The 144,179-nt window shown below is 37.7% G+C and overlaps 1 protein-coding gene and 1 pseudogene across 2 annotated transcripts; both read right to left on the bottom strand.

Annotated features, from left to right (window-relative positions):
• Window positions 1-22,017: 22,017 nt before the first annotated feature.
• On the bottom strand, window positions 22,018-97,181 carry LEPR (leptin receptor). 2 transcript variants are annotated; one of them, XM_068964098.1, is made up of 18 exons: window positions 97,138-97,181; window positions 92,284-92,613; window positions 90,032-90,155; window positions 71,672-71,880; window positions 67,099-67,244; window positions 62,642-62,786; window positions 55,787-56,077; window positions 55,509-55,626; window positions 51,631-51,830; window positions 47,105-47,253; window positions 45,861-46,020; window positions 45,661-45,743; window positions 41,697-41,913; window positions 39,815-39,997; window positions 38,311-38,406; window positions 36,402-36,504; window positions 35,476-35,551; window positions 22,018-22,845 (listed from the first exon to the last, which is right to left on the bottom strand). In XM_068964098.1, exons 1-18 carry the CDS (start codon window positions 97,175-97,177, stop codon window positions 22,018-22,020), a joined length of 3,498 nt encoding a protein of 1,165 aa, XP_068820199.1. In that variant the 5' UTR covers window positions 97,178-97,181. The 2 variants fall into 2 exon arrangements, with proteins under 2 accessions (XP_068820199.1, XP_068820200.1); XM_068964099.1 differs by lacking the exon at window positions 22,018-22,845 and adding an exon at window positions 24,677-26,364.
• An 8,898-nt stretch (window positions 97,182-106,079) lies between these two features.
• LOC138074609 (U2 spliceosomal RNA) lies at window positions 106,080-106,245 on the bottom strand (annotated as a pseudogene).
• Between the last annotated feature and the right edge of the window lie 37,934 nt (window positions 106,246-144,179).

Below are 144,179 nucleotides of genomic sequence, written 5' to 3' on the forward strand. Positions count from 1 at the left end.
CAACAGTGAAAACCCTCTGCCAATATGATTTTTAACTCTTTAGAAAAGGCTCTGTATCTTTAAGATGCTTTAAGCTTTGTGCCTCTCATGGATGGGGGGCTGTAAGCAATTGACAATCCGTAAGAGGTCCGGGGGAACCCGTTAGGCAAGCTAGATAGTTATCAGAGGGGGTTTAACTGAAACATCCCTTTCAAATGCAGAAGGCTAAAGCCCTGATTTGACTTTTTCCAGAGAATATCAGAAGAGTGGAAAAGCAGGCAGATTCTTATTTTTTGGGGGGTGGATGCTCAGGAAATTCCAAGGGGAACCCCTGAAGCCTAATCACGTCCTTATGTTTTGTCAGGCTTCCTTCCTCATGACCTTGTCACAGGCGGGATTCCTTATGCTGGCTCCCGGCACTACACCTGTATCAGCTTGTATTTTAATGAAATATCCAGGTTATAACAAGTAAGCAAAATAAATATTACTAAAATTTAAAGGATGATTTTACTTTAAAAAAGAAAAATGACTTGAAAAGGCATAGCTTAGTGGTTTGGTTTTGGATGGTCTCTCTGAGGAGAGGAAATCAATCTGAGCAGAGACCTTCCTGAAGTGAGGCAGTGACCCCTGAACAGGGTAGAGCATTTCAGGTTGACAGGCCTTGAGTGAGATCCAGACTGTCGATGTTCTGACAGTGTGCCTCTAACGTGTTCTTACCCAGCTTAATTCATCTGACCTCTCGATCTTGATGTATCTTCCTTATTTGTGTTCTGCTTTAGCTTTCTTTCAGTTCAGTTCAATCGCTCAGTTGTGTCCAACTCTTTGCGACCCCATGAATCGAAGCACGCCAGGCCTCCCTGCCCATCATTTTGCCTTTTCATACTGTTCATGGGGTTCTCAAGGCAAAAATACTGAAGTGGTTTGCCATTCCCCTCTCCAGTGGACCACATTCTGTCAGACTTCTCCACCATGACCCGCCCGTCTTGGGTTGCCCCGCGGGCATGGCTTGGTTTCATTGAGTTAGAGAAGGCTGTGGTCCTAGCGTGATTAGATTGACTAGATTTCTGTGAGTATGGTTTCAGTCAGGAAGAGCAAAAAATACTAGTGCAGCTTGCTTTAACATTTATACATTATTGCCATGCTGGAAGAAATGTAACCTTTTTCTTCAACAAATACACTAACTACAAAGATACTTCTTTTCTGAAGAGAAGATACAAACATCTCTCTGCCTTTCCTCATCCATGCTCCCCTCTTATCCACGCTTCACTTTGCTCCAGAAGGCTGAGATGTAGGACTGCAGCAACAGGGCTCCAAGCTCTCTTTCTCAGGTTGGGTTTGGCTGGTTGAAACTCGGAGGAAAGTGGAGGGAGGTGAGGAGAGCAATGTTGAGGTGGCTATTCCCCAGCTCCCTCCCTGATGGAGGCTGCAAGGCCTCAGCTTTCTGTGTCCCTCAGTGACCCCACTGTTCCTCTCAAAGCAGCTAATTCCCCTCTCTCTGTCTGTCTGTCTCTCTCACACACATGGTCTCTGGTGAGGACTCCAACCCCTCAGATCTTGGGACTCAGGATGGTAACAGTTTGGCTGTTACTTTCTTGACATCCTTTTGAAAAAGGAGACGAGCATCTCAGAGGAATGGATGGGTTGGAATGGATCTATTATGGGTGACCTGTTCAGCCATCTCTTGTCACACCCTCCACAGAGGACTTGAGGGTCCTCAGTACACTAACCGAGTCCTCAGGAGGGGCACCTGCATCCTTGAAGCACTCAGTGGCGACTGTACTCTGGGAATGAAAATCACCATGCAGTACAATGCCATGGAATTGGTTTCCTCACTTCAGAATAGATACGGGTGTGGAAGAGACTAGGAGGCAGGACTTAATACAAGTGGTGTCCGAGCATGTGTGCTAAGTCGTTTCTGTCATGTTTGCCTCTTTGTGACCTTATGGACCATGGCCTGCCAGGCTCCTCTGTCCACGGAGATTCTCTAGGCAAGAATACTGGAGTAGCTTGCCATTTCCTCCTCCAGGGGATCTTCATGACCCAGGGTTTCCTGGAGATGCTTGGGAATCTAAGAATGGCCCAATTTTGATGTTTGTCTTTTCTCTCCTATTCTTGGAAGGCTGTTTTCTCATGTGCTTCATAATGCTGGACTGTGAATTCATGTTTGGCTGATTTAAATCTATGTGATCCTGTGGAGTCTGTGTCTTAAGCAGTTTAGAATTGGATTCTGGTGAGAATATTACACAGGACCACGTGTATATTAGGGGCTTCCCATGTGGTGCTAGTGGTAAAGAACTGGCCTGCCAGTACAGGAGATATAAGAGACATAATTTGATCCATGGTTCAGGAAGATCCCCTGGAGGAGGGCATGGTAACCCACTTCAGTGCTCTTGCCTGGAGAATCCCATAGTCAGGGAAGCCTGACAGGTTACAGTCCATAGGGTCGCAAAGGGTCAGACATGATTGAAGCAACTTAGCATGCACACACATGTATATTAACATCTTGATTTGTTGGTTCCAGACCTTGCAAAGGGTGGAAATTTATTTCCCAAATTTGTGTGATGACAGAACTCTGGTTATAAATTGTCAGGGAAGATATCTTTTCCACTCAGATCTCAGGACAAATGGATAAGGTTACAGTTCTTCTCCCACTGGTGATAGCAAGATTTTATCTAATAATTTGACTAGGGGTGGAGTCCTTCAAGGAATCTGAACTTAATTCTAAATATATATTTCGCAAAGGCCTGATTGCTGGGGAAGACTGAAGGCAGGAGGAAAAGGGAACGACAGGATGAGATGGTTGGATGCCATCACCGACTCGATGGACATGAGTTTAGGCAAGCTCTGGGAGTTGGTGATGGACAGGGAAGCCCGGTGTGCTGCAGTCCATAGCGTTGCTAAGAGTCAGACTTGACTGACGACTGAACTGAACTGAATAGAAAGAAAGAAAGCGAAGTCACTCAGTCGTGTCTGACTCTTTGCTACCCCATGGACTGTAGCCTACCAGGTTCCTCTATCCAGGGGATTTTCCAGGCAAGAGTACTGGAGTGGGGTGCCATTTCCTTCTCCAGGAGATCTTTCTGATGCAGGGGTTGAACCCAGGTCTCCTGCGTTGTAGGCAGACATTTTACCATCTTAACCACCAACTGAATAAAGGCCTGGTATCTCATTTGCCCCTAAGAAAGTACTGAAGCCCAAGCTCCTGTATTACTTTGACCAGCAAATAGTACAGAGAATCAGGAACAGAAGTTTAGGGGCTTATGGCTCTGGTTTTCAGTTCCTATTTGTTTTAAGCCCATGAAAATATGCTTTCATTATTGTGGGATTAGTCATACATTTTAAAAGATATTTATCATAGTTAATGAGCATTTCTAGTTTTTTTTTTAATAAGAGAAACTTCCAACTTATTTCACCCACCCTAAAGATGAGGCAAAACCTCTTTCTGTATGAATTAGAAATAATCTCTAATATTAACCCTCTAAGCTATGACTCTTTGCATATAGCACTTTATCCCCACCAACAAAGCATGATTCTTTTGGATGATGTTCGGATTCCCAGACTCTGGTTTTGGCCACAGTGTTTAAAATTTTATTTTTCATTTAGAAAGTCAAAGCTGAAATGTAACCTCTTCGTCTGAGCAATATATATCTTTCTGATTCCCTGGACTAATGAACTTTAGACATAACTTAGTTTTAATAAGTACATGGCTGTGGAATAAGGAATTCAGGAAATTACTGGGAAGAAAAGGTATGCTCGTTAATAAGGTTATTAGCCAGCATCTTCTGGCTTTAAAAAGCATCTTTTTTAAAAATATGTTTCTCTTTCAACATTTTATTATAAAAATTTCAAATAGAGAGTTAAAAGAATGATAAAATACACATAAATCCACCGGCGCTTCCCTGGTATCTCAGCAGTAAAAATCTGCCAGCAGTGCAGTAAAAGGAGGTCTGTGGGTTCAGTCGCTGGGTCAGGAAGATCCCCTGAAGAAGGAAATGGCAACCCACTCCAGTATTCTTGCCTGGGAAATTCCATGGACAGAGAAGCCTGGCAAGGCACAATCCATGGGGTCACAAGAGTAGGACATGACTGAGCAACTAAACCACCACCACCACCACAAATCCACCACCTAGATTCAGTAACTGTTTACATTTTTCTACATTTTAAATGATGTGTATGCTTAAGGAGACTATATACATGTATGCATGGTTTTAGAAAAGGCAGAGGAACCAGAGATCAAACTGCCAACATCCGATGGATCATCCAAAAAGCAAGAGAGTTCCAGAAAAACATCTATTTCTGCTTTATTGACTATGCCAAAGCCTTTGACTGTGTGGATCACAATAAACTGTGAAAAATTCTGAAAGAGATGGGAATACCAGGCCACCTGACCTGCCTCTTGAGAAACCTATATGCAATGCAGGTCAGAAAGCAACAGTTCGAACTGGACATGGAACAACAGACTGGTTCCAAATAGGAAAAGGAGTACATCAAGGCTGTATATTGTCACCCAGCTTATTCAACTTATATGCAGAGTACATCATGAGAAACGCTGGGCTGGAAGAAGCACAAGCTGCAATCAAGATTGCCGGGAGAAACATCAATAACCTCAGATATGCAGATGACACCACCCTTATGGCAGAAAGTGAAGAGGAACTCAAAAGCCTCTTGATGAAAGTGAAAGAGGAGAGTGAAAAAGTTGGCTTAAAGCTCAACATTCAGAAAACTAAGATCATGGCATCTGGTCCCATCACTTCATGGCAAATAGATGGGGAACCAGTGGAAACAGTGTCAGACTTTATTTTTGGGGGCTCCAAAATCACTGCAGATGGTGACTGCAGCCATGAAATTAAAAGACGTTTACTCCTTGGAGGGAAAGTTATGACCAACCTAGATAGCATATTGAAAAGCAGAGACATTACTTTGCCAACAAAGGTCCATCTAGTCAAGGCTACGGTTTTTCCAGTGGTCATGTATGGATGTGAGAGTTGGACTGTGAAGAAAGCTGAGCACCAAAGAATTGATGCTTTTGAACTGTGGTGTTGGAGAAGACTCTTGAGAGTCCCTTGGACTGCAAGGAGATAAAACCAGTCCATTCTAAAGGAGATCAGTCTTGGGTATTCATTGGAAGGACTGATGCTGAAGCTGAAACTCCGATACTCGGCCACCTCATGCGAACAGTTGACTCACTGGAAAAGACCCTGATGCTGGGAGGGATTGGGGGCAGGAGGAGAAGGGGACGACCGAGGATGAGATGGCTGGATGGCATCATAGACTTGATGGACATGAGTTTGAGTAAACTCCGGGAGTTGGTGATGGACAGGGAGGCCTGGCGTGCTGTGATTCATGGGGTTGCAAAGAGTCGAACACGACTGAGCAACTAAACTGAACTGAACTGATACATATATACACAATCATTTGAAAGTAAGTTGTAGTCATTTTGACATTTCATCCTAAAATGTCAATATACGTCTTCTGAGAGTGAAGACATTTTCCCACATAACCTAAGAACACAAAACAATAATTCCCAGATATCATCTAATTTCCAGTCCATTTGTAAATGTCCAGGTGTGTATTATAGCTTTATCTTCACCTTCAACAGTTCTAAGTAGAGAGAACACCCTTTGTTGATATTGGCTGCTTTTAGTATAGCAAAGCTTTGGAAGAAAGGAATGAGCACATCATTATTTGACTGCAAAAAAACCCTTGGAAAAAAGATATAATCTAAATATTTTACATTTTTCAATATCCCGAGAATATTAAAGCTGCAAGAGTCACTTTATCAACCTCAGTTTTTCAAATCTAATACAAAGCTCCCAAACTCAACAAATTTGTATATGCTATAATTTTTCCTACTTAGAATTTTAGTTTATCCCAACCGTATGTAAACTTTTCAGTCTTTGCAGAATTGGTGTTATTATGCAAAATGAATAGTTATACTTTCCATTTAGGATTTAAAAACTACCCGCACCAGTCACTTTAGACAGAGGGCATGGACACTGAATCGGCCTCTCTGTTTCCCAGCCATGAGTCATAATACTCACCTAGTTAGCCAGCTCCTAAGGTAGACACAAGAGGTACAAGTGAGTTGTCTAGAAAGCTGATGCATACCCCAGCTGGAATAGAGCAGCAACAAACACCATCTTAGCCTAATTCAGATGAAGTCATTCAGAGCTACACTTTAGCTCCAGCTAATATTTTGCCATTACTATAAAGCTAAAGGCTTCATTTTCCAATTTGCAAATTCCTGGGCATATGCCTCCTGGTGGTTAAGATGAAAGCCTTTTGCTGGGTAAGATTTCAAAAGTAATGATCATAATACATAATATAATGATATATAATACATCAGCTATTTGAAGTAAGATTAACATTACATGTCTGTAAGGAATTTTTAGTTTTAGAAAACTAATTTTCTCCTATGGAATTTTTTAGAATCATTTCTGATGAAGTTAAGGGTAAAATGGCTGACCTGCATTTCTATACTTTCAGGTACTACACGTCATGAATGTCTTCCTTCCAGGCCTGATTATTCTCTCTAAATATTCTCTCTCTTCTGCTATGCTATACTCCCTATCACCCCGCTGCTAATGCCCTTATTCTCCAGCAGGCCTGGCCTACACACCTGATGGAGCTGTTCAGTCCAGCTGTACATCTCAGCTGGGAGCACTTTCTCTGCTCAGCTTTCATGACCAGAGCATGCCGGGCAGAAAGCCTTGTACCAGACAGTGCTGAGCACATGTTGTTGAAGTTACTGAAAGGAGACTATTTAGGGAATTTGAGGCAGTCAATTTGCTGCAAGTACTCTGACGGTCCAGTTGCCCTGGAGAAATTAATGGACAGTTGCCCTGGAGAAATTAATGGACATTTCTCACTTCAAGTGCCCCAGACTGCAGACCCGCACCTCCCAACTTAGGAAGAATAACTGCCTGCTGTGCACCTCTCTTCCACTTCACCAAGCTTTCATTTCCTTTCAGCGTTTTCTTCTTTAAATAACCTCATTTGTTAGATAGAGTCATCCTTTCACTTGATATTAGGAAGTGTAAAAGGTGTGATAATGTTATGTGTAAGTGGGTAGAGAGCTTTAGTGTGCACAGCATTCAAAGTGACCTTCTACTTTTAAGCCTTGTCCTATCCCTGCCCCAGGGAAGAAGCAACAGGTAATTGTTTTCACACTGATACCCAATGATTGTATCAGTGGTGGACACATAACTAAATGCAACATGCATACAAGCACAAAGGACTGCCTAACAGGACTGCTGGAAACTAGCAAACCAGTCAAACTGTCACCCTGTTATTCAGACAGTGGAATATACAGAAGAGTGTATTCAGAAAAAGAGGTATCTGAAAGACAACCCGCTCCACTGTTAGGACAAAGATCGTGAAATAAGCATCCCCAGGAGCTGCCTTGTCTCTGACAGGCTCCCAGTTCCAGTGTCAGCACCAATCTCAAGCAGAAGTAGTTGACTGGATAGGTGGTTGCTCCTGGATCATCAGTGGGAAATAAAAAGAGGCAGGCTTAGAGGCCAGGGACTCAGTCCTCAGGTAGCTAAGAATGTAATTTTTCAAAATTAAATCTCAAGTATCTCCATTCATTCAAACAACACCAATTTTGCAGAGATGAAAGATTTTACACGCAGTTGGAGCAAACTAAAGAAGTAGGAAAGATTATTGGAGGGTAATTGCTCTACAATGTTGTGTTAGTTTCCACTGGACAACAACGTGAATCTGCTCTCTATGTGAATTTATCTCCTCCCTCATGCGCCTCCCTCCCACTGCCCCCATCCCGCCTTTCTAGGTCATCACAGCACTCCAAGCTGGGCTCCCTGGGCTGTCCAGCAACTTCCCATCACCTCTCTATTCCCTATGCTAGTGTAAATATGTCAGTGCTACCCTCTGGATTCACCCCACCTTCTCCTTCCCCTCACCTCATGTCCACAAGTCTGTTTTCTATGTCTGCATCTCTATTTCTGCCCTGAAAATAGGTTCATCAGTATCGTTTTTCTAGATTCCATATATGCACTAACATAAAATATCTGTTTTTCTCTTTCTGACTTACTTCACTCTGTATGATGGACTCTAGGCTCATCCACCTCACTACAAATGACTCGGAAAGATTCTTGCATATAAAAACTTCTTGAGTATGGGAGATTTACATTAGGTCTGAAATAGTAAGGTTTATAAAGTGATTCTTTCGCAGTTCCATTATTCCCAGAATAATTGGAAAACATGCCATAGAAGATATATCTGGCTAAGGTTATTTCCTTTTAAAATGAATACTTGTCTCCTTAAATTCACATAACTATTTTGAAATCAAAGAGCTTCTCCCACTCAGATATAAAACACTTTAAAGTAATCAGATGGGGTCCAAAACCACATAAAATATTATATAAAGTGGAAGTGGGGATTCTGTTTTGAACAGGAGGATAGACTAGAGAGTCTCGAACAAATAGACACTCTGCCACCCACAAGACATCTAATGCTGGACAAAAATTAATGAAATCTTCAAGGTATAAAGGGGTTTCCCAGGTGGCACTAGTGGTAAAAAACCTGCCTGCCACTGCACGAGACATATATACACACATGGGCTTCCCTGGTGGTCAACTAGTAATAAACACACTTGTCAATGCAGGAGACACAAGTTCGATCCCTGGATCAGGAAGATCCACTGGAGAAGGAAATGGCAATCCACTCCAGTATTCTTGCCTGGAAAATTCCATGGACACAGGAGCTTAGTGGACTTCAGTCCACAGGGTCACAAAGAGTCAGACAAAACTGAGCACACATGTGGACGTGCATGCACGCGCACACACACACACACCCCAACCCTTACACTGAAAAAGCTCAATGAATACCAACCTGGACAAGACAAAAAGAAAGCACATCTGGACATATAATAGTCAAACTTCTAAAAACAAAAGATAAAGAGAACAATCTTAAAAGCAAGCAAGCAAACAAAAAGACATATTATTTTAAGAGAAATAACAATTTAAATGATGGCTAACTTCTCAACAACACCCATGCATACCAGAAGACAGCAAAATGACAACTTACAAAGATGGAAAATGCTGCCAACTTAGAATTCAATAGTCAGAAAAAATATCTATTAAAATTGAAGATAAAATATAGACCTTCCCAAACAACGCCTTGTCACAATTGATTCACAGTACAATAAAGTTCTTTAGGATGAAGGAAAATTATCCCAGATGGAAACAGAAAGAAGAAAGAAGTAATAAACAAACACTGCTGCTGCTAAGTCGCTTCAGTAGTGTCTGACTCTGTGCGACCCCATAGACGGCAGCCCACCAGGCTCCCCCGTCCCTGGGATTCTCCAGGCAAGAACACCGGAGTGGGCTGCCATTTCCTTCTCCAATGCATGAAAATGAAAAGTGAAAGTGAAGTCGCTCAGTCGTGTCCGACCCTCAGCGACCCCATGGACTGCAGCCTACCAGGCTCCTCCACCCATGGGAGTTTCCAGGCAAGAGTACTGGAGTCAGGTGCCATTGCCTTCTCCAAACAAACACTACAAAGGGGAAATTTAAAAGATGAGGTACTGCCTAAGGCATCAATATAACAATATTTTAGATGTTTATGAAATACACAGAAAGAAAATATATGACAAAATAGCAAAAACAGTAGGAGAGGGATTTGCAAATCATTACACACTGCAAACTAAAACCATAAGAAACCATTACACAACCATCAGAATGACTAAAATTAAAAGCTGATGATATCAATGTTGACTAGGAATTGGTATATAAAGCACCAGAAGAGCAATGTAAATTTTTCCAACCATTATTTGGCAGTGTGTTATCTATTTCACTCAGGTATTTACTCAGGGGAAAATGTGTGAAAATTCATTAAGCTTACAGTGAAGATGTGTATTTTACAGTACATAAATCATATTTCAATTATGAAAATTTAGATCACATATATGAAAAAATGATGAGAAAGCAATAAAATTATAACAATAGAAAATTAGGCAATGAATAGGAAGGTAGAGAAAAACAAATGACATATAAACATGAAAATATGCTCAATTTCATTCATCAAGTTAAAAATAGCAAAAAGTTACTTCAGACAGTTACAGTTGGTTTCTTACACTTGTAACCAAGAGTCTTAACAGTATATTTGAAAAAGTATGCCAAGATATAATTATGTATAAGAATGCTCACTTCAGGGACTTCGCTGGTGGTCCAGTGATTGAGAGTCTGTTTTGTAATGCAGGGATGCAGGTTCAATCCCTGGTTGGGGAACGAAGATCCCATACGCCATGGAGCAACTAAGACCCCCACACAGACAAATAAATAAATCTGTTTTTTTTTTTAAAAAAAAAAAAGAATGCTCACTTCAATGTTGCCCCCAAAAGTAAAAGAAACAACCTAAATATTCACCAGTTTTGAACTGTTTACTTAAATAACTGTATTTTGATATAATGGAATACTACACAAACATCAAAATAATGAAGTATGTTTGTATTTATATGGAAATATCACCAAGAAATATTAAGGAAAAGGGTAATTTTATAACAACAAGCAGAATATGATCCTAATTATATAAAATTTTAGAAGTATGTGGTATAATAATAACAGATTATTTTGAGGAATAGAAAATAAAGATTGAGAGTGGAAGGAGACAACACTTTTTATTTTATATTTCTTGGTACTGTTTGAAATTTTTTGTATGTGTTTGTTTTATTTACATTTTAAAATTAAGCAAGAAAGAGAACACATATGAATAGTAGCCCAAATACTAGCCCCAAAACTCAAACTGCCAGAAAGATAAGTGATGAAACTAACATTACAAATCACTGTACATTAAGATTTCCTAAGGAAACAAAGAGTCAAAGTAAAGAGCTCTTGCTGCTTAAAATGAGTAATTTTTCATGTAAGTGGCTATAATGCCAGCAAGAATTTGGTGTGGGGGATATATCAAGAATACAGAGAGAATAACCATAAAGAGAAATGCTTGGATCTGAAATGTTTTCAAATCCCTAAAGGCAAAGCATGTTTGTAAGAATTTTAAAATGCAAATGCTAACAATGAATAAAAATAATATACTGCCTATTCACATAAACTACAAGGATTATTTCTTCATGTTTTCCAAATTTTGCTGAAAGTAGTAATCATGTAATAGACAAAATAATCCTAAAATACCTTAATTCATGAGAATTCTATTTTCACTTTCCATTTTCATATTTGATCTCACATCAATTTCAACACTATGATTCACAGTGATGAAAAATTCACAGTCATCATAATTTACACATCTTTTTTTATGAGTTTAGGGACAAAAAGGTGAAACAGGACAATTAAATTGTATAGAACAACTGGTGATGCACATCTCAGCACTTATGTTTATAACATTTATTAACATACCAACTGTGAATAAAGAGAAAGTGTTAACTGCATGCCAAATACATAATGACAAATTTTACAATATCTACAATATAAGTATTACACTATAAAATTAAATATCTCCCAAATTATTTCTCAGTCCAGACATTTTGAATGGACATGTTATTTAAAATATCTTATCAAAGATCCCGACAAAATTGAATTTAATGCCATACATCTTAAGTATATTTAATTTTTAAAAACAGACATCAGCATCTTTCCACAATAAATATTGATTGATAAACTTTGTATAAAAATAATTCATTCAATATAAAAACCCATGGAAACCATTTCTTGATGCTCATACAAATGTATGCAACAATATTTCAGTTTTAATTCAGTCTTTTGTGTTCTAAGCTGCTTGCCCAACATCATAATGAGGTGTAGGAACACTTTTTTGTTTTAAACAATTGTTCAAGAAGGAGTAAATCTACTGACTTACCTAGTTTCCTTTTACAAACAATTCTTCATATTTTTGGTGACTATGTTTAATTTTTTTCTCCAATGCGCGTCTTCTCATTATAATAGAGTGGACAATTTTAATCTTGTGTATTAAAATTTGGAGAATGTGTTTTCTCAATAGTAAATACTTTAAAAGAGTCTGTATGTAACTATCAAGATGACCCTTGAAAGATGACAAGTAGAGCATGTATCTTTTAAAAACTACAGGAGCTAATCTGGAGAGGTCTTTTTTTCAGCCATGTCTACGTGACATACGGTTGCAATATGCCTCAATTCATTTAGCATGTTGCCAAAGCCCACATGAGCCCTGCGGGCATAACTCTTACTGCCTCATCTCTATACTGTGCAACCAAAGTAACTTTGGATCTGGTATCAATTTGTGGAGAAAGTTTACCTTCCCATTCAACTTTTGAGAAGTTAAAATGGATATTCCTAAGAGAATATGATCATATGTTTGATATTTGGAAAGAGGGAGTTGATTTTATTGGAAATGAGTAAGAGGAGGTAGAAGAATGTCATGCTTACTATCATAAAACATTATTTTCGGTCCAGGATCACCGAGTGGTTTGGGAATTTCGTCCAAGTCTTTTTGCTACTGGAAACTAGGTTTAAAAATAAAAGACCTCTGTCCCTATTCCTCTTGCCACCATGTAACCTCTAAATGGGAACAGAGGGCTCCAATAGGAGGCTTCTATGCATACTGATTGGGGCTTCCCAGGTGGTGACAGTGGTAAAGAACCCGCCTGCCAATGCAGGAGACATAAGAGACACAGGGTTGGGAAGATTCCCTGGAGAAGGAAATGGCAACCCACTCCAGTATTCTTGCCTGGATAACTGCACGGACAGAGGAACCTGGCAGGCTACAGTCCATGGGGTCACACGGAGTCGGACACGACTGAAGTGACTTAGCACTCACTCATACTCATTGGGCTTCCCAGGTGGCGCTACTGATAAAGAACCTGCCTGTCAATGCAGGAGACTCAGGTTTGATCCCTGGGTCAGAAAGAGCCCCTGGAGAAAGAAATGGCAACCTGCTCCAGTATTCTTGCCCAGAGAATTCCATGGACAGAGGAGCTCGGTGGACTACAGTCCCTGGGGTCGCAGAGAGTCAGACATGACAGCACCTGCGCACAGGCACAATTCACACTTGTAAATATACCTCGTCTTTTCCTCTTCTTTGTTTTTGGGGGTTTTAACCTGGGGATCTATAATCTTATTAACCCTGACAAATGATTTATCTTCAAACAAAATGGCTTAATCTGTTAGCTCAAATTATTAATTTCTGAGTTTATTTTCCTGAAGTTCAGATTTGGAGACGGATTCACAGCTTGTGTCGAAATTTTAGGCCTTTAAATGAAGTACTCAAAATTCGAGATCTATCCTAAGTTTAAAACTCCAAACCTATACTTCAGCTCCTCTCTCCCTTAAAAATTCTTTTTACAGAATGTTTGCAAAGAAACAGAGAATATCTAATCAAACAAATACAAAACATTAAAAATTTTCATCTGAGTGGTAACTTTCATAAAGACCCAGTAATATACAGTAATCAGTTCAGTTCAGTTCAGTCGCTCAGTCGTGTCCGACTCTTTGCGACCCCATGAATCACAGCACGCCAGGCCTCCCTGTCCATCACCAACTCCCGGAGTTCACTAAGACTCACATCCATCGAGTCCGTGATGCCATCCAGCCATCTCATCCTCGGTCGTCCCCTTCTCCTCCTGCCCCCGATCCCTCCCAGCATCAGAGTCTTTTCCAATGAGTCAGCTCTTTTTATATGTAGATTGAAATGAACTTTTGAAAATGAAAATTAGAGCCTTGACAATAAATATGATCTAATCTATAATCTGGGCTTCCCACGTGGTGCTAAAGCGACTAAAGTGACAGCACAATCTACAGTCTGCATATATATAACAGGTTATATTTAGCACATAAAACATGCTGGGCTTCAGTCATGTCTGACTTTTTGCAGCCCCATGGACTCTAACCTGCCAGGCTCCTCTGTCCATGGAGTTCTCCAGGCAAGAATACCGGAGTGGGCTGCCAGTTCCTTCTCCAGGGAATCTACTGACCTGGACCAAATCCTCGTCCCTTGCGACTCCTGCATTGGCAGGCAGATTGTTTCCCACATGTAAGTATGATCTAATCTAAATCTATATATAACAATAGGCCAAGCTGCACCCCTTCAAGGAGGCTCCCTTGGAATTTCAGTTTCTGAAGTGCTTTTGTTTGGGGAACTGAAGCTGCACCAGAATAGAATCAGTGATCTTGAGTTAATGTGCTGTCAGCAAGTTCCTTTAACTCAGACCTACAGCACTACAGTGGTCCTGGGACTTTTGAATTCACTACAGCGTACATACACACGTGGCAAAACCACAGGCTGAGAACATTTATCAGTTTCTCTTCTTATCAGTTCTGGAGAGAATGAGAGGATGTCATGTCTCCGTAGACTTGATTGGTATTTAATCTCTACTTACACGCAGAATGGGGCAAAATGTAATTTTTAATATATGTATATTCTATGAGAAGTATTAAAAATAATGGTTAATTTTACCAAAATTACCATACACGTAATAATTCTGTTTCTGAAACAGTAAACCAATTAAAAATCATTGAAAAAAAATTTTCTCTCTTTATCTTTGTACCAAATTACTCATTCAGTGAGTTGATACAGGCCCTCTACCTTTCTCTCATAAGAGTCATTGGTTGAGTATGTGAGATCCTGAGATATCTCAACAGTACTTATGACATGAAACAGCTTTATTGATTACAGGTTGGCAAATGATCATGAAATGTGTGAAAAAATATCAACTGGGGTCTGAGATCTTTGTCACTCTTTAGAACCACTCATTTCATATGGCCACAATCAGAATAGAGAAGGGGGTAGAATTTTATTTTTGGTAATAGTAAATCAGCAGAATCCCCTCTCAGTTTAAGTACGAACTAGTGATGTTTGAAAGTGAAAGTTGCTCAGCTGTGTCTGACTCTTTGTGACCCCATGGACTATACATGGACTACCAGTGCTTCCCTGGTGGCTCAGCTGGTAAAGAATCCACCTGCAATGCAGGAGACCCCAGTTCAGTTCCTGGGTTGGGAAGATCCACTGGAAAAGGGATAGGCTACCCACTCCAGTATTCTGGACTGGAGAATTCCATGGACTGTATAGTTTATGGGATCACAAAAAGTCAGACACGACTGAGTGACTTTCACTTATAGTGATGTTTAACAGCCCATGGGGATATTTTTGCGGACTGAAGTATTTATTTTGATGATACTGATAATCTGGAAATTCTTACTGTCATTGAACAACTGTCTCTGCAGGCTTCTTAGTTTATTGCTCAATATGTTTTCTTTGGGATTTTTGTTGTTGTTGTTGTTTTGCCATACCAAGAACTGGAATAAAAAAATACACATTAAAGTCTTTAAAGGCAAAGACAACATCTGTGTAATTCTCACTTAATTTTTATCCAATATTAACAGTTCAGTTCAGTTGCTCAGCCATGTCTGACTCTGCAATCCTATGGACTGTACCACGGCCAGGCTTCCCTGTCCATCACCAACTCCTGGAGCTTGCTCAGACACATGTCCATCAAGTCAGTGAAGCCATCCAACCATCTCATCATCTGTCATTCCCTTTTCCTCCTGCCTTCAATCGTCCCCAGCATCAGGGTCTTTTCCAGTGAGTCAGTTCTTTGCATCAGGTGGCCAAATAATTGGAGTTTCAGCTTCAACATCAGTCCTTCCAATGCATATTCAGGACTCATTTCCTTTAGGATTGACTGGTTGGATTTCCTTGCAGTCCAAGGGACTCTCAAGAGTCTTCTCCAACACCACAGTTCAAAAGCATCAATTCTTTGGCACTCAGCTTTCTTTACAGTCCAACTCTCACATTCACACATGACTACTGGAAAAACCATAGCTTTGACTAGACAGAACTTTAATGGCAAAGTAATGTCTCTGCTTTTTAATATATTGTCTAGGTTAGTCATAGCTTTTTTTCCAAGAAGCAAGTGTCTTTTAATTTCATGGCTACAGTCACCATCTGCAGTGATTTTGGAGCCCAAGAAAATAAAGTTTGTCACTGTTTCCATTGTTTCCCCATCTATTTGTCATGGAGTGATGGGACCAGATGCCACGATCTTTTGTGAATATTGAGTTTTAAGTCAGCTTTTTTACTCTCTTTTTTCACTTTCATCAAGAGGCTCTTTAGTTCCTCTTCACTTTCTGCCTCACCCTTTCTGATAAGGGTGGTATCATCTGCATATCTGAGGTTATAGATATTTCTTTGGGCAATCTTGATCCCAGACTGTGATTCATTAAGCCTAGCATTTCACATGATGTACTCTGCATATAAGTTAAGTTAGCAGGGTGACAATATACAGCCTTAACATACTCCTTTCCCAATTTGGAACCAGTCTTTTGTCCCATGTCCAGTTCTAACTGTTGCTTCTTGACCTGCATACAGATTTCTAGGAGGCAGGTCAGGTGGTCTGGTATTCCCATCTCTTGAAGAATTTTCCACAGTTTGTTGTGATCTACACAATCAAAGGCTTTGGTGTAATCAATAAAACAGAAGTAGATGTTTTTCTGGAACTCTCTTGCTTTTTCAATGATCCAGCAGATGGTGGCAATTTGATCTCTGGTTCCTCTGCCTTCTCTAAATCCAGCTTGAACATCTGGAAGTTCACAGTTCACATACTATTGAAGCCTGGCTTGGAGAATTTTGAGCATTACTTTGCTAGCATGGGAGATAAGCACAATTGTGGGATAGTTTGAACATTCTTTGGCATTGCCCTTCTTTGGGATTGGTTGAAAACTGACCTTTTTCCAGTCCTGTGGCCACTGGTGAATTTTTCAAATTTGCTGGAATAATGAGTGCAGCACTTTCATAGCATCAACTTTCAGGATTTGAAATAGCTCAACTGGAATTCCATCACCTCCACTAGCTTTGTTTGATGCTTCCCAAGGCCCACTTGACTTTGTATTCGAGGATGTCTGGCTCTAGGTGAGTGATCACACCATTGTGGTTATCTGGGTCATGAAGATCTCTTTTGTACAGTTCTTCTGTGTATTCTTGCCACCTCTTCTTAGTCTCTTCTGCTTCTGTTAGGTCCATACCATTTCTGTCCTTTATCGAGCCCATCTTTGCATGAAATGTTCCCTTGGTATCTCTAATTTTCTTGAAGAGATCTCTAGTCTTTCCCATTCTGTTGTTTTCCTCTATTTCTTTGCATTGATCACTGAAGAAGGCTTTCTTATCTCTCGTTGTTCATTCAAATGGGGATATCTTTCCTTTCCTCCTTTGCCTTTTGCATCTCTTCTTTTCATAGCTATTTGTAAGGTCTTTGCAGAAACCATTTTGCCTTTTTGCATTTGTTTTTCTTTGGATGGTCTTGATCACTGCCTCCTGTACAATGTCATGAACCTATATCCATAGTTCTTCAGGCACTCTATCAGATCTAATCCCTTGAATCTATTTGTCACTTCCATTGTATAATCATAAGGGATTTGATTTAGGTCATACTTGAATGGTCTAGTGGTCTTCCCTACTTTCTTCAACTTAAGTCTGAATTCTACTTAAGAAATTTTATTAGATTACAGGTCAGATCTTTTTTTTAATGGATGACAATGTAAGGTATGGGTTAAAAGCATAATCACTAGCTTAAAAATTTCTGGGTTTATAATTGAATTCCACTACCTGTGATCTTGGGGAAAATTACTTAATCTTCTAATTTTTAAAAGGAATGTAATAGTAGAACATTTTTCATACAATTATTTCAATAATTAATTTACCTAAAGTAAGGAAAGTATTGGGGCTTCCCTGTTAGCTCAGCTGGTAAAGAATCTCCTTGCAATGTGGGAGACCTGGGTTTGACCCCTGGGTTACGAAGATCGCCTGGTGGAAGGTATGGCAACCCACTCCAGTATTCTTGCCTGGAGAATCCCCATGGACAGAAAAGCCTGGTAGGATGCATTCCATGGGATCGCAAAGAGTCGGACACGACTGAGCGACTAAGCACAGCACAGCAGCAAGGAAAGTATTAGCATAAAATGATAGGATACCAAAAGAGGAACACCCCAGGTCATTAGGTGCCCAATATGCTACTGGAGATCAGTGGGGAAATAACTCCAGGAAGAATGAAGGGATGGAGCCAAAGCAAAAACAATACCCAGTTGTGGATGTGACTGGTGATAGAAGCAAGGTCCGATGCTGTAAAGAGCACTATCGCATAGGAACCTGGAATGTCAGGTCCATGAATCAAGGCAAATTGGAAGTGGTCAAACAAGAGATGGCAAGGGTGAAAGTCAACATTCTAGGAATCAGTGAACTAAAATGGACTGGAATGGGTGAATTTAACTCAGATGACCATTACATCTACTACTGCGGGCAAGAATCCCTCAGAAGAAATGGAGTAGCCATCATGACAAAAGAGTCCGAAATGCAGTACTTGGATGCAGTCTCAAAAACGACAGAATGATCTCTGTTCGTCTCCAAGGCAAACCATTCAATATCACAGTTATCCAAGTCTATGCCCCAACCAGTAACGCTGAAAAAACTGAAGTTGAATGGTTTTATGAAGACCTACAAGACCTTTTAGAACTAACACCCAAAAGAGATGTCCTTTTCATTATAGGAGACTGGAATGCAAAAGTAGGAAGTCAAGAAACACCTGGAGTAACAGGCAAATTTGGCCTTGGAATGCGGAATGAAGCAGGGCAAAGACTAATAGAGTTTTGCCAAGAAAAAGCACTGGTCATAGCAAACACCCTCTTCCAACAACACAAGAGAAGACTCTACACATGGACATCACCAGACGAACAACACTGAAATCAGATTGATTATATTCTTTGCAGCCAAAGATGGAGAAGCTCTATACAGTCAACAAAAACAAGACCAGGAGCTGACTGTAGCTCAGATCATGAACTCCTTATTACCAAATTCAGACTCAAATTGAAGAAAGTAGGGAAAACCACTAGACCATTCAGGTATGACCTAAATCAAATCCCTTATGATTATACAGTGGAAGTGAGAAATAGATTTAAGGGTCTAGATCTGATAGATAGGGTGCCTGATGAACTATGGAATGAGGTTCGTGACATTGTACAGGAGACAGGGATCAAGACCATCCCATGGAAAAGAAATGCAAAAAAGCAAAGTGGTTGTCTGGGGAGGCCTTACAAATAGCTGTGAAAAGAAGAGAGGTGAAAAGCAAAGGAGAAAAGAAAAGACATAAGCATCTGAAGGCAGAGTTCCAAAGAATAGCAAGAAGAGATAAGAAAGCCTTCCTCAGTGATCAATGCAAAGAAATAGAGCAAAAGAACAGAATGGGAAAGACTAGAGATATCTTCAAGAAAATTAGAGATACCAAGGGAACATTTCATGCAAAGATGGGCTCGATAAAGGACAGAAATGGTCTGGACCTAACAGAAGCAGAAGATATTAAGAAGAGGTGGCAAGGATACACAGAAGAACTGTACAAAAAAGATCTTCATGACCCAGATAATCATGATGATTTTATCACTAATCTAGAGCTAGGCATCTTGGAATGTGAAGTCAAGTGGGCCTTAGAAAGCATCACTGTGAACAAGGCTAGTGGAGGTGATGCAATTCCAGTTGAGCTGTTTCAAATCCTGAAAGACGATGCTGTGAAACTGCTGCACTCACTATGCCAGCAAATTTGGAAAACTCAGCAGTGGCCACAGGACTGGAAAAGGTCAGTTTTCATTCCAATCACAAAGAAAGGCAATGCCAAAGAATGCTCAAACTACCGCACAATTGCACTCATCTCATACGCTAGTAAAGTAATGCTCAAAATTCTCCAAGCCAGCCTTCAGCAATACGTGAACCATGAATTCCCTGATGTTCAAGCTGGTTTTAGAAAAGGCAGAGGAACCAGAGACCAAATTGCCAACATCCGCTGGATCATTGAAAAAGCAAGAGAGTTCCAGAAAAACATTTATTTCTGCTTTATTGACTATGCCAAAGCCTTTGACTGTGTGGATCACAATAAACTGTGGACAATTCTGAAAGAGATGGGGACACCAGACCACCTAACCTGCTTCTTGAGAAATCTGTATGCAGGTCAGGAAGCAACAGTTAGAACTGGACATGGGACAACAGACTGGTTCCAAATAGGAAAAGGAGTACATCAAGGCTGTATATTGTCACCCTGCTTATTTAACTTCTATGCAGAGTGCATCATGAGAAACGCTGGGCTAGAAGAAACACAAGCTGGAATCAAGATTGCCGGGAGAAATATCAATAACCTCAGATATGCAGATGACACCACCCTTATGGCAGAAAGTGAAGAGGAGCTAAAAAGCCTCTTGATGAAAGTGAAAGAGAAGAGTGAAAAAGTTGGCATAAAGCTCAATATTCAGAAAACAAAGATCATGGCATCTGGTCCCATCACTTCATGGCAAATAGATGGGGAACCAGTGGAAACAGTGTCAGACTTTATTTTTTGGGGCTCCAAAATCACTGCAGATGGTGACTTCAGCCATGATATTAGAAGACGCTTACTCCTGTAAGAAAAGTTATGACCAACCTAGATAGTATATTCAAAAGCAGAGACATTACTTTGCCGACTAAGGTCCATCTAGTCAAGGCTATGGTTTTTCCTGTGGTCATGTATGGATGTGAGAGTTGGACTGTGAAGAAGGCTGAGCACCAAAGAATTGATGCGTTTGAACTGTGGTGTTGGAGAAGACTCTTGAGGGTCCCTTGGACTGCAAGGAGATTCAACCAGTTCATTCTGAAGGAGATCAACCCTGGGATTTCTTTGGAAGGAATGATGCTAAAGCTGAACCTCCAGTACTTTGAACACCTCATGTGAAGAGTTGACTCATTGGAAAAGACTCTGATGCTGGGAGAGATTGGGGGCAGGAGGAGAAAGGGACGACCCAGGATGAGATAGCTGGATGGCATCACAGACTCGATGGACGTTAGTCTGAGTGAACTCCGGGAGATGGTGATGGACAGGGAGGCCTGGCGTGCTGTGATTCATGGGGTCGCAAAGAGTCGGACACGACTGAGCGACTGAACTGAACTGAACTGCTCGGTAAAGGAGAAAAAACTAGTGTATATGCAAGTGGGAATGAGGAAGACAAGGACTCCAGAGTCACATACAGTAATATTTAACTATCTAACTGTATGAGAAAGTGAGCATGTCAACATCTTTATAAAGAAGTGTTAGTGAAGTGAAAGTCACTCAGTCATGTCTAACTTTTTGCGACCCCATGGACTATAGAGTTCATGAATTCTCCAGGCCAGAACACTGGAGTGGGTAGCCTTTCCCTTCTCCAGGGGATCTTCCCAACCCAGGGATCGAACCCAGGTCTCCCACATTGCAGGCGGATTCTTTACCAACCAACCTATCAGGGAAGCCAAAGAAAAGTTAAGGCAGATAGTATATTTTCATAAATACGTGTTGCTATCAAAATACCTGTGCGTATCATCATTCTAATAGGTAGTTTCATTCTGTGGTACAGATCTTAGATTTGATACATAAAGACTGATTTCTTATGTATCTTCACAAGTATATCCCCTAGCCCAGGGCAATATCCTCTATTTATCTACAACATTTAGCTGAGTGTGGATCACAGAGGAAGTGCTCAAGGAAAGTCTGTTAAATAAAAACACTTTCAAATCACACAGTCTAACATCACAAAATACAAATACATCACGTACTTTTAAAATGCACAAGGATGCCTATTGGGTATGATTGCATGTGTGTGTGTGTGTGTGTGTGTAAATGAGCACACAGTAAAGACAACTCAAGGTAAAATAACCACACCCTTGAAAATAGTTACATTTTCAGAAGTGTTAGTGTGAAGTCTTTCAGATGTGAATGTAATTCAGATGATTAGCTCCTTCTACATACGATCGACGTCCCCAAATATACTACTGTTGGGTTTATGGCTAGGTAGACAAATGTCTCTGGAGACCGTCCCCCTGTAGCTGACTAGCAAAATCATTAGAAGAGTCAGTCTACACTGTTAGGCTCTTGAAGGCTTTCTCACACCCTTTGTCTCTATTACTTGAGTGAGTATAGCTACCATTAGTTCTGGAACAATCATTTTCAAATTTAACTCTGTTTTCTTTTGTACTCTCCTAACCAATGGTGAAATATATTAACCTTCATATGACTCAATTACATCATAAATCTTAGATGTTTCTGGAATGAAATTAGACAGTTAGGTCACACATCTTGTTTTCCATTATTTTCTGAGTCTGAGTGGAACAAGTCTGAAATTGAGGCATGTAAGATACAAAAGTCTTCTGACCAGAAGTTCCTAAGTTAAAGTTATTTTCTACAAGGTGTGAGCAACTGTCCTGGAGGATTCTGATGTCAGTGAATAAACACTGGGCTGGGAATGGGGACAACACTCTTGACTCATTGGTCAAAAACACATCACTCTCTCTCTTTTTGATTGAAGTGACTCCTAAATAATAGACAGGCCTTTCATTATTATTTTCCTCAGGGAAATTTCCCTCAAGTTTCAAAAGTTCATCCAGGCCTTCTGAGAATGGAAGGTGTGGTGAAATTATACTGGGATGCTGATCTGACAATATAAAAAATGCCTGGGTTTCTATTTCCCATGATCTCTTAGAGGAAGACTCCTTTGGTGGAGAATGGTTGCTCAAGAAGCACTTACTGGCTGAGCTGTTTATAAGCCCTTGCTCCTCCTCGGCTTCACCTGATTTAGAGCTGCCGAGCAGGGTGGCATATTTAACAGAGGGCTGTCTCCTGCTTCCATCCTCACAGGTTATGTCTGTGCTCTCAGCCTCAGAGAACTGAGCACTGCTGCACTGGTCACTAATACAAAGAGAACCTTTTCCAAGATCTGGAGTCGTCAAAAGCAGAGCATCTGTAGTTGTTGGCACCATCTCATCTTTATTTTTCCATGATGTATCGACACTGATATCTTCTGAAATGGTTTCAGGCTCCAAAAGAAGAGGACCAAAGGTCGCTGATTCTGTATGCTTGATAAAAAGATGCTCAAACGTTTCTGGCTAAAAGAAAAGACACATTTTAATCCTCAATTGTATTAATTTCTGTTTTGTTTTGCTTCACTATGATATCATGGAAGAAATGGAAGTGTGAAAGTTAATATGAAAGGACATAAATCAACCATAAACTAATTGATTTTGGACTGAAATAAACAGATCAAAAATCGTAAGGGACAGGTAGTATAAGATACTGTTTAAAACAGGCATGAGAAAGACTTAAATTTGAGTCCTTCCATTTCTATGATCATGGACAAGTACATTAACCTCTCTGCCTTTCAGTTTCCTCATCTGTAAAATTGTGTTCAATATATACCTTGTAGCTTTGTACAAGGAATACATTAGATAGTACCTGAAAGTGCATAGCTCTCAATGGCTTCCCAGGTGGTGCTGGTGGTAAAGAAAACACCTGCCAATGCAGGAGACACAATAGACGTGGGTTCGATTCCTGGGTCAGAAAGATCCCCTGGAGAACGGGATCCAGTATTCTTGCCTGGAAAATCCCATGGACACAGCAGCCTGACAGGCTACAGTCCATGAGGTTTCAAAGAGTCAGATGTGACTGAGAACACTGAAATTCGAAAGTGTTATCTCTAGAAGAATTTCTAATATTGTATAGTAAGTTACACTTCCACAAACTGAAATCTCTTACATCACGTTTAAAAGGTAGATTGATACAAAATCGAATGAGTGGGGCTTCCTTGGTGGTGCAGTGGTAAAGAATCCACGTGCCAATTCAGGAGACACAGGTTCCATCCCTGATCCAGAGAGATCCCACGTGCTGTGGAGCAGCTAAGCCCGCGGGCCACAACTAGTGAGCCTGCACTCTAGAGCCCGGGAGCCACAACTATGCAACCGCTGAAGCCCGCTCACCCTAGAGTGCATGCTCTGCAGTAAGAGAAGCCGCCGCAATGGGAAATCCTGGGCCACAACTAGAGAGCAGCCCCTGCTCACCACAACCAGAGAAAACCCACACAACAGTGAAGACACAGCATAGACAAAAGTGAATAAACAAATTCTTTAAAAAATCAAAGGAGCAATACAACTTGGCTACAGATAGCTAAAATGACTACTCCATGACATAATATAATGACATGAAGGTAAACTATATGTGATCTTATCTACCTTACATCATACTAAAAATCTATTTATGACTATCAGAAAATAAGAACTAAGAATATCTATTTGTTGAAAACAATTAAGGTGAAAGAGATGATCACAGACTTTTAAATAACCATTCCTTATAAATAACTTCACATAAAAATATAAACTATAGGACACGTGGAATGAAGACAAAGATGCAAAACAAATGCACATCGTATTTTTATAAGAACAGTGGTTACATTACAACAACAAACCCTGCTAAGCAGCTACAAGCAAGCATCTATGTGCAAAAAAGCTCAACTCATACAATGTAAACATATTGAAAATATAAATGAAAACTAAACAAAACTGTAGACACAGCAGATTGAAAAATTAACACAACTAAATGAAGTACTATAGAAAATGTGTTCAATTTTATGCTATACATATAATTAAAATTTTGGATTTTGTAATTCTTAACTAATAGAATGAATTCAGATATATTGCTTGAAATAACAATATAATCAACATTCATAATGGCAAATATATTCCATATAAAAAGACAATTCATTTAACATAATGTTGAACTCAATGAAATATATGGGTGATTATAACCATAAAGGAATAAATATACCAAATATAATGGAATAGATTTATACAGAGATTAAAATACTATATAATAACAAATACTGTATTAACACAAAGTTTTCTATTTTTCTATGAACATAATATGTAAAGAGAAAACTATTCCTCTTCTTGTTTTCTTTCTGAGAGAAATACATAATTAAATTTATATAATTTCCTTCAAAAAATTTTTGCTCATTTTATTTTTTCTTAAGGTTACTACTATATATGTATTGATTTTCTTAAAATTTAAATGAACCAAGAAATTAAGATCTACAAATAAAGGAACTACATACTATTAACACTGAAAACAAAAATAAGAGTAGCACATAACATGCAAACTCACAGATGTTCTTCAAATGACATGTTTGACATATTTCATGCCCTCTAAAACTTCATAATTGGTAATTAATCTGTTATACCAAATAATTTACTTCTTCAAATGCATTTGATGAAAGAGTTCACTAATAATGGAAGACAACAACAACAAACACATATCCATATATTATTAAAGTATATCTTATCAATGGGTCACAAACACTTATTAAGAGTATGTTTATTAAAAAAATCATTTCAATTACCATATACATCTAATATTTCAAGATTTTAGAACAGTCTGAGAGCATAATAAATATGTACTCAGCTAGAAGGAATTAATATCCTTCATATTTTCACACTTCAATTTTAAATTCCAATGACATCTTTTAAAAGTCAATGAAGTGGGGAAAGGACACTTTCTTCCTGATTTTTAGTGTTTTTTTTTTTTAACATTCAAATCAAACTGTAAATGAAATCCAAAAGTAAGTGATGCATATGTATCCTAAATTTAAATATTATTTGGGTTAATCAAGCAGAGGCTTTGGTTTATTTATAATGTGAGCAGCATAGCACACAAGGTAATTCATGGCATTAGTGGGGGTCTTTTTTTTCAGGCAGGAAAGTCCTGGGTTTGCTTTGAGCTATTACTAAAAGCTCTAGAGAGCCTCCCTTTTTGCATCACCGCCCACTTCCCTGCCTGCTAGAAGCTTTGGGTGGCTCAGTGTAAATAAATTAAATTGAGTAGAGAATTTCACAAAGATGCCGAATTGGAAGCTGATGTGTTTTCTTATCTGGTCAGCCTGACCTGGATATGTCAGGTCATCCCAAAATGAACTGTAACTTCTACTGGCCTTTGACCAGAACAAACTGTCTTTGAACTGAAATCGAAGTTAGCATTTAGGCCATTTTCAAGGCTAAAATGAAAATTCCCATATGGATCAGAGTTAGATATATATAAGATCTCCAAGACATTATAAAGAATACCCAAATGGTTCAATTTATAGGCTGAAGTGTTTATAAAAGGATATAAAATGGAAATTTTTGGACATAAAATCTAAACTAAAAACTTTTGCTACATTTTATATTTAGAGTCATTGTATTTGCAGTTACAGCATTATCTACTATAAATTTGATGATATCTAATAGATATGTGCTGAGAGCAACAGTCATATTTTTCAATGTTTTATAAACAAACAAAGGACAAATCAAAAGCCAGATATCATAAATACTACTTTTGAGATGACCTGAGAAGTAATCATACATCCAAACTGAACTGGACTGAGATCAATGTCTTGAATTCCAAATTTACCCATCTATTTTAAGTTCTAAACCAACATAATCCACCATATTTTAGTTCTCAATAGTTTCACCAATTTTTTTTAGATTGTCTCCCCTTCTTCAAAATGTAAAAATCTTCTAATACTCTATAGAATGTTGGGAAGCTGGCAGATTGGATTCATCGGAAGTGATCATGATTAGACTTCAAAGAATGTCCGTTCTCTGTTCAGATAAAATAAAACAAAATAAGGAAGCAAAATAAAAAGCCACTCAGAAAGCAAAAGATAAAAGAAATCAAAAAGATGTTCTGTCAGGCATGGGTAGTGGATCATAAATTCTTGTGTTAAACTACAGTAATGCATGTTTTTAAGAAAAGATAACATTTTGAACTAAGATGGTCCCTATGATTTTCTTAATGCGTGCCTTAATATCTAAGGATAGCCTTAGTGATCCCAGAAAAGAAAATCTATAGAGGAATAATAGAATAAATAAAAGCAAAGAAGAACAAAGAGCTGAGAAAATTAAAAGCAAGTGGAAGAAAAAGAACATATATTGAGAATTTGGAACAAGAAAGAGTAAAGTAATAGATCTCTGAAAATAATTTTTTCAATTAAAATAGAGAAGACTTGAAATAGTAAAGAAGAATAAAATTATCATGGTTTTTTTAATCTAGAAAAAAGTTCTAAGAAATCATCTGGTCCACATTTCTCCCTTTTTTATAGACGAAGTGATCAAGGCTTAAAGTTGCACAGCTAACCAAAGTAGAGTGAGGACTCTGAATGTTTCTCTAATCCAGCAATGTCTATAATACAGTGGAAGATGAAAAGATATTTTAAACACAAACAGGGAGGAGAACATGTTCCTTCTTTTGCTTTTTCTATTTGCTGTGATAGATTTGAGCTGATTAATTTATCATCTCTTCTGGTTCATTATGACCCAAGGGCAAATATATAGATATTAAGAAGGACAAGAAAACAGAGAAAATGGAAATCATGTTTTAGGGGACTACATTAGCTCTTTGACACTTCTGCAAGGCTGTTCTAGTAGTTTCAGGGACAATCTGCCTCAGATCCATGAGAACAGTATTAGGAGTTTATCAGTTACTAAGCTTTTTCTTTTGAGAACTAGAACAGGTGGTGTAATCTAGGATAGTCTTTGACTCAAAAGAAAAAAAAAAAATCCATTTGATTTTAGTTTAAACACTCCAAAGTATTTAGGTGGTTAAGTGGGAGTACACTTCGTGGAAATAGTCATAAATGTAGACAACAAAGGAGCAGGGTTAGATCACACACAGACACCTCAAATGTAGATGGTTTGGATTTAGAGGAAGAAACTAACAGATTAGACAAAACCCTAAAGAAAGAGGTTAAAAAAAGTTTTGAATTAGAAGCAAAACAAGGCTATTGACTTACTGCAATATGTTTTCCTACAAGGATTTCAACCTTTGTTTTTTATTTTTATTTTTAACCTATTTCAGAACTTTAAAAAAGATTTTGATTTGTTTCATTTATTTTATTGAAGTATAATTGATTGCAATGCTGTTAAAGATTCTGGTTTTTAAAGTATTGTGAGAAATGGTGTAGGAAAGTATTGTGGTTCAAGATGGCAGTTTGAGCATGCATGTTTCTTTCTTATCTCTGTAGAGGGTCTGTTAGAATGAAAGTGCATGAATAAATCAAATGAGACAATCTGAGAAGGTTAAGAGGGAATGAGATTTCAAATTTCTAATAGATGGAAAACAAGTGGAGGAGCGTAGTAGACCAAAAGAGATGAGATGCAGACTGGAATACCTCCAGGGTGGGCTTTAGCTGAAGAGAAAGACAGTTTGCCCTGCTGCATATAGTGGAGATGGGGGGGAAAGAGAAAAGTGAAAGTGAAAGCTGCTCAGTCATGTCCGACTCTTTGCAACCTCGTGGACTATACAGTCCATGGACTTCTCCAGGCAGGAATACTGTAGTGGCTAGCCTTTCCCTTCTCCAGGGGATCTTCCCAACCCAGGGACTGAACCCAGGTCTCCCACATTGCAAGTGGATTCTTTACCAGCTGAGCCACCAGGGAAGCCCTAGCTGAAGAGAAAGACAGTTTGCCCTGTTGCATATAGAGGAGATCATATATCAATAACCTCAGATATGCAGATGACACCACCCTTATGGCAGAAAGCAAAGAGGAACTAACAAGCCTCTTGATGAAAGTGAAAGAGGAGAGTGAAAAAGTTGGCTTAAAGCACAACATTCAAAAGAACGAAGATCATGGCATCCGGTCCCATCACTTCATGGCAAATAGATGGGGAGACCATGGAAACAGTGTCAGACTTCATTTTCTTGGGCTCCAAAATCACTGCAGATGGTGACTGCAGCCATGAAATTAAAAGACATTTGCTTCTTGGAAGAAAAGCTATGCCCAACCTAGACGGCATATTAAAAAGCAAAGACGTTACTTTGCCAACAAAGGTCCTTCTAGTCAAAGCTATGGTTTTTCCAGTAATCATGTACGGATATGAGAGTTGGACCATAAAGAAAGCTGAACACTAAAGAATTGATGCTTTTGATTTGTGGTGTTGGAGAAGACTCTTGAAAGTCCCTTGGACTGCAAGGAGATCCAACCAGTCAATCCTAAAGGAAATGAGTCCTGAATATTCATTGGAAGGACTGATGTTGAAGCTGAAACTCCAATACTTTGGCCACCTGATGCAAAGAACTGATTCATTGGAAAAGACACTGATGTTGGGAAGGATTGAAGGCAGGAGGAGAAGGGGGTGACAGAGGATGAGATGGCTGATGGCATCACTGACTCGATGGACATAAGTTTGAGCAAGTTCCAGGAGTTGGTGACAGACAGGGAAGCCTGGAGTGCTGCAGTCCATGAGGTTGCAAAGAGTTGGACACGACCGAGTGACTGAACCGACTGAACTGATATAGTGGAGATGGGGGGAGGAGTGAAGAAAAGGCAGGTAAAAACACAGGAAGAAATGAGACCTTTGCCTGAAAACAGGAAATTCTTTACATGGAGTGGGGCTCTTCTACTCCCTCTACTACACATGGAAAAGGCTTCATACTCCCCACACTCAAATTGAAGATTTGTTCTTAAAAGTAATTGAAAATTATCTGAGGAGGAATCCAGCAGCTGAGGAGTATTGGTGTCTATGAGCATGTCTTTCCTCATCTAGCAGAGCCCTTTCTAACCCATTCAGGGCAGCAGTCCCTTTCTTAAATATGAAAGAAAAACAAAGGATTACCACATATGTATGGAAAGTGTGAGATTTTTTAAAAAGCCAAGATAAACAGGAGGAGAATATGATCCTAGCAGAAACAGAGAGTTCAAGGGATAGAAGAAAAGAGAACTTTTAAAACAAAGAATGATCCTCTCAATTTTTATTTTTAGTAAGAAAATACTGCATGCATAAAGTCAGAACAGGATACACTGGAAATGAATAGTTGGAAATTTACAACTATAAAGAGCAAATGTTCAATAGAGGCACTGAAGGAACAGGGTATGGCAAGGATTCAAACATAAAAAAAAAAAGACAAAGAAACAGATATATTAGAGAAGAGATAAGAAGTACAGATCTATGCAGAGGGTCCAACATCCACCTAATATATATTCTAGAATGAGATCCAAAGAAATAAGAGGAGAGGAAGTTATCAAAAAAATAATATAATTTCTTAGAATCGACAGGAGATTGGAATCAAAAGTTTCTTCAAACAAGAACCAAGTTAAATGAAAAAGAATATTCCTAAATAGGTTTAGACCTATCACTAAAATTTTAGAACATCAATAACAGGGATAATATATTAAAAGCAAGAAAACTGCATGATACCAATGAGGAGTAAAAGTCAGAGTGGCACTGGACTTCTCAGAAGTGATATCAGATGCTGGAGGATAAGGCAGGAATTGTCTCAAAGTTTTATTGGAAAGGCTTGTCAACCTAGAACTTGCTATTCAACCAAAATATCAATAAAGGAAGGCACAATAAAAAGAATTTCAGGCTTGGAGAGACTTCAACTTACACAATATTTCCTGGCAGGTTATGTAAGGAGGTAGTTAATCAAAAAAGAGGAAGAAAAAGTGTCTAGAGAACAGTTTTCCACTAGAAACCAGCTTTCCCTTCTCCAGGGGATCTTCCTGACACCAGAATCAAACCAGGGTCTCCTGCATTGCATCCCCCAACTAGAAACCAGTTAAGGGAAAATTCAGAGGGATGGCTTGTAGTAATGTTCAGTTCAGTTCAGTTCGGTCGCTCAGTTGTGTCCGACTCTTTGCGACCCCATGAATCGCAGCATGCCAGAAAAGGCCTAATCCAGATCACAGTAGGAGGATAGAGGATTTCCTGGACAGAGTGCCTGGGGAACAGGTCTCCAGTGAAGACGCACATACAATAACAGCATCCAGAAGGTTAAAAAAAAATATTAAGAAGCAATTAGAAGCTCTACAAAAAGCAAAACAAACACAAGACAAAACATAAAAATTTAAAATGAGGCCAACTAAAATTTGACAAAATTCAGATCAACAGGATGGAGTGTTTCTAAAATATATTTTTAAACTATTTTGTGTCACTGGAACCACAAAGTGTGGTAATACCACATTATATTACTTGGTTCTGCAAGGAACAATATTTATAAACTCATAACAATGAAAATACAGTTTATTGGGTTTTTATATTTTTAAATTAACTCCAGACAAATTATAGCACAGAACATGCTATCGACCCTGACTTAAGTGAAAATGTAAAGTTACAGTTGACAAAGATTGGAAGTGGAGAGAGACATGGAGAGAAAGGTAAGAGTACTAATGTCTTCATTTTAATAAAGGGGGGTGTTCTAAGAAACAGTCTCTATTTCATGGAATAAGAAATGGAGCTCTAGAAGACTATCCTGAGATTATAGACTGATTACTGAAGGAACTGAAAAAAAAAGCGACTAACAATATGATATGGAAATAGCATGAGCGAAGAAGGGGCAAAGAAGTATGTGTATAAGTAAGTCCTCATTACAGCCAGAAATCGCTAAATATTTACATTTCATAATAGCATTTCTTAATTTTAGAAATATAAAGGTGACCTGCCAGAAAAATTAAGAGCAAATGGCTGCACCATTTTAACGTTCATGCTGGCAGTACAGGAAAGTTCCAATTTCTCCACATTCTCACCAACACTTATTACCTGTTGTTTTTATTATACCATCGTAGCTAGCATAAAGTGCTATCTTGTGCTTTTGGTTTACATTTCCCTAAACTTTTCCTAATCACATTGAACATATATTCATTTTTCCTTATTGACTATTTGTACATCTTCTTTGCAGAAATGTCTCTTCGGATTCTTTGCCAACTTTTTTGTGTTAAGATATACATAAAATTTATTATTTCAACTATTTTTAAGTGCACAATTTAGTGGCATTAAGTATATTAAGCAATCCATTGTTAATATGGACTTGATGGGAAGGGTATCAATGTGAGTACAATGAACCTGAGCTTAACCAAGGTTTTCACACCTACAGGCTGTCTGATCAAGACAAGCTGCTGAACCACTCTGTGCCTCAGTTTTGTAATCAGAAAATATAAAGCTATTAGGTCTATGATGAAATTAGATAAAATAATATGAATATGAAAGTTTGGAGCAGATAGTAAATTGTCTTGTCCTCTTTAGAAATATAATGTGAATTATACGGTATTATTTGTCCCCCCAAAAGTACTTTTAGTTAGGAGATTAAAGTAGAAGGTGAGATTTTAAGAAGTTATTGAATTTTAGAAGATTAGATTTTTATCATCAGTAAAACCTTTGAGATTTCATTCTTCTTTACTCTTCAAATATTCCTGATACATTCCCAAAACTGATTTATTCCTGAGTACCTGTTAAGCCAAGTAATAAACTGAGTACCTTGAGGGCTAGTTATGCTTAAAGAATATCTTACAAGATTTTAAAGTCTAATATTTGCAAAAGTTAAAAAAAAAAAAAATCTCAGTCTTACAAACAATGTCATTCACCCACCCTACTTAGAGATTCTTCACACTTTCTCAGTTTACCAGAACCTGGGGACATGCGGGATATTCCTGTCTGTTGCACACGTCTGCCAGGCGATCTGCTCCGGCATGACGCTCCTCTTCAGGGAGCTACATGACACAGCGAGGTAGCGTGTAGGCTAGAGTCACTGACTCAGTCTACATTCTTTTGTGTCCAGCATTTTCTGGAAAATGGAAAAACTTGATGCAGGGTCAAACTACATTTTGCTGAGGTGGGCCGGACCATTTCCCTGCCCTGGTAAACACTTAGAAGCCATTATTCCTGGTGGTTCATAGAGATTTCAGAGCTGACCATTTTGAAGACTGAGTGTTTCAGCTTCTCTGAGACAGTAGGATTGTTATTTCCAGAATTTATATATACTGACACGGTGAAGTGTTTACATTTTTAGTTAGATAAGCACTTCAATTTTTTTTTTTTTTTTTTACAAAATTCCTCTCATATTCAAAGAAAAAAACCTTAATAAATATTGAGGAGAAAATAGTCTCCTTTTTACTCTTTGTCTTTTAACCTCCCTATTTTCAGTTTGTGAATGTGCTAAGGTGCTTCCTACCATAGGGCTTTGTTTTCACAGGTGGTCTTGCCTGGGCTCTCACCCTCCCCCACAAATCCTACTTGATCACTGTTCATCTTCCAGATCTTAACTCAACTGTCACTTTCTTACCTTCACTCACTCACCACCCCCATCCCACATAATACACTCAGCACACTGGGTCCCTTTATTTCAAAACATGTTTATCATTATTAGTGTTCGTAATGTTATCATAATATATATTATATATAACACACATAGTCATTTCAGTTATAAACTGATTAATCTTATCTTTCCCATAGACTGTACACCCCAAGAGTTTGTATTTTCCCACCATTTTAACCCCAACGCCTAGATGAGTGACTGGCATTAGAATAAGTATTCAATAAATATCTCTTGAATAAATGCATGGAATGAATTAATGATTGAATTATAAATGAATAAACAATTTTAGAGAGAGAAAAGAAGACAAGCTCATTCTATACTGCTTTTAACCAGTCATTCCTCTATGACCTCCCCTGTCACTGCCTAGATGGTCAGAACGATATCTTAAAAACTGTTTTCCCAGAGCCTAGCAACATCCTAGACTTACATGTAAATACTCATTCTCATTATGTGCTTGTTGAACAAAGGAATGAATGAATGAATGACAAATAAATTATACACGGCTGAAATGTCACTATTACTACAATAAATGTCACTGTAAGAATTCATAATGGAAGAGAAAGAAGAGGAATAAATATTTTACTAACTGAAAAAATCATCAGGTCTGTTTTAATGAAAGGAGATTCTGTGGCTTATAGTAAGGGCATAGCTGAGAAGTGTATGGGTGTGGGGCTGGTTAGATCCAGGCAAAGTGAAGTTTCTGTAAAGATAATGTATGCATGTAAGTATGTGAAACTACAGTGCTACCGTGTCTGAAGATAAAACACCATCTCTTCTGCTGAAAGATGACAATTTAGTTGCTTGCATTGTTTTGCCCACAATATTACTTATTTTGTTCACTCACTTGTTCATTGGTAAACTGTAGAGCAGTGATTTTGTTATTGCAAATCATATTCATTAGTATGTGAATGAAGTTAGAGGGTTGTAACCAGTATTTTTTAAATGAAATAAAATTTTGAAGATAGAGAGCACTGCAAATGCATATTATTTATATCTATACATTTACTAGGTTGCAAGGTAAAGCATATTTCTCATCAAGGGTCATGGTCAAAAAAAAAGGAAAGCCAGAGAGAACAATTACTAATAGAATAGGCTTAAAAATCAGACAAATTAGTAAACTAAGTCAGACTCTAAAACAAGTTACCTAACCAGTATAAGCTTTAGGTTTTTTCCTTCTATAAATGGAGATGCTAATACTTATTCCGTGGGGTAACTGAAAGAATAACAATGTAAAACATGTAAATATGCAATATAGTGATAATTTATTGAGACACTACTATTTGGAAATATCATCTTCTTTACTCCCTGAAACAATTCAATGAGTTAAGTTCTATTAAACCTCATTTTACAGGAGAGGAAACTAAGATACCAAGAATTGAAATAAAAATCTTAATGAATGCAAGAATATGTATCTCAATGATCTGCACGTAAGTAAATGGACATATGATAAGATATCAGCATTTTGTTAATTCTTTTGTTAATCTTGACTTTAGTATTTCGCATTTAGAAAGAGGAGCTCAATAATGCATGTGGTCTTAAAATACAGCCCTAGAACTCAGAACATACTTCACAATAAATAATGAAATGCTCTGGAAACTTAGAGGGGGCAGAATTTCTTCTGAACTACATTTGTTCACAGAAGGTTTGGGGAAAGAAGAGCTTAGAGCAAACTCTTCACTGACGTAGAGGGGTCTGTAGAGATGAGAGAAATAGTGTCAGCATGACTAAGGCCCATGGACAGGAAAAATGGAATATATAAGTTGATAACAGATTGTAGAGAGAAGTCATTGAGAGCCAGCTTAAAAGGACTATACTTGATCTTGTAGCTAAAAAGAAACCACTGAAGACGTGTAACAGTGACTACAATGACACAATTATTGAGACTGAATAACCCCCATATGATTATTGTTCGAAACACCATTTAGATATTTTGCCATAAAAACTGAATTCTATTTTCCCAGGTAGAAAGCCAACCCTGCTTCAAGGGAAACTTGGGAAATTAATGATGTATTTGTTAAATTCTAGAGTTTTCTGAGAAAATCTATTATAGACATAAGTGCAAATTATTAGAGTTGACTAATTGTTTCCTAAGTAGCTTGAAAGGAACTATCTTCATAAATGTAAGCTTTACTATGATAATTGCATTTTCAGATTGTGGTCTTTCAGGAAAAGATTATGTAGTTTTTAATTGATTTAAGTAATTATGAAGATAATTACAAGGGTTAAAAATATTGATTCTAGCCTTTTCCAAAGGACAATCAATTTATACCCAAAAGTATATACAAATATTTGTTCTCGATCAGATTTGACCCTAACATTCTAATATTTGTTTTATGATATACTATGACACAGAAGAAAGGTATGTATATTGTTAATTCAGATGATAAACTTTCTATTGAATTTTGTTTTGTCCTGGTTTCAAATCCCTGCATCTTCCTATCCATGAAAATAAATAACAAATTAGACAGATTCATATTAAGATGAATTGAATAAAATAAAATTTAAACCTTATCCTTAAAAAAAAAGTTTTGAACCTTAAAAATGTTTGAAGTTCTAAAAGATCTACAGCATCTAAAATGAAATATTATATACTTGGTGTTAAAAAAAAAATTGAAAAAAGGACCTTCTGAAAATTAAGTCCTTGTGCCCAGGAACAGTTCTTGGGGTTTGGAACATCTTCCCAAAACAACTTTTTCATTCTACAAAGAATAAACAAGGCATTAGAATTAGAGAACATTCACATTGAAAATGTTAACAGTTAATAAGCGAACAACTAGAAACTAAGTCTACCAAACTGGTTATGCCACAGTAGGATCAAATTTACTTTCATATGTTATCACAGGAAGATTTCTACCAACCTTATGTCTAGACCAAAGCTAATGATCACTATAATATTAATTAAAAAATAGCTAACATTTATTGAAAACTGTATGCCTAGCCCTGTGCTAAATACTTTGCACAGGCCCCATCAGCTCACTTGATTGGAAGATAAATTCAGATTCTAAAATCACTTTTCCCTCTTCACTGCTAGAAGACAAAAATTTCTGTAGAGATTTGCCACATGTGAAATAACCTCAATGGTCTGGACCTCTCAGCACAGAGTGATTGGGCACATAAAGAACCATTCAAGCAGCTCAAATGAGACAGAATGGAGCCACACAGTGCTAAAATTTAAAAAGCAGAATGCCTACTAACCATAAGTGAATTGACTGTTCCAGATAAATTTTCGCAACTGAAAGTCCTCAACCTAGATTTACAATTCTGAAAGCCATTCCTGTCACCTCTAAGAATACACTGCCTAGGCTTTTCTGTTATAAGCTTGTTATTTCATGAATGTATATACATTTGTTAAAAATCTAATTTCTTCCCTGAGGCTTATGTGTGCTAGCAAAATGCAGTGTGGATTCCTGAAATAAGGAATCCTTTTTCTTCTTATGCCATCTTATTGTATACTGAATACATATAAAATATTTAGCATATTTTAGTGTTTCTGATTTGGGTTTAAAATGGTTTCAATATGCTCGAGATTTTTAACACCACATACAATACCTTTGATGCGATACTGACAATGTTCCAAGCAATAAGATTGAGGAGGAGATTATTATTGGCACGATTACATATAGATCTGCATCATGCTGGTGTTTTTCATCATCTGAAAAAGAAAAAATTCACACAACTCAGAGTCTTGAGGAAGTAATATCTTTCTGTATCAAAAATCATAACAGACCTTTTTTCTGATTTCATCATCAATCTGAATGACCTTTAAAGATACCAAAATCAGAAAGTTTTGATCGTAAAATAATTACTATTTTGTTCAGAACTATGCTTCTCGTAATGCAGTAAATTATGCTTCTCGTAATGTAGCAAAACATTTTCTCAAAAATATTTATTTGCCAGCTCTCTCCATCTGATCACTTTTCAATTATATGAATCAAAGTATCAATTAAAGTTGTTGTGATGGCTCTATGCGCCAGTCATCTGCTTCTGGAGAAGGCATTCTACAAGACCCATCAACTTCTATCTTGCTCACTTCAGACACATTGACTTCTTTGTTGCTTCTTGGACCACCAAGCATGCTCACTCTTCAGGGTCTTTGCACTTGCTGTCCCCTTGTTCAAATGTTCTTCCCCTTTGTCCTTGCAGAACTTATCACCTTCTTAGATAAAAAGACCATCGTTTTTGGCCATCATTACTGCTCAGACAGTAAAGAATATGCCTGCAGTGTGGGTAGACATGGATTCAATTGCTGAATTGGGAAGATCCCTTGGAGAAGGAAATGGCAACCCACTCCAGTATTCTTGCCTGGAAAATTCCATGGACAGAGGAGCCTGGTAGGCTACAGTCCATGGGGTCACAAAGAGTAGGATATGATTGAGCAACTCACACATACACTAAAGTACCACATTTTAACTCTATCCCTTCATTTTACTTTTATTTTAATTTCATAGACTTATTTCTATATGACACTATATTATTTGTTTATTGTCTGTCATTTGAGTATGGAGTTTAAGCTCCATTTAGGACACAGACTCATGTTCAATATTCAATCCCCAATGCTTAGAACACTGTTCAATATATATTTGTTGAACAGTACATGAATGAAGTTATATATAATTATTTTACTTCTAAAACCAAGTAAAATATTTCTCTCTTGAAACTTCATTATTGGGTCGCTTCGATTTTAAAACAACTTGTAAAATAATAGTAAAATCAAAATCTTCCCACTCCAAGTACAGTAAGATGAATCAGAAATATGACACCCAGTGAATTTTTTTCTATACCTGTCTCTCCAGTTTTATTTTCAGAAAAATTTTCCTTTTGAAGATGTTGAAAATTTAAAGACTCCATAAGTATGTCAAAGCTTATTGTTTGGGGTAGGTGTGTTTATATTAATTGTGCAGCAAATTAATATTTTTTCAATTAACCTTTATGATGATATATTTTGTGGCATAGGTGAGTATTTCCATTTTTGTTTCCATCAACTTTATGATGTGAAGGGCAGACTCATTAGAAAAGATTCTGACGCTGGGAAAGATTGACAGCAAGAGGAGAAGGGGGTAACAGGATGAGATGATTGGATGGCATCACTGACTCAGTGGACATGAGTTTGAGCAAACTTTGGGAGACAGTGAAGGACAAGGAAGCCTGGCGTGATGCAGTCCATGGGGTTGCAAAGAGTTAGAGACAACTTAGCGACCAAACAACAATCAACTTTCTACCCAATATGAGACTGAAAGTGTTACTTACCAATACAGGAACACAGTATCATGCCTGATTATTCTTAATGACACCTTGGAACCATATACCCTTAACACAGTCACCCATGACACCTCTACAGAAGACTCTGGGCTCTTCCATGATTCCATCAGAAAGAGAATAATCAGATGGCAGCATTGTTGCTAACTAAGAAAGAAACCACATATCTGTGTAGAAGGAAACTAAAAGTAAAAATTTTTACCTTGAGTAAAACTATTAATTATCTTCGGTTTCCCTACTCCTTCCGTAAATATTGGGTAAAGACTGAACTGATACTTCTCAATGGGGATAAAATGATCTGAGGAGAAAAAATATTTTAAAAAGTCATCCCTACTGAATTAATATTAATGAGTGAAATATATATAAAAATTTTAAGTGACTCATCTTTTCATGCATATAAAATTGATGATTTATGGATTGAAACTGGATTGAAAACTGATGACTGCTATCTATGGGCTGAAATATAACTGGGGAGTTTCAAAGACAATCTGAGCACTCTAAACTCTCCTAGTAACACCAACAATTTTCCAAATAATATTTTAAAAATCCTACCCAGAGATAGAAAATTTCAATTTTTCAAAGGCGTGTCCCAGCGACAGTCAGTTTGTTCAAGTTCGGGCTGTATGAGCTGTTCCTTTTCCCTTTCCTGGACACTCTGCTCTACCTCTTTTCCCACCAGATCAAAGCCAGCAATATTCCCTTTCCATAGGAATTCAGTTTACTCAGCTTCCCTATTCAAGGGAGTTGGGAGATTAAAGTCTTAGGAGATCCTATGTAAAGAATTTGGGAATGGGGACCAGGAATCTTTGTACATATCCAGGTGTCTAGATCTATGGAAGATGACCATCTCCATAGCAAAGCTCAAAACGGATCTATTGGTGATCTATCATTTTCACAAATGCTAATGACACACAAATATTACTCCACAAGAGATAAATCCCTTTGAAGCACAGAGTAACCACCTGGACAATAATAGCAATAATGAACTGAATTTAGTTCTCCATCAGTCATTTGTTTCTCTTTACTCTGACGCTCAATTCTAGGGTCTTTGGAATGAAAAGTATGAGCCTTTGGGATGACATTGTAAATAGTACTATGGCAATCCTTAGCTTCCCTGCTTAAAGGTTACTCAGACTTGGAGACTCTGTACTGTGCACTTACATTTTGTACTTCATTCACCTTACAGGGTAACTGGTCTACTTTTGGGAAATTATTAATCAGACCTTCAGCCTGGCCCTCCCACTCATTGCTAGTGATGTCATAAGTTGGTATACAATTTGGGAAAACAATTTGGCAGTAGATATCAAAAGCTGTTAAAACTCATTTTTTTTAAAAAAAAGGTTAAACTGGAAGCAACATAAATGTCCTCAAATAAATAAATGGTTAACTATACTTTGTAGTAAAATGCTATATAATCATTAACAATGGTTACAGGATTGGGGATAAAATAGAAACATGTTTGTGATATATCAAAGGAACCAACCAGAAGAAAAGTTATAAATGATACAATATGATTACAACTATAGATATTTAAGTGAAAAACAAATAAAATAGAATTAAATGCTGGTGACAAGGTGACAGAATTAAAGGTAATAAGACATATTATCTATATTTTTGAAGTTTTCATTAACTGTGTTATTTGAATTAATAATCTGTAGGGTCATATTAACCCATAGGAAAAACTTATCAAAATACAGTAAGCTTACCATGGACATAATACTTCTTAACAGAGGAAGGGATTCTAAGCCATTTAATTTCACTGTCTTCATTAAGAATTTTCCACTCAAGAATAAAATACATCAGATTGTAATCACTGGGTGACAGCATCCAGGAAAGAATTACACAAGTGCTGTTTAAAGGGTAAGCACTGAGGGACTGCACGATATTTACTGAGGGGAAAAGAAGGAAATTTATTTTTAACTTCAAAATTAATGAACATCTCCAAATTGTCTTTAGGAACAGAAAACTTAGTGAAAAAGGAAGAAGGAAGAGAAAGCAGATATTTACACAAATAAATATAAAACATGGCAATTATTTTTGTATCACATAAGTCATATAAGCAGAGAGATGTGGAAATATATGCTATTGATAAATAAGATTCTACCTAAAATCCAAAAAAGAGATTTTTGGACATGGTCAAAAGACGTTCTCTTCTATAGTAATGTACAAGCCTATTAATCATCCTAAGTCCCCCCAACTCTTCTCTCCCACTGATGGAATCATGCTTTCAAAGCACAAAACTGATCATTTTAACACCTTCTGCACAGAGTCCCACTTCAAAGCCTCCAGACTTCCACAAGTGAGAGCAAAATTCTCATCATGCCTACAATGCCCTAAGGGCCATGTCTCAGCACGTCTGTCGGCTTTTCTGCGTGCGCACGCGCACACACACAAACACATGCCCCTGATGTCCTCCTTCACGTCCTCTCCTGGACCGCAGGATTTCTGGCCAGACTGTTCCTCTCTCAAGGGAGCTCTTCTTCCCACCTTTCATGGAAGTTCAGTTTCTATACCGCATCCTCAAGAAAACCTCTTAGACCCTCAATACTAGTTTAGGCTCTTATTTTTTTTCTTTTATAAAATTATATTCCTTTCCTAGGAACATGCATCTCAGTTTGTAAATAGGCATTAACTTATATGATTATTTGATTAAAGTCATCTATTGAACTCTGTGAGATCATTATAATTTTACCCACATTGGAATTTCTACCATCTAGCATAGTGAAGCATTAAACAAGTATTTCTATTAATAGAACATATTGATTGAGAATATTTTTAGTGTAAAATACAGTGCAAATGCTGTGAAACTTACATAAAGTTTACACTATATGTACATAAGTAATCACAATACAAGGCAGGATATAAAATACCATAGAAAAGGTAGAAAGTATTCTGAGAACTAAAAAATAGGATAGGACACATCTAAGTAAAGCAATAAGCAAATATTTCAGGAAGGTACATGATTAGTAGAGGGAAGTGAAATTTGAATTTTTCATTAAAAATTGTACTTTGCATATACTATACAAGATACAAGATCCTATATAAAGTTGTTCTTAATTCCTTGATTAATCAAATATATCAAAATTAATAAAAGAGGGTTCATCACATATTAAATGAAATACAAGTTATTTTCAAATCTAAGCAATTACTTGTACCTATCTAATGTTATACTATCACATATATATATGTAGTATATATGACACACACATGTGTATTTTACCTAGTAATATATGTGTGTGTATATATATGGACACATTATATGCATATGTATATACGTATATAAAGAGAGAGAGAGATTCATTCACCTACAACCTGCACTGGCCCAGAATTTTTAAGTTAGATTTATCAGAACATTCACATTTATTATAGTACTAGTTCAACAATGTCCTACCATATGAAAACCCAAGACCACATCACATAATCAGGATATACTCTTACACTATTTTTTAGACAAAACAGAGATAAAAGGTAAAAAAGAGACTGATTCAGAGAATCGTAGGCTTCTTGGAAGATCATTTAGAATGGGAGGGGTTTGAAAGATTAAATATTAAAAGGAGCACAGGTTTAATACCCTATACCTTTTCTTACCTTTACTGATAGACCGTGATAATGTTAAATTAAAATTTGCAGAAGAAGCACCAATTGAATTGATGGCCAGAACCATAACAGAATGTGCTTGCTCTGTCCAAAGGAAAGTGAGTTTAGTGTGATTTCCCACATCTTCCAGCCACGTTCCATTGTGGGAAGTATGATGTTTTACCACATATCTTCTTACACTGCACAATGAGTCATTTTTCATCAGGGGCTACAGTAAACATAAAAGTTGATTAGCTGAAGGGCTACAGTGCTTTTTACACCAGCCGAGCTCCTGGAACTCTGATTAAACATTTCCCTTTGGTAGGCAGGGGCCAGACCAGAGCAAGCCCTGATGAATTCAAGGCTGAATTGTGGGCTGCTGACAGTCTCCCTGAAGCTGTCTGGGTGACTATGGAACATGGGAAACTTGTTTTCTCCTTATGGCTTTTGTTTTTTCTTTAAGACTCAGAGAATAAATCACTTGAAGATAATGAAGTTTGGATATAAACAGGATACTTTTCTCCCAGGAAGTTTCACTCTAATTTTAGAGAAAAGAAAGACTAATAGGGAGTTGACAGTTTCTTCATCTAAAAAGCAAAAAAAAAAAAAAGGAATAACCCTCTGTTTCTGTAAAGCAGCAATGAGAAAGAGCTGAAAAGAAATTAATCACCACTTCTATCAATCTTAGTAAGACTGGTCATTTTTTTCCTTCCCATGACATGCTGACACTACAAGTCACAGAGAGCATCAGGACAGTGTACAAGGCACCCCAGAACGTCTGTCCTGTAGTTAAAAAAAATCATACCAGGTCACCGAGACACCAGTGTAAAATACATCCTTAGTACAATTCTATCCTTCCATCCTACAGAGCATTAACAATACATCCCACTTTCCCCATCACCTTCACCTGTTTCAGGTAAGATTTAAGTGCTACTAATACCTTGTCAACCTTTAGAATGCTTGACACTATACAACAGACTAGAGCAGTGCTTCTCATTTTTTTGTCATTGAGATTCTTCTTCTAAGTCAGAAATTGAGAAACATAAATACAAACACACATAACTATATCCCTGCAGGTCTTAGAAGAACCTGGGTAGGTGGTGAGAAGATATTAGCAGCCACTGCAAGAAATAAGGGCTTCCCTGGTGGTTCAGACGGTAGAGTATCCGCCTGCAACATGGGAGACCTGGCTTCAAACCCTGGGTTGGGAAAGTCCCCTGGAGGAAGGCATGGCAACCCACTCCTTGCCTGGAGAATCCCCATGGACAGAGGAGCCTGCCAGGCTACAGTCCATGGGGTCACAAAGAGTTGGACACCACTGAGCGACTAAGCACAGCACAGCAAGAAATAAATGAAAAATCATACAAATGTTGCATTTTGTTTTTAAACAATCTGTCAGTTTTCATATACAAATGTTTACTTTTGTAACCCTCAAATAAAATTGATGATAGACTTCCTTACTTTCTAGTCCTGCAAGTTACTCTAGGCTCATCTTGTATATTTCCTGCCCCAGACCTATTACCAAGCATTTTTTCACAGAGCCTTAGTTTCTTTATTGGAGAAGAGTATTAGAAACAAATCTGAGAGTGTTGCTTACTACCAGAATATGGCTTTCTCAGTTGACAGATGAAGGAAATGCATATGTGTGTGTACTATATCTATACACACACATATCTAGGAAAATTTCTCCATCAATAGCCAGACAAAAGATGAAAGAGAACTATGATTACAGGTTGTAATGGAAACATAATTAACCTAACAATATAAAATAATTACATACAATTTAGGGGGTTAAGTAGAGTGATATGGTAAGTGGAAGTGTATGCATGCATATGTTTTCATCCGCCCAGCCAGTTTGTCTTTTGGTTGGTGCATTTAATCCATTTACATTAAGGTAATTATTGATATGTATGATCTATTACCATTTTCTTAATTGTTTAGGGTTTATTTTGTGTAGGTCTTTCCCTTCACTTGTGATTCCTACCTAGAGAACCTCTTTTATCATTCGTTATAAAGTTGACTTGATAGTGCTGAATTCTCTTAACTTTTGCTTGCCTGGAAAGCTTTTGATTTCTCCATCAAATCTGAACAAGAGTCTTGCTGAGTATTCTTGGTTGGAGGTTCTTCCCACTGAAAATTTCTAGGTGAATCTATCTGTATCCATATTAAGCTAAACATGAGTTCATACCCTAATCCATTACCACATGGATCATTCTTTGCTTATCTATAATCAATTAAACAGTAACAAACTTGAGTCCTTCTTACCACCCATCATCCAATACTTAATTGTTCAATTCCAATTTATATATCTAATGACACCAAAACTGTTAACCCATACCTTGTGAGAAAAATGACTTTACCAACTAGAATACAGTGATTATGCACAGTTCCTTTTGACTTTATTCTTAAGAATCTACTCATTAAAAAGGTTGCCTAGGCCTGGACCTTTTTGGCCCAACTCCTTCAGTAAGGTTGTTTCATATACTTGTAGTACTGTTAGATTCTCTCGTTGCAGCCTGAACTCCATCCTAGGATTCTCCAACCTCCAATGATTTATCTTTAATTTGCATACATTAAAGTTTTCTCTTTATGCTATAAGGTTTTATGAATTTTGAGAAATACACAAGGCTGCCGTCTATGGGGTCACACAGAGTCGGACATGACTGAAGCGACTTAGCAGCAGCATCAGCATGTACTCACTAGGACCATATTATACCAAATAGTTTCACCATCATAAAAAATCCCCTGTTCTTCACCCATTCAAACCTTTCCCCATCAACCAAACACCTGGAAACCATTGATCTTTTTGCTGTCTCTATAGTTGCATCTATCTTTTCTTGAATGTCATCCAAGTAGAATCATAATGTAGCCCTTTACACAGGCTTCTAGCACTTAGCAACATTCATTTAAGACTCATCCATATCTTTTGGGGCTTTATATTCTTTTTATCACTGATTATTGCCAGGCAGCACTAGCGGTAAAGAACCCGCCTGCCAATGGTAAAAAATGCAGGTTTGATCCCTGGGTCAGGAAGATCCCCTGGAGGAGGGCATGGCAACCCACTCAACTCATTCTTTTCCAGAGAATCCCATGAACAGAGGAGCCTGGTGGGCTACAGTCCATAGCGTTACAAAGAGTCAGACAGGATTGTAGAGACTTAGCACACACACGCATTATTCCATTATATGAAAGTGCCAAATTTTTTTATAAGAATCTATCAAACTATATTCCAAAGTGGTTGTACAATTTTGCATTACCGCCAGCAAAGAATAAAAGTTCCCATTGCTTCACATTCTAGTCAGCAATTTATTATGAGTTTTTTGGATTTTAACCATCCTAAAAAGTATGTAGTATATCTCATTGTTTGTTCTAGTATGGATTTCCCTAATGACAAATGATGTTTGTAAGGACTGAATGTTTGTATCCCCTGAAAATTCTAACAACAAAAAAAATACATTCGCTTGGGACAGAAATCAATTCATTTGGGAGAAAGAATGCTTTCAAAATTGCTAAGTTGTATACTCATCGTTTTTAGAAATATCTGTTGTATATTTGCCATCATACAGAAAGAACAATCTCAACGTCCTTGAGGTATGTAGGGAAGACCATGTTTACTCTGGTTAGGATTAAACACTAATGGAATTTTTGGACTTGAAAGAACACTAGATATTATCCAGCCCAATCTTATGTTGATAGAGATGAGGAAACTGAGGGTGAAAGGTCTAAGTGACTGCCAAAATAACACTGACTAACTACACCATGTCAAGCCAAAAACAGAATTAAAGTCTCCAAACTCCAGACCAGTGCTTCCTCCACTCTACATCTCGGCTCTGTGTAATCAACATCTTCAAACGGAAATAAATTTGGGATTGCAGAGTTTACAAAAGATGGTATTATTGAATAAATCTTTTTACAATGAAGTAAATCTTTCAGGATATAGAAGTAAAATTTTAAATAACATAAAAATCAGGAATACCTTCCAAAGCAAAGTGACATTTCTCTCTTTTTTAGTGGTGTCTTCACTAATTATTCTCCAAAATTCAGGTCCTCTGATAGGAACTGCAAAATGACAAGGAGCCCAACTTGTACACATGATCTTAGAAGGATTATCTTTCAGTCATATTTGAAGCACGTACTTAGGCATTTTTAAGACACAGTCACAAAATCTCTACAGACCTTTCACATCCACGACAACTGTGTGGGCTGGAGTACTCCAATTACTCCAATATCCCAGTCCATCTAGCCTCTTACAGCGCACCTGGACAGTATAGACTGCACAGAGGTCTGGCACTGGGAGACTGGCAGATTTTAATTTTGCATCATACACCTCAAACATCTGTAAAATAAGTCAAATCATTAGATTGATCATTACTAACACATATGTAGCTAAAAGACCCTGAGGTGCATTTTATTTTAAACTCTAACACTATTCCAAAACTAAGAGAGAACGGACTTTGTGTTTTCTGACTTTAGAAATTTACTAGGCTCACAATGTGAGTTCCTTCAAGTTAAGATTGCCTTAGCCATCCTGTAATTTCCACCTCATGACAAGACTAGGACAAGAGTTCTCTTGCAACTTCACTTCCCAATCACCCTCTTACCCTAGTGCTAACCTCTGTCCACAGACTTTTAATAATTTTAACCTAGTGGTTAGATAGGGCATACTCTATAGGGCCTGTCTGATATTCAGTCTCTTCAATAAGTAGGTAAACTGTCACATTCAGCTGAAATCACTGTAATTTAGACATAATGGGAGCTCCTGCTATTTCTAGGTTTTGCAGGCTGCTTTCAGAAAGCCAAAACAAAAAGGTATCATATATTCACTTGCCACTGTGGGTGTCATTCTGGTTGTTTGATAAAAGCAGCTTCCAAAATGTGTCCCATTGAATATGTGTGTTAGAGGAAAAAAGATTCCTTGGTAAAATGAGTTTGAGAAACAGGATGATATAAAGTCACAAATGTTTCTTAAATTCAGGACTTCTCCAAACCTTTAACATGCAAAGTATCATGATGCTACACTAGAGACATATAGTGATGCAAGGTTTCCTAAACTTTATTTAATGTGATCTTTGTTCAAGAAACATTTTACGGGATCAATGTTCTATAAAACACACCTCGGGCAATGATCAATCACAGGACATTTCATTCCTTGAAAGGGTTAGCAGCTCAATGGATAGAACTTAGGCAAACACCGGGAGATAGTAGAAGACAGGGAAGCCTGACTGTGCTGCAGTCAGTGGGATCGCAAAGAGTTGGACATGACTGAGTGACTGAACAACAACAAAAATTTAACAAAAAGAACTACAGAATACAGGAGGATGTAGTTTATGCCAGCAAAATAAATCTTATGCAATTCTTAAACAGTTATAAGAAATAATATTTAGTGAGGCAAGCTGAAGAAATTTCCAGGAAAAAAATACCTTCCATTGTACTTGTTTTCCACTTAAACCATAGCGAATCTGGAACTGAAGATTATTCTCTGGAAAGACTGGCTTTTCCCAAGATATTTTCAATAATCCAATTTTTACAGTAATTTCTGCTTTCACACTGGATGGAGGCAGTGGTTTCACTAGAAAAAAAAATTTAAAGTATTATGTAACAGTAATTTAAACAGTAACAATGTTTTTAAATGTTATTAGGATTTTATAATCTTCCATTGCGCTTCCCAGGAGGCTCAGTGGTAAAGAATCCACCTGCCAAGCAGGAGATGCAAGTTCAGTCCCTGGGTCAGGAAGATACTCTGGAGAAGGAAATGGCAACCCACTTCAGTATCTTGCCTGGGAAATGCCATGGACAGAGGAGCCTGGCAGGTTATAGTCCATATGGTTATAAAGAGTCAGATACAACTTAGCAACAATAATCTTCCATACCTTGTATTTATAAAGCAACATCTCTTTCTCACTTTCTCAGAATTTTCTCATTCATTGTCTCATTTTATTCCCTACAACTTTATGTGATACATAAGAAAAAGATTATGTCTATTTTGCAAATAGAGCTATTGATTGAAAAAAGGTTAATTCATTGTCCATGTCACTCTGCAAATTAATAGTAAGACCTGATTAGAAATGGAGCTATTGTCTCTGCATGCAAAAGATACCATACTGAACACATAAGAAATTTAATAGCAAACTCTTCTATATAGAACTTTAATTAAACACAAAAAACTATACAGTGCATCCATTTCCACACATGTGGTTTCAAACTTCTCTACTGTTTGTTAAAAGGTACTTCTAGGTTAAGGTCAGAGTTAGTCTTGCAGAGTAAAGCCTTGGTTCTCTACAGTCTGAGGAAAATAAGTTTTTTAAAGGTAGAAGCAAAGGCAAACAAGATCAGACGGCAAGAGCTTTTTTAAAAAATAGTAAAAGACATTACTCAAACTCAATGTATTTGGGGACTAATATCTCAAAGCATAACCACAATAGTGTGAACATTTGAAGCTCCAGACTTCATCAACAATACTTCTTCAGATTGTGGATGACCAAAACTCCTAAGCTTTTTTTATTATTACTCAGTATCTCATGCTTATTCAGTTCCTCATATGCCAAGAAGATATTCTTCACCAACCAGTATGATGACATATTTTTCACCTTTTGAGAAGGTATTAATAATTCCTCCTAAAGAAAAGAAGTATGAGCTTCCAAAAGATCCTAAGGCATTAAATCTATGATTTCACTTGACTGAATCATGTGGATATCACATCTATATACTCCATGAACGCCTAGTTTGTACAAGGAATGATTTGAAGTACAATAGTTTATGTGATCCCCAGAATACTGACCTCAGAGAAGTAGAAGGAGTTTTCTACATTTTATAGGTGATTAAATAGTCTCGGAGCATTTAAGCAACTAGCCAAGTTAACAAAGGTAGTAAAGGGAGAAGCTGTCATTCACAAAGTTGAATTTTCACAGTGTCTTCTAGTATATAGTAGGCAATATCAGTTCAGTTCAGTTCAGTCGCTCACTCGTGTCCGACTCTTTGCGACCCCATGAATCACAGCACGCCAGGCCTCCCTGTCCATCACCAACTCCAGGAGTTCACTCAGACTCACGTCCATCAAGTCAGTGAGGCCATCCAGACATCTCATCCTCTGTCGTCCCCTTCTCCTCCTGCTCCCAATCCCTCCCAGCATCAGAGCCTTTTCCAATGTGTCAACTCTTCTCATGAGGTGGCCAAAGTACTGGAGTTTCAGCTTTAGCATCATTCCTTCCAAAGAAATGCCAGGGTTGATCTCCTTCAGAATGGACTGGCTGGATCTCCTTGCAGTCCAAGGGACTCTCAAGAGTCTTCTCCAACACCATAGTTCAAAAGCATCAATTCTTCGGCGCTCAGCCTTCTTCACAGTCCAACTCTCACATCCATACATGACCACAGGAAAAACCATAGCCTTGACTAGACGGACTTTAGTTGGCAAAGTAATGTCTCTGCTTTTGAATATACTATCTAGGTTGGTCATAACTTTTCTTCCAAGGAGTAAGCGTCTTTTAATTTCATGGCTGCAATCACCATCTGCAGTGATTTTGGAGCTAAAAAAATAAAGTCTGACACTGTTTCCACTGGTTCCCCATCTATTTCCCATGAAGTGATGGGACCAGATGCCATGATCTTCGTTTTCTGAATGTTGAGTTTTAGGCCAACTTTTTCACTCTCCTCTTTCACTTTCATCAAGAGGCTTTTTAGCTCCTCTTCACTTTCTGCCATAAGGGTGGTGTCTTCTGCATATCTGAGGTTATTGATATTTCTCCCGACAATCTTGATTCCAGCTTGTGTTTCTTCCAGTCCAGCATATCTCATGATTTACTCTGCATAGAAGTTAAATAAGCAGGGTGACAATAGACAGCCTTGACATACTCCTTTCCCTATTTGGAACCAGTCTGTTGTTCCATGTCCAGTTCTAACTGTTGCTTCCTGACCTGCATACAGATTTCTCAAGAAGCAGGTCAGGTGGTCTGGTATTCCCATCTCTCTCAGAATTTTCCACAGTTTATTGTGATCCACACAGTCAAAGGCTTTGGCATAGTCAATAAAGCAGAAATAAATGTTTTTCTGGAACTCTCTTGCTTTTTCCATGATCCAGCAGATGTTGGCAATTGGATCTCTGGTTTCTATGCCTTTTCTAAAACCAGCTTGAACATCAGGAAGTTCACGGATCACGTATTGCTGAAGGCTGGCTTGGAGAATTTTGAGCATTGCTTTACTAGCAATGTGAGATGAGTGCAATTGTGCAGTAGTTTGAGCATTCTTTGGCATTGCCTTTCTTTGGGATTGGAATGAAAACTGACCTTTTCCAGTCCTGTGGCCACTGCTCAGTTCTCCAAATGTGCTGGCATATAGAGTGCAGCACTTTCACAGCATCATCTTTCAGGATTTGAAATAGCTCCACTGAAATTCCATAACCTCCACTAGCTTTGTTCGTAGTGATGCTTTCTAAGGCCCACTTGACTTCACATTCCAGGATGTCTGGCTCTAGATGAGTGATCACACCATCGTGATTATCTCGGTCGTGAAGATCTTTTTTGTACAGTTCTTCCATGTATTCTTGCCACCTCTTCTTAATATCTTCTGCTTCTGTTAGGTCCATACCATTTCTGTCCTTTATCGAGCCCATCCTTGCATGAAATGTTCCCTTGGTATCTCTAATTTTCTTGAAGAGATCTCTAGTCTTTCCCATTCTGTTGTTTTCCTCTATTTCTTTGCATTGATCACTGAAGAAGGCTTTCTTATCTCTTCTTGCTATTCTTTGGAACTCTGCATTCAGATGCTTATATCTTTCCTTTTCTCCTTTGCTTTTCGCTTCTCTTCTTTTCACAGCTATTTGTAAGGCCTCCCCAGACAGCCATTTTGCTTTTTTGCATTTCTTTTCCATGGGGATGGTCTAAGTCCAACTTAAATGCCTTATATTAGTACTGAAAAGAGTAACATCAAAAATTGTTCAGATATCAAACTGAACCCATGTTGCAGTTGTCACATAATACATGCGAGGGTATATCTGTGCATGTTTGTGGGGAGGGGTGTAGAAGAATTCTTTGCTACCCTAGAATATTTAGTATCAGAGAAGTACTCCTTACAATAAAATCACTTAGAATGGAACCAAACTAGTGAGGGACCTGAAGAGAGCAGATCAATTAATTGGGACTTCATATTGAAAGAAAACTTTTTTGATTACAACAGTTTCATCCTATATCTAATAAAGTTTAGATTTGAAGTCAGATATGTATTAATTATCTAAAAATACAATGGACCAACATTAATTTTTGGTATAATTTCCCAACAAAATAGTATACATCATCAAAAGATACTCTTCTGTCTTTGCCAGACAATCATAAATGGGCCATTTTTCAAAGATTTCACAGTGATACTTGGAGCAATATACCAAATTTCCAAGGGTTCTCTTTGTCCTTTGAAATCAAAATATCTTTTTAAAATACTATGATGGATGTCATCATCTTGATTATTTTCTCTTTATTTCACTTGAGTTATTTTGAATCCTTCTGCTTCCTACCCAGCCTTACAAATTTAAGCTTTGAGTTATGCTACTCAGATTTCAAAAACCATCAGAATATCCAAATTAAACTTTTAAATTAAAACCATCAGATGCTGCCATATGTATATTGAGAAAAAAACATAAAATAGTGTATTATTTAGAATAATATTAGTACCAAATTTTAAACCCAGTAACCAATATAACTCAGCAAATTATGTGCTAAACATATCCCTATTGTTAAAAAATTGTGCTATAAGTAAAATAAAAATTGTAAAATTGTCTAAGGCTGATTTTCTTTTCAATTCCACTGCGAATAAGAAAATAATTTTTTAATCTAGTGTGATCAGAAAATAATTTTTTAATCTAGTGTGATCAGAAAATAGCAAAATGCAACTGTTACCCTGAATCAGTCTGAATCCAAATCTGCTAATAAAAATGAAGACATACATATAGTTTTTGACGTACCCACAGAATCAGGAATGACACAAACTGGTGGAGAGTCCAGTGAGCCCAACGTGTGATTAATTCTAATCCACATTGTATAGCCAGATAATAGAAAGATTGGCTGAAATATGCATTCATAAAAACCATCTCTCTGCAAGTGGCAATCTTTGGGTTCAGATACAGGATGAATAGACGGAACATCAGAACAGTACAGGCTGCTCCTTAAAAGATACAAAAAAAATCAATAAGTATACAGCAATGATGATAGCAATAAGATATCTGAGAAGACTTCTTTGTTGTTTAAAATAGACAGTTTTTGCTCCATCTAAAAGAAGTTGTTCTTATTGAAAAGGTATTTCTGAATTCCCAGCTATATTACAATCTTTCCATAAAAGTAGAAAATGCTTATTAAATATTTCACTTGACAGTAAGTCAGTATGCAATTGAAGTAAATGACAATTTTCTAATAAGGAGAGAAGGATCCAATTAGAGATAGGACTTACACCACTTTGGAAGCTATGCTAATATAGCTCAGTGATCGATTTTTAAAATAAAGATCATAAGTGGTAATGGGACATTCCTGAGATGGAAAGGAAGGTAAAATCCTTGCACGTTAAATTCTACCACAAATTGAAAACATAATTGATAGTAAATTATATCTTAATTGACATTGCCCTAATATATTCTCGTTCAAAGCAATATAATTAAAATAATACCAATTCTTGACTTATATATGGATCATATAGTTAGGTGAGCTTCCCAAGTGACCCAGTGGTAAAGAATTCACCTGCCCATGCAGAGGAGACATGGGTTCAACCCCTGAGTTGGGAAGATCCCCTGGAGAAGGAAATGGCACCCACTCCAGTATTCTCGCCTAAAGAATCCCATGGACAGAGGATCCTGATGGGCTACAGTCCATGAGGTTGCAAAGAGTTGGACACGACTGAGCATGCAGGCATGTAGTCAGGTATATCACTTATTCTCTCAGAGAAGAAAATTAAGAAAGTATTTTTATCACCACATCCCAATCAACACAATACATTAGAGAATATAAAGCATTTCACCTCTTCTTTCAAATAACTCTTCTGCCATTATTTGCTTTAAATATAGTAGTTAAGTGCTAAAAGTAGCAGTTACTATTTCCTTAGGAATGGGAGTAAGGAGGTTACATGAAAATGGAAAATCTATATTTTTGTCTCTTATTTTCCATTTTTTGTGACACCTTTTTCTTCCTATTTCCTCAAAATTATAACCATGTGTGAGTTTGTGGATGTGTGTGTGTATGTGAAAGACTGTGATGGGTGAGGTTAGATGAGAAAAGTGGGATGAGGAGTCATCATCTTGTACAGAAGCACATTAACAGTCCACTTGCAATTCAAAGATTAGCATCAGTATCATCATGGTAGATACAAACATTTATTGAATGTTTACCAGAAGAAATCATATCACTTAATTATAATTAAATAAAATATTATTCTCACAGAAACCCTTCAAGTCCTATTATTTGTTCCATTGTACAGATAAGGAAAATGAAGCCTAAAGAGATTAAAAATCTTGACCAAGCATGCAGCTAGTTTCATGGTTCTTCTGAAAATACTAGGAAGATAAATGACTCAAAATGCTTAGAGAACAGTCATCCACAAACACCACTGAAAATGTCATGGAAACTATACAGTTAAGACGAAATTACACCTGTGACTGAGCCTATTTGTGGTCAGAATGAAGCAAGGACCAGTGCAGTGGCTGGTACAAGACCTCAAATCTATTTGTTGAGTAAATGAAAAGAAAGCAGAGGGCAAGTGGGAAGTGGGACTTTCATTTCTTTGGTAAATGAAAGTCACTGTGTTCAAGTGACACTGAATACCTAGGACACCAGACAGATAAGGGAATTCTGTTTATACCACAAAACACAATTGGCCTCCCTATTCAAAAGGGAGGCCAATTTTTTCTTACTTTTCTCTACCAAATTGCCTGAGTTCAAAATCAACAAAATGGTGCTTATTAAACTTAGTAATTATTAACAGTAGTAGTAGAATAGTAACAAATCTTACATTAATCTGGCAACTTCTAAGCAATTGTTTTATTGCATTTTGGTGCTTTTTGTCCCCAAGAGCCTATGAAGTACTTACTCATCTTATTTTCTCCTTTTACATATTAAATAATTCAGGTTCTTGAGGCATCTGCCTAGATTTGTGTCTCGGCTCAGGAGTTGGGACACAGAGTCTGTAATACTGCATAAATACTGTAGAACCCACTGTCCCCTCCAGTCTACAATTTGGGTATTAGCTACCAACTGTAGATTTCCTCTAGGAAACAGATATGATTGAGACATTTATTTCAATGTTCTAACATCCAGAAATAACACCCATACCAAGTAAAATTAGTCCCTTTTCTATTAATTTCAGTCTCAAGAAAAGAAATTACAATGATATAGGAGGGTGTGTATTCTTTTGTCTGTATATAACTGGAAATCAAAACTTGTATCCTAATATGTTGCAGTAAATAAATGTAATATGAAATATTCAAGAAAAAAAAAAGAAAGTAAAGAGATTACAAAAGTAATGTGGTATACAGTGAACATTCTATTCATTTATTTTTAATTTAAATTTATTTATTTTAATTGGAGGCTAATTACTTTACAATATTGTATTGGTGTTGCCATACATCAACATGAATCCGCCATGGGTGTACACATGTTCCCAATCCTGAACCCCCCCTCCCACCTCCCTCTTCGTACCATTTTATAGTACTCATATCAGGTAAGATGAAGACAGCTATTATTCCCACATGAGAGATGAAGAAATTGCCCTGTTTTTTCTATTACTATGTAAGAATAGATTGGTAGCAGTAGGAATAGATCAGAACACATTATTTGAGAAAATGGACTTGTTTTTCAAGTAGAAACTTTAGATTTTAAGAATAAATGAGCACAAGATATAAAACTGGAAGTCCTGATACAAATGGAGACAGGGTGTTTAAGAGTAGTACACGTTCCTGAAAATTACTAAAGAGTATGATAAAAATTTAAATATGTCTATCTTGTCCTAAAATACATTTTAGATAAAAGCATTTATAGAGAGAAGGAGAATACTGTAGGAAGACAATAAACTTAAATTCTTTTTAAAACAGAGAAGGGTAAAAAACAAATGAAATTACTTTACTAGAATAGTTTAATCATTGTGAAGTAAACAAAGTTATGGTTACCAAAAGGGAAAGGAAGGAAGAAATAAATAATTTAGGAGTTATTTACTATATAGCACAGAGAACTATATTCAGTATCTGATAATAACCTATAATGAAAAGAATCTGAAAAAGAATAGATATACACACACACACATATATAGACACACATAACTGAATCATTTTGCAGCATACCTGAAAACTAGCACAACATTGTATATCAACTATAGTTCAATTAAAAACATAATCTGACCTATTTATAAAAACCATTCATATTGTCTCTCACAATCTCTGTGCCACTACCTCCAATTTTTTTCTAAAATCTTAATCTTCAGCAAATGATATGAGGCTTCTATAACCCTTCATAGTTTCCTCTAGCCAATTCTCCAAGACAAATTAAAAATGTATAGACATTAGTTTTGGGGATTTCATTCATTAACTACATATTAATTATTTCTCCACATTAAATGCAATTGTGGAGAATTAACTGATCATCAGAAAAAAATAATCTGACATAAAAACAAATTACAATATTTTGTGTATGAATTTTTTCAAGAATCACCAATTTATTTAACTCCTCAAAAATTTCCTAATTAAGTATATTCTACTTTCCTCTTTCAGGAATAAACCTACAAGGGTATCACTATCATGACATTTTTATAAGAAATGTTTATCTCACCATATCCACAGAAAAATAAAATAACAAAAATAATACATACCTATGATACCTCAGCTGCAAATTGCTTCCTGCAAGTGATTGGATTGCATTGGGTGACCATCTGCAAGTCATTTTAGTTAAGTACCCATCAGTTTCACATGATATATTGATATTGACATCTATTTAAAACACATTAAAATATTACTATAAAGCAAAAACACCAAAACATTTTTTTAATGAAAATAAAATTTCCTTAGCATCTTCAATGGGACTCTAAGATGGAGTCCATAATAAAAACGTATCTCATGGAAAAAAAGAAGACAAGCCTGGGATTCTTACCAATCACGTATAACTCAGCATAGCGATGGTGGCACTCTTGCTCATTGCAGCAGTACACTGCATCATAGGTGAACTTTCCTCGGGGTTTGGTTGCATTCAAGTTGGGAAAAGTAACTTTGCTAATATGGTCATCCACAACATCATACTGGCTTTGAGGAATTTTCTCAGCTAAATTCAACCACCAAACAATCTTTTTTGAGGAAACAATCTTCTTTTCATTTTTATAGATACAGTGAAAAGAAATGTTAGACCCAACCGCTGTCAGAATTTTAGGTGGAAAATATATGACATCTGTAATGGGGGAAGAAAGATATGATATAAGATCAAGAAAGAAAACATCACGTAAGCAATTGATACCATGTAAAAAGGATTCACCAGGCATTCAGGATTATACTGCCCCAAATAAAATGAGTGTGCTGAGAGACTGCAGAACTATAGCTGTCCACTCATGTATAGTTAGTAAGCATCCCAAGCATTCTCATTCTCAAATGACTTGAGTGTCCATAAATGTCTTCAGAATTTTCTAAGAACAGAGATTTATTCATTATAAAATATATTTTAGTGAATAACTGTCACTTGCTGATAGGCAGAAAATTAGTGAAAATGAAATATAGGCTAATTCTACCATGGCATGTCTTCTATCAGACTCCTTTCAGAATCAGCGAACCTTAGGCAGGTTCTCAAATCAAATCCCTACAAAGCAAAATCCTGAAGAATAAATGGTGATGGCCCTTCTCTTATATGGATACATGAAGATTTCAAGTAAGCAAGTAGAGAAATAAGCTTTAAATAAGAAAACTTGTTAGGAAATGTAAAATCAAGGATGCACCAGTAAACAAGGCAGGCAAAACTGCAAATACTGTCCTGTAACATCATTTTAAGTTATTTAGTGCCAGTGCCGTGTGGCTGAGGACAAGGGGAATCAATATTTCTCCAAAATGTCATTCTTGACACCTGTACACTATTCCATAATACTATTTTTGTCTCCCATTATTTTAAACATTTTCTTTTCCTTTGTGTACTCAGTCATCTCCGACTCTGTGACCCAGTGAACTGCTGCAGGCTCCTTTGTCCATGGAATTCTCCAGCCAAGAGGACTGGAGTGGGTTGCCACTTATATTCCCGATCCAGGAATCAAACCCATGTCTCCTGCATTGGCGGGTGTATTCTTTACCATTGCACCACCTGGGAAGCCACAGTTAAGTCTCTATTTTTTAAATTAGAAACAGAATAAAAGTAAATGAATGTTTACACAGGAACAAATTATTTCTGCCATAGTGCATTACGAAAACAGTATATTTCAGTTGTAAAATTTAAGGTAAGCTGTTTTCTGCTGATGGAATATGAATATCTGTTTCCCTATATATCCTATGAATTACCCTCAAAACAAATCCAAAAACTTTGATTAGTTCTTATTATTTTTCTCTTTTCTGTAATAGCATGCTAAACTCCAATGTCTTAACATTTACAGTCCATAGAAGATATTTGCATTTGCTATGTCTACAGTCAAGTATAAACAGGAAAAAACTTCATAGCATGAAATTACTGGACAGAAGTTAGTCCTTATATTTATGAATCTCACCTAGGGCGGCACTCAGGTAATTACTTACCACACACCTCATTATCAACTGCCTCAAAAGTCTCAATTCAGTTTTTTTAAAAAAGAGTACAAATAAGATTTCCAAAATTAAATTGAAGCTTTAATTTGAAAGATAATGAAAAGCTCAAAGCATTTCACTTTGAAATTGAAGCCTAACTAAGACTTAATTGAAAAACACGATTAAAGTCATAGCATTTTCATGTAATTAAATGCTAAAGTAGCTTAAAAAACAAGTTATTAAAGACCTGATGATCTATAAAAATTACATTGAACAAATGTATTGAAATTGATATGTGCTATTTAATTTTCAAAATAATATAAATATATCTACCTTTTATTCTCATGTGAGACACTACTACACAACAGTTTGTAAATTAAGACAACAATAATGATTTTTCTTTCCATGACCAAATAGCAATACCTTTATAGGATCTGCATTAATGAATTCTATTTAAAAAGGAAATTCTATTGACAAATATTAGTAAATTACTCAAAAGAACATAAATCATGGATCAAACATTTTAGATAAATTATTTTTAAAATGTGTGTCTTTATCATAGCTCCATAAAATAGATTTTTAAATTCTTGGAGCAGATTACCTATTTTTCTTTAAGAAAAAAGTATTTTCTCTAACCTGGTATAAGAGCTGCACAAGAAATGTAGATATTGTCTAACATCTGTTTCTCCTCTTTTTTCACAGCAACAAGAATGCAGTTAATAAAGTTACTACAGGAATTTAGCACTTCTAAAATTGTTTTTAGTATGTAAATTACAATATTCATAAGTTCTGGGAAGGTCTTGGGTTTTCCTTGAAAAACATCTCCCAGCAGCTATAGAGAAAGAACCTATTAAATTCACTTTAAAAGAATCAATAAGAATTCCTTGACTAGGAATGGTCAATGCTTCATTAACTATGGGTACAGCTTAAATGCACTAATGAATAAAATGTAGCAGTTACAAAGGTCCTGAGAATTAGTGTTCTGTCTGCAGCAATATTTACATCAAGTAACCTTTGATTTAAGTGTTTGGAAATAATAAAACAGGTGTGATAACACATTCTAAACAAATTAACGCCTCAGTCTCATGGAATATTTCTGTTTGCTGGGCAGTGAACAATGGTTGTGAACCTAATCCTATTAAGTAACTAGACTTAAGGGAGAAGAATTCGAATCTCTTCACACAGGAAGAGGAAGTCCCCGAGTTTGGAGACATCCTTTGCTGTTGCACAGCTTTCAGGAAATGAGCCTCATGTATGGTCAGCACTATAGAGTGCAGACATTGCAGCCAGCATAACTCAGCAAACCTAAAACAAGAAACCTAAGCAATGCTAAAACCTCATTTACCAGGAATCATGAAGAAAATGAGGTATTCCAATAAAACGCTCTATATAATTAAATTAACTGCTTACTAGCTTTGAGGGTCAATTTTTAGGGCTACCAGAAATCTTGTCTAATTATACATTATGCACTTAATTGCCTTACTAGTGGTTATAAACATAAACTTTGGAGTTAGGCTATTTTGTAATTATATCAGCTGTTACAAGTACTTAACCCTATTTAATTCTCAATTTCTTTGTTTATAAAAGAGCGATAACTGTACTTATCCCACAGGTCATTGAAAGGATAAAATGTTAGTATGTGCAAAGCACGTAGTGCCTGAAACACGGGAAGCACCCTATAATTGTCAATATTATTATTATTCAAGAAGGAGTTCTCAATCTACTTCTACTTTTTATTTGTGATTTAATACATATTACATCATTACAGCAGATAATACTGGAATAGAAAAATGTGCTTGGGAGATGCTAAAGTGTATAAGCTCTCCTCCTCTCTACCGGTGTCCTAACCTACTTTCTATTTGACAAGTTTCTGTCTTTCCCTTGATAATCAAATGGTATCACTCATGGTATCTGAACTATCCACGTTTGTGACATTAGTAAGGTCATACTCACTGCTACATCAACAAATCCTGGCCTTTGAGGTAGCTGTTTACTCACGTCTGCATTCATTCCTCATTTTCAGATTTTTCTGTTTGGAATGTCTACAGTCACTAAAGGGACACATCTGTGTTGAATAACTAAAAGGCTAGCTATTAATGGTAATATCGTTTCTTGGTCTCCAAAATCACTGCAGACAGTGAATGCAACCAAGAAATTAAAAGACACTTGGTCCTTGGAAGATAATGACAACCTAGACGGCACATTAAAAACCAAAGACATCACTTTTCCGACAAAGGTCCATATAGTCAAAGCTATAATTTTTCCATAGTCATGTACGGATGTGAGAGTTGGACCATCAAGAAGGCTAAGCACCAAAGAATTGATGTTTTTGAACTGTGGGGCTGGAGAAGACTCTTGTGAGTCCCTTGGACAGGAAGAAGATAAAACCAGTAAATCCTAAAGGAAATCACTTAACTCTGAATATGCATTGGAAGGACTGATGTTGAAGTTGAAGCCCCAATACTTTGGGTACCTGATGAGAATAGCTGATTCACTGGAAAAGATGCTGGGAAAGAATGAAAGCAAAAGAAGCGGGTGGCAGAGGATGAGAGGATTGGATAGTATCACTAACTCAACGAACATGAATTTGACCAAACTCTGGGAGATAGTGAAGGACAGGGAAGCCTAGAGTACTGCAGTCCCTGGAGTCACAAAGAGTCGGACATGACTTGGTGACTCAAAGTGAGTCACGCAGCACAAAGTGATTTTGCTCAGTCGTGTCTGACTCTTTGTGATCCCATGGACTGTAGCCTACCAGGCTCCTCTGTCCATGGAATTTTCCAGGCAAGAGTACAGGAGTGGGTTGCCATTTCCTTCTCAAGAGGATCTTCCCGACCCAGGGATCAAACCCACGTCTCCTACATTGCAGGCAGATGCTTTACCATCTGAGCCACCAGGGAATTTCTTCAGTGACTGAAGAACAACAATTATTGGTTATCACACAAGCAAATAAATTAGCAATGCTTCTTTTAAACAAAACATACCTTTATTACCTTCATCTAAACAAAACACATAATATTTGCCTTTGGAAGGGCATATACATGTGTACGTATGTGTTTTATAGTGTATATTAAAATATCTGGTTTATTATAAAAGCATAAAAATATGATAGAACATATTAGTAAACCAAGCAAATTTAATCCTACAGATTAAACTAGGAACAAAGAACTGTGAATGAACAGACTTAGAAGATAGGAATTTCTCATCTCTATTCCTCAAATAATTATTGAGTATCACAATGTGTGTTATAGGATGCTGAAAATTCAACTTTTGTTCTATCTTGAATTATATATCATTGATTAATAGGTCAATTATATATCATTGATTAATAGGTCAATTAACTATGAACTAGGAAATAAACAGAAGTATAAAAGGGTTTTCCATAAAGCAAAATAGAACTAAAAATATGTCCATCGGAAGGTCTAAGAATCTAAGTTGAACAACCCAAAATAAAATCTTATATGAAATGTAATACAAGTAGTTATTATATTATTCTGGATCAAAGATTTCACTTAATCCAACTGAGTACATAACATTGCTAAGAATCATTATACTAGGAAGGTACAAACGTATAACTTGAACATCAGAAAACTTTAAAACAATCATGATTCTTTTAGAATTTCCCTTTTCTTCAGCAAGGGTAGGTTCTCAGATCTTATTAAGAAGAAAAACAGCAAAGAATGAAGCCATTTTCTTGTGGAAGAGAAACATTTCACCAGACAGCAAAATAAAGGTACAAGTTATCAGCCATTCAGAATGGGAGCAGGGGCTGCTGCCTCCACCTCCCTTGTCAACTTCGCTACCCCACCACCCACTTCACCCAATCCCACTGTATAAAAACCTCCACAGGACATTCATTGAAATTTGATGCTGTTAATTCATTCCACTCTATGTATTTCACAGCTGGTCATTAAGACCTATTAATCAATGATATATAATTCAAGATAGAACAAAAGTTGAATTTTCAGCATCCTATAACACACATTGAGATACTCAATAATTATTTGAGGAATAGAGATGAGAAATTCCTATCTTCTAAGTCTGTTCACTCACAGTTCTTGACTTTTCAAGTGAGAATTAATCCCTTCTAATGCTTAGCACTTACTTTAGCTCTTCTCACAGTGTTATTTGTGCTAAGCAATTAGATATGTATCATGTCCGCCTCTAAATTTCATTAGACGCTGAAATTCTGAATATTGAGTTTGTCAATTTACAAGCTTGATATTTATAAACTATGATCCACTATTTCACAAGTGCTTACTAAGAGTCAGGCACTGCAGTAAGCACTTTATGGGCATCATTTCATTCTATCCATATAAAAATACCTTATTCTATAGATAAGGAAATTGAGGTATAGGGAGGTTAAGAAACTTTGCAAATAAGGGGGGAGTGGGCAGGACTCCTACAAAATTCTGTCAGACTCCAAAGTCAGTGCTTTAAAACTACTACTGATACTTCCTTTTTAACAATCAATGCTTTGTAAATAGTACGCAATTAATAAATAAGCCTGCTTAGTGTTTTACATGTTTTACATGTTTACATGGTTTAGTGTTTTACACGGTACTTGCTTTCTCCATATATCTACTATCAACCTGAGCGAGTTTGAGTGGGAATAATTTTGCACATTTGATAGATTGAAAACTAGTCAAAGAACTATGAACTGCCTTCCTGCATTCACAGCCTGTCTTGTGCCAGGGGTACCACCATTAGACTCCTGGGCCTCTATGTAAAACATTGTACCTCAACTCCATGAGGAAGCTGTGAATAAACTGCAGTTTTTCTGATGTTAAAGATTATTTTTAAAACATGAAAACTGAAAGTAAAAGCTTTGAAAAGCAAGCATCTGGAGTGAAAAGAATTGCTTAATTATATAACATATATAATATTCAAATATTCAAATAAAACTTTAATATTTAAAAAGTATACCAAATAAATATATCTGATTTTCAAGTGTAAATTCAGGAAACATCAGTACAAGCAGTGTTCTGAATTTGTAAATTTGGAACTTTTATATCAACTCTGTCTTTTGAGTAAGAAAGAGTAATTCAGCAAGATACTGCTATGGCTGCACATAAATGAGGGTGCTCTCAGACAACTTTTCACTAAAGGATTGCCTTGCTCGAAGTTTAAATTAGAAGTTAATATGGTGTTCCTCCTTTTGAGTTACCACCACAAAATTTAATACAAGTATAATATGCCAAAAGCAATTCAGGAATCATACTCCCCTGTAAACAGAAGTGACTCTTACAAAACCTACCTTGTGTAGTAAAGGTAAGAAGTGCGCTCCAGTCACTCCAGATTCCTAGGCCATCCAATCTCTTGCTCCTCACCTGCACATCATATGAAGACCCAGGAAGCACACTGTCTACTAGCAGAGATGTAGCTGAGACAATCTCATCAGCCTGTTAAATATCATTTGAAAACACCAGAGCATCAGGTTGATGTGAAACCTTTAGCAAAATTGATTACAACCAGGTCTCTACAAATTTCAAAGAATTAAAATCTTACAGAGGAGTTAGCTGGTGACAGTGGAATTTAAGAGAGATCAATAACCCAGTAACAAACGTTTGACTGACATTAGTCAACAGTATTTTTAAAAGTTGCCGGGAGAAATATCAATAACCTCAGATATGCAGATGACACCACCCTTATGGCAGAAAGTGAAGAGGAACTAAAAAGCCTCTTGTTGGCTTAAAGCTCAACATTCAGAAAACAAAGATCATGGCATCTGGTCCCATCACTTCATGGCAAATAGATGGGGAAACAGTGGAAACAGTGTCAGACTTTATTTTTTTAGCTCCAAAATCACTGCAGATGGTGACTGCAGCCATGAAATTAAAAGATGCTTACTCCTTGGAAGAAAAGTTATGAGCAACCTAGATAGCATATTCAAAAGCAGAGACATTACTTTGCCGACTAAGGTCTGTCTAGTCAAGGCTATGGTTTTTCCAGTGGTCATGTATGGATGTGAGAGTTCGACTGTGAAGAAGGCTGAGCGCAGAAGAATTGATGCATTTGAACTATGGTGTTGGAGAAGACTCTTGAGAGTCTCTTGGAGTGCAAGGAGATCCAACCAGTCCATTCTGAAGAAGATCAACCCTGGGATTTCTTTGGAAGGAATGATGCTAAAGCTGAAGCTCCAGTACTTTGGACACCTCATGCGAAGAGTTGACTCATTGGAAAAGACTCTGATGCTGGGAGAGATTGGGGGCAGGAGAAGGGGACGACCCAGGATGAGATGGCTGGATGGCATCACGGACTCGATGGACATGAGTCTGAGTGAACTCCGGGAGATGGTGATAGACAGGGAGGCCTGGAGTGCTGCAATTCATGGGGTCGGGAAGAGTCGGACACGACTGAGTGACTGAACTGAACTGAACTGAACTGAAGTTCAAGGAAAAAAAAAATCACAATGATAATCAGCATATATTTTTAACTGAGTGATAATGAATATTGACTTTTCAAACTTTGAGGAACAGCTAAAATCAGTGGGAAGCTTCAAGCCCTTGCTGACATCAATAACATACAAGATATTAATAGACTACAATGCACAGAGGGACATCCTTGATCATCCAGTGGTTAAGAACCTGCCTGCAATGCAGGGGACACAGGTCTGATCCTTGGTTGGCGAACTAAGATCCCACATTCCATGGAGCAACTAAACCCACACAGCACAATGAAAGATCCCACATGACACAGCAAAGATCCTGCATGCTATAGTTAAGACCTGACACAGCCAAATAAATAAGTAAATATTTTTTAATAAGATGATGTACAGGGTAGGCACAGAGCTATAAACCTTCCTAGAGCAATGGGTCACAGAAGGAGGGCATGAATAATTTTAAGAACCCTGGTCTGATGATCAGCTGGGTGGGTTAATTGCTCAGTCATTTCCGACTCTTTGCAACTCCATGGACCAGAGCCTGCCAGGCTCCTCTGTCCATGGAATTCTCTAGGCAAGAATACTGGAGTGGGTTGCCATTTCCTTCTCCATGATGATCAGCTACAGTCAAACAAAATACAGTTTACAAACCAGAGTGAAAACATCTAAGAGATGTAACTTCATAAAACAACCAATGAGGTATTTCAAAATTATTGAACTTCCTGGCCCATTCGACTGTGGGGCAACACAGACTAAAAATGGCAAAAAGCCTCAGCAATACATTAAACAATATCAGATCACCTACATTTAAAATCCTGAAGTCAAGTGGCATTAGGAAGCATCACTACGAACAAACCTAGTGGAGGTGATGGAATTCTAGTTGAGCTGTTTCAAATACTAAAAGATGATGTTGTTAAAGTGCTACATTCAATATGCCAGCAAATTTGGAAAACTCAGCAGTGGCCACTGCTGGAAAAGGACTGGAAAAGGTCAATTTTTATTCCAGTCCTAAAGAAGGGCAATGCCAAGAATGTTCAAACTATTGCACAACTGCACTCATCTCACACGCTAGCAAAGTAATGCTCAAAATTCTCCAAGCCAGGCTTCAACAGTATGTGAACCACGAACTCTCAGATGTTCAAGCTGGATTCAGAAAGGGCAGAGGAACCAGAGATCAAATTGCCAACATCTGTTGGATCATCGAAAAAGCAAGAGAGTTTCAAAAAAAAAAAAATCTACTTCTGCTTTATTGACTATGCCAAAGCCTTTGACTCTGTGGATCACAACAAACTGTGGAAAATTCTTCAAGAGATGGGAATACCAGACCACCCTACCTGCCTCCTGAGAAAGCTGTATGCAGGTCAAGAAGCAGCAGTTAGAAATGGACATGGTACAACAGACTGGTTCCAAATAGGGCAAAGAATACGTCAAGGCTATATACTGTCACCCTGCTTATTTAACTTATGTGCAGAGTACATCATGCAAAATGCAGTGCTGGAAGAAGCACAAGCTGGAATCAAGATTGCCAGGGGAAATATCAGTAACCTCAGATATGAAGAGGATGCTACCCTTACGGCAGAAGGTGAAGAAGAACTAACAAGCCTCTTGATGAAAGTGAAAGAGAAAAGTGAAAAATTTGGCTTAAAGCTCAACATTGAGAAAACTAAGATCATGGCATCTGGTCCCATCACTTCATGGCAAATAGATGGGGAAAAAATGGAAACAGTAAGAGACTTTATTTTGGGGGGCTCCAAATCACTGCAGATGGTGACTACAGCCATGAAATTAAAAGACAGCTGCTCCCTGGAAGAAAAGCTATGACCAACCTAGACAGCATATTGAAAAGGAGAGACATTACATTGCAGACGAATGTCCATCTAGTCAAACCTGTGGTTTTTCCAGTAGTCATATATGGATGTGAGAGTTGGACTATAAAGAAAGCTAAGCGCTGAAGAATTGGTGCTTCTGAACTGTAGTGTTGGAGGAGACTCTTGAGAGTCCCTCGGACTGCAAGGAGATTCAGCCAGTCAATCCTAAAGGAAATCAGTCATAAATATTCATTGGAAGGACTGATGAAGCTGAAACTCCAATGCTTTGGCCACCTGATGCAAAGAACTGACTCACTGGAAAACACCCTGATTCTGGGAAAGATTGAAGGCAGGAGGAGACAAGGATGACAGAGTATGAGATGGTTGGATGGCACCACCGACTTGATGGACATGTATTTGATCAAGCTCCAGGAGTTGATGATGGACAGGGAGGCCTGGCATGCTGTATTCCATGGAGTCGCAAGGAGTCAGACACAACTGAGTGACTAAATTGCAAGTCTTAGAAAATTAGCCCAGATATAAAAAGATAAGTTTTAACCTCTAAGTTATAAAACAATTAGTTTTACAAATTAAAATGCCAAAGTTATGACCCATGAGGCTCTTCATGACTCCTCCTTCTCTCCTACGCCTCCACTACTGCTCTTAACCTCACTCAACTTCCCATCCAACTAAGGTCCTCTAAATTGCTATCTCCTCTATTCAGACCCTAATTTCCCTGCATCACCACCTCCCTCAAATCCCTGCTCAAATATCACTTTCTTAAAGAGATCTTCCCCTCCCTCTAATTAATAACACAATCCATCCTCTCCCACTTGCGTTTCCTGTTCTACTAGTGTATCCTGAGTTCTTGGCACCTACTGGGTGCAAAACACTTTCTGAAAAAAAGATTTCACAGACTATACTGCATAAATGCATGGACTGCATGTAAACAAATATATTGAGTAATAAGAAAAAATAAGGATGGCATGTAAAATCAAAAGCCAGAGAAGGTCTTTAAGTGAAAATACTATGATTATGAATTTAATAATTCTGTATCTGGACTTCTTGTAGTCATTAGTTGTGTGTGTGTGTGTGTGTGTGTGTGTGTGTGTGTGTGTGTGTGTATGTGTCTGTGTTAATGAGATGGAGAAGGAGAGTAAGGGGGAGAAAAAAGAGAATTAATCTAATATACTAAGCTTTTGGAACAGGAACTTTAATTCTAGGAGAAATTTGTCATGCTTATCAAAATATAACACAGATCCACATGTAAGAGATATTTAGTAACACTGAACAACTTTTCTAAAATCATTTTATAGAAGATGCAGAAATTTTGCATACATACTCATTCCTTTTGCTGATCTTGAATGAAAGCTTGAATGTATGATATTGAAGTATGACTGAATCTCCTCAAAAACAGTATATACACTTGATAGACAGAGGCATTCTCTATGGGACTTGGAGGGCATCTCACCTTTTCTTTAATTGCTTCTCAACTTTTCTTTTTATTTACTAAAATATACTTACTTTTCTCATATTTTTTGTAGAATTCTCTGAATATTTCACTTGATATTGAAGTTGAAATGGTACCAATGTTGGGCTGGACCAGGAAATCTTTAAACTACCAGTGTCTGTGATTTCCATATGCAAACCTAACGGTGGATCAGGCTTCACTTAAGAAAAAAAGAGAACACTTTTAAGTCAAGTTATTTTCATGATAATCATAAAATGAAGTCAAAATGAATTTTTAGCATATCTTATTCTTTAAACTAAGGAGTCCTTATCCAAAGGCTAATTACAGAACCAAAATATTCTACTACTATACCTTACCATGGCAATCCATGCATTTTCATTTCCTTCTCCCTACTTAGTAAAAACTATAAATCAGAAAATGATGTTATTTTGACAAATGTGAATTCCTGCTATTAAAAATACCCTGCTTAACTTTATTGAACCTAGCTTTTCCCACACTTATTTGAAGCCTCCCTTGATGAAACCCACTGTTTTAGTGAATGACACGGAGAAAAAGCATTTTGCAGAGCACTACTTGGAAAATGCATAAAAATTTTGTATGCAAAAAACAATGCATATAAGCATGCAGATTCATGTAAATCTGTATATAAAACAGTAAACATTAATTCTCAAATTCAACAAATCACGACATACCCAAATAACCCATGGCATACACAATTTACATGCAGTAAACACAATATTAGCAGGACTTGGCTTGTCACCAGAAATGCAGATAGAGTTCGTATCCTAATGGTGTATTTAAACTAAGGAGCATCTATTTCTGAGTTTATTTGTCTATGTGTTTTATGTATGCATATGCATTTGTGTACATACATATGTGGAGATTTATGTCTGTGGAGTTTAAAACATACAACAAACTTTAACTCATCTGTAGAAACAACGCAAACATCTTACAATAAAGAACTGATTGAACAAATAAGAGTTCATACCATTAAAAGTAATCTATAGTCATTAAAATCATATTAGAGAAGAATGTTGAAAAAGTTTAATATTGAAAGTTTATTAAGCAATGTGAAAGTGAAAGTGTTAGTCGCTCAGTCGTGTCCAACTCTTTGTGACCCCATGGACTATACAGTCCCTGGAATTCTCCAGGCCAGAATACTGGAATGGGTAGCCATTCCCTTCTCCAAGGGATCTTCCCAACCCAGGGATCGAACCAGGTCTCCCTACACTGCAGATTCTTTACCATCTGAGCCATCTTAACAGGCTTAAAAGGAAGCCCATTAAGCAACCTATTTACTTAAATTCATTAAAATTTGAACAAATAAAAGGATATGTGTAAATATGCATTAAAATAGAAAAAAATGGCAAAATAGTAGAAAATAAATGATACATTTTTCTTCTGTGTGCATCTCTATGATTTCAAGATTTTTATGATTAACAAGAATTACTCATAAACAGAAATCATTACATTGAAATATTTACTGACATGTATTTTATTTTCAAAAAATAATGGCACATTAATATTTTCCACATTTCATAATTTCAAGAATTCAGTCATAGTTTTTTCCTTTTCCTTAAGTCAAAATAAATGAAGCTTTACTCTCTACAACATACTACAACTTTTAGTTACTTTAAAGCAGGAATGGCTAAACTCTAAAGTCTAGAAGTAACAGGTGAAATTCATGACCAAAAAGACAGAAAACAAAACAGACACCAAACAGAAGTGAAATCATAAAATTATAAACTATTTTACATTTCTTATATGCATACACATATCCCTTTGTATTAGAAATCTAAAAATAAATCTTTCCCTGGATCCCCTAGGTACTCAGTCCCAGACCACACATACTGGCTTCTTTCAGGGGAAAATTCCTCCAAAGAGCTGGCATTACTTACTCTCCATTTTGCATCCCATTTTCCTAACCAATCTATTCTGATCAGGCCTTCCTTCTTGCTAGTCCACTGAAACTACTCTTACCAAGGTTACTACTCTTTGCTGAATCCAATGTCAACTGTCTGATTCATTTTGCTCCATCTCTCAGCAGTGTCCCAACTGCTTATTCTGTGAGTAGCAGACAAGTAGAAATACTTTGTCCACCCGGTTTCCAGCTGTCACATTCCTTTACTCTTCTCTCTAATTGCCTCTCAGTCTTTCTCTCACTGGACTCTAAATGCATGACCTCCTACAATCCCATAAACATCTGATGCTAGAGACTCCCAAATATTTATCTCCCCTGAACTCTAGAATCATATATCTAACTACCTACTCAACATCTCTTTGATTTCTAATAAGCATCTCAAATATAATTCATCACACACCTAATTATCTCCAATATCCCCATTTGGTAACACTATTCTGCTACTAACCAGGTCCAAGCCTAAGTGTCACCCTTGACTCCTCTCTGTCCTTCACACTCCATACCCAATCCACTTCAGTCTGCACCATCTCCTGAAAAGTGAAAGTGAAAGTCGCTCAGTCGTGTCCGACTCTTTGCAACCTCATGGATTATACAGTCTATGGAATTCTCCAGACCACAATACAGGAGTGGCTAGCCTTTCCCTTCTCTAGGGGATCTTCCCAACCCAGGGATTGAACCCAGGTCTCCAGCATTGCAGGCAGATTCTTTACCAGCTGAGCCACAAGGGAAGCCCAAGAATACTGGAGTGGGTAGCCTATCCCTTCTCCAGTGGATCTTCCCAACCCAGGAATTGAACTGGGGTCTCCTGCATTGCAGGCAGATTCTTTACCAACTGAGTATAAGGGAAGCACCATCTCCTAATAGATCCCAAGCCTGAACATTTCTTTACTTCTCCACTATAACAATCCCAAGCCAACTGGACAACTCTAGCAGCTGCCTATCTGACTCCTCCCATTCTTGCAAGTATTCTTTTCCCTTACCCATAAGTTTACTTCTTCAATAGAGCATACATTTTAAACATGTGCATGAGCACGCATGAGTGCTTGCATGTGCCCACACACACACACACTCACATCTGATCACATCACTCTCCTGGTACAAAAGCTTACACTGCAATTAGAATAAAATCCAAACTTTGTAACCATAGCCTGTGGTATGACCTGGATGCAGATGACTCTCTAACCACATCTCTGAATGTTCTCCTACCTTAATTACTCCAAGTAAAAGGCTCTTGTCTTTGGTTCTTCCAAATTCTGAGCTCATTCTCTCCCAGGAATTTTGTGAGTGCTGTTCTTTCTGCTCAGAGCACCTTTTGTTCTGGATTTTTTGCATAGTTATCTTTTTTTCTTTCAGTTTAAATGCTATTTCCTAAAAGAGGACTTCCATAGCTGAAATAATAGACCCCTAAACCTGAAATTCTCTATCATACAATTTGTTTTATTTCTTTCAATTTTGAGATCTTAATCACATATACCCAAATACAAAAAAAGAGATTTTTTTCCCAAAAATTATCTGAAATAAGACAAAATTTTAAAAGTTTCTTATAAAGTCTATCACAGCACCTTATCTTAACTACTTTATTTTTAAAAACAATTCAATGTTGGCTCTAAATACTTCTAAAAAATCACTTGATAGAACTGGTTTTAAAAAGAGAAGATGATGACATGTTATAGATTTTTTTTGTTTTTTCCTTATGGTATAACATCATGACTGAATTTCTTGGATATCATAGTAATCACGTGGAAATCACAAATATATCCCTAAAAGACAAGTTATTTAAAAGTCCTAATGTTAAATATGATAGCATACGTAGATTCAAAAAATGCTGTACCCTTAGTTCTTAAAAAGAAGTGAGGATGAAGTTGTAAGGAATATGGTGTCAGATATCTGAAAAAGTGGTTCCAGTGATGGCAAAAACAATGATGCAGAGAAGCACATAAAGAATTTGCAATAATTATTTCAGGAAATGTAAAACAGTAACCCTATTAAATTTGTATCATATGTAACATATAGTTTAACACATACACACAAAACTGAATTAATAAATTAATAATTTAACATTCATCTATATTATTCACATTAAATAATATAACTGAATACACTGAATATTTATAATTATATATTCAAGTTAATCAAAGAAATCTGGGGAACCTTTGCACTAATAATGTGGGCACTTGTCTATTATATAAGTTTTTCTTCCAATCAGATTTGTACAGCCAATTAGTTTGCTTATGCTTTCATTGTTTTTCTCTGCCCAATATTGTCTGCCCCTGCTCTGCGAGGCAGGAACTTTGTCTCACTCACCATTGCTTCCCCCAGCTCCTAGATCAGTGACTGATACCCACGAGTCTCTAAAAAATATTTATTGAAGGCATAAAGTCAGGTAAAAAAGAGCTTTTAGTCATTTTCAGAAATAGTTATCTGAGATGTGAAAAAGTCATAACCAAAGAAAACATATCCATTAGACTGACCTAGGATTTAAAGAAATCAAACTGTTTTCAAAATGAATTTGTTACAATTGCAGAACTATCTATACTGTTGTTAAACCATTCTAGAAGCTGCTTTTAATACCCCTTAGGACTACATTTATCATCCTTACAGTGTCGGTCAAAGTGAGATAAGCTAATGAAACATCTTGTAAACAATTTTCAGCCTGTTTGAATGACTGATGTTTAAAGATATTATCTTTCTTAGGCACAACTTACCAGCATTAATGGGCTGAGCTGACATTGGAGGTGAGTGAAAAATTACTCCACCAGATGTGATTTTCAAATACATAAGAAGGGTGTTATTGAGTTTGGCTGTTGGCACAGGCACATGACATTCACAACATTCATTAAAACTGCAGTTGCACCGAACAATCTGAAAACTGCCTTTCTCGGGGAGCAGAGGTGACTCTTCTAATAGGTCAAGCCTATATGAGAAAAGAAGAGCTAAGTATTAACATAGATGCGAAAGCACTAGATGTGTTTAAAATGTAGGACACAAAATCCAATTGAAGTAAACTGTTCTGCACACCCAGCTTAAAGAGCTTCTGGGGGAAAAAAGCTACATTATAACAGAGACACAAAGATAAGGGTTAAAACAAGGTAGCAATCAATATAAGTTAGAATCAATAAAGCAAGTTAGAAATAATACAAGCAAGAAGACAATGAGGCAACAGTGAAGCACTGAAAGAAAAATTGTGATTTTAAAATCCTATATTCAATAAAAATAACTTTCAAAATAAACATGTAATAAAGGCTTTTTACAGACACACCAAGATGGAAAGAATTTATCATCAATCAAACTTGCAAAAACTTCCTTTAGAAAAAAAAGTGCTGAAGGAAGTCCTTCAGACAAAAAGAAAATGATAGCAAATAGAAGTCTGGTTCCACACAAAGAAATGAAATTTAATTTAAAGAATAAATATTTATTGACTGATTCAAGCAAAAATAATAACCATAAAGTGTGGGGTTTATAACATAGGTAAAAATAAAATGTATGACATTAATACCAAACTTGGGGAAAGGGGAGATGTGTAAATACACAACTATAAATTTCTCCCACTATACATGTAGTGGTGAAATGCCAGTTGGAGGTATAACATCAGTTCGGCTGTATTAAGTTAAAGCCCTATATTCTAAATCCTAAGACCACCGCTAAAATAACAAAACAAGAAGTCACAGCTAATAAGCTACAATAATCAAGCCAAAGGAGTATGAACGTAAAGAGAAAAAAATAGATTAATGGAACAGAAGAAACCAACCCCTATATGGACAATCAATTTTCTACAAAGGTGCAAAAGCAATTCTGTGGAGAAAGAGTAATCTTTTCAATAAATTGTGCTGAAACAGTGGGATATCTATACACCCCCCTCCACACAAAAATTCAACTTTACTCCACACATCACATAAGATTCAAATATTAATTCAAAATAGATCATTAATCTAAATGCAGAATTTAAAGCTATGAATCAGAAAAAAAATGTGGGAAAAAAATTTGTGACCTTGTTTTAAGTAATAATTTCTTAGATGCAACACAAAAGCACGAGTCACAAAATGACAAATTGATAATTTGATTTTTATCAATATTAAAAACTTCTGTTCTTTGAAAGATACTATGAAAGATACAAAGATAACAAAAGGGTCAGTCAAAAAATGGAAAGAAGATCTAGACAGACATTTCTCCAATGAAGACATACACATGGCCAAAAAACACACAAAAAGGTGTTCAACATCATTAATTATTAGAGAAATGCAATGTATTTGATTTAGATATTGGTTACATAGGTGAGCATACTTCTCAAAATTCATCAACCTTATATTTCAGGTGCATTTTATTATATGCAAACTTTACCTTAAAATAAAAATACTGTGCCAAAAAAAGTGTTTTTGAAAACTTCAAAATGCTATACACTCATAAAATTCCATTTTGAATTGAAGGTAGAATGACTTAGCACTTTCAACTTCACCTAAACCTTTAAACAATTCCAACAAAATGTGATTTTTAAAAATATCACACCATGGCTTTTATGTGTTTTTCAAATATTAAAATAAAAGCTTTTATCAAAAGAGTATGGAACAAATTAAATAAATTGCAGTATTTTATGTCAGAAATATGCTTGCAGCTTGTATTATGCTTTAACTGAAAAACTTCCAAATTTTAAGGCAAAAAAAAACTGAACAGAAAACATATTTCCCACTAATAATTTTTAAGAGGAAATTCTGGTGATTTTTTTCTTTTTTAAAGCAAAAAGAAAAGTTAGACTTATACTCTTACTTTAGATGGTCTCACCAATGCCATTTTTTTCTAAATACAGTGAATATTTATAGAATAGGGCTGATTCCCAAAGAGATTAACTCTGTGGTTTCTCTAACACTTCACTTCTGTGTTCTATTTAATCAATCTCATTTTCATTTACTTTATCATTTCAGTATACACAAAAATATGCATAGTATATATTCATAATAATGATATATAATTATTATGTGTTATAGAATACATGTACTATATAATATGTATCATAGTATTTCATAATTTGTAGGGTTTTTAGTAAAAATCTCCACAAAGTGATTTCCCAAATCACTCCAACAGATAACCCCTTCATGAAACTCAGGGGTGAGGAAACTGTATCCCACAAGCCAAATACAATTGCTTTTGTACAGCCTATGAGCTAAGAATTATTTCTTACATTATCTACTGGTTTAAAAAAAGAAGGAAGAATATCCTACAATCATGGAAATTATATAAAATTCACATTTCAGTGTCCATAAACACAGTCATGCTCATTCATTTACTAATTCATTCATTAGTAACTATGACTACAAGGTTGTGATACAAAGAGAATGGAGAGTAAAGCCTAAAATATTTATTATCTTCACCTTAAAAAAAAAGATTCTATCCCAGCTACAGGCTAAAAACATTTCATACTCCCTACTGTTAACTACCAGTATACCAGACCACCTGACCTGCCACTTGAGAAATCTGTATGCAGGTCAGGAGGCAACAGTTAGAACTGGACATGGAACAACAGACTGGTTCCAAATAGGAAAAGGAGTACGTCAAGGCTGTGTATCGTCACCCTGCTTATTTAACTTATATGCAGAGTACATCAGGAGACACACTGGGCTGGATGAAGCACAAGCTGGAATCAAGATTGCCGGGAGAAATATCAATAACCTCAGATACACAGATGACACCACCCTTATGGCAGAAAGTGAAGAAGAACTAAAGAGCCTCTTGATGAAAGTGAAAGAGGAGAGTAAAAAAATTGGCTTAAAACTCAACATTCAGAAAATGAAGATCATGGCATGTGGTCCCACCACTTCATGGTGAATAGATGGGGAAACAGTGGCTGACTTTATTTGGGGGGGGCTCCAAAATCACTGCAGATGGTGACTGCAGCCATGAAGTTAAAAGATGCTTACTCCTTGGAAGAAAAGTTTTGACCTACCTAGACAGCATATTAAAAAACAGAGACATTACTTAGCCAACAAAGGTCTGTTTAGTCAAGGCTATGGTTTTTCCAGTGGTCATGTATGGATGTGAGAATTTGACTATAAAGAAAGCTGAGTGCTGAAGAACAGATGCTTTTGAATTGTGGTGTTGGAGAAGACTCTTGAGAGTCCCTTGGACTGCAAGGAGATCCAACCAGTCCATCCTGCAGGAAATCAGTCCTGAATATTCATTGGAAGGACTGATGTTGAAGCTAAAACTCCAATACTTTGACCACCTGATTCGTTTGAAAAGACCCTGATGCTGGGAAAGATTGAAGGCGGGAGGAGAAGGGAACAACAGAGAATGAGATGGTTGGATGGCAACACCGACTCAATGGACATGAGTTTGAGTAAACTCCAGGAGCTGGTGATGGACAGGGAGGCCTGGTGTGCTGCAGTCCATGGGGTCATAAAGAGTCGGACTCAACTGGGCAACTGAACTGAACTGGTGACTACTTGATGAAAAAAAGATACAAAATATAGAAGCCACATTAAATATACCATCAAATTTCACTATTTAGCATATCTATAATGCACACAAAACACCTTGAGGATAACTATCTACTTCAATTTTTCAAACTACTTTATGAGGGAACTAATATCACCTATTTTACAAGCAAAAAACTGAGGCTCATGGAGAACATGGAGTGGAATTCATCTTAAGTCCCACGCTTCCATGTTCAGTACTCAATTCATTACATCCAAGATGCCTTATAATCAAAGATAAGTTCACTGTTACCATTATCATTTTACTTAAGGGATTAGTAAAGATTCTAATGCCCATAACTAAAGAATAATTATAATCTGAATTGTTAATACTTCAAAAATTCACAAAATTAGAAAATTACAGAATTATTTTGAATTATTTTTTCCTTGAGGAAAACACTAGATATTTCTCACATTTATAAGAGCAGAAGTTTTTCCAAGTTTGTGTGATAGCTGGACTATACAGCCTTGTTACTTGTCAAAGTAAGCATAAGAACTTCTTTTACCTTCCAAAAGATTTTTTAAAGTTTTAAGTATTTACATACATCAAATGATACTTCAAGGACTTCCCTGGTGGTCGAGTGGCTAAGAATACACCTGCCAATGTAGGGGATGGGTTCAATCCCTGATCTGGGAAGATTCTACATCCCATGGGGCAACTAAGTCCGTGTGCCACAACTAGTGAAGCCCTCACGCTCTAGAGCCCATGATCTACAAGAGAGGCCTTCATCACCACAACTAGAGAAAGCCCACACATAGTGGCAAAGACCCAGTATAGCCAAACATAAAATAAATAATCACCAGAACTAGAGAAAGCCCACACATAGCAGGGAAGACCCAGTACAGCCAAAAATAAATAAATAAATAAAATTATTTCAAAGAAGGTACTTTAAAATTTTGATAGTACTTTTAAATTATCAAAATTTCAAAGTAGTATAAATCAAAATGGTGATTAAATTTTTAAAATAAGAAAGCAATACATTGGCTTAAAATAATCAAAACTTAAGAATTTCTGACATTCTTGAAAAATGTTTATTCAGCAAAATATTTTATGCATTGCCAGTACTCACACATGTAAATTTAGTGCCACTATTTATTTAATCCCTCTATATATGAGTAAACTATACTTGCAAGTGAAAATAATAAAAGAAAAAGTTGTCAAATAATTTAAAATTTGATTTCTTTGCAAATTTCACAATTCAGGCAATATTTCTACTCAGAAGCTAGATATATAATTAGTACTGAAATTTCATCTTTTAGTCACAGTGGTTTATAGAAAGCACATTCTATCCTCTGACCTTTGGTCATGTTACTTATTCACCCCAAAAATTTTTCTATCAATATTTTAAAACTTCTCTAAGAAAGATCTATATTAAATTATTATAGGAGTAACACCAAATGAGTGCTCTTTACTGTGACATAAACTGAGAGCAAAACATAGTTGGTGAACCATTAAATGAACTGGAAAATTTAGCATTATTTCTGTGAATAATTTAATCAAGTCACATTTTAAAACTCAGACTAATAACCTATACAAATGTTGCTCCCAAAAATCTACTTTACCCATCAACAGGAATTTTAAAAAACAGGTTAGCATCCCAGGATAGTTTCATCATAAAAATGACCTGGAGCCTTGTTAAAATTAGATTCCTGGACCCTCCATGGAATTCAGTATATCTGGGGCCAAGGAATCTGTTTTTAGTAACTGTCATCGATCAGAGGTTCTCATAGTATGGTTCCCAAGCCAATAATATCAGCAGCATCTGGAACTTGATAGAAATGCAAACCCAGCCCAGACCTCATGAACTAGGTCCAGGTGAGAAGCTGACAAATTTCATCAAGGAGACAAATTTAAGAAGCATTCTGTATAATACAAAGTACTTGTCAGTTGTATGATATTACCAAACAAATGGAAAATCAACAAGGATGAGATGAAGGAAGAAAAAAAAATGAATACAAACAAAAGCAAAGGGACCTAAATATATCTCAACTTAACAACATAATCACATGAAGTGGAAGGGGAGGGGATATCCTAGTTAACTACACAGTATTTGGATCATGCAACCTTTAGCATTAGCAAAGACAAAATGAGTCAACACAAACACTGTACCCTAGTTACCCTCTTTGTTTCCTATAGTAGTATGGCTTAGCTATTCCAAAATTACTCTGTGTGTATTTTAGGACTAAGCAACCAGGTAATATATTGTTGGAAAGGGAAGCAAGATTTCTCACTTCTAGAAAAACTTGTTTGTTGTTGTTCAGTCACTAAGTCATGTCCAGCACTTTGTGACCCCATGGACTGCAGCACACCAGGCTCCTCTGTCCTTCACTGTCTCCTGGAGTTTGTTCAGACTCATGTGCAATAAGTTGGTGATGCCATCCAACCATCTCATCTTCTGTTGCTCACCTTCTCTGCCTGCCCTCAATCTTTTCCAGCCTGAGTCTTTTCCAATGAGTTGGCTCTTCACATCAGATGGCCAAAGTATTGGAGCTTCAGTTTCAGCATCAGTCCTTTCAGTGAGTATTCAGGGTTGCTTTCCTTTAGGATTGACTCGTTTGATCTCCTTGCTGTCCAAGGGACTCTCAAGAGATTCTCCAGCAACACAATTCAAAGGCATCAATTCTTCAGCACTCAGCCTTGTTTATGGTCCAACTCTCACATCCATCCATGATTACTGGAAAAACCATAGCTTTGACTATCTGGACCTTTATTGGCAAAGTGATGTCTTTATTTTTTAATATGCTGTTTAGGTTTGTCATGGCTTTCCTTCCAAGGAGCAAGTGTCTTTAATTTCATGACTGAAGTCACTATTGTTACAAGTAAAGAAAAGCACTGCTAGAATAGATTCTGCAGTTTTGAACTAGAACAAGAGATATCAGTATGAACACACGCTTTTTTGTTATGAATATACAGAGAGATACAAAAATATAGATTTCTGAGTATTGTGTGTATTATGCACATTGTGTGTGTACTGTGTGTAGGCATACATATAAGAAACTCTGTAGCTAAGGGGGCCTAGAAACAATGCCACTCAAGTAACAGTGAGCATCTAGCCCCCAGATACCACTTTGTGAACATCATTCTCCAAAAAAATGGAATCAGGGCTCCTTGGAGAAATGGCCGATTCCAGTGTCAGAGCAGGAAAAGCATAAAATCAACCTGAAATTTCTTGTAGTGTTAGAAAGTAAGGAGTCCTATTTTTAAATTAAAAAAAAAAAGATGGATGGCAAACATCAAAAGGACACAGAAGCCAGTTTAAATAAGCCCCAACTTGGCAAATGTTGGACAGTGTGAGCAAAAAAATAAATAATAACAGTAACTGAATAGCTCATCAAATAAAATAATAATTTGTATTGCTCATCAAATAAAATAATAATCTGTGAGTCCATCTTGATGGGAAAGAAGGAAGGAAAAAGGGAAGGGGAAGGAAAAGAAAAAAGGTAAGAGCAAAAGAATGAAGTACTTCTCACAGAGCCTAGCAGTGTGGTTTGCATACAGCTTCTTGATTAAATAACACTATGTCTAAAGTTTCTCAATTAACACTGAGCACACTTGTTTACTTTAGAAATAATGCATCTTTCTTCTCTCAAAATTTTAGTTGGTTCTTTTTTATACTGTCAATTTCTCTCATTATATTCATATTTTCTTTATATCCTTGAGTACATGGAGGATATTAATACTAACCATCTGCTGGTTCTATCATCTCAGCCATTTCTGGGTCTGTATCTATTGTCTATTTTTTTCTTTTTCTCTGGGTTAGGGTTTACTTTTTCCTGTCCTTCATATATGTAGATTTTTCACAGGATGCCAGACATGGTGAATATTACATTTTTGAGTGTTGGATCATGCTGTTTTTTCTTAGAGAATGTTGGATTTTGTTCTGGAAATTGGTTATTTGGGTGACTTAAGTGTGAACTTTTTAAGCTTTTTAGGGGGAAGTGTAGATCAGCCTTGACTCTAGGACTAATCTGGCCACACTTTTTTTTTAACTTTTTATTTTGGGTATTGGGGGATAGCCTATTAATAATGTTGTGATAGTTTCAGATGAATAGTGAAGAGACTCAGTCATACAAAGACATGTATAAATTCTCCCCCAAATTGGCTTCTCATCCAGGCTGGCTGGACCCATTTTAAACTGTGGATATTATGGGGTTTCTGCTGGTATTCAACAGTTCAGTTCAGTCGCTCAGTTGTGTCCAACTCTTTGCAAACCTTATGGACTGCATCATGCCAGGCTTCCCTGTCCATCACCAACTCCCTTGAACTTGTTCAAACTCATGTCCATGGAGTCAGTGATGCAATCCAACCATCTCATCCTCTGTCATCCCTTTCTCCTCCTGCCTTCAATCTTTCCCAGCATCAGGGTCCTTTCCTTTGAGTCAGTTCTTCGCATCAGGTGGCCAAAGTATTAGTGTTTCAGCTTCAGCTTCTGTTTTTCCAACAAATATTCAGGACTGATTTCCTTTAGGGTTGACTGGTTTGATCTTGCAGTCCAAGAGACTCTCAAGAGTCTTCTCCAACATCACAGTTCAAAAGCATCAATTCTTCAGCACTCAGCTTTCTTTATGGTCCAGATCTCACATCCATGCATGACTACTGGAAAAACCATAGCTTTGACTAGACAGACCTTTGTCAGCAAAGTAATGTCTCTTCTTTTTAATATGCTATCTAGGTTGGTCATAGCTTTTCTTCCAAGGAGAAAGCATCTTTTAATTTCATGGCTGCAGTCACCATCTGCAGTGATTTTGGAGCCCAAGAAAATAAAGTTTGTTTGATGGGGAAGTTTCATTGCTTCCCCATCAATTTGCTGTGAAGTGATGCAACCAGATGCCATGACTTTGGTTTTCTGAATGTTGAGTTTTAAATCAGCTTTTTCACTCTCTTCTTTCACTTTCATCAAGAGGTTCTTTAGTTCTTCTTCACTTTCTGCCATAAGGGTGGTGTCATCTGTGTATCTGAGGTTACTGATATTTCTCCTAGAAATCATGATTCCAGCTTGTGTTTCATCCAGCCTGGCATTTCTCATGATGTACTCTGCATATGAAGTAAATAAGGAGGCTGACAATATACAGCCTTGACATACTCCTTTCCAAATTTGGAAACAGTCCGTTCTTCCATGTCCGGGCCTAACTGTTACTTCTTGACCTGCATACAGATTTCTCAGGAGACAGGTAAGGTGGTCTGGTATTCCCATCTTTTGAAGAATTTGCCACTTTGCTGTGATTAACACAAAGACTTTGGTGTAATCAAAGAAGCAGAAGTCAATATTTTTCTGGAACTCTCGCTTTTTTGATGATCCAATGGATATTGGCAATTTGATCTCTGGTTCCTCTGCCTTTTCTAAAACCAGCTTGAACATCAGGAAGTTCATGGTCCACATACTGTTGAAGCCTGGCTTGGAGAATTTTGAGTATTACTTTGCTACCATGTAAGATGAGTGCAATTGTGCAGTAGTTTGAACATTCTTTGGCATTGCCCTTTTTTGGGATTGGAATGAAAACTGACCTTTTCCAGTCCTGTGGCCACTGCTGAGTTTTCCAAATTGGCTGACATGTTAAGTGCATCACTTTCACAGCATCATCTTTTAGGATGTGAAACAGCTCGACTGGAATTTCATCACCTCCACTAGCTTTGTCCATAGTGATTCTTCCTAAGGCCCACTTGACTTCACATTCCAGGATGTCTGGCTCGAGGTGAGTGATCACGCCATCATGGTTATCTGGGTCATGAAGATCTTTTTTGTATAGTCCATCTGTGTACTCTTGCCACCTCTTCTTAATATCTTCTGCTTCTGTTAGATTCTTACAATTTCTGTCCTTTATTGTGCCCATCTTTGCATGAAATGTTCCCTTGGTATCTCTAATTTTCTTGAAGAGATCTCTAGTCTTTCCCATTCTATTGTTTTCCTCTATTTCTTTTCATTGATCACTGAGGTAGGCTTTCTTATTTCTCCTTGCTATTCTTTGAAACTCTGCATTCAAGGGGGTATATCTTTCCTTTTCTCCTTTGCCTTTCAACTAGGACTCTCCAAATATCATTATAAGAAACTAATTATTCCTGGCCCTGTGTGATTTTCGGGAATTTCTTAGCTTACAGTTCTAGTAACTTGTTTTTTAAGAAGTTTTCTTTCCCAAAATCATGGATGGACTGGTATTTAGCCAAAGAATCAAGGCAACCCTAATGCTAATTCCCAAAAAAAGGCAATCCCAAAGAATGCTCAAACTACCACACAATTGCACTCATATCACATGCTAGTAAAGTAATGCTCAAAATTCTTCAAGCCAGGCTTCAACAATATGTGAACCATGAACTTCCAGATGTTCAAGTTGGTTTTAGAAAAGGCAGAGGAACCAGAGATCAAATTGCCAACACCCGTTGGATTACCAAAAAAGCAAGAGAGTTCCAGAAAAACATCTATTTCTGCTTTATTGACTATGCAAAAGCCTTTGACTGTATGGATCATCACAAACTGTGGGAAATTCTGAAAGAGACGAGCATACCAGATCAGCTGACCTGCCTCTTGAGAAATCTGTATGCAGGTCAGAAAGCAACAGTTAGAACTGGACACGGAACAGCAGACTGGTTCCAAACAGGGAAAGGAGTACATCAAGGCTGTATATTGTCACCCTGCTTAATTAACTTAAATGCAGAGTACATCATGAGAAACGTTGGGCTGGATGAAGCACAAGCTGGAATCAAGATTGCCAGGAGAAATATCAATAACTTCAGATATGCAGATGATACCACCCTTATGGCAGAAAGCGAAGAAGAACTAAAGAGCCTCTTGATGAAAGTGAAAGAGGAGAGTGAAAAAGTTGGCTTAAAGCTCAACATTCAGAAAACGAAGATCATGGCATCTGGTCCCATCACTTCATGGCACATAGATGGGGAAACAGTGAGAGACTTTATTTTTTTAGGTTCCAAAATCACTGCAGATGGTGACTGCAGCCATGAAGTTAAAAGACACTTACTCCTTGGAGGAAAGGTTATGAGCAACCTAGACAGCATATTAAAAGGCAGAGACATTTCTTTGCCAACAAAGGTCTGTCTAGTCAAGGCTATGGTTTTTCCAATGGTCATATATGGATATGAGAGTTGGACTATAAAGAAAGCTGAGTGATGAAGAATTGATCCTTTTGAACTTGGTGTTAGGGAAGACTCTTGAGACTCCCTTGGACTGCAAGGAGAGCCAAACAGTCCATCCTAAAGGAAATTAGTCCTGAATGTTCATTGGAAGGACTGATGCTGAACCTGAAACTCCAATACTTAGGCCACCTAATGTGAAGAACTGACTCATTTAAAAAGACTCTGATGCTGGGAAAGATTGAAGGCAGGAGGAGAAGGGGATGACAGAGGATGAAATGGTCAAATGGCATCACCGACTCAATGGAAATGAGTTTGAGTAAACTCTGGGAGTTGGTGATAGACAAGAAGGCCTGGCGTGCTGCAGTCCATGGTTTGCAAAAAGTCAGACTCAACTGAGCGACTGAACTGAACTGAACTGAATGCTAAATCCTCTGTACCTCTCTGCTTTGAGTATTCTGCTCCATTAATCAAGCCCCGTTTTACTCTGAACCCTTCACTCTTGTCTCCTCAGTTCAGCAATATTGTAGGGTTCTGTTTGAGTTCCCCCACCTTGTATCATGTCCTGGAAGTTGTCTCCACCCCAGAAAACGTCAATAATATATAACTTGCTTTGTTTCCTTCTCTCAGGAATCACTGTTCTGTTTTGACTTTGTCCATTATCTGAAAATAGATGTTTATTCTTTTATCAGGTTTTCTAATTGTTTATAGTAGCAGAGTAATTCCAGAATATATTATTCCCTTATGGCCAGAAGCCACTTTTGTTGACCTTTTTATATTAACTTCTGAAGACTGTATTCACATAGTTCAAAACTTGGTTTTCTTTAAAGGCAGTAGTGAAACTGGGTAATTACTTGGTGGAAATTTGTGATCAAGGAAATCTATGTTTTAAATAGGGCTTATTGATTTGGTGTATATTTCACTTTCATATATATATATATATATATATATACACACATAAAATTGAATTTTGCTCAGCCATATAAAGGAATGAAATTGAGTCATTTGATGATTTAGATGATGCTAGAGTCTATCATTGGAGAAGGAAATGGCAACCCACTCCAGTGTTCTTGCCTGGAGAATCCCAGGGATGGGGGAGCCTGATGGGCTGCCATCTATGGGGTTGCACAGAGTCAGACACAACTGAAGCGACTTAGCAGCAGCAGCAGCAGAGTCTGTCATACAGCGTGAAGTATGTCAGAAACAGAAAAATAAATATTGTATATTATTGCATATATATGGAATTTAGAAAATTGGTACTGATGAACTTATTTGTAGGGCAGGAATAGAGACAGACATAGAGAATGGACTTGTCAACACAGGAGGGGAAAGCGAGGGTGGGATGAATTGAGAGAACAACACTGACATAAATACACTATCATGTGTAAGAGAGATAGCTAGTGTGAAGCTGCTATATAGCAGGGAGCTCAGCTCAGTGCTCTGTTATGACCTCTGAGATGGGGAGGTGGGAGGAAGGCTTAAGAGGGAGGAGGTATATTTATAATTAGAGCTTATTCACATTGCTGTAGAGCAGAAACTAACAAAACATTGTAAAGTAATTATACTCCAATTAAAACATAAATTCAAAAGTAAATGAGAGTTATTGCAGCATATGTATTGGCTGAGAGGAAAACTTGATGATGCAAGAACGAGAGGGAATAATTGCAAGAACAAATTTCTTGAGTGACAACAGGGGATGGGACTCAAAACACAGAAGAAAGGGCTCATTTTATATTGGAACACGTTAGCAGTTAAAGATGATAAGGAAAACTGCACAGGCACAGACATCAGCAGGCTGATAGATTTCGGTGAGAAAAGCAAAAACATGAACTCATACCCCCACTCTTATTTTCCCAGTGAAAACCAAAATCAAGATCATCAGTGAATTTCTCAGGCTTGCTCTAAGAGAAGCCAGCTGCCATATTGTGATGTGCTCTATGCAGAACCCATGAGACAAAGAACTGAGGGAGGCCTCCTGTCAAAGCCAGGGAGAGACAAAGGCTTTCTGACCAGTGGTCAATAAAGAACTTGGAAGCCGAGGGAGTGAGCTTGCAAACAGATCCTCCTAAAACTGAACCTTAAAATAACTGCAGTTCTAGCTGACATCTGCATGGCAGCCTTGTGAAAGACATTGAGGCAGATGTCTTCAGATGTTGCAGCTGGGTTCTGGACCCATAGAAGCTATGAAATGATGAATGATTTTGTTTTAGGCCACTAAATTTGGGGTAATTTATTATATGGCATAGATAGCCAAGGAAGATACTAGTACCTGGAAGTGGGGTGCTGCTATAATACCTAAAAATGTGGGTGTGGCTTTCGAACTAGGTGATGCAGAGAGGCTAGAAGTATTTGGAGATGCATGTGGAGAAAGCCTGAAATACCCTGAATAGACTGTTGGCAGATATCTACATTTTAAGGACACTGCCAGTGAGGACATGAAAGGAAGTGGGGAATATGTGATTGGTGACTGGAGGAAATGGGATCTTCCTTATGTTGTGGCCAAAAGCTACGTAACACATCTGCGGTTCAGTGGACAGAATAGAAGGTGCCTACTGAACTGGTGATCTCTCTCCAGGCAATTTCCAAACAAGTGTTGAAAGTGCCTCTTGTTTCTTCTTGCTGCAAGAGGATAGAGAGTCCTTGAGAAAGGGCTGTTAGACAAAAGAACTTTTAATAGTACTTGAGAGTTGTGAAATTCTCAGCCTCTCCAGCTGGCAAACAATGTTAGAACTAAGAAATGGCTTCTGAGCAAAAATCAAAGGGAAGGCAGGGAAGAGCTTATTTCTAAGAGCTCTATGGGCTTTTATCTAATGGAGTGAACCCTAGTAAGATCCCAGACAGCTGTGTGATCTTGTGAGAGAAGTATAGTAGAAACACTTTGGCTTAGACTGAAGGAGACTGAGGTAATAAAGGGAGTAGGCCTAATATGAGGGGTTGGGGGAGAGATGGTCAAAGCGTAGGATCCTTGAAACTGAACTTATAAAAGAGACCCAGCTTATCAGCAGTGGCAAGATCCATGAGAATCGGTGAACTAGATGTAGTGAAAACAAGAAGAGTCAAAATAAAGCTTTCAAGAAATTGAAGACCATCCAGGTGGGTGCTGAAATCACTAAGAATGCTGACAGAGTGATTCTGAAGAGACAAAGTAAACGAGGTGTTAGAATTTACAAAAGTCCAGACTCCCTCATGACCCTTGCCTATTTATCCACCTTGATTTCTCATCACTCCCCAGCATCCCAACCACACATTTGGGAATTTTAAGTTCTCAAATGTCTTTATTTGACTGTGTTTTATTGCAAATGCTCTTCACTCTCTCTGGTTCATTCTTCTCTCCCCTCTTAGAATCTAAACAGATACTTCTAGCATAAGTTTCTGCAAGTCCCCATATGTATTATATCAACAGCATTTTCCAATTTTATGTTCTTTATCTTTACTATTAGGTCCAAGAGGGCAAGGGTTGAGTCTGAATTGCTTAACGCTGTTCCCTATACTCAGTTCAGAGTCTGATGTACTCATAGGCACTTCACAAAGGAAGGAGAGGATTTCCTTCCTAGGTTTAAGAGAAAATTTCAAAATAGCAAATATCTGTGGTAGCTCTACTTTGGATTCTCTGACAAACATTAATATCTGAGTTCAAACAATGCTTTCCCATAAGGGATTTATTTATAAGGCTTTAAATTCCTTTTAAACAACAGATTTTAGTTCCCTTTAAACTTATTTACACACGGAAGAATTTGAAAGAGTTCTCTTGTGAATTCTCTAATGCCTTGGGGAGGTGCTTTTGATGAAAAACTTTTCTATAGTAATCATCAATATAGAGTTCCTATTCCATAGAGGTTTCATCTGTTATATGGGCCAGTTCTTCCTCCTGAGCTGAAGAGTCTTATTTAAATTATTTGGAGATGTACTGTCCAAAGTGTACACAAAAATATCATTCAAGACAGAAACAGCATGTGAGAGTTGGTAAAACGGACATATTAACCAAATTATACAGTGAAGAGTACAAATAAAGTGGCAAATGGGAATTCCCTGGCAATCCAGTGGTTAAGACTCCACACGTTCACTGCAGGGGACCAGGGTTCAATCCTCGGCTGGCGAATAAAGATCCCACACGCCACATGGTATGGCCAAAAATAATAAAAATTATTTCTTTTAATAAGTGGAAAGAAAAAAAAAACCAAGACATTTCTCAAATGGTATGCAATTAGGACAGGTTTTCCTATATTGATATTTTTAGAAACCTGAGTTCAAAACAAAAGGTTGAAAGAATCTACTAAAGTCATCATATGAGCAAGTTGAAAAATCTATTTAATATTATAATTTTCTCATTTTTCTGGGTCCATTTAGATGAACAGACCAATGACCACTTAGCTGACTAAAGTTCAAATTCTCAGCTATCTATCGCTAATTTACTATGCAATTTTGAAATGTTCTGATATATTCATATATAATATCCTTCTCATAGAATGCAGACCTCCAGACATAACTATGGCCCACACATTATGAAATATAAATCCTTACACATGGTCATAGAGCTATCAAACTGGGCACATTACCCTACCTCACTGATAATATTTGAAATTCTCTCGAATGACACCTAGTGAGATTTTGATCACCACCAAAGTATTCAGATCATCACAAAAATGTACTTCATTGTAAAGGAATTAGTTTCTCTGAGCTAAAATGTGTTTTGGTTAAATAAAGCAGGAAACTTTATGCCCCAGAGGTCAAATATATCCTCATCAACCACAATGCTTCCTTTCTTTGCTCAAGACCCAGAAGTTGTGGTGAGTCTCCTTTGCTCTAAGACCAACCCTTCATCTGTGCTCTTTTTCTGGAACTTGTCTACTCAACTATTCACTCTCTGTCACAAATATTCAATGTGTCCCCTTCTACCATATCTTCAATTTTTCTCTCTCTGGGTCATTTTCTGTAAACTAGAAGCAAGCTCATTCTGTCCCATCCTTCAGATGTTCTCCTTTGGCTGTGCACTTCCTATTACTCCTCCACCTTCCCCATTTCACTACTCAGCTAAGCTTCTTGGGCCTCTTGAGATTTGCAACCCAGTCATTTCTGTTGTGGACATTTATCTACTAGCTGCCCCCAGCATCTGCCTGGAAAAACTACTCTTCTGTTCGACTGAAACACTGGCAGATAGATACAGCACATTCTCACCAATCAGACACTCCCATTCAAGACACTGGCCCTAATGAGAACTGCACTTATTAAAGCAGCAGGGGTTTGACTTCTAGACTTATCTAGTGACCAGCATCAGAGGTGAAAATTATCACACTCAATGTCCAGATGAGACAGCAGGGGGTGTCGTATCTGTTCTACTCCTAGGGTGACTTTAAAAATTAGTTCAGGGAATCCCCTGGCGGTCCAGTGGTTAGAGACCAGCACTTCCACTGCAGAGGGCACTGGTCTGATCCCTGGGCCAGGAACTAAGATCCTCCAAGCCACGTGGCAGGGCCAAAAGAAAAAATCAGTCCAGCAGTTTAACGTAAGTTGTAAATATTAACTGCTGCTACTGCTAAGTTGCTTCAGTCGTGTCTGACTCTCTGCGACCCCACAGATGGCAGCCCATCAGGCTCCCCCGTCCCTGGGATTCTCCAGGCAAGAATACTGGAATGGGTTGCCATTTCCTTCTCCAATGCATGAAAGTGAAAAGTGAAAGTGAAGTTGCTCAGTCCTGTCCGACTCTTAGCGACCCCATGGACTGCAGCCTACCAGGCTCCTCCGTCCATGGGATTTTCCAGGCAAGAGTACTGGAGTGGGGTGCCATTGCCTTCTCCAAAATATTAACTACAGTCTGATAATCAGTAGAAAAATAAGGATGATAGTAGCTTTGCTTCTTCTAAAATTTGTCATTTACCTTTACACAAGAAATCTTTCATATTTTGGTTATTAGCTCACTCATCCTTGAAATCTCAACTCAGCTGTCTCCCTCCTAGGGAAACCTCCACTCCTCTCTTTTCCCACCAGTACACTAGGCTTCCCCACCGGATGCTCTCACATCAGTCTTGTGCTCCCGCATCAGGAATCACTAAAACTCAAACCCTATTTTGAGACATATTTGTACATATCTGTCCAAATCACTAACCTATGAATGGCTCAAGAGCAGAGACTATAACTATCCTTTTAAAATATAAGACAAAATACATTTTCCAAATTAAAAGCATGAGGCAAAACCAAGAATGATGTTGTGTCAGGTTAATGGGAAAGTTTATCAAGAAGATATAACAGTTATGAACATAGATCTACCCAACAATAGAGTCTAAAAATACATAGGACAACATATGGCAAAATAGTGAGAAGAAATACATAAATCAACCATTTCAGTTATTTTAAAAAGTTGAAGTAAAACACACATTTAGCAAAGTGTCTGAATACATCCTTTTTTTTTGACATCTGTGTTCTTTAAATTTTTTTACTGTGGTAAAATGTACACAATATATACCATTTTAAGTGTACAAAATTCAGTGACACTAAGTACATTCACACTGTTGGGTAACCATCCTTACCATCCACCTTCAGAACTTTTGTCATCTTCCCAAACTGAAACTCTATACCCATTTAAACAAGAATTCTTCATTACCCCTCCTCTAGTCCCCGGCAGCCATCATTCTGCTTTCTGTCTCTATTCATCTTTACATGGACAGTTTCTAGCACATTGTCCCTGAATTTATTTATTTATTTTTTTTTAGGATGCACTATTCTGTTCTCTGATCAGGGCTCAAACCCATGCTGCCTGTACTGGGAGCACAGAGTCTTAACTACTAGACCACCAGGGAGGTCCCAATTTACCCCTTACTTATAGCACCTCAATAACAGCAGAACTGAGGGAGGCGAGTAACAACAAACGAGAAAGAATTTTAAAGAGTTAAAATGCAAGGACTTTCCTGGATGTCCAGTGGTTAAGACTCCATGCTTCCACTGCATGGGCTGAAGGTGCAGTCCCTGGTTGCCAACCTAAGATCCCACATGCCATGCAGCACAGCCAAATAATTTTACTTTAATTCAAATAGGAGTGGTAGGTATTATCACTGGAATTATTAGAAAAACTTGAATGACCTATTTACTGTAAGAATTGTAAGTATGGCTGTTCGAAACCACTGTTGTAGCTCTCTACCGAGCACAAACATATATTAAGCACATACATTTTCAAGACAATAAAAAGATCAAATATGAGAGAAAAATCTACCAGAAAAATAAATATAAACTTTCCCCCTTTCTTCAGTCAAATACCTAAGACTCCTGAATTTGAGTTTACACTTCTTTGCAAATATATGTCCATCCATATCTATAATGTCTTGCTACCTGAACCAATATGAGGAGAAAAGAGAAAACCTAATAGAGGAGAAAATCATACAAAAAATACAGACATGTACACTGATATAAAAGGAACTATAGGGATAGGAGAGCTTTCATAATCTACTTCTGTATATGGAAGCTCTTGTATTTCAGAAAAAAAATTGTGTCATGGGAATGTCTAAATTTATTTATTTGGTACTTACAGAACATATAAAAGATGGACCTTAAGGTCATAATTCTTGAAAGGATTCTTAAATAATGACTCAATATAACAGATGAATAATTTCAAGTCCTCTTTCATCCAGCACTGTATGTTCCAGTGTGCACCTGAATTAAAAATAAACTAAATTAAATCTGAAAAAAAACCATTCTGAACAGCCCAATGAAAGGGAAGGGCTAAATTAAATTTACCAGTGTTCTGATACAACTACCACTGTCCATTCTGAGACAAAAAGAACAAGCTCTAATTGGTCATATGTCTGTGCCCATTTAGTCCCTTTGGCCTTCAGTTTCCTTCTTCATAAAGTAAGAGAATTAAATTCAATTATTGTTTCTCAAATTTTTTAAAATCTTGAACCACTTATGTAGGACAGAAGACCCCAAAACTCACCTAGTTCAGTTCATCCCCACTTTCCAAGAGACAAGAGAACATGAACTACCAAAGTACAGCAAATTTAGTGTAGCATTTCTGTGTCTGCTTTAGCAGTAAAGCACGGTGATTCACACTGGAATCACCAATAAGATGCATATCTTAAATTTTTGTTATTACAATACTATAGGCCTCACATACAAATAATGAGAGTATATTTCACTGTATACTGAAAAATTCACCTAATAATGATAAACTATTGGTGATTTATAATTTAGAAAGCAGGCACAGCAACAGCTAAAAATTATGACTAATTTAATACAACACCAAAAGTATCTTAAGCAATACTAACATGTTTCCCCATTTGGAGAATTTCTAGCTAGTAGTGACTTTGCATAGGTTGAGCCTTATGAAGTAAATAGCCCATGTGGCAGAAAATTACATGGAAATCCTCAGTAACCACCACTTAACCTAGTAACTTTAGTTACACAAAGTTAAACTCATGAAACTAACTAGTTAATAGCCCTTATTTATACATAAATTAAAATCTGCAGCATCATAATCATTTCACTTGATAACTGAAAAAAGTGCAAAACATTTTTTGATCATTTCAAGGCTAATCACAAGGACCTTCACATTTTAAGTCCATTCTTAATATATCCAACAATCATTGGAATGGTAAAGTCAAGCTCCCTTACAAATTAAAAAAAGTGCTTCATTTAAAATTAAATGCCTAAAGACAGAGACACTAGGAAGTATTACTTCTAACTTGTTTTAAAACTCTGATCTTATTGCACAGTTATGCCTTACCCTTACTCCTAACCTGATCTCAACAAACTATTTCTTCCCTCTAATCAGTGGTGCTTTGGCACTACAAGGGACATGTGGCAAAGTCTGGAGATCCGTTTTGATTGTCACAACTGCTGAGTGAGTGTTACAGGCATCAACTGGGTAGAAGCCAGGGATGCTTCTAAACATCCTGTGCTTGAGCTTAGCAGCTTGGTTATGCCCGACTCTTTGCGACACTATGGACTGTAGCCCTCCTGGCTCCTCTGTCCATGGGATTCTCCAGGCAAGAACACTGGAGTGGGTTGTCATTTCCTTCTCCAGGGCATCTTCCTCACCCAGGGATCAAATCCTTGGCTCCTGTGTCTCCTGCACTGCGGGAGGATTCTTTACCACTGAGTCACTGGTATAACGCACAAACCAGTCCCCATAACCAAGAATTACCTGGCCCACAATGTAAAAAATTTTGAGGTTGAGAAATTATGATGAACCCTACACAGGAGTACTATATTGATATATGCCTTTATTTTCATATTACAGATGTTTATGGTGCTAAGTCAATTGTCTCTGTTCTATTTAGCTCTTCCAAAAGGCTTGGAGATTATTTTGTTGTTTATATTTCGAGATGTAAAATTATTAATTACACTAGATACATTCAGTATGCATTACACTTAAACAACAACAAAAAAAGTGATTTAAAATATATGCATTGGCTACTGAGATTCCTTGTTTTAGAATTTAATTAATTCAACAGGATTATCAACCATTTGATATTTTATCTATTTAAAAAGAATAAGATATACTACTTTTTTATTTTAAAGCAAATTTAGAAGACTATAAAAATATATTTTAAGGTTAAAAAATTCCCCATTTACATTTTTATTTTCATGGGACATAAAATAATTGGGGACTTATTAGTTTGGTCATATGATAATACTAATTTTATCACTAATATAAAATGGTAATATTTGCTCAGAATCACATCCAGAGACATCTATTTCACACAAGTTTCAGAGAATGAAAATATTTTATCCAATATAGTTAAGTAACAACTAATGCTTGGAACATTAAAATACTTACCTGTTTGTTGAAAAACTAAAGAATTTACTGTTATAACAAATGCCTTCCCTTCAATGTCATCTGCATATACAGAGCAGTTTTTATCTTCCTTGCTCCAAAAGCAACAGTGGAAAGTTGTTCTTGATGATAAGTTAGATAAGTAGTTACCACTTGAATTAAGCTTAGTTTCAACAACTGCCTCAGAACGTCCATTCAAATTTGAAGTGTTCTTTGAGATTCCAGGAGGAAAGAGGAAGTCATATGTTGTATTTGATGGCATGCAAGACAACTTGAATTTCCAGGGAGTAATTGGATATGCCAAGTTAAATGCAGTTGTTACATAAATAAATTCTGTTAGGACATTCAAAAGACACAGAAAAAAGCAATTAATCATTTTGATTAAGATATGAATAGGAAGTATCTAAGATTAAATGATGCAGTACTCAATAGTTACTATTAAACTTTCTAAGTACTCAATCAGTGCCTAATGCATAACTCTGTGCTTCCATTGAACCATGTGTTATACTTAAGAGGGTACATTTATTTGCGGAGATAACCTGACTCTTTAGCAACCCTTTTGGGAAATTCACACTTAATTTACCCCATTAATCTAACAACTCATAATTATATTTTAATGAAAGTAAATTACAGCTAAATTAAATTTCCTTTTCCAAAAATAAATAAATAAATAAATTACTCTAACGGACTTCCACCATAATGGCATCTGGATGTGCAATTATATAAGCAAATATTAAAGTGATGTTTTAATATTTCTTAAGGAGAATAATGCCAAAATGTTAACACTACTTTCAGTGAATGATTTTAGAAAGGGTTTGTCTTCAACATCAGAACAGCTGGATGATTTCCTGAATATGCCTATGATTATCCAGATATACAATATCATGTAAGATATGTCCTTAGTATCCTCCAATAATTGATGAACAATGACAGACTTCTTACAGGAAACATTCACTGCTGATTAAAGATAATGTATCACTCACCCATAAAATTAAGAACAATTTTATAAACCTGTACCCTTCCAGAAAACCTTAAAAGTGGTACCTGTTTTTTAAATAATTGTTTGAAAATAAAATAATTAATTCTCCATAATTCTTTCTTTTACAAGTTATTCTAATCATCCAACAATTGTGTTGCCTCATATACAAAGCAATGCAGAATGAGAATTCTAAGAATTTTGCGTGGAGTCTATATAGTGAGACCTTTGAAGGATTATGGTAAATGTTAAAATGTAAGAAAACAGAAATTATTAAAATCAGTTCACAAAAGTGCTATTCTAAATTAAAAAGTAATACATGTAAAAATATTTAAATACACAAGTAATGATTCTTACTTTGGTTTCTAGAGCATTCTATAAATATTAATAGAAATATGTTATCAGATATAAAAATTAAGGCAAAAATGACTATCATGAACTAATTTTATTTTTCCCACACTGAACAATTAGGTATCATAACATCATCAAAAGACTGGTTCCAAATATGAAAAAGAGTACGTCAAGGCTGTATATTGTTACCCTGCTTATTTAACTTGTATGCAGAGTACATCATGAGAAATGCTGAACTGGAAGAAACACAAGCTGGAATCAAGATTGCCGGGAGAAATATCAATCACCTCAGATACACAGATGACACCACCCTTATGGCAGAAAGTGAAGAAGAACTAAAGAGCCTCTTGATGAAAGTGAAAAAGAGGAGAGTAAAAAAGTTGGCTTAAAGCTCAACATTCAGAAAACTAAGATCATGGCATGTGGCCCCACCACTTCATGGCAAATAGATGGGGAAACAGTGGAAACAGTGTCAGACTTTATTTGGGGGGGCTTCAAAATCACTGCAGATGGTGACTGCAGCCATGAAATTAAAAGACGCTTACTCCTTGGAAGAAAACTTATGACCAACCTAGATAGCATATCGAAAAGCAGAGACATTACTTTGCCAACAAATGTCCATCTAGTCAAGGCTATGGTTTTTCCAGTAGTCATGTATGGACGTGACAGTTGGACTGTCAAGAAGGCTGAGCACCGAAGAATTGATCCTTTTGAACTGTGGTGTTGGAGAAGACTCTTGAGAGTCCCTTGGACTGCAAGGAGATCCAACCAGTCCATTCTGAAGGAGATCAGCCCTGGGATTTCTTTGGAAGGAATGATGTTAAAGCTGAAACTCCAGTACTTTGGCCACCTCATGCAAAGAGTTGACTCATTGGAAAAGACTCTGATGCTGGGAGGGATTGGGGGCAGGAGGAGAAGGGGATGCCAGAGGATAAGATGGCTGGATGGCATCACTGACTTGATGGAAGTGAGTCTGAGTGAACTCCAGGAGTTGGTGATGAACAGGGAGGCCTGGCATACTGCGATTCATGGGGTCGCAAAGAGTCGGACACGACTAAGCGACTGAACTGAACTGAACATCATCACAAGTGAATCGTCACTGCAATTGTGATGTTTTGGACTCAATCCTTCTAAAATATGTTTTTGAAATTAGAACTTCTCACTAAAAAGAAATTAGGGTGTTTCTTTCATTTTACAAAACAATAAATACTAATTAAAAACATTATATTCTCTAGCTGCACATGGAAGATTCAGTTGACTAAACTGAAATTAGCCTAAAAATCTCAAAGTATTTGAAAATTAAAATGTAATAATGAATGTCACATGGTAACTACTGAATCAGCTTAATTAAAAGATGATTCTATTTTGTTTACATGCTTCCTTTGCAAATGATATTTCTTTCCCCAAAAATGAACCCTAAATGGCAAGGAGTCCAGAATATTCATCTGAAGGCATAAGTTTATGTTATCATATGATATATATTGTCATATGTTATACATTAAGGCCCCAGACACCTTCTGATTCACAAAACTTGACCAAACCACAAACCTTTTGAAAATCCAATGTAATACATTACCATGGAACCTAATAAAAATTAGAAAATATAAGAGAGGGTGTTATCTTTCTTTGATAGTTCCTTGTGGTCCAATTTTTCTGAATTCTGTAACAGTGGAATTATCCTGGATATTTTCTGTAGCTATATAGATGGCTACAATGACAAACAATAGCATGTGCAAGATAGAAGAGTCATAAGAAAGCTTCTCAGGGCACCTTTAAAGACTAGAGTAACCAAAGAGATGCTCAGAACCAGTTGATACACAGGTAATGGTTGCTAGGGGGAAAAAGGGGGGTTTTCTTAAAGACAGCCTGACTTTAATTTCAAAGACTTGGAACACAATCTAAATTAGATGATTTGAGTTTTAAAAAAATTAAAATATTTCTAGAATGCTGTAAGAAACCATTGAGAATAGTACAATGCACAGGTTCAGGCCATTGACCCTCTAAGCAGTGGAAAATTTGCCTATAACTTGTAGTTGTCCCTCCCTATACACAGTTCCTCTGTATACACAACTTCTCTGCATCTGCAGATTCAACTAACCTTGGACCATGCAGTACCATGGTATTCACTGTTTTTAAAAAATCCAAGTATAAGTGGACCTGAGAAAACCATATCTATATACTCAAAAGTTACTGGCATTGTGTGACCACTTTCAAACAGAAGCCTGTTATGCTTCACAGAAAGTTAAAACACAAGATCGTAAAAGAATGCTTTCTCTCCAGGATATTCCTGCAATAAGTAAGAGGAAGACTAGTATACATTTAATTTTTGAATATAATCTCGTGGTAGTCAAGGTGGGAATTCCCAAGGCATACACAATCCCTTGATAATATCCCCTTATAACATTATCTTGTCATTGTTTACCAGAATCATAATGGGGAATACCATTTAAATGACATTTCTTTTCCATTTTAGAATAAATTTGTTATTCTATATGATAGCCATTTATTTTAAATATTATCACCAAGTAAACCAGTCCTAGATAGAGAAAATTAAAGTTTTGACGATCATCTGATATATACATATTTGTAATTTAATAATGCTACATTTGCTAAATAAAATCAAAATATTTAAATGTCATTATACCTTATTTCCAAGTAAAGGAATGATAATGCATATCTTTGGCAGGAATGCAATCAAATGTGTGTTAATCAGTCATGTCCGACTCTGTGACCCCATGGACTGTGGCCCACCAGGCTCCTCTGTCCATGGAATTCTCCAGGCAAAAATATTGGAGTGGGTAGCCATTCCCTTCTCCAGGGATCTTTGCGACCCAGGGATCGAACCTGGGCCTTCTGCATTGCAGGCAGATTCTTTACTGACTGAGCTACCACTTACATACTCATGTTGGACTGCAAAAGGCAAAGAGCTTGGAGGAGATTTCACAGTACCTATCAAATTCAAACTTGTATTTACTACTCAACATAGAAATTTCCTCTTCAGAAACTAATCTATAGAAATACTCTCCCAAATACACAAAGACGTATGTATATGAATTTCAATGTAGCATAATTTATTACAGAAAAAGAAATGTCTAACAATGGGAATTGTTCAAATAAGTTTATAACATAAGGTACATTCATAAAGTTCATTGTTATGCAATCATTAAATAAGTATATTAATGAACACTAACAAGAAAAGTTATGAGGATAAACTGGAAAACTGTTAAGCAGGAAAAAGAAAAATACAGAATAGACAAACCAATTCTATTTTTGTGACTGGAGATATGACTGTGTGTGTGTGTGGTTGGGGGAGGGTATGTTTCTGGAAGGATATCCATCATATTGTTTCCAGGAGGTTGGGAAGAGTTTTCATTTTCACACTTCCATTTTTGTTTGATTTGCATTTTTAATCAAGGGCAAGAGAATTCCTAACTGGAAATGGGAAATTTAGTCAGCCAATAAATGTAACAACATCTCTAAGGGTAAAATCTCTACCTCATATATAGACATTTTAAAAGCAAATAACTTACCCCAATGTAACAAAGCCACACAGAACTTTTGACAAATCATCTTCAGAGAAGTACACCTAAAAAACAGTAAATCTAAAACCAGTACACACACAAATTTTAAAAAATGACATATACACAAGCCATCTATGGGAAAATATAAAAGGAAAAGGATTAAAACTACCAATTCTTCAAATTGTAATCTGATAATAATACTCTGGATCAGTATCAGCATTTAACATGAATGTAAAATAGTAAGTTATAGGTTCATTCCTATGCACATGCTATTTTACAGTTAAAACATAAGCAGTACATTCATATATGGCTTAATCAAAAAAATGGCAATGTTCCTTCATGACATGACAAACCAGGACAAGTATCATAGATGAGACTGAATATTTAACTAAACCAAAAAAGCTTACAATGCCAATTAAATATGTACGGCTGACCTAACATCATAAATATCACACTCTTCATTTGTGTGTGTGTGTGTGTGTGTGTGTGCTCAATTCTTAAATTCCTTTCATTTCCTAAAGTCTTTATCTTTATTATGATACCACAAAGTTGAATGATTACAGTATAGGTAATGAACTGTCTATTTATTTCCAATGAAGAGAAATTTTAGCAATATGGTTTTGGAAACCCCTGTCGCAGAGTTGGGCATGACTGAAGTGACTTAGCTCACACACAATATTCACATTAGCAAGATTTCGGTAACTGAAGGAGAGTTTGATGGCTTCATATATGCAGATGATAGGGATGACTTCAGAGACAAACTTTCCTATGAATTCTATCCAATTTGAAATATACCACGAGTAAGATTATTTTTACTACTATGTCATGAAATCGAATGAGAGTGTAATTTACACCCATGGGGATTCATGTCAATGTATGGCAAAACCATACAGTATTGTAAAGTAAAATAAAGTAAAAATAAAAGACAAAAAAATTAAATTAAGTTAAAAAAATAAAATAAACATATTTAGCTTAGATTTATAAGGAAACATTAAAGGCTTTTGGTGTTTCAGTCTTTTTTATTATCTCATATTTGGGATTCAGTTCACTACATGAAAATTAATCTGAGGTAAAAAGCCGTGAATTAGGTATCAGAAGTCTTGGATGCCAATTGAGGCTCTTTTGATTAACCAGGTATAAGACTTGGGACGTCAGTATTCTTGATCTCAGCTTCCTCATCAGACTGAAGGACCATCCCTACAATCCCTTTCAGAGCTGCTTATGATTCTGAGAGGCTTTAGTTTAAAACAGAAATCACAGCTTGATCACAAAGAATATTATAAAGTATTAAGTGAGAAACATGTCTTATAAGTTGTATCTGAGAACTGATAGCACGTGACAAGCAAATAGAAAAACATGCTTGTTTAGTTCAACAACTTAAATGACTCTTAGGAAAAAGATGGGTGAGTACGACCATTTTGTAGTCTGGTAACTCTGTTTGTTTTCACCAGAATTTTGGTTCTTTACACACTTGATCCCACAATGTATATCTTAAGGATTTCTAGAAACCAATTCAGTGTGGCATCTTTATTATCTAATGATATTAAATGTGTACAAAGTTCTCCCAGCTTTTTTTATGCTACCTCTTTCTGATACAACATTGTCTCACAGAATAAACATAAAGGAAATTTCATAATCGGGGTATGTTGCAAATACACATATCACTAGACTAAGTGTTTTGACTGAGCTGACTAGTGACTAAGTAATTCAGTCCAATAATTGATTTGACTCACTTTAATTCAACTGATTCAATGAGTTAAGTGACCAAACAGATCATATTGTTCTTCCTTACATAAGACAACCATTTTTTATTTAAACACATTTGCATAATTAATTCCTCCCCAAGGTGGGGAATGGGGAATAAGATCAAGTGATTCATAACCAAACAATAGCATTTCCAGAAAAACAGATTAAAGAGAAAATAAAAAGTGAAATGATATAAGAAAATTTCCCAGAACTGATGGGACTTAAGTCTTTAAACTAGAAAAAAAAAAAAAAAAAAAACCTAGCAAATTCCAAGGAAAAAGAATGGAAAACAAACATCCATTTCTAAACATATCATTTAAAAATTGCAGAAGAGAAAAGAAGAGTTTCCAGAGAAGAAAAAAATAACCAAAGCAATGAGAATCTAATTAAAACAAATGTTGCATCTCAAAACACTGAATTACAGAAAGCTATCTAGTAATGATTGATGGAAAATTATTTGCAGTTTAAGATTCTACTAGCCAATCAGGAAAGTATACAAACAAAACAAATAAATTTTAAATAACACAATCACTTAGAAAATTTACATCCTGTGAATCTCTTTCTCAGAAGTAACTTTATGATGTATGCCAACAAAATGAGGAGTAAACCAGGAAAAGGACTGGGGATTCGGGATCCTAAAAAGCTTGACTAGAAGCCAGTTGATGGCTCTGCAATCTTAAGGACGACCTGTCCAGATAGCAGATGGAGTACAGGTGACCCCTGAAAGGAAAAGGCCAGGATAAAGGAAGGCAACTCAAAACATACTACGATTCTGAAGCTGCAAAAATTGGAAAATAAAACAAGAAATCAGAATTACATAAGGGAAAAAAGAAAGTCATAGTATAAAATTGAAGCCACTAGTCCAAATAAGAATATGAGTTCAAAATAGACTTCAAAATGAGAATGGAATAGATTTCAAAAAATAAAGAAAATGAGTAAAACACTGAAAATTAAGAATTAATAAATAAGACTCATAAATCTTCTAGAAGAAAAAAATAAGTTAGCTGGAAAAGAGCTTTATAAAAAGTCCTGATCTAAATATGAACTGAAATAAAATATGGCACAATTTTAAGCAAATGCTGGAATTAATCCATTTGAAAGAAGGAAGATCCCTTTAACCTTGATTCTAGGAATATTCTCCATTGGGTGGCTTTGGAGTCATACTGAGCAAAATATGATTCTAGGACTCTTCTTGGTTCTGTGATGAGTAGAATTTACAAAGTTCTAAAAGCATTAATGCTGCTATTTATTGATTTTTCAACTTTTTGGCCTAATCAATAGACACAAATGAAAGACTTAATTACAAATATTAAACATATATATCATCAATATTCTCACTGTACAGTTGTCAAAATTGTAGTAGTACAAAAAAATTGGGGTGGTATAATTATAAAAGGAGAGATGGTGAGAAGGCAAAGGGTGGAAATAGCCCAACATCTTGAAGTAAGGAGTCAAGAGAAACTATCTATAGTGAATGAAACAAAAAAAGATTGAGGAATTTAAATGTAACCAATAAAAGATGTCAGAAAATTAATATAATTATAATAGAGGAGAGAGAGAGAAAGGTGAAATTATTAAGATAAATTCCTTCCTACCATGGTATTATATTCATTGCAGCCAAAGATGGAGAAGCTCTATACAGTCAACAAAAACAAGACCAGGAGCTAACTGTGGCTCAGATCATGAACTCCTTATTAACAAATTCAGACTTAAATTGAAGAAAGTAGGGAAAACCACTAGACCATTCAGGTATGACCTAAATGAAATCCCTTATGATTATACAGTGGAAGTGAGAAATAGATTTAAGGGACTAGATCTGATAGATAGAGTGCCTGATGGACTATGGAATGAGGTTCGTGACATTGTACAGGAGACAGGGATCAAGACCATCCCCATGGAAAGGAAATGCAAAAAAGCAGAATGGCGGTCTGGGGAGGCCTTACAAATAGCTATGAAAAGAAGAGAGGCGAAAAGCAAAGGAGAAAAGGAAAGATATAAGCATCTGAAAGCAGAGTTCCAAAGAACAGCAAGAAGAGACAAGAAAGCCTTCCTCAGTGATCAATGAAAAGAAATAGAGGAAAACAGAATGGGAAAGACTAGAGATCTCTTCAAGAAAATTAGAGATACCAAGGGAATATTTCATGCAAAGATGGGCTCGATAAAGGGCAGAAATGGTATGGACCTAACAGGAGCAGAAGATATTAAGAAGAGGTGGCAAGAATACCCAGAAGAAATGTACAAAACAGATTTGCATGACCCAGATAATCATGATGGTGTGATCACTCACCTAGAGCCAGACATCCTGGAATGTGAAGTCAAGTGGGCCTTAGAAAGCATCACTACGAACAAAGCTAGTGGAGGTGATGGAATTCCAGTTGAGCTATTTCAAATCCTGAAAGATGATGCTATGAAAGTGCTGCACTCAATATGCCAGCAAATTTGGAAAACTCAGCAGTGGCCACAGGACTGGAAAAGGTCAGTTTTCATTCCAATCCCAAAGAAAGGCAATGCCAAAGAATGCTCAAACAACCGCACAATTGCACTCATCTCACATGCTAGTAAAGTAATGCTCAAAATTCTCCAAGCCAGGCTTCAGCAATACATGAACTGTGAGCTTCCTGATGTTCAAGCTGGTTTTAGAAAAGGCAGAGGAACCAGAGATCATATTGCAAACATCTGCTGGATCATGGAAAAGCAAGAGAGTTCCAGAAAAACATCTATTTCTGCTTTATTGACTATGCCAAAGCCTTTGACTCTGTGGATCACAATAAACTGTGGAAAATTCTGAGAGAGATGGGAATAGCAGAGCACCTGACCTGCCTCTTGAGAAATCTGTATGCAGGTCAGGAGGCAACGGTTAGAACTGGACATGGAACAACAGACTGGTTCCAAATAGGAAAAGGAGTACGTCAAGGCTGTATATTGTCACCCTGCTTGTTTAACTTCTATGCAGAATACATCATGAGAAATGCTGGACTGGAAGAAACACAAGCTGGAATCAAGACTGCCGGGAGAAATATCAATAACCTCATATATGAAGATGACACCACCCTTATGGCAGAAAGTGAAGAGGAACTAAAAAGCCTCCTGATGAAAGTGAAAGAGGAGAGTGAAAAAGTTGGCTTAAAGCTCAACATTCAGAAAATGAAGATTATGGCATCCGGTCCCATCACTTCATGGGAAATAGATGAGGAACCAGTGGAAACAGTGTCAGACTTTATTTTTTTGGGCTCCAAAATCACTGCAGATGGTGACTTCAGCCATGAAATTAAAAGACACTTACTCCTTGGAAGGAAAGTTGTGACCAACCTAGAAAGCATATTCAAAAGCAGAGACATTACTTTGCCGACTAAGGTCCGTCTAGTCAAGGCTATGGTTTTTCCTGTGGTCATGTATGGATGTGAGAGTTGGACTGTGAAGAAGGCTGAGTGCTGAAGAATTGATGCTTTTGAACTGTGGTGTTGGAGAAGACTCTTGAGAGTCCCTTGGACTGCAAGGAGATCCAACCAGTCCATTCTGAAGGAGATCAACCCTGGGATTTCTTTGGAAGGAATGATGCTAAAGCTGAAACTCCAGTACTTTGGCCACCTCATGCAAAGAGTTGACTCATTGGAAAAGACTCTGATGCTGGGAGGGATTGGGGGCAGGAGGAGAAGGGGACGACAGAGGATGAGATGGCTCGATGGCATCACTGACTTGATGGATGTGAGTCTGAGTGAACTCCTGGAGTTGGTGATGGACAGGGAGGCCTGGCGTGCTGTGATTCATGGGGTCACAAAGAGTCGGACACGACTGAGCGACTGAACTGAACTGAACTCAACCATGGTATCTATTTAAAGGCTATAAATGAAAAGAAAAAACATCAGTATAAGCATATTATTTAGCCTTACAGAGTTAGCCAAAGGAAAATTAAAACCAAAAATGGTTCAAGTCAGTTGTTCTCAAAACAAGGAATAACAAAGTGAAGGGAGTGGGGTAAGGGACTGCTGTGCTTTATTACAGTAAGTTTCTGTAACTGTATGCATGGATTATTTTCATGCAAACTTATTATTTTGTCTTTTTAATTAAATTAAAAGGTGCTATTGGTTTTCAAATAAAATAGCTACTAACAAAGTCCTAGGAGCTAATTAAAGGTTCACAGATGTGGAATATTAGTTGAATTCCAAGAAATGCAAAGGGAAAGAGTAGTGTCATATTTCTTCTAAGATTCACAATATTTTAACACCTCTCATAGCAGCTGAAATCAATGTCATCTTATAACTTATGGTTTGGTAGCAGCTGTGATCTAGTTGTCACTGATTGCATACATACAAACTGGAGCGCTTTCCTAATGACAGACTCGACAATTGTTAGCCATCAATATTTCAGTCAACGGACTATTTAAAAACCTTTTGAGGAAGGAAGGAATATGAGCCCTGAGTATTGTCTGAAAACTTTTTGTGGACATCTTTTACTAGGATCAAAAGAGAGTCAGCACAAAATTTTCAAATGCACAAACAGAAAATCACAAACAGAATCACTCTTTCATGAAGTTCAACATCACAAATAGTCTTGATAATCCAGGGAATGGTACCATTTAAGAAAACATTGACATCAACAACACTGAGTTGAAAAGTGACTCAAAAAAAACCAGATTCTGAATATGAAAAAGAATTCCTTAATGGATTTCTTTGACTTTTATTTTCCTTATGAAAGTGGTATGATATAAACAAAAATTTTTATCTAAATAATGGTAAATGAGTTCTTTCAGTAGGTATAAAACTAAAATTCTAATTGATAAGAAAGCATTGTAAAATAAATAGGCAGAGTTTTTCCTTTCTTAGCTGTACAAAAATGGTGGTATATCTTAAAAATCCACGATGTCTTCAGTTCAGTCCAGTTCAGTCGCTCAGTCGTTTCCGACTCTTTGTGACCCCATGAATCACAGCACGCCAGGCCTCCCTGTCCATCACCAACTCCAGGAGTTCACTCAGACTCACATCCATCAAGTCAGTGATGCCATCCAGCCATCTTATCCTCTGTCGTCCCCTTCTCCTCCTGCCCCCAATCCCTCCCAGCATCAGAGTCTTTTCCAGTGAGTCAACGCTTCGCATGAGGTGGCCAGAGTACTGGAGCTTCAGCTTTAGCATCAATCCTTTCAAAGAAATCCCAGGGTTGATCTCCTTCAGAATGGACTGGTTGGATCTCCTTGCCGTCCAAGGGACTCTCAAGAGTCTTCTCCAACACCACAGTTCAAAAGCATCAATTCTTCAGCACTCAGCCTTCTTCACAGTCCAACTCTCACATCCATACATGACCACAGGAAAAACCATAGCCTTGATTAGATGGACCTTAGTCGGCAAAGTAATGTCTCTGCTTTTGAATATGCTTTCTAGGTTGGTCATAACTTTTCTTCCAAGGAGTAAGTGTCTTTTAATTTCATGGCTGAAGTCACCATCTGCAGTGATTTTGGAGCCCAAAAAAATAAAGTCTGACACTGTTTCCACTGGTTCCCATCTATTTCCCATGAAGTGATGGGACCAGATGCCATGATCTTCGTTTTCTGAATGTTGAGCTTTAAGCCAACTTTTTCACTCTCCTCTTTCACTTTCATCAGGAGGCTTTTTAGTTCCTCTTCACTTTCTGCCATAAGGGTGGTGTCATCTTCATATATGAGGTTATTGATATTTCTCCCGGCAATCTTGATTCCAGCTTGTGTTTCTTCCAGTCCAGCATTTCTCATGATGTACTCTGCATAGAAGTTAAACAAGCAGGGTGACAATATACAGCCTTGACGTACTCCTTTTCCTATTTGGAACCAGTCTGTTGTTCCATGTCCAGTTCTAACTGTTGCCTCCTGACCTGCATACAGATTTCTCAAGAGGCAGGTCAGGTGCTCTGCTATTCCCATCTCTCTCAGAATTTTCCACAGTTTATTGTGATCCGCAGAGTCAAAGGCTTTGGCATAGCCAATAAAGCAGAAATAGATGTGTTAGAGTTAAGGAATTACAACCATAAAGAGTGGTCATTAGTAGAAACTGAAGATTACCCTTAATAGGATAATTCATAACAGATTCCAGAGAGGAGTGAGGATTTAACTGCCCTTTGAAGAATGAGGAGAAATATGAAGCATATCATAAGTATCATTTTTAAAAAAGGTTTTCCTATAGAACCTTTGAAAAGTTAAAACAAAGTTCAGCCAAAGGTATGGGTAAAAGACAATAGGAACTCTTGTGTAAGAATGGATTTGCAAGTTCAGAATAGTATTAGTCAAAAGACCAAGAAACCATTTTCCCAGATGACTACTTTTTATAGACAGAACATTTTTACATACTGTTTGTCCTGTGTGAGAAGCTTCTCTTCCCCAGAGCAGACCTCTAACCAACAGTATTACTATAAAATACAGTCATTAGAGAAATACTCAACTACCTCCTGGGTAGTCATAATCCTAACAGATAACATCTTAACAATATAACTGGGCTTCCCAGGTGGTGCTAGTGGTAAAGAACCCATCTGTCAATGCAGGAGACTTAAGAGATGTGGGTTTGATCCCTGGGTCAAGAAGATACCCTGGAGGAAGACACAACAGCCCACTCCTAACAGCAACTACAATTATCAGGTGCTTATTATGTATGTGCTTATTATGCTTATTATTATGCATCAGTATGTTTTCTCTATGCATTTATGCATAAACACATACACACACATTTGTGTGTACTATTTTTTCTCTTTCATCTCCTTCATGCTGAAACCAGTTTGGTTTAGAAATATTGTTGGTGCATACAGAAATCCAATTGTTTGATTATCTTCTAGGTTGAGACACCCAAATGACAGCTGCTAGTTAAAGTAAAATGAGAAAACATAATTCTGAGAAAAACTACATTGTCCTATGCCTTCACTAAATAGCTATTTGGTAACAGCTGTTCTTGAACATGAGTTCACATTTTTAAAGCCTATTATAATACTATTATAGATGCTCCTGAGAATCTGTACTTGGCTCACATCTTTAGCTATTATCTAGCATAAACAGATAGAGCACTTATATATTTCCATAAACTTTATAGAAATTATTAGCTCAAGAGTAGAGTCAGTCAGTTACTCTCTTTCTCTTCTCTTCATTCCCTCCCCTCCTCCTTTTCTCTGTATCTGTCTCACTATTATACACACACACACACACACACACATATATATATACAGATTTTTAGGTAGGTGCTATTTCTGGATTTTCTAATTGGCAAAGACTAAAATTAATATCAATGCCACAATGCCCCTTTAGAGTGTCTCCAGCTGGGTCATTTTTATTTACTAGTCTGTATTACCCTAGTTTGAATTAAAGAGGTCCATAGGTACCAGATACTATACTTGATCTTAGCCAAAAGGCCAAGAAGCAATCCAGTAGTCATGTATGGATGTAACAGTTGGACTATAAAGAAAGCTGAGCACCCAAGAATGGATGCTTTTGAACTGTGGTATTGGAGGAGACTCTTGAGAGTCCCTTGGACTGCAAGGAGATCAAACCAGTCCATCCTAAAGAAAATCAGTCCTGAAAATTCATTGAAAGGACTGATGCTGAAGCTGAAAGTGCCATACTTTGGCCACCTGATGTGAAGAACTGACTCTTTGGAAAAGACCTTGATGCTAGGAAAGATTGAAGGCAGGAGGAAATGGGGATGACAGAGGATGAGATGTTCGGATGGCATCACCAACTCGATGGACATGAGTTTGGGCAAGCTCTGGGAGTTGGTGATGGACAGGGAAGCTTGGCGTGCTGCAGTCCATGGGCTTGAAAAGAGTCAGACACAACTGAGAGACTGAACTGATAGGTACCAGAAGGGGTTTCCCTGGTGGCTCAGCGGTAAAGAATCTGCCTGCAATGCAGGAGATGTGGGTTTGATCCCTGGGTCAGGAAGATCCCCTGGAGAAAGAAACGGCAACCCATTCCAGTATTCTTGCCTGGGAAATCCCATGGACAGAGAAGGCTGATGGGCTACAGTTTATGGGGTCACAAAAGAGTCAGACATGACTTAGGAACTAAAACCATCACCACCATAGGTACTAGGAATTTTCACTAAAATAGTTCTCACATGTGTGACTCTCTCCTTAAAGACCATCCATAGCCCACAGACAATGGTTCCCATAACTCTATTCTCTCCTCAGCAAGTCTCCATGCTATGCTAAGCAGAGTCATAGCTTTAACCCAGTCAGCTAGACCTCCTAAAGACACCAAAGCCAAGCAAATACTGTCCCACACTGACAGTGGCCTGTATTCACTTCAGAAGACATTTTATTGGTACCATAAAATTGTATAAGTGGGGTAAATCTAGCCTAGCAGTTCTATGAAATAACAAGTGACTTGCTGACTTTCATTCAGTGAGAATCAATATCCACAAAAATTTCACATAAGCCTACCTTAGACATATTGAGTGTTCGCATTCTGGAAAAGATTTTAAACTTATGGGTCCATAGCACTTAAACTTGACATTGATGTTTCACTCCAGATTCAGCATTTCTGTGTCTGATATTTCTCACAAACACAAAATCTCACTTTAAAATGTTACAATGCCATTAATCACATGTTTAAGCGCAGAAATATGGATTTAAGAGTTACAAGAGTGGATATTTCTGGTTTTCATTTTAAAGCCAACAGGAAGCATGGGGATAATCATAAAGTCAGAACTACTGAAAAAGGTTGTTAAACACATACATATGTATTTTAAAACATCTCCTTAATACCCTATAGAAACAGAAATATAAGTGAAGAGAATCACTCCAAATTAATGAAAGTTTCCATTCAGCAGGAATATATAATAATTTTAAATGCATACATACAGTATAACTTCAAAATAACATATGCTTATTACAATGTAGCTTCAAAGTACATGGATATATGGTGAAAACTCAGAGTACTGCAAGGAAAACAACAGATATCCACACATATGGTAGAAATTTTTAATACTTTGTCCTTAAAGAATGAATAGATGGGGAATGAAATGGCAATCCACTCCAGTATTCTTACCTGGGAAATCTTATGTACAGAGGAGTCTGGCAGGCTACAGTCCATGGGGTCGCAAAAGACTCAGACAAGTCTTAGTGACTAAACAATAAAATGATTGTGTGCTAAAGTTAAGTTTTTAAGTGCATGCATTTGAACTGATAAAACAAATTTATATCCACTGATATATAGAAACAAAAAAATAGAACAGCAAACATAAATACGTGAGGATATTTAAGACTGAAATAGTATTAACAAATGACACTGGAACAAAACATTAACAAATTTGGCATACATTGAACTCAGCTCCTCCAACTGTAGATGGCACATTATTTCTAATCACCAGTGGGGTGTTTACAAAAACTGACCACATACAAAGACATAAGGCAAGTTACAAACAAATCCAAAGACTAAAATCACAGATACAAACCACATTCTCTGTCCACAGTTAAGGCAGGAAAAAAACAACAAAAATATAACTACACAAAGGCCATATATTAGGACAATAAAAATTGTTTTTGGTAATCTACAGGGCAAAAAAAGATATAATCAAATTTTAAACTTATGATAATGAAAAAAGCATCTCAAAACTTAATTTCACACAGATAAAGCAGTATTGAGAGGAAAATTCAACATCAGAAAGAAACATCATTCTTAATGTGAAATGATTTATTCTGTGAGCACTTCAAAACAACATTATACCTGAGGTCCTAAGCAAGGCACAAAGAGAAGTAGGAAAAGATTAAGGATTATAAAGAAAGAAACAAAATTGCCATTATTCACCAATGACAATAAAAATGGACAATCCCAAAGTATCTATATGTAAATTGTTAAACTTAGTTACAAAATTTAGCAAGATTGCTGGTGATAAACACAATACTAAGTATTATAAACACTTCCCAACTTCTTATATGAAGCCAGTATTACTCTGACACCAAAACTAGACAAAGACATCACAATAAAAGAAACTACAGACCAATATCTCTTATGAATATAGATGTAAAAAATACTAGCAAACCAAACCCTCCAATGTATAAAAAGGATTATACACTGTAATCAAATATGATTTACCTCAGGAATGCAAGTTGCATTTAAAATATGAAAATCAATGTTCGATCAATCATAATAATAGAATAAAAGACATGACAAGTCAATAGCAAAAGCATTTGACAAATTCCAATGCTATTTCATGACAAAAACATTCAACAGGACATAGAACTTCTCCAGCTTGATAAAGCTGCATATGAATAACCCATAGTTAACATCATTATTGTTGCTGTTGCTTAGTAACTAAGTCATGTTCAACTCTTTGTAACCCATGGGCTGTAGCCTACCAGGCTCTTCTGTCCACGGAATTTCCCAGGCAAGAATACTGGAGTGGGTTGCCATTTCTTTCTCTAAAGGATCTTCCTGACCCAGGGATAGAACCCACTTCTCCTGCTTGGCAGGCAGATTCTTTACCACTCAACCACCAAGGGAGCCCCGGCTAACATCATACTTAATGGTAAAAGACTGGTTGCTTCCCTGCTAAGTGAACAGGATCAGATAACGTTATTCACCTGCACTTTCTATTCAATTCAAGGTTTCAGCTAGGGCAATTGAGCAAGAAAAAGAAATAGAAAACATCTAAATTAGAAAGAGAATAAAACTATCTTTATTCTCAAAAGACATGATCTTATACATAGAAAATACTAAGGAATTCACACACAAAAAAATATTTCTGTTGTTCAGTCATTAAGTCATGTCTGACTATTCGCAACCCCAGGAATTACAGCATTCTAGGCTTCTTGTCCTTCACTATCTCCCAGAGTTTGTTCAAACTTATGTCCATTGAGTCATCAAACCAACTCATCCTTTGTCGCCCCTTCACCTCCTGCCCTCAGTCTATCCCAGCATCAGGGTCTTTTCCAATGAGTTGGCTCTTGGCATCAGGTGGCCAATGTCCTGCAGCTTCACCACCAGTCCTTCCAGTGAATATTCAGGGTTGATTCCCTTTAGGATTGACTGGTTTGATCTATCTGCTGTCCAAGTAACTCTCAAGTCTTCTCCAGCACCATAATTCAAAAGCATCAATTCTTCAGTGCTCAGTCTTCTTTATGGTCCAACTCTCACATCCATACATGACTACTGGAAAAACCATAGCTTTGACTAGATGGATCGTTGTTGAAAAGTAATGTCTATGCTTATAATATACTGTCTAGATTTGCCATACCTTTTCCTCCAAAGAGCAAGTGTCTTTTAATTTCATAGCAGTGATTCTGGAGCCCAAGAAAATAAAATCTCTCACTGCATCTCCTTTTTTGCCATCTATTTGCCATGAAGTGATGGGACCAGATGCCACAATCCTAGTATTTTGAATGTAGAGTTTTAAACCAGCTTTTTCACTCTCCTCTTTCACCCTCATCAAGAGGATCTTTAGTTCCTCTTCACTTTCTGCCATTAGAATGGTATCACTTGCCTATCTGAGACTGTCGATAGTTCTCCTTGCAATCCTAATTTCAGTTTGTGATTCATCCAGCCCAGCATTTCATATGAGGTACTCTGCATGTAAGCTAAATAAGCAGGGTGACAATATGCAGCCTTGACATACACCTTTCCCAATTTTGAAACAGTCCATTTTTCCATGTCCAGTTCCGTTTCTTCTTGACCTGCATACAGATTTCTCAGGAGGCAGGTCAGGTGGTCTGGTATTCCCATCCCTTTCAGAATTTTCCAGTTTGTTGTGATCCACACAGTCAAAGGCTATAAGGTAGTTCATGAAGTAGATGTAGATGTTTTTCTGGAATTCCCTTGCTTTTTCTATAACCCAACAGATATTGGCAATGTGATCTCTGGTTCCTTTGTCTTTTCTAAATCCAGCTTGTACATCTGTAAGTTCTTGGTTCATGTACTGCTGAAGCTTAGCATGAAAGATTTTGAGCATTACCTTGCTAGCATGTGAAATGAGTGCAATTGCGCAACAGTTTGAACATTCTTTGGCATTGCCCTTCTTTGAGACTAGAATGAAAACTGACTTTTTCCAGTTCTGTGGTCTCTGCTGAGTTTTCCAATTTGTTAACATACTGAGTGTAGCATTTTAACAGCATCATCTTTTAGAATTTTAAAGAGCTCATTTAGAATTCCATCACTTCCACTAGCTTTGTTCACAGTAATGCTTCCTAATGCCCACTTGACTTCAGACTCCAGGATATCTGGTTCTAGGTGAGTGACTACACCATCATGTTGTTCAGATCATTAAGACCTTTTCTGTGTAGTTCTTCTGTGTATTCTTGCCACCTTTTCTTAACTTCTTCTGCTTCTGTTAGATCCTTGCTATTTCTGCATATGTTCAGCAAGGTTGCAGAATACAAAATCAATACACAAAAATCATTTCTATTTTTGTGCATTAGCAATGAACAATCTGAGATAAAATTAAAAGACAATTTCATTTCCTATATCATCAGAAAGAATTAAATACTTAAGAACATTTTCAACAAAAGTGCAATTATTTATACAATGAATACTATAAAACATCACTGAAATAAATTAAAGAATACCTAAATAAATGGAAAAACACCCCATGTTCATAGACTGAAAGAACTTTTATTAAGATGGCAATACTTCTGAATTTGATTCAATATAATCCCTTCAAATTTATAGTGACATTTTGTATTGACATTGACAAGCTGATTCTAAAATCCATATGTATTCACAAGTGAATAGCTAAAACAATATTGAAAAAAAAAGACTAAAGTTAGAGGATTCACTTCTGATTTCAAACTTTGCTTCAAAGCTACAGTAATCAAGACAATCAAACTAAGACCATGGCATCTGGTCCCACCACTTCATGGCAAATAGATGGGGAGACCATGGAAACAGAGAAAGACTTTATATTCCTGGGCTCCAAAATCACTGCAGACAGTGACTGCAGCCACTAAATTTAAAGACGCTTGCTCCTTGAAAGAAAAGCTATGACTAACCTAGATAGCACATAAAAAGCAGAGACATTACTTTGCTGACAAAGATCTGTCTAGTCAAAGCTATGGTTTTTCCAGTAGTCATGTATAGATGTGAGAGCTGGACTATAAGGAAAGCTGAGCGCCAAAGAACTGATGCTCTTGAACTGTGGGGTTGGAGAAGACTCTTGAGAGTCCCTTGGACTGCAAGGAGATCCAACCAGTCCATCCTAAAGGAAATCAGTCCTGAATATTCATTGGAAGGACTGATTCTGAGGCTGAAACTCCAATTCTTTAGCCACCTGATGTGAAGAACTGACTCATTGGAAAAGACCCTGATACTGGGAAAGATTGAAGGCAGGAGGAGAAGGGGACGACAGAGGATGAGATGATTAGATGGCATCACTGACTCAATGGACATGTTTGAACAACCTCCAAGAGTTGATGATGAACAGGGAATCCTGGCATGCCGCAGTCCATGGGGTCACAAAGAGTCAGACACAACTGAGCGACTAAACTGAACTGAACTTAACTGAATCAAGACAATGTGGTACCTCATAAAAGGACAGAGACAGAGCAATGGAATAAAGCTGAGAGTCCAGAAATAAACCTTTAAAATGGTTTTTAACAAGACATCTAGACATGAGGAAAGAATGGTCTTTCAATAAATGGTGCTGTGACAAGTAGATATCCAGATGCAAAAGAAAGAAATTGGTCCTTTCCTTCATTCTATATATTCAAAGTAATCAAAAACAAAAATATAAAAGCTAAAACTATAATATTCTTATATGTAAAACACAGAAGTAAAACTCTTCAACCCTGAAATAGGTAATGGCTTTTTAGATATGACACCAAAACTAAGTATAAAAATAGATTAACTAGACTTAATTAAAATTTAAAACTTTGGGGCTTCAAAGGATACCTTCAAATAAGTGAAAAACCCACAGGATGGGAGAAAATATTTGAAATTCTGTATCTTAAAAGAGATTGTACACTATATAAAGAACTTTCATACCAACCACAAAAATAGGCAAGCAATCCAATTAATAAACAAGCAAAGAACATTTCTCAAAAAAGATATATAAATATCTTTTCATGGCCAACAGGCACATGAAAAAAAAATGCTCCAGATCATCAGTCATCAGAAAATGCAACTCAAAACCATAATGATCACTTCACATTCACTATGATATTTTAAAGTTTTGGATGGTAACAAGTGTTGGCAAGGAGATGGAGAAATTGAAACCCCTGTTAATACATTGCTGGTGGGAATATAAAATGTTGAAAACTGCTTTGGAAAACAGGCAGATTTTCAAATGTTAAACATAATGTTGCCATATGACTGAGCAATTCTACTCCTAGGTATATACCCAAGAGATGAAAACATATGTTCACACAAAAACTTATATGCAAATATTAGTAACAGCACTATCCATAATAGTCAAAAAGTGGACACTACCCAAATATTCATCAACTGATGAGTGAATGAACAAAATGTGGTGTATCCATACAATAAAATATTATTTGGCCATAAAAAGAATGAAGTATTTCCATGGAATCATGTTTTCAATGTAAACCCCAAGAAAATGTTCTTTTATGATTAAAAAGAAGAACGAAGTACTGATCCATGATACAGCATGGATAAATCTTAAAAATAGCATGCTAAGTGAAAGAATCTGTTCACCAAAGCCCCTATGATTTTATTAATATAAAATGTCCAGAATGGGCAACCCATAGACACAGAAAGTAAATCAATAATTTCCAGAGATCAGAGAAGGGAACTTAGGGAGTGACTGCTAAGGGGTATGGGGTTGCTTCAGGAATTATAATAATGCTTTAAAATTAAATAACGGTAATGGTTATATAACTGTGTTCATGTACTGAAAACCAGTGATTTGTACACTATAAAAGGAAAATTTTATGATATATGAATTATAGTCCAATAAAGCTATTGTTTTTAAAATACTTTTAGAGGCCAAGTTTATTTCTCTATGACAGTAGCAAAACGACAATGAATTTTTTGAAAAGACATCATTTAAGATAATTTCAAAAACATGCAGTTTCTATAAATAAATAGAACAAAATGTTCAAGGACTCCTTAGAGAAAAATCATACTATTATAATATTATTATAATATTGTCATGTTAGAGAGGATCTAAATATATTGAGACAGTCATGTATTCTAAAACTGAATATTTATAGAGTATCAATTTCCTTTTGTTTATAGACTCAAAACAATCTCAATGGAATCTCCATTAAATTCCTAACAAACTTTTTAGAACTTGGTAAGCCAATTTGAAAAACATGTATGGAAAGATAAAGGGCCAAAGAATGGTATAGAACTCCTGAAAAAACTGGACAAAGAGGGAGGATTTACTCCCCCATTTACCAGATAGCAAGACAATTTAAACCTGCAGTAATTACAGAAAGAGACGTAAAGAAGAAATACAAAGCTCAGAAACAGACCCACACACATGTTAACACTTGGTATTTGAATATATCAATAATAAGTATTTATTGTTTTAAGCCACTAAATTTGGGGGTATCTTATTAACACAAAAATAGATAACCAGTATTCACCTTTATTTTTCCTTTTAGCACAGAGGATTAACCTTCCCTGTGTCCTTGAAGTTAGGATTTCTTTTGCATCTAAAATGTGAGTGCAAATCATTCATGTCACTTCTAGATGGAGGCATTTAAAGTTAGTTCACAATTATCCACAATTTTCTCCATACTACATCAAATGGGAAAGTCCTGTGTTCCAGGTTGTACAGAATGATAGCAGTTTCCTGAATTTAGACTTCTAAGTTTCTGAAAATAATTATGCTGGAGAGATGTCCAAAACCAGAGGAAACTTTACTTGAGTGACAAATAAGTCTTTATTACATTAAGTCAATGAGATTTGGGGATAATTTGTTACCAAAGCATAACCTAGCCTATTTTTACAGATATTAGGCTCCATCTCACCAGTAATTAAAGAAACAAAAGGCAATGAGATAATACATACCCACCAGATAGGCAAAAATTAAAGTTTCTGATAACACTAAATTTTGGCAGAAATGTAGAGGAATAAAAGTAGGAGTATAAATGGGTAGAAACGCGCTGGAAAAGCATGGCATTGTCTAATAAAGCTGATATCTGCAAACCCTGTGATCTAGAAATCTGACTCGGAGTTTTATGCTCTAAAGACACAGAGGACAAGATGGTTGGATGACATCACCAACTCAATGGACGTGAAGTTGAGTAAACTCCAGGAGGTAGTGAAGGACAGGGAAGCCTGGCATGCTGCAGTCCATGGTGTCACAAAGAGTCACTGAGCAACTGAACAACAAAAAGAAACTCCTACATCTAAGGGCCATGACATTTGTAGAAGAAGAATCATCAGTGGTTTATTTATGACAGTAAAAGAAAGGAAAGGAGGGAAAGAGAGAGGGAGAAGAGAGAAGGAGGAAGGGAGAGAGAGGGGGAGGGGAAGAAAGACAAAGGAGGGAGGAAGGGAGGAAAGAAGGAAAGAAAAAAGGGAGAGAGGGAAGGAGAGGGTAGAAATGATCCAAATACCCTTAATCACAATGAGTAAAAAATAAAATTATTATTTTCATAAAACAAAATATATCCAATAATAAAAATGAACAAACGGTCACTGTCAGCAACAGCATTCGATCAACAACAACAAAAATGTTACTAAGCTCCCCTTACATGCTTGGCTCTGTTTCAGGTACTAGGGATACAACAGTGAATAAAACAGGGAAAAAAAAAATCCACCCTCATGGAGTCTGCATTTTAATAAAAATAAGACAGGAAAAAAATGATTAATAATAAGTCAGTAAGTATTTTTAAATGTGGTAAGAACATGAGGAAAAGATAAGGAAGGGGAAAGTGTTTTGCAAGGTAAGATGTGCAGTTTAAAATATGATGACCAGAGTAGACCTCATTGAAAAGGAGACAAGTGAACAAAAATTGGAAAGAAGTGGAAGTAATAGATTAAGTCGTGTGGATATCTGGGAGAAGAGCATCCCAGTCAGAGCAGAGATGGTCTCTGGTGTACTCAAAGAATAGCAAGGAGACCAGTGTGGCTGGAGCTGAGTGAGTAAGAGAAACAGGAAAGAAAACGAGATCAGACAGATAAAGGAGAGGCAAAAAGAGGTAGCCCTTTGTAGGCAATTCTAACGAACAATTGAGATTGGAGATTCTGGAGGAAAAAGTGACATGATCTGCCACGTGTTGTAAGCAGAGCTCTGATTACAATCTGAGACTGGATTATGGAGGGCAAAGGATGAAAGCAGGGAGCCCAGTTAGGAGGTCCTTACAATAATCCATGTGGGACATGATGGCAGCTCAGGCTTGGATGGCAGCCGTGGAGGTGATAAGAGTAACTATATTCAGGAATTATTTGGAAGATAGATCAAAGAGGACGTCCTGACATATTACATCTAAGATACGAGGGAATGGGAGATATCAAAGATGACTCCCAGGTTTTGGCCTGAACGACATGAAGGATGAAGAGAGGGAAGGCTGCAGAGAGGGCGTGGGTGAGATGAAGACTCCATTTGGAGCATGTTGAACTGGAGATCTCTGCTAGACATCCAAGTGGAAATGTTGAGCAGGCAGGTCTTTAGACACAGAAGTCTAACGTTCAGGGAGATAACTCAAAGTTTCACCTATCGTTTTGGAGTCATCAGTGCACAAATATAGAGATTGCATGAAATCATCAAAGAGTGTAGACAGAAAAGAACTCCCAAGGACTAGAGCTGAAGACAATCTAAGGTTAAAACCTCTGAGAGCAGAAGAGAGACCAGCAAAGGGGAGAGAAAGTAATGGCTAGTGAAGAAGCAGGAAAAATCAAGAATACATGGTATCCTGGAGCCCAACAAAGAAGTATCACGGAGAGCAAAGGGTACTAACTGACAGTGCTACCAACAGGTGACGTAAGATCAAAGGTGACAACTGCCCATTGAATTTGGGAAAGATGATGTCACTGGTGACAGTGGGCAGAGTACTGAAAATAAGAGTGACAGAACTAGGTTTAAGAGAGAATGTGAAAAAGGAATCAAATGATAGGGAATATAGACATCTCTTTTTAAAAGTTAATGCTTTAAAAGAGAGAGGAAATGGCTCAGTCTCATTAACATAATGCTAAGCAAGAGAATCTATGAAAGGATGCCTCCTGTGCACATATAATTTTTTAAATAAAAGGAAAACTGTGATAAGGAAGGAACAAGAAAAAGGTTTCTGGGTATTGGCATGTTCTCTTATTTGTATGGTGAATAATGAGTCTTTGCTTTGAATTACCTGTTACAATTACAAAACAGTTACAATTACAAACCAGTCAATCCTAAAGGAAATCAGTCCTGAATAGTCAGTGGAAGGACTCATGTTGAAGCTGAAACTCCAATACCTTGGCCACCTGATGCGAAGAACTGACTCACTGGAAAAGACCCTCATGCTGGGAAAAATTGAAGGCAAGAAGAGAAGGGGACAACAGAGGATGAGATGGCTGGATGGCATCACCAACTCAATGGAAATGAGTGTGAGCAGGCTCCAGGAGTTGGTGATGGACAGGGAAGCATAGCGTGCTGCAGTTCATGGGGTCACAGAGTCAGACACAACTGAGCAACTGAACTCATTGGTTACAGCGATTTGCTATATTATTTGTAAACCAGTACCAACATTTGTTTTATGTACTCTTCTCCCTGTGTATGTCATAGTTCAAAATATTTACAGATTAATAAGATAATGTGTGTGAAAAGACAACAAGTAAAATCACTATGGAGTTACAGAAGTTTTAAAAAATACTTGAGAAGGAATACTTCAAATTATGACCAGACCAAATTTGAATACGCCAAAAGGTTACATGTACTAGGTCTGTCCAGGAGGTGAACATTTGTAATTTAATTAAAACTGGAATTTGTAAATCACATAAAAATCTTATAAGAATTAGAGCAGACTGTAAGCCCTTTTCTTCATTTTTAACTCCACAGGACATATTTTTTAGTATGCATTTGGCTCTCAGTATGAAAAATGCAGTACAGTATCTGCCAAGGCAATTCTTTCCTTTCTCTGGATATTTTTTAAGTTCTAAGACCCCCCCTGGGATACTGCCCTTCACAAACACAAACCTTTTAGTTATATAACAGTGATCTAACTGAAGACACGGCTGTTTTCTCTCGGTAATTTCATTACAAAAGAGAAGTAGAGCTTCTGCCAACTAGAATGGCCCTCCCAAACCATGAATGAGTTGGACTGTGAGCAGATCCATCCACTGTTTTCAATAGTTTTCCAAGAGACTAGAAGCCAAGATATTTGAGCTCTACTACTCTCTGTTCATTCAACAACCAATTTCCTTAACTCTTTGGGTATCTCTTGCAAGGCCATGAGCATCTACTTCACCAGAGACTATGATGGAAGACAAACGCCTGAATAATTGATGGCACTTCCAGTCCAAAGGTGAAAAGGCAAGGAAAATAAATTTAAATGTGTTTATAAAAGAGTAGGTACATACTAAATCACTTCAGTCAAATCCGACTCTGTGCATCTATGAACTATAGCCCACCAGGCTCCTCTGTCCATGGGAGTTTCCAGGCAAGAATACTGGAGTAGGTTGTCATGCCCTGCTTCAGGGGATCTTCCTGACCCGGGGATCTTCCTGACCCAGGGAACTTTCCATCATCTCATGTCTCTTGCATAGGCAAGCAGGTTCTTTAGTGCTAAAGCCACCTGGGAAGCCCTCATAAAAGACTGCTTCCAATTTATTCCACTCTCCCAAAAAGAATAAAGAGCATGTACTGGGTGTGAGTACATTATTTTATTTTAGATCAACACCACCAAAAAGAGCCACAGACATTTATAAACCTATCCTAACTCCTGATGACTAAGTCTCAAATAATTTTGAATTACAAGTAACAACAAAAGCTATCCTAACATTCTGTCTGCTGAAACAAGTCAACAGTTGGTTGCTGTCTGCTTTTTATCAAAAGGAAATAAAAATATCAGTGACACTTTATAGTACACACTCCCTGTACAACTTTGAGTGTGTGTGTCAATTCCTAATTTCTAGCTTATCTGTTTAGTTAACCTCTGCTATTTTTCTGGGATTCATTCCAAGACAACTAAAATACATTACTAAAATTGGCATCTATGCTATTGAGCTTAATTTCAGACAGGTTCTAAAGTGTTCTGAAGACAATTTTTAATATTCTGCACACAATATCATGCTAAAAAGTAACACACTGTTCAAGAACAGAAATTGACAGGAAAGATGCAATTTTTGTTTTCCTCCAAAACAATTTTTATTTCCTCCAAATATACCATACTGAAAGTGAACAGGTACTATGCTAAAGCCACATGTTTTTGTTGCAGTGTTGTAAATATTAACTTCAAGTTGAATGTGATTCTTTAAGCTAGACTGAAAGATGATCTAAATATTTACATACAAACTATATATTTCTAAGCTAAAAGAGTGTTTTTCTCTTCAAATTTTGGTTGAAAAGCCTTAAACGCATAAACCATAAGTGCATATTACAAAAAAATGCCAAGATCAATACAATTTTTTTTAATTTCATGAAATTATAAACCTAGTAATGTTTGTAAATGTTAAAAAGTCAAAGAATTATAAATTCTTAAGCTGGGAAACATCTTAGATATTATCAATAGGCCCTCAGAATTGTAAACCAACCCTCTAACTTGACAGGAGACCCAAAGAGGTTAAATGAACCACAGCTGTCACGATAAATACAAATCATATCAAAGCCAGATTTTCTGACTCCCAGTCCAGAGCTCTGAAGAGCATTTGTCTCAACATACTTTAATATTTGAGGAAATGAAGGTTAACGGAGGACACTCAGGCAGCCCCTCAATACAATGAACCCCCTCTGGCTTAAAAGAGCCAGTCTCCTCTTGGCCTTGCAAACCCACGTTCCGCCCCAAATATCGACTTTCTCAAATGGCCTCATCCTACCTGGGGTTTCCAAAGTGATTCTTCAGCTAGGTCTCTTTTTCTCACACCTACAATTTCCTTTAAATAAGTGCTTTGGTTGGGATTGGGTTTTGTTGTTTTGTTTTGCTCTATTAATACGCTTGGGGAGAGCTCAGATGGTGGAAACAGAAGCTAAACCACCCCTACAGCACATTTGTTTTTCTTTTGTCATCCAAACCAACAAATCTTTCCTCCTCCGGGCCCCAGGGCTTACTGGTTTCCGTTGCAGTCCCTTCAGTTTCCAAAGTAGCGAGGAGACCTGGAAAAGAAGTTGGCCGGATGGCAAGTCCTTTCGGGGGCGCCGGGCAGGTTCGCGCCCAGGCTGGGCCAAAGGCCCTCGGCCGCGCGCCCCGATGCTCCTCGCCCAGGGTTACCCCGGAGCGCCTGCCCCGGGGGAACGAGAGTCCCCGCCGACCCTCCGGTGACGCCGCCGGACCCGCCCCGGTCTCTCGGACCCCAGGTGGCTCGCGGGCTCCAGCCGCCCGCGCGCGCCCGAGCGCCTGCCTCCTCGCCTGGCCAGGTGCAGGAGGAGGAGCGGTAGGGGTGGCGGAGAGAGAGTTGGATCCCACCTCGAGGCCCAGGTCCCACCCAGGCGGAGGCGAAGACGACGGCGCCGCGGAGGCTCGGACACCTGCGTCGCTCGCGCTCGGACGGCCGTGGGCTCTGCGGCTGGGCGGCTCCAAACTCGTCGCGGAAGGTGCCGGGAAGCTCTGCGGGGAGAGGAGGCAGCGGAGCGTGGAAGGAGGGGCCGAGGGGGAGCGGAGGGAGACACGGGAGTCGGCAGAGAGAGGTCGGGGCAGAGCCGGGTGGCCGCCTGCGCGCCCAGCGCCCTCCGCCACCGCTTCCCGGGCCCGAGGAGCGGCCCCCGAGCCGCCAGGGCGGCCGCGTAGGTGACTGGGGTGGCAGCGGGGATGAGGCTGCCCCTGGTGGCGGGCACGAGGAGGAAAAGCGAGGAGTTTGGAAAGAAGGACCCCCTGCCCGCAGGGAAGCCTAGAGTCCAGGCAAACCCACGAGAAAGGTGGCACCGCTTTTACCCAACAGTCAGCTACGGTGCCCACACTGAACCGCGGCTCTCAGACCCTGGGCTAGGCATTGGGATTCCCTCTGTCCCTCCTACTTCCAGACTTCCAGGCCTTTGTGCATCAGGTGTGCAAAATGCTACAGTAAAGATCTCCATAACTGAAGGGAGTGGGAAAGAAAAGCGAAATGGAAAGATCAGAAGTGGTGAGGTAGTGAGTTTCCTGTCACCAAGAATGATTCAACCAAGCACTTTGGTCATGCTTGTCAGGAAGGCATGATTCTTTTCAATCTTGAAATTCAATGGCGTATGACGTAGTAAGTTTAAAAAAATCCGTCCTTGACCAGTCTGATTCTAACCCCAAAGTAATAAGCACTTTTTTGTTCTCCACTCAAAGTGTTCACTCACTGATTTGTTTGTTTATTAATACATTCTTTGTTGAGACCCTACAGAGTGACGCACAACATGCTAAGTGCGGTTACTATGTTCCTTGAACTTGAAGCTATGACAAGCAAGTATTCATCTAATTACCAATTGTGATGAGTATATGAAGGAAACCAACAGAGTGTGGAAGAAAGAATAAAAGAGAGTACACTACTCTAGACTGGGTGAATGGTTCATTTTCAAAGGTCTCTAGGAAGGAACTTGCCTAACACCCTCACAGGATAAGGCATCAGAGACAGAGACAACTTGGCCCAGACACGGCAGAGCCAGGAGCAATGCCTCCCTGCTCCCCGACCCAGCCTCTTACTTGGCCAACGCGTGGAGCTTTGTAAATGGAACTTTCCGCAGAGGGGAATATCCTCCCGGGACCAGTGTCACTTTAATGGAGACAAACATTTTCATTGGATGAAAACAAGAATTAGAGTAGAGATACTGACTTCCCCAAATTGTTGCAAAATAAAACAACAGAATCCGAAATTATTTGATATGAACTAGCATTTTAGTTTTCTAGGATTGCCTTAAATGACCACAGACTCAATGCTTGATACACCAGAAATGTGTTCATTCACTGTTCTGGAGGCCAGAAGTCCAAAGTCAGGGTGTTATTAGGTCGATACTCCTCCCCAAGCCTTAGGAGAGAATCCTTCCTTTGCTCATTCAGCTTCTGGTGGCTCCAGAACTCTATTGGCTCACAGCTAAATCTCTCCAGTCTTTGTCCATCTTCACGTGGCCTTCTCCTCCATATCTGTGTCTTCTTTTCTGTCTCCTGTAAAGACATTTGTCTTTGGATATGGAAACCATCCAGATGATCAGGATGATCTCAACTCATCTTCCGTTGAGACCCCTGGCAATTCAGTGATTAAGAAGCCGCCTTCCAATGCAGGGGATGTGAGTTCGATCCCTGGTCTAGGAACTAAGATCCCACATGTCTCAGAGCAACAAAGCCCTCTTCCAGCAACGAGAAGACCCAGCATAGTCATGCACGCGCACGCACACACACACACACACACACAAAAGTGTTTACCTATTTGCTCAGCAAAGACCCTTTTCCAAATAAGGTCACATTCACAGGTACTAGAGTTTAGGATGTGGACATACGTTAGGGACAAGTCACCACTCAACACACTAAAACTAGTTAACTAATAGGTACCAAAATTATTGTCTACCTTGGTATCACAGTGTCATTCCAGGACCACCGTTTAAAATTCTATCAATACTAAGTATAATGAATTATTTTACTGTGAAATGCCAAAAATAAGTGTCATTAAGCCTGGGTTCATGAGGAATAACTGTTGTAAGGAAAAGAAGTTCAAAGGCCCAAGCCTTTATTTCGTGTTTGAGTCACAGGCAATATTTGAAGGCCAAGCATAGATTCCCCATTGTTAAATTAATATATAAATACATCCCACATCCATATGTATGGATTTCTGATACTGTGATCCAATACTGAATGTCTACAAGGCAGCAAGCTCTGAGTCATGAGCTCCTATGGAGCTTACAGTCTAGGTTAGGGGACAGATTTGAATCTCATTTCCTCTGGCACCATGTCTGATGCATATCTGAAGCTTGATAAAGAGTTGTTGAATAAATAGATGAGTAAAAATAAATCACTACCCATCAACTAAGCAATTATCACCACAGTGGAAAACATCTCCATAATAAAAAGATAGGATTACTGTTGCAAAACAGATTAACACTCTGACTCATGCAGTATTTTTCTAAGTGAAGGAAAAAAATCCCTAAAAAGAAATCTTTGATTTAAAAAAGAACATAATGAGCTCACCTATCTCATCTTTTCAAAAAAAAAAAAATCATTATACAACTATTTACACAGATATAAATCCTGCTGGGAACAATCATAACTGAAGTCATAGTTAAAATGAATACAATATTTTGTCCAAGTATCTTGGTTGATAGTTTCAACTATTAATTTCATTATACTGATGCATCACTTCCTTTTTTTTTCTTTTTTGATAATGTACATGTTTCAATGCCATTCTCCAGAACCACCACACCCTCGCCCTCTCCCACAGAGTCCAAAAGACTGCTCTATACATCTGTGTCTCTTTTGCTATCACTTCTTGAAACTCTTTACAAACAATGATTTCAATGATGCCACTCTCTCCTGGTTCACCTCGTCCCTCTTTAGGTTTTCTTCTTATTCTTCTATTCTTACAATTATAAACCATCAATCAATGTATTAATATCTCCCAAACTGACTCTCATTCATTGATTTATGTGGGTCACAAGCCCATATCTGAACCAGTCATAGTGGCCAATGACTTGGAATATGATGACCAGGTGTGAGTCACCTGTGCACTCCTGGAAAACAGGAAATGGGAAAAGAATTGGTTTCACCCTAACCAAATAACTTAGAGTGTTCATGCTATTCCATACTGAATGTTCTTCCTCCATTCTATATCACCTTTCCCTCAACCATTACCTACTGTCATCATCTGCTGGTTGAAATCTTAACCATACACCAAGATCAACTGACCAATACACCAACTTAATTGACCCATCTTGGGTCAGTTAACTGACCCCCGAATTGGAACTCATCTATTTCTAGCAAATGATCATTTGGAAATTTATTTTGTCTCTTTTATAATGAAGCACTCTCTGATTTATCACATTATTTTGGATGTAGAAATTACTCAATTAATATGCAATAAGAAGCAAATCTTGTAGTTTTCCATTTGCATAATTAAAAGAACAAAAACAAAAAAATGCTTATTTATGAATAAGTACTTCACAATGATATTTACCTATTGCAATGTTTAAAATTCATATACCAAATAGAATTTTATTCTAACTTTCTATGGCATATATATTATAGGAGTTAAATACATAACACAATCTCAGTGGATTTTAAATTATAGAGGCACAGGAAAAAAGATGAGAAATATACCAAAATGTTTCCAGTAGCTATCTCTAGATTATCTAATTTAGGAGATTGTTTTGTTGGCTATTTGTCCCTTTCTAAGGAGTATGTCAGGGCTGTATATTGTCACCCTGCTTATTTAACTTGTATGCAGAGTACATCATGAGAAACGCTGAGCTGGAAGAAGCACAAGTTGGAATCAAGATTGCTGGGAGAAATATCAATAACCTCAGATATGCAGATTTCACCACCCTTATGGCAGAAAGTGAAGAGGAACTAAAAAGCCTCTTGATGAAAGTGAAAGAGGAGAGCGAAAAAGTTGGCTTAAAGCTCAACATTCAAGAAACTAAGATCCTGACATCTGATCCATCACTTCATGGGAAATAGATGGGGAAACAGTGGAAACAGTGTCAGACTTTATTTTGGGGGGCTCCAAAATCACTGCAGATGGTGATTGCAGCCATGAAATTAAAAGACGCTTACTCCTTGGAAGAAAAGTTATGACCAACCTAGATAGCATATTCAAAAGCAGAGACTTGACTTTGCTGACTAAGGTCCTTCTAGTCAAGGCTATGGTTTTTCCTGTGGTCATGTATGGATGTGAGAGGTGGACTGTGAAGAAGGCTGAGCGCCAAAGAATTGATGCTTTTGAACTTGGTGTTGGAGAAGACTCTTGAGAGTCCGTTGGACTGCAAGGAGATCCAGCCAGTCCGTTCTAAAGGAGATCAGTTCTGGGTGTTCATTCGAAGGAGTGATACTAAAGCTAAAACTCCAGTACTTTGGCCACCTCATGCGAGGAGTTGACTCATTGGAAAAGACCCTGATGCTGGGAGGGATTGGGGCCAGGAGGAGAAGGGGACGACAGAGGATGAGATGGCTGGATGGCGTCACGGACTCAATGGACGTGAGTCTGAGTGAACTCTGGGAGTTGGTGATGGACAGGGAGTCCGGGCGTGCTACAATTCATGGGGTTGCAAAGAGTTGGACACGACTGAGCGACTGAACTGAACTGAAGTTATCTAAAATGATCATATGTTACTTTCATAGAGGAAAAAGATATTAGAAAATATCTGTGTAAGATCATCCATTCTTTGAAATCTATTCCTGGAAACTAGAGTCATTCAGATCCTCCTGAAGGCCTGGGGCAACCCAGGTACTGTCAGGTGCTGTTCACTGGCCAGCAGGCCCTACCTGTGACTCATCTAAATGAGCTCCTAATCTATTGGAACATCTTTTTTTTTTTCTCTCTCTCTCTCTTTAGAATGCTGCCAACATAAATAAGGGAAAATTGCATTACTTTTGACTACCTAAAAAGGTATATAATACCAATGGAAGTCATAGCAGCTATTTAGTCTTTTTTTTTTTACACAATTTTGAAAGGGTACTTTCAACTTACAGTTATTACACAATATTGGCTATATTCTCCATGCTGTATAATACATTCTTGAGCCTATCTAAACACCCAGTAGTTTCACAGCAGCCATTTTTGTTTGTTTGTTTTCTGGCCATGCCATATGGCATGAAGGATCTTAGTGCAGTGGAAGCATGGTTATCCTAATCCCTGGACCAGCAAGGAATTTCCTCTCAGTGGCTTTTGAACTATGACCAAGAATCTAATTCTAGTTGAAAGGTAAATCAGTCAGATTATTTGCTTGCAATTTACTACCAAGAATAAAACTTCTTTCATTCCAATCTTAAAATATGTAGCAGAACCTGGACTAAAATATGACTTTTCCTCAAAGAATTTATCTTTTATTACATTAGTTCAGTATTTCATGCCATATCTTCATATTTATTAGCTATTTACCTCTTTACCAAAAGTGAGCATCAAGGTGTAAGAGAAATTACAAAGTTCTTCAAATATCATGCTTAATCCAAAGTAATTATTATTTTCTTTTAAAAAAATTTTTTTTTGTTTTTATTTTTTTATTTGTTATTATTATTTTTTTTTACTTTACAATATTATATTGGTTTTGCCACACATCAACATGAATCCGCCACGGGTGTGCACGTGTTCCCAATCCCGAACCCCTCTTCCACCTCCCCCCCGACACCATCCCTCTGGGTCATCCCAGTGCACCAGCCCCAAGCATCCTGTACCCTGCATCGAACCTGGACTGGTGATTCGTTTCTTATATGATATTATACATGTTTCAATGCCTTATGACCCAGCAATCCCACTGCTGGGCATACACACTGAGGAAACCAGAATTGAAAGAGACACGTGTACCCCAGTGTTCATTGCAGCTGTTTATAATAGCCAGGACATGGAAGCAACCTAGATGTCCATCAGCAGATGAGTGGATAAGAAAGCTGTGGTACATATACACAATGGAGTATTACTCAGCCATTGAAAAGCATACATTTGAATCAGTTCTAATGAGGTAGATGAACTGAAAGCCAGAAAGAAAAACACCAATACAGCATACTGGTGCATATATATGGAATTTAGAAAGATGGTAACGATAACCCTGTATGTGAGACAGCAAAAGAGACACAGATGTATAGAACAGTCTTTTGGACTCTGTGGGAGAGGGAAAGGGTGGGATGATTTGGGAGAATGGCATTGAAACATGTATAATATCAAAGTAATTATTATTTCTTTGATCTGAAAGACTACAAGCAAATTAAGAGAATAAATGTCTGGAAATTACTGCCAGACAGTTGCCTGAAAATGCTGCTGTGAATGAACTAGAATCATTTCAGAATCATGCAGCTGAGTGAAATTTTCATAGAAATGCTTTTCAGATTTAAGTTCCTATGGGTCTTAAGTGGTCAGTATCTCTGATAATCCTGACAATAGGTACAAACATGTGTGCTCAGCCACTCAGTCGTATCCGACTCTGCTACCCTATGAACTGCAGCACACCAGGCTCCTCTGTCCATGGGATTTTTTCCAGGCAAGAATACTGGTGTGGGTTGCCACTTCCTCCTCCAGGGGAATCTTCCTGACTCACGATCAAACCCACATTCCCCTGTGTTCATTGGCAGCCAGGTGCTTTAACACTGAGCCACCTGGGAAGTCTGGTGATTGGTACATGTGTGCTATGATTTTCACATAGCACAAAGCACTTTGTTCTCTGCATGAGGGTAATGGGATTTGAGAGCAAAAAGCATCAGGGACTGTTGTTCACTGGCCTATAAACCAAGTCTCATAGTTAAACTGATGCAAAATTTACAAATTTACGATGAAAAGACTAAGTGTTGTGGGAGGTTTTGTCTTTTTTTTTTTTTTCAGAGGCCTGGTTCTAACACTAAACTATTAGGCTGTAAATGATGAAGTATCCTGTTCATTATTTTAGGTACTTTCCTTGATCATACCAATGTGGCATTAAGGAAACCTTTATTAGCATTGTCCTACCAGATTAATAGGGCTTTCTGGGTAGCTCAGTGGTAAAGAAGTCAATGCAGGTGACACAGAGGACATGGGTTCAAACCCTGGGTTGGGAAGATACCCCTGGAGGAGGAAATGGCAACCCACTCCAGTATTCTTACCTGAAAAACCCCATGGACAGAGGAGCCTAGCAGGCTGCAGACCGTAGGGTTACAAAGAGTCAGACACATCTGAGCACAGAGCACGCACAGACGCCAAACTGGTACCCAATACAAACAGATTATAGAGGATATGCACTATTTCATCAGCCACCTCCCCTTCTCCTCTTATTCTTGTCAGAGTCTCCTTTTGGCAGAGGAACTGCTCCTCCCTGACTCCAGGCACGTAGATCCTGTTGGGGCTGCCAGTTACAGCAAACTGGCTTCCAAGGCTACAGAAGCATGTCATCCAAGCTGGATCTATGGTAGAATCTTACACTCCTGGCTCTATAATTGGTCACTGAGGTAAGCCCATGACTAGAGGATGGCCAGTCAAAGTTGTCCTCCTGAGGCTTTGCCAATAAAAGCTGGAATGGGTCCCTGGGGTGGGGGTCGAAGGGAAGGTGAGGTGCTTTTTCCTCTCAGATATGACTCTGTGTGGTTGTGAGCTGCACTTGCCAGCAGCCAGACTCTCTACCGCAGGAATGAGCACAGTCTGCAGTAGAATACAGAATTTGAATGTTAAGCCATATAAGCAGGTATTGAGAAAGTATGTCAATTTTTTTTTAATGCCAATAAGCTAATTTTTTCAGTGAAATCCTGTTTTACCAATTGATAGAAACTAAACCTCGGTGAATGCCAGGTCCTATTTCTTTTTCTTAACGTCTAGGCAGGGGACAGTGGAGGGGAAGGGAAAGCAGGGCCCAGGATAAACGAAGGTACTGCTTCTTGTCATCTGTTGAACTTGGCATCTGACTCCGTCTCGTCTGTTTTTCAGGAGCTGATCTGCATGGGTTCATGCCAAAGGTCACTTCAGGATTAATGACTCTCCTTATGGGCCCTCAAAGCTTTTCTGCAGTACGCTGAGGTGTTCACCAACACCTCTCTGGGCTGTAGGCACCTTGGTGAGGCTTTCCAGGGCCCCAAACCATGTATTTGCTACTCTCAGGAATTACCCTACTGCTCCCATACCTTAAGGGAGTCAAGCTGGAACTTTACAAGGCTGCTGTAGGTTTGACTTCCTTCATCACAGAGCCATTCCTATGTACTGTCCCATGCTGCCTCGAGCTGCCAATAGCTCCAGGGCCTTCTCTCCGTCCTGATCTCGACCTAGGTGTTAAAGCACAGTGGCTATTCCTACTCTGTGATTCTCTCAACTCTTGGCGTTCCCCTAGATTCATTGGGAGTGTCTGTTACCACTCCCCCATAGGATGATAGAAACTTCACAGGATACTTCAAAATTTTTGTTTCAATTATAGATTGGCTGTACTAGATAGGATGAAAAATATTCAATTAAAATACCAATAAACACAAATCGTCACTGTGTGCTGCTTAGTGATAGAATCATCTGTGGGTGCAGGGCCTGTTTCTCTGTGGGCCTCTCTCTTTCTCTTGCTTCCCTCTGGGCATTCTTTTTCTCTCCCTAACTTGGGAATCAAGATTGCTGGGAGAAGATATAAAAAAATACGAAAAAAAAAAAAAGATTGCTGGGAGAAATATCAATAACTTCAGATATGCAGATTTCACCATCCTTATGGCAGAAAGTGAAGAAGAACTAAAGAGACTCTTGATGAAAGTGAAAGAAGAGAGTGAAAAAGTTGGCTTAAAGCTCAACATTCAGAAAACGAAGATCATGGCATCCGGTCCCATCACTTCATGGCAAATAGATGGGGAAACAGTGGAAACAGTAGCTGACTTTATTTTGGGGGGCTCCAAAATCATTGCAGATGGTGATTGCGGCCATGAAATTAAAAGACACTTATTCCTTGGAATGAAAGTTATGACCAACCTAGACAGCATATTTAAAAGGAAAGACGTTACTTTGCCAACAAAGGTCCATGTAATCAAGGCTATGGTTTTTCCAGTAGTTGTGTATGGATGTGAGAGTTGGACTGTAAAGAAATCTGAGCACCAAAGAACTGATGTTTTTGAACTGTGGTGTTGGAGAAGACTCTTGAGAGTCCCTTGCACTGCAAGGAGATCCAACCAGTCCATCCTAAAGGAGATCAGTCCTGGGTGTTCATTGGGAGGACTGATGCTGAAACTGAAACTCCAATACTTGGCCACCTGCTGCAAAGAACTGACTCATTTGAAACGACCCTGATGCTGGGAGGAATTAGGGGCAGGAGGAGAAGGGGACAACAGAGGATGAGATGATTGGATGGCATCACTCAATGGACATGAGTTTGGGTAGACTCCAGCAGTTGATGATGGACAGAGAGGCCTGGCATGCAGCAGTTCGTGGGGTCGCAAAGAGTTGGACACGACTGAGCAACTGATCTGAACTGAACTTGGGAAAGCTTTCCTAGTGCTCAGAATTTGAATTGGTTCCTGGTCTCTGTTTCTGAGACTCAAACACAGTCTGCTATAACATCTCCTGTGGCAATGGACATAACAATATCCATGAGTGGAAGAGGGTTAAGGGGTAAATACTGGGGAGAAAACATAGCAGGTAATGTATCAAATGACTCCTCCACAGAGACCACATGAGGGAAAAGTGAGTCTTGATGGTACCTAACTCCTGGTCCTAGGCTCTGGGTGCCTGCCTGAGTGCCTACTCTCATCTTCCTGAAGCCCCACTGATCAATTTTCTAAGTCTGGAGCTACCTTGGGATCTTTCCTTAAGTCCCTCTTTTTACTTGAGCTAATTCAGTTGTAATTAGCTAACCCAACATAGTAGCCAAAAGGAGGGATTTTTCTTTCACGGTAAAATTGAATGGTCAAGTAACAGAAAGAGCAGACACGTTGCTAGTCTTCAAGAACCCTAAAACCATCAGTAACTTCTCAGTCTCCTCTCTGCTTCCCAGCACGGTGGGCTTCATTCCCTCTCACTAGCTGCATCTCTCCACAAGGTAGAAAACATAGTTACTGACATAACCAGGCTTTTCATCAACCAGTCTTTACCACCAGGTAAAGGAGAAAATATACCAAGGTTTAAAGTTTCTATATTAATTTGTTTCAGTAGTAGAAATGTAAAGAGAAAGAAAATCCTTGAGTTTACCAATTCTTGTTTCATGCTATGTAAACAATAGATTGTGTCTGGATTTTAGCTGTGTGAGGAAAAAAAAAAAATTCCTCTCTATGACAAAGCTATTTGACCTTTTTAAAACTCCATTGTCAAAGTATATAAAGGAAAGAATGAATTTTAAAAGATTGTTTTGTGTCTTTCTTGTGTTAAAAAGAAAGTAATGAGTATAAAAACAAAACCTATGGCTAATTCATGCTGATGTTTGACAGAAAACAACAAAATTCTGTAAAGCAATTATCCTTCAGTTTAAAAATAAATAAATTAAAATAAAATAAAAATCCTATTAAAAGAAAAAAAGAATGATTTTAAAAGATGAAAACAAACAAACAAACAAACAAAACCAAACATGTCAGTGCCTTCGCAGTCCAAATTAAATGTGATAAAACACAGCATAGAAGGATATCTCATTCCCAACATAGAATAATCTTAAGCCAAGGAGACTGAACTGTGATAAATATATACCCTATTTTCTCTACCAAGAACAGGGCACTTCAGAGATTTTGTTTCCATTATAAATTGACTGTTCTTGACATTATGAAACACATTTCATTTGAAACACAAATGTCTAATGACAGTTATGTGTTGCTTAGCAATGGAGTCATCTATAAATGAGCCTCTGTAATTATTTATAATAAAAGAATTTGAATAGTTCAAATCAGATGTTTCTGGATCTGTGAATTTAGAAGTTCTGGGTCACTCTCACCAAAACTCCACAAATGATGGAAGAGTCTTTTCAACTTCTTGCTAAAACTTCCAGATGCACCCATATCTTTTCCTCTAGCCCTTCCTCAATCAGATCTCCAATGACATGCAATCCTGAAAGATGCAGAAAATAACCGCTTCAATTTTTATAGTTCCTTCTGTTTTCCCCTGATACTAGTTCCCTCTTCACCAGGAGTGAGACCATCAGTTATACAAACAACTGAACCCCAGTAACTTGAGTGCCTGCCATGACAACTTTCACATTGGCGTCTTTCGCTAGATTTGTAAGATTCTTGTGGTAAAATGAGTTACAGCTGAATTCCCTGAACGTTTCAAAGTCAAACACTCATCTAGATCAATGGTTCCCACACTCTGGATTTCAAAAGTGAAATTTCAAAAATGCGTGGTGAACCAGCATATGTTTGCCAACTTTTTCTTTGCCAAGTAAAGATTTAGGGAAAATAATGTACTCTTCTAGCCACATCCCTTCACAAAATAGAGGACAGTTTAAGGCCAATGGAGTAGGCAGACCATTATCTCAACTTTTTTTTTAAAGGGAGTGGTCATCATTTCCAAGTACCCAGAGTAGACAACGATATACTGATTGTTTCCATCATAATTCTGACAGAGCACAGATGGCACTTTCTAAGGGTGAAACTAAAAATATTTCGGCGAAGAGACTATTTATAGAGATGCAGGCAAATTTTTAAAAATCCAACAAAAAAAGTGGTGAGTTACCCAGAGACTAGCCATAGCAGGAAGCCATTACTTCCTTGGGGCCTGAAGGGCTAAGGAAGGGGAACAGTGTCTCCAGAGTTAAGTGAGAGCTGGAGATGACAGGAACTGGACTGACGACAAAAGCAGCCACTGCTAGAACTATGATGAGGAAGGGAAAGAATGGGGCATACAGTACCCTATCCATCTCCTCCATCCTGCATGAACCCAGCCGTAAGTCAGAGGGCATGGGACCCTGCATATTGCAATTCAGAGAGTCAGCCCCAGGGAGCACAGAATAGGTCAAAAAGGGGTGGGAAATGGATCCACTAGAACATCCTGATATACTCTGGTGAGAGGGACTGAGACAGATAGAGGAAGGAATACACACGCGGATTTTTTTAAATTTCAATTTCAGGAAAATTACAAGAGAAATTTTATTTTAAGATATAATATTGTTTGTAATTATATGCTTGATACATTTGTCAATTAGTGGCTCCCTGGTCAATGGTGTAGCATCAAGTGGTGCTCAAATGGGCAACTTGTTCCAGTACTTTATTTTTATCACACTCATTATTTAAAACTCAGCCTCACAACGCTATAAAATAGAAGGAACACTTTTATTTAGTTTGGGCCATTTTAAATGAATTGAGGAATGCCAAAATATAGCCTCCATGCCTCAGAGACGTCTGCCCTAGAGGTTCCCAAACTACGCTGCATATTGTTATCACTTGGGATCTTAAAAAAATGAGATACCAATGCCTCACTCACAGCCCAGATATTCTGATTTAACACTGTAGGGTGAAACTTGGAATAGGAATTTTTAAATAAATGTTCCCTTTTGGTTTTAGATTTAAGGAAAAGTTTTAAAGACAGTAGAGCTCCGATATGCCTCACACCCACACTCCCCTATTGACACCTTACAGTAGTATGATGCATTTATCACGGTGAATGAACGGATATTGATGCACAATTTTTAACTGACGTCCATGCTTCATCCAGATTTCATTCGCGTTTAATTCATGTTCTTTCTTGTTCCAGGATTCCATCCAGGGTTTGATGTTACAGGTAGTCACCATGTCTCTGTTAGCTCCTCTTGGCTGAAAAACTTCTCAGAGTGTTCTTGTTTTTGGTGTCTTTGACAGTAAGGAGGAGTATTTGTCAGATATTTTGTATAATATCTCTCAACTCAGATCTGTCTAATATTTTTCTCATGCTTAGACCATGATTATAGGTTATTGGGGAGGAAGATCCCAAGTAAAAGGCTATTCTCATCAAATCATACCGAGAGTATCTACTATCAACATGACTTATCACCATCCTGAGCACCTGGTTGGTCAGATTTCTCCACGATAGAGTTTCCCTTTCGCTCCTTTCCATACTGCATTCTTAGGGAGAAATTCAACATGCACAACCCACACTTGAGAATTAGAGAACTTTAGAATGGATACATGTATATGTATGGCTGTGTCCCTTTGCTGTCCACCTGAAACTATCAGAACATTGTTAATCAGCTATGCTCCAATGCAAAGTAAAAAGTTTCAAAAAAAAAAACAAAAACACTAGAGATTTGTTCTACCACCTCAAGAACAGAGGATCTATGCAAATTATTTAGAATTCTGCATGGGAGATTTGTCTATTCTCTCACAATTATTTACTTAATCACTGATTTATATTGGCACAGGCTCATGCAAATTTATTTCATATTCTAGATTATAATCCCAATACTACTTTATTTATTTTGTTGCTCAAATTGTTCCAGCTTTGGCTATTAGGAATTCTTCCATTGGCTCTTATCCCCCTTGATAAGTCCCATTACTACGGGTATTCTTTTTTTAGCACTTCTATACTTTATAGCACTGTAAGATGCTCCCAGTTCATCTTGTAAATTTCCTTATAATCAGCCATTTCTCCAAGGATTCCTGGTTCTTTTAACTGGAAAATTAGTCTTAGAATCAATTATATAGATGATAGATGTGACTTTGCTTCTAGGCCATTTCAGCTGACAAAAGAAAAAAATAAACATGTGTGTCTGTGTGTGTGTCCCCATATGTATAGGTAAACATCTCCATGTTTACTTATGTTAAGGTAAGCATGAGTTAGTTCATACTCAAGTCTCCAAATCTAACCCATATCCATAGGGATGATTCCTGCCTCCTCCCCTTCCTTGCCTATAAATTCTCACTCCAACAGTAAGAAACCTGGCTCCTACTACTGACATCCAGTTACTTAATTTTTTAATTCCCTTATACAACTACAGTAGTTTCAGAATTGTCAACCCATTCACCCAGGGAAGACTTCATCAACTAGAGTACAGTGTTTATGCACAACTGCTTTTTTTTAACTCCTCTCTTTTCCAAAGTTATTTAGGTTAGCCAACTTTTCCCCTAACGCTTACCCTGAGGTTTTATTCATACATTTATAGCATATATTATCTTGCCATGATCTGTATTCCACCTGAGATTCTTCAAACTTGTGAATTTTTTTTAATCCACATACATTAAGGCTCACTCTTTGTGCTGTAGAGTTCTACGTGTTTTGACAAACGCATAGTGTCAGGAAACACAATTACAGTATCACACAGAATGATTTTGCCACCATTATTCTCTGTACTTCACCTATTCAAATTTCCTTCCTCCCAAAACTCCAGTAATGACTGATCTGTTTATTGTTTATATAGTTCTGCCCTTCCAGAATTAAATAAAGTCACGGAGTATATACCCCTCTCAGACTGGCTTCTTTCACTTAGAAACATGCAGTTAATTTTCATCCATATCTTGTATGACTTGATAGCTCATTCTTTTTTATTGCCAAATAGTACTTCATTGTACGTTCGTACACAGTTTGTTTATCCATTTACCTATTGGAGGACATGTTGGTTATTTGAAGGATTTGTTGATTATGAGTAAAACTGCTATACAATTTCACATGCAGGTTTTTCTGAGGGAATGAATTTTCCTTCTTTACTGTGGACCAGTTTTAAAGTCTTTATTGAATTTGTTACTATACTGCTTCTGTTTTATGTTTTGATTATTTGGGCTCAAGGAATGTGAGATCCTAGCTCTCCGACTAGGGATCACACCCACACCCTCTTCACTGGAAGGTGAAGTCTTAACCACTGGACTGCCAGAGAAGTCCGTGGACTTGAATTTTCAAATTAACTAGGCAAATCCCTAGAAATCCATTTCTGGATCATATGTTTAGGTGTGTAAGAAACACCCCAATACATCCTATAGCTTATGTTTCAAATTTTGAATTCTTCAGACAACTTAGCTACATTTTTCAGTTTTGCACAACCCCTTCCAGAAAGAGAAGAACATTGTGAAAACATAGCTATTCTCTTTGGGAAATATACTGTATTCTTGGATTGCAATACATTTGACATCTATTCCCTGCCTTACCCCCACCCCCTCCATTTATCCTATCTCCTAAAATACAATGTTTCACTATCACAAACATTTAATAGCTTTCATTTTCCCACTGGTACCAGAGGACATCAGGTGTGTTTTGACATAGCAAAGTAAAGTACCTTTTTGAACTATCTATGAAGTGCAGCTACTCAATGCACATTGGTTTCCCTTTTAAACTATAGAATCACTTAGTGTTTCTCTGCCACACACTCACAGGTGACCATTTAACCTTGAGATCTATGTGAATGAATCAGGCAATTTTCTAATGATGTTGAATTGGGAAGAAAACGGTACATTGATTCCTGACTGTACATTTATTGTATCAAAATAAAGATATGAATCTTTTAAGAAGGCACTCTTCTGTGCCTGACAACATAGGACACAAACTATTCTTTGATAAGCTTTTAGAGAAATCCTTGATTTATTTATTTTTAATAGTAAAGTATTAAAATAAAATATATACCTGCACATCTTGGGTATTAAAGGAAATGATCAATGTTATTGCAAGTAACTGGCTGCCATTTTTAAGAATCTAAACTAAACCCCAAACCAGAGAACCCCAGGATTAGGAAAGAGAAGCACAGGGACCAAACAATTGCTTTTCCTCCTTCTGTTTATATAATATATGCATTTATTGTTGCCATGCAAAGCAGCCAGTCTGTTTCCCATTCTGCTGTTTTTTTCCCATTATTATACCCAACACGGGAAAATGTCATATTTCACCATCTTCTTTTTTGGATCATTATGTTTACCCATCTGCTCTACACTTACTACTCTCCCCAGTTTTTTTGATAGTTAATACTTAGCGAAGAAGTAATTTCAGATGAAGGAAGTGGTTTCAGTAGAGTTAGAGGAATCCGGAAGCAAAGACTGATGGAAAGGAGATAAGGGGAAATATTCAACAGTTTATTTAGTCAGGAGAGCAACCCAAATCTTGAAAAGCCCCTCAGATTCAAAAGGGAAAACTTTATAAATGCCCTTTAAAGCAAATTCCACCTTGTCGATATTGCTTCCCAGGTGGTGCAGTGGTAAAGAATCTGCTTGCCAATGTAGGAGATGCAAGAGATGCAGGCTCAATTCCTTGGTTAGGAAGAGCTCCTGGAGCAGGAAACGGCAACCCACTCCAGTATCCTTGCCTGGAAAATTCCAGGGACAAAGGAGTCAGTCTGGTGGGCTACTGTCCAGGGGGGTCTCAAAGAGTCAGACACGACTCGTGTGTGCACATACGCACCACCTTGTTGGTAAGGTAAATTAACTTTGTCAGGGTTTGTTAGGACTTTCTAAACATAGTTATTTTCTTTTGTCATTATTAGGCTGAGCTCATCAAAGCATTAAAGGAATCAGTAATACTTCTACTTTAAAATAATCACACCATATATGGAGTATTCTGCCCAATGCATGATGCCACACCTTGTCACAGAGAATAACACGCTCTCTGTGACCGGTAACATGTTTTCGAAAGAGTAATGTGCTTTCAAAAGATGGCAATCAAAGCCTACAATCATATTCATTCCCCCATTCATTAATAAATTTTATATATTAAAAATATTTATTAATAGCATATTATGTGCTGAGCACTGATCTAACTTAAAATTTTAAAATATATATATTGAGTAAGACATTATTCCCTTCTCTCAAAAAGTTTCCATTCCATTCCTGTCATACAAAACATAGTTAAATAAACAGGGTGTTTTTAGTTTAGAAAAGAGAAGACTGAGCTTGAAAAACGATCCCTGAAAAATAACAAATTTAGGAAAATACCACAATCTGTAGAAAACAATCAGTACTGATGAGAGAAGTGGTTTCATCCTGTTTATGTGCCCTGAAGCTTAAGTGTGTAAATAATCAGCTCAAATGTCCTTTATTGTTGATTGCATTCTTCCAGTCTTGAGGGCAAAGGGAAGAGGTAGCCTGTCATTCCTTTCATAAGTGTTGCAGTTACAGACCAATATTCTCATTCAAACAATCCTGCAGGACAAAGGTACCTTGAGATAGCTCAAGGCAGGAAGAAGGCTCCCAGGTTTCACAATCTGAGAAGAGTCCAGTCAAAGAACAATTTGGATTCTGCCTTCAAATATTTGAACAGCTGTCACGTAGAATAAAAAAGACTGAATTTATATAAAATTGTAAGAAACAAAATTAAGACTAATGAGTGGTTACTATAAAGAATAAACTTTCAGATGGATACTGTAAACAAAAACTTTAGGGCAATAGTTTTCAAATTTTAATGTGCAGATGAATCACCAGGGGATCCTGTTAAATGTAGATTCTGATTCAGGCCTGGTGTGAGACTCAAGATTCTTCATTTCTAACTAGATTCCAAGTTGTTCTGATGCTCCTGGTCCTAAGACCACATCTCATGTATCACTGCTCTAGAATTCTCTGACAGTGGACCTCATTAAAACAGACTAGGTTGCCAGACACTCAAACTATTTAAGGAGAAGTTGAATAACTATTTGTCGGGAATACAACAGAAGAGATCGCTGTACCACATGAGAGAGTGGCCTAGGTTTTGCCTTTCAAATCTAAATGGTTTGATTCAGGTTTTTTATAAAAGAATTAATTTTACATGTGATTATTTCTTCTAAATATTAAAACACTGCACATAGATAATGAAGAAATTAAAATAATTCTTTTCCTCCCACTTCAATAGGTGTGGAAACAGAAGATCTTAGACATTAAATCACTTGCCTAAAATTCATTCTGTCATATAATGAATTTATTGACCACTTCAGTTCAGTTCAGTCGCTCAGTCGTGTCCGATTCTTTGCGACCCCATGAATTGCAGCACACCAGGCCTCTCTGTCCATCACCAACTCCTGGAGTTCACTCAGACTCTCGTCCATCGAGTCCGTGATGCCATCCAGCCATCTCACCCTCTGTCGTCCCCTTCTCCTCTTGCCCCTAATCCCTCCCAGGTTCAGGGTCTTTTCCAATGAGTCAACTCTTTGCATGAGGTGGCCAAAGTACTGGAGTTTCAGCTTTAGCATCATTCCTTCCAAAGAACACCCAGGACTGATCTCCTTTAGAATGAACTGATTGGATCTCCTTGCAGTCCAAGGGACTCTCAAGAGTCTTCTCCAACACCACAGTTCAAAAGTATGAATTCTTCGGCGCTCAGCCTTCTTCACAGTCCACCTCTCACATCCATATATGACCACAGGAAAAACCATAGCCTTGACTAGACAGACCTTAGTCAGCAAAGTAATGTCTCTGCTTTTGAACATGCTATCTAGGTTGGTCATAACTTTTCTTCCAAGTAGTAAGCGTCTTTTAATTTCATGGCTGCAATCACCAGCTGCAGTGATTTTGGAGCCCCCCCCAAAAAAGTTTGACACTGTTTCCACTGGTTCCTCATCTATTTCCCATGAAGTGATGGGACCGGATGCCATGATCTTCGTTTTCTGAATGTTGAGCTTTAAGCCAACTTTTTCACTCTCCACTTTCACTTTCATCAAGAGTCTTTTGAGTTCCTCTTCACTTTCTGCCATAAGGGTGGTGTCATCTGCATATATGAGGTTATCGATATTTCTTCTGGCAATCTTGATTCCAGCTTGTGTTTCTTCCAGTCCAACGTTTCTCATGATGTACTCTGCATAGAAGTTAAGAAAGCAGGGTGACAATATACAGCCTTGACATACTCCTTTTCCTATTTGGAACCATTCTGTGTTCCATGTCCAGTTCTAACTGTTGCTTCCTGACCTGCATACAGAGTTCTCAAGAGGCAGGTTAGGTGGTCTGGTATTCCCATCTCTTTCAGAATTTTCCACAGTTTATTGTGATCCACACATCAAAGGCTTTGGCATAGTCAATAAAGCAGAAATAGATGTTTTTCTGGAACTCTCTTGCTTTTTTCCATGATCCAGTGGATGTTGGCAATTGGATCTCTGGTTCCTCTGCCTTTTCTAAAACCAGCTTGAACATCAGGAAGTTCACGGATCACGTATTGCTGAAGCCTGGCTTGGAGAATTTTGAGCATTACTTTACTAGCATGTGAGATGAGTGCAATTGTGCGGTTGTTTGAGCATTCTTTGGCATTGCCTTTCTTTGGGATTGGAATGAAAACTGACCTTTTCCAGTCTTGTGGCCACTGCTGAGTTTTCCAAAGTTGCTGGCATATTGAGTGCAGCACTTTCACAGCATCATCTTTCAGGATTTAAAATAGCTCCAGTGGAATTCCATCACCTCCACTAGCTTTGTTCGTAGTGATGCTTTCTAAGGCCCACTTGACTTCACATTCCTGGATGTCTGGCTCTAGATGAGTGATCACACCATCATGATTATCTGTGTCATGAAGATCTTTTTTGTACAGTTCTTCTGTGTATTCTTGCCACCTCTTCTTAATATCTTCTGCTTCTGTTAGGTCCATACCATTTCTGTCCTTTATCAAGCCCATCTAACTTATTGACCACTTACTCATAGCCAAGTCTGGCACAAGACTGGACAATCAGCAACGAACAAATCAGACATGATTCCTGCCCTCTGAAGGTTACAGTCAAACTGAATAACACAAAACACACCCATGTGATAAATCTCATTTTCTATCAGCCTATTGAGTTGTTAGACAAAGACTCTAAGTTCAGGAGAAACTGATTACAGTGACAGTGAGATTAAAGAAGTAGGGGAAACAATCCATCATTTAAAGTGTCAAGTGGTGGAGAAGGCAATGGCAACCCACTCCAGTACTCTTGCCTGGAAAATCCCATGGGCAGAGGAGCCTGGTAGGCTGCAGTCCATGGGGTCGCGAAGAGTCGGGCTCGACTAAGCGACTTCACTTTCACTTTTCACTTTCATGCATTGGAGAAGGAAATGGCAACCCACTCCAGTGTTCTTGCCTGGAGAATCCCAGGGACAGGGGAACCTTGGTGGGCTGCCATCTATGGGGTCGCACACAGTTGGACACAACTGAAGCGACTTAGCAGCAGCAGCAGCCAGAGAAGAAAGCACTGCTGATTTTTCCAAGCACTTCTGGCTCTATTAAGATGGAGAGCATGACCCTGAATCTTTGACGAGCCAACTTTTCACCCTACTCCAAGAAAACATGATATTAGCAAGGATTTAATCACTCTGATGTCTACAAACAAAGTAGAAACTCTCAAGACCCCACTACTCACTTCCTAACCAGCTGACTTACCCTTTCTATCCCCAATAATGTAGGCTGGAACAGAGGCTTCCCATTATATCCCTTTAGAATTCTTTATATAGCAGAAGTAGGAAGACTGAGACCTTGGGGGAAATAAATACCCACCAAGACATTGCAGGCTGTTATCACTTGCATGTTCAGTTTTGGTGTAAAGCTAGTCCAGAAATTTCTTTCTTCAACATTCTAGTCCATATTTCACCTCACTATTACTCTCTTTCAGTACCCTCAATAATTTCCTGGATGATCTCCATTATACTTTATCTGTCTTTCTGGACTCAGTACTGCTGGGCCCATGTTGGATTAATGTCCTCTTACCTTTGTCTCATTCTTACCACAGGTTCTGATACTTTGATCATTTCCCTGAATCATCTTGATTTTCTATCCTTCAACTCACCATTCTACCCCTTTAAGATTTAAGCTCACTCATTAACAAAAAGACTGAGATAAGCTGAAATATCATTATATATTCTTGGGTCCCCTCATTATGTGACTGGGATTCCTGGGAAATAGACACAGAGATGGAGATTGATATGCAGGCAGTTTACTGGGGAGTGATCCACAGACCATCACCTGTAAAGGAAGGAGGGAAACAGGGTTAGACAGCTGGGAAAGAAGAAAGACAATTCAGCTGCCACAGATGCCCAAGGCGACTTCATAAAGAACTCTGAAGCTGGGATGATCCATATGAGATGTCCCTAACAGAGGCGAGGGGAGGGGACTGCCCAGGGTGATCAGTCATGGAATGTGGGCTGCTCCTGAGATGGAGGCATAATCTTGGGTAAGTGGCTTTCTCTCTACAATGTCTAGCCTTAGGGTTGGTCTCAGCTGTGGGATGTCAACACTCCTGGAACCTGGAGAGATGAGAGTCTTGTTTATCAAGGTATAATCTGAGCAATGTACCACAGTGTCTACTACAGTCCACATCATGTGCTGCTTGAATCTATTTGCTTCATGTAATAAATTTACGTCACCTGGGAAGAACTCTTCCAGGATTCTGGTTAGTCCTTTCTTTAGGAAAAACTTTCAAGATGAAGGGTGGTGGGACAAACTATAGCTCTAACCACTACAGCTGGTCTCTGGACCAGAGCTGATTCTTATCATTACCCTCTTCTATTTATTCTCAATTCCTTTACTCAACTAGCATCTCTGCTAATCTATGTAGCTAAACTTATGGGTGACCCAGACTTGTATTCTTGACATGTATGAGCCCCTGGTTACCATGCCCTCCTTCTCAGGCCATGGGTACTTTAGTTGACATTCACTGTGAACGTAGGCAGGAGAGCATCAGGAGACAACTCAGTGGATTATCTGGGTGCTGAATTTATTTTTCCCTATGTCAATATCAAAAATCCCACCATTTCCAGGCATTAATCATCCCTACCAGGAAAGTGTCTTGTTTTTGTTGCTTGTCTCCTGGTAGGAGGAACCTAAAGTAGCCAGAGCTAACTGAAGCATAACATTTAGTGAGATTTGCTGAAAAATTGTTCCACACATTACATACAGGAACTCTAGCCCTGTAAAAGCATAAATTTACCGTATCGATTACTGGTAGCGACAGGAAACTGGGAAATCCCTGCTTCTATCTTTTGCTTCTCGTGTCTTCTACCACTTGGGGACACAGCACTATATGACGATCATTAGTACGGTGGTGTGGTGGTTGGTGGTGATTTAGTCATCAAGTCGTGTCCAATTCTTGTGACCCTGTGGACTGTAGCCCACCAGATTCTTCTGTCCATGGGATTTCCCAGGCAAGGATAGTGGAGTGTGTTGCCATTTCCTTCTCCAGGGGATCTTCCTGATCCAGGAATCAAACCCACGTCTCTTGAACTGCAGGCAGATTCTTTACCAACTGAGCCACCAGGGAAGCCATTAGTTCAGAGGGTATCAGTGACCACTGGAGGCTGTCCAGGGTATAACCCAGAGGATAACACTCTATCCTTGCAAAGTATCACCTCTAAGCTGTCGCCACACCTGCCCCTTGAAAGGCCACTGCATCACTTCATCAGGCCAGCAGCTTCTGAATGGCACAGAATGTGAAAGAACTAAGGGTCCCATGGTTACATGCTCACCTCCACATCTTCTTTACTGTAAAGTGCGTCTATTAATCCAATGTAGTGTTTTATCAGCTGCTCTGTCAGTGTATGAAAAACTCTCTAAGCCCTCATAGAGCACCTCACTATAGGCAGGGAAAACAGACCAACACCTGCCTATAGTGTGTCAGCCAGTACCACTATATGTCACCTACAGTAAATATGTAGTTGTTATCCTTCTAAGGTGAAAGAACTGCAGTATAATGAACTGACCTTCAAGTCTGTGGTTGGTCTCACAGAGGCATGGCTGCACAGCACACTCTTTATGAAAAGCAGTGTTTAGGGAAGCCCTAAATTGAGGTGGAGACAAAAATGAAAATACTAGAGGAATTTGAAGTTTCTGGTAATTGTTGCTATGGAAAATATGAAAAACAGCCCAAATCTTAGCCAGATCAATATAAATTCTCACACTGAAGGCCTACTTATTATAGTTGCTATTGCCCAATATAACATGCCCAGTGTTCAAGAAAAAAATTACATGACAAATGGCAAGACAAACACATCTAAAGAGAGAAAACAATTATCAGAACCAGACTCAGATATGACACAAATATTAAAATTATTAGAGAAGAATTTAAAACGACTATGAATAATATATTAAGGGCAATAAAGGAAAAAGAAAAGCAGAGGTCACTAATATAAACAAGGAGATGGAACCTCTAAGAATTTTTTTTAAGGCTAGAAACCAAAAACTCTGTAATAAAAATGAAGACTGCTTTCAAAGGGCACATCACCAGACTTAGCCAGGCAAAGAATGAGCTTGAATACAGGTCAATAAAAACTCCCTAAACCAAAATTCAAAGAGATAAAAGAATGAAAAACTAGAATATTTGAGATCTTCTGTGGGACAATTTCAAAAGGGTAATAATTGTGAAGCTGTAACAGTGGGTAGAGAAGAAAGAAATACTGGAACAGAAGACATTACTAAAGGGTAAAAATTTCCCAAAAGTAATGAAAGTCATCAGACCAAAACACAGGAAACTCAAGGAGAACATCAAAAAGAAAAGCTTTCTTTTTTTTTTTTTTTAAAAAAAAGGGCAGATCATATTCAAACTACAGACAAGTGAAGACAAAGACAAAATTTTCAAAAAGCCAGAAGAGAAAAAACAATCTACGTAGACAGGGAAACAAAAGTTAAGAATGACAAAGAACTTCTCACCAGAAGTCATGCAACTAAGAGTGAAATGAAATACTTCAGTGTTGAAAATAAAAAACCAAAAGCCTAGAATTCTATATTGCCAAGATCCAGCTCTGGTGGATCCAGGGTAATTCGAAGGGGAGACGGAGTTGGCGTCCTAGGAAATAACTTATTTAATTAGAAATATAAAGAGAGATTAGGAAAGAATAGTGTAGTAGGAAAATTAGTGGAGAAAAAGATACTGAATAACTTGGTTTACGTGGAAAACCAATACAACTCCAAGACAAGGAATTTGCACCATCTACGTAGGCCACCCGCGCCCCTTTGA

The sequence above is a fragment of the Capricornis sumatraensis genome, chromosome 2, assembly GCF_032405125.1.
Source record: "Capricornis sumatraensis isolate serow.1 chromosome 2, serow.2, whole genome shotgun sequence".
NCBI classification, from domain to species: Eukaryota; Metazoa; Chordata; class Mammalia; order Artiodactyla; family Bovidae; genus Capricornis; species Capricornis sumatraensis.

What these genes read in the sequence shown, in the direction of transcription:
- LEPR (XM_068964098.1), bottom strand. Translation starts at nt 97,177, where the DNA reads ATGATTTGTCAAAAGTTCTGTGTGGCTTTGTTACATTGGG. An exon ending in ATCACGGTCTATCAGTAAAG is followed by an intron (nt 39,998 to 41,696) that starts GTAAGAAAAGGT and finishes TTTTCCCCTCAG; the next exon opens with TAAATATCGTGCAGTCCCTC. An exon ending in AATTAATAGTTTTACTCAAG is followed by an intron (nt 36,505 to 38,310) that starts GTAAAAATTTTT and finishes TTTCTTTTTCAG; the next exon opens with ATGATGAAAAACACCAGCAT.